Raw genomic sequence first — 107119 nt, 5'->3', positions numbered from 1 at the left:
TCCGACAATAACTTTGTTACTTTGTTACATTACAATACAAAACACTGTGTGTCGTATTGTATTACCTTCTCTGAACTTCTTAAACCTTACCCACGAACCACGTTTTATAATAAAAACTAAAACTAAGACTGAAACTAATGGAAAAATACAAAACTATAATAACTCTGGATACCCACTAATCAAAACTAAAGTAATTACAGAAAAACATTACAGATCTGAATCAACATAAATAACTGGTACATGTGCTTCCTGCTGTGCTCCCTGCTATCCAGCAGGTGATGGATCCACTGTCTTTAGCAGCCTCACTCCACTCCCTTTCCCTTTCTCTCAACCTAAAAATAGATTTGGTTGGTAATGAAGTTAAATTGGTGGGTTTGTGAGATCAGTTCAAGCATTATGTCATCACCATCACAGCTGAAAACAGCGTCCCTGCAGGTTAAGATCGAATTCATTTACTTTTTTGAATCCACTTGGAAAGCCCTAACTTAAATTATAACTTTTACATTATAACTTGTGTTATAGTACGACACAGCTGGAAGTAAATATGAGGTAAAAGTTCTGCGTTACTTCAGATCTGCTTTTAGCTGCCTGACACTAAAGTTCAATAGAGGGTATGCATTCATACACATTCCCACGGGACCACGCCCCCTTACTCGCACTTAGTGGCAAAAACAGCTGCAACTAGTCGGGGAAACTGTGGAAAAGACGGGATAACAGCCGATTATGGGCTTAAATTAAAGGCAGTTGGACTTGACAGTGACCCGTACAGTTACCCGAAGAACCAGTGGTCCATGGACTTAATATTTGGCCACAAATCCAGTTTCCTGATATTTATAGACGAATCCGGCGACCGGTTTGTGTGCGCCGCCATCTTGCGGCGGCGCCATTGCTGCGGTGGCAGGTGTCAATCTGCCACCGCAGCGCTGTCATTGTAACCTGACGCTCTACAGCATCATTATAGCTGGATTGATGATGTTAGACAGTGGCCTTCCATAAATAATGAAGGTATCTTAAATTAATGCTGATGTTAATTTATAAATAATGATTTGTTTGAGCGATAAGCAGGAAAGAATAGAGGAATAGGGAGATAAGGGAGTGTATGATTAAACACTGTAATATAGCTCTCTCCACCTCCTCTCCTTACGAGGCATGTCTGCACAATTAAATATTACCTGTGTATGTTTTGTTTAATTTTAGGTATCCAAGAATATTTTATTGATCGCCTGGCGTCCGATGACGAAAAAAAACGCAATTACAGGTCTCTAATTGAAGGGCAGAACTATCTCAGCTCCGGATGATACAGAATACATACATACATAACCCCAATCTGCAGATAAAACTAGTTTGTTGAGGAAAAAATATTAACTCTATTTGTAGCTGCAGAAGAAAAAAATAATCTCACGAGGAAAACAAAAATATTGCTCATGTGTCGGAGCCTCTTCAGCATAAAAAAAAAAGAAAAGAGAAGAGTAATAAAAAAGATGTACTGTATGTTGTACTATTATACTAATTTATTGAAACACATGGCGAGTCAAACATCTACCAAAGCAGCTGTCAAACACTAAACAAGGTAGTAAGACGTGGGTTGTGCAGAACTGCGGCAGTAAATCCTCATCGGAGCTCCACTAGTAGTGATTTCATATGGATCAAACCGTTAATAATCATTATTTTCTCCATATACCGCTCCCTGGCTTCCTTGTTTAAGGTATCCAGGTAAATTCCAGTTCCTTTCCAGCAGTTTAACATCTTTTTTTTGCGTTCCGTCTGTTCACTTGGTGAAACAGAAAAGTGGTTTTGACAGTCCGTCCCGTCTTCATTCACTATCAAAACAAATGCACGTGGCGGGACAGGAGTTTTCCGATGATACAAATACATTAAGAGAGCCTGGCAGGGAGCGGAGTAATAGATCCATACGTATATATGTCTATGGGCTGGAGCGGAGGAGCGGAGCCGCCACCGCAGTAATGGCGGCCCGCTCGACTTCCGGGTTTCGCCGGATTCGTCTATATGTACTGTAACACAACAGCTCTTTCCAATTTTAGATGTTTTCCAGTTGCTCAAACTTAAAGTTTATGCTGCCACTCAGTCTTTCTGCCAATCAGTGGGCGTAACTCACGGTAGCGCATATGTGCATCCATTGCACATATGCGCAAAATGTGACCCCCCTTGGAAGATGAGGCCCTACGCACAGTGCGTGTTCTGCGTTTAGGGAGGGGCGGCACTGCCTACTGGAGCACCCCCAAAGCACCCCTTAGAGCACCCCTGGAAGGGTCCGTCTGTGTGTGAAGATACCCGAGATAAATAAGACCCAGATCCAGGTATAGTTATTGTTCTGTTGTTTTCCTGTTACGGTTGGATTATAGAGTCCAAATCTGGTTGAAATTCAAGTTGACCAAGTAAAATAAAACAAAATTACATAAATTATTCTGATATTATCTGAGCCAGCACAGTGGTGTATTAGGGCCATTTGAGAAGAACTTTTTTTTTTATTAAAATTTTATATATATATATATATATATATATATATATATATATATATATACACATATATATATATATATATATATATATATATATATATATATGTGTATATATATATATATATATATATATATATATATATATATATATATATATATATATATATATATATATATATATATATATATATATATATATATATTAGTGGCCAACAATTAACATTTTGTAATCTTTATTAATCCATGATTTCTGTAATTAACTATGCGATTAATCTCACAAACGTTTTTTCTCTAAAATTTCAAGGAAAAAGTGAAAGAAAACTGTATGCTGAGATGTAGGTAAAAAAGGGAAAATATTTAGTAGCATCCACAGGCTTTTATTTAACAGAAAGTGCCTCATCAATATTTGCAGCCTCTACAGGGGCAAAAAGTAACATTGTGTGTTCTAGACAGTCAGAATGTAGCCTGGAACCAAAAACACAGTGGACACAGATCACTTGAGATTTGTCCACTGTGCCATCTGGGAGAGTTTTAAAAGTAAAATGTCCATTTGCTAACCTGTTTTGCTCCATGTTTGTTCCTCTTGCATAGCGTGTAGCAGGCTGTTGTGGGCGGCGCCATCGGTGACTCTTGCTTTGTGATTGCTTGCTGATTGAAAGACAGACGAGTAAGAAAAAATATGTATATATTATATATATATAAATAAATACAAATATATAAACATATATATATATATATATATATATATATATATATATATATATATATATATATATATATATATATATATATATATATATATATATATATATATATATATATAAGGTGTGAATTCCTGAAACTTAACAAAACTAAAATACATTTTCCTTTTTGAATTCACACGTTTTCATGAGAAAAAGTTGACTTTCCAAATTCATAAAGTCAATTTTGTAAAACCATTATGACTTTATAAACTTGCAGACTGTCAGACAAACACTTTGAAAACAGATGAAGTATAAATTAAGAGCCAGACAGTAAAGTACTTAACTGTTCTTATAATTAATTTCTCCCAGAAGCGGTTTCGTGAGGCTGATTGTGCAGCTCTGCCTCCCCCTAGTGACAGCGGGGATCCTGTGCATCTGTTTATTCTGCCACCAGATGTCACTGTGGAGCACCGTGCACGTTCATGTAGCTCTGACAGGACAGCCACAGTCAGCCTCTGATGCCTGCAGCTTCACCACCACCGAGTGAGGAGCAGCGTCCAGACTAAAGGACAGTTTTTAATCCGTGAGCCGTCAGATTCATTAATAAATGCAGCCCACAACAGTTAAAGTCCCCCTGACCCCCCCCCCCCCCCCCCCCCCCCCAGCCAGACCCACCCACCTCACTCAGAGACAAACCTACACATATGCAGCAGCACAGCTGTAGCAGAGTGGCGCAGCGGAAGCGTGCTGGGCCCATAACCCAGAGGTTGATGGATCGAAACCATCCTCTGCTAAAATGCAGCATTTTGTAGCCGTTGATGAGGAATCGGACAAGCTTTGTCTCTTCAGATCAATATGAGAAGTAATGCATGTATTTGCATGTTTAAATCCTGTGCAGTTCAGTGTGTATCTGGTGTAAGAGAGGGACTGATTCAACTCGGATCTTCAGGGACTCACTCCTCGCTACTAAACACAACTCTGGAGCACAAAGCAGCAGCGATTGCTCATCATCAGCTCGCCTTCTTCCTGCAGCGTGAAGGAAACCTGAGTGGGGATGTTAACAATTAATCGATTTTAGATCAATTGTCGATAACAAATTACTCGATTCAATTAATCAATTAACAGTTAATCACCGTTTTATCATTGGGCTCTGTTCCGTGAATGTAATGCTGATTTAATGTCTCGGCGCGCTCTGACAACAGATTGTTGGACTTCCTTAACAACAGAAAGCTACATCACAATAACATGCCACTACATACAAGTTCAAAACAGTGACATTTCCTTTTGAAAAAATACATTTTCTTTGAACTTTTTCACAGTTATATAGGCTAGGCTTACTTATTTTCTTTTACTGTGTGTGTGTCACTGCCATTGTTGTCATGTTTGTGTCCTTAAATATTTGACTAAGGAATATAATATGCCTCGTGTACTCTGTATGTCAGCAAAAATAATTTTTCTTAGACCTTATTGAGGGATTCTTAGATTTAAAAGAAAAACGCTGCTTATCAGTTAATAAGGCCATCAATTAATCAATTAATGAATTAATCGATAATTAGCATCCCTAGACCCAATGATCTGAAAAAAAAGCTGCAGATCTATGTTCAAAGGCAGTTACAAAGAAATAAATCGAGGTTTAGACTCGCTCACAGTCCAGATCTCCGAGCCACACTTTGAGCTGGACCGGTACCGACCACATGGACGTATCACAGTCATCAGCTGGTGTAAAGGTCAACAAAGGACGCCTCTAGTGGGAGAAATGAGAGGTTTTTAACTATTCTCCTTCTTTCCTCGTTGATCATTGCAGGTCACTGTAACATATCACACATATCTCCTGGAGACATCAGTAAGAGACCTGACTGCATTTTTAAAAGGTCTCTGTGCTCTCTCCAGACCACTTCAAGCTCTCTTCCTGCTCGGTACTGCAAGAAGTTTCCTTCTCACTTGCAACTGTTGTAAAACATGTTTAGAATATATCACAGATGAGGTTCATGCAGCGATGACGATAATCACAAAACTGCCCGTATCAATCTCATCCTCATCTACTCAATGGAACAAAAACAAGATGTGGTTTTGTCTGGACTCAGACCAGGGATGTTTTACATGTGAGACAAACGTGAAAACCACTGTGCTACAGAAACTGCAGAAGGTCCTTGATTATAAACCAGATTGGTAGAAACCCCAGAGAACTCAGCAGAGGTCTGTTGAGGAATGTTTGTTCTGACAGGGATGCTGCAGAACCTTCTCTTTGTAGTGATCCATGGATACAGATCCAAACACAGTGATGATCAGCTGATGATAAGTTTTCTTCATCAATCAAACTGTGAGGTGTTTTTATTTCCTGGACTAAAGCTGTTGTCTCCAGCATTAAAGTCAGTTTGGTTCCTGTAAGAAGTTGTTCTTTGGTGCTTGTGTTACTACTGAAAATGGCGTATCTTCATCCAGAAGTCTTCCTAACTGAACTTCCAATAGTATCAATGTTGACACAGAAACTCCCCAGAGGTTCATGCAGACGGGGGTCAGAAACAACAGGCTGATTAACCGAAACATTTTTACTGAGAGACGTAAAAGAAGTTTCTTCTCCCAGGTCATAAGACTTCTTAATCAAGACACACCCAGCACTCTGCACTCTGAACTCAATCATCACACCTCATATCACATTTATTACTTGTTTGCACTGGATACAGCATGTTTAAATCTCCTTATATTTGCACATTGAACCTTTGTCTCTGCAGAACAACCGCAACACGTTTACAGTAACAAGATTTTCAAGTTTCTGAAGTTTTGAACGTCATCACTGGTGGCCATCCTACCACAGGTAAGCTTTCTGGTGGGATCTGTGGGATCTAACCCTAACCCCTGATTCTTTACTGGAGTCAACGACTCAGAGATATTCAAGAACGACAAGTAAGGGATGTCTTCATGATGGAAGCAGGTGTCACGTCCTCGATGAATAACTCCACTGGTGGCATTTCTGATGAGATCACACACACTTTGTCTCAACAGCTGACCGCTGGATGGACATTATCGGTAGAAACACACAGGAGCCCTGTAAATATTGGGACTTATTCTGTGGTGAACCAAACAATGGTGACCCAAAATAAATTAATACACCTAAAACATCTCAGTTCATTTACTCAATAATTTAGTTGGAATTTATTAACAACCTTCAATATAAATTGTCACCTTCATTTTTTAAATTCAGACGGATTATTTATTAGACTCCTCCTCCTCCTCCTCCTCCTCCTCCTCCACAGGTGCAGCTCTGACTCATTCCAGGATCAGTTCAGCTGCGTCTCAGTGGGTTTTGTTCAGACTGCAGAATCTTCATCTTCAACTCTTTGGACTGTTTGAAGAAACTGTAAGTTCGAAATTGGCTTAAGGGACTTTCTTGTTTGTTTCTGCTGCATCATGGTTGGAGAAGGTATTCACTGCAAACTTTGATCATTCTTGTGTCTGAAGACAAATCTACATGATTGTTAGTTGACAATATTTTTATTGGATTGATTTTCGATTTGTTTTAGCTGTGTTGCAAAATGTGATTAATGATTAAAAAGATTAATAGCTTTTGTAAGATTCCTTTGGTTTTATATTTTGTTCTAACCAGTGACTAGTCACAAAGCCGAATACTGCATTTCTATTGGCTGCTGTATGGAGAATAAATATACAGTAACTCATTGAAAGTTTACAAGTCACTGGACCTTTGAACAACACAGTCTTTTGACTATCATACTTTATTTACAAAAGTTAAGGATTTAGTTCTGTATTTTGTATGATTTTTCAGTTTTTGGAGTAAACATACAAAATAAGAACTTTGCGTTAAGACCTTTCCTTTCCGTCATCGGTGTGCTGCGTGCAAAAAACTTTATGGTCCAAAGCTCGTGAGGCAGCCAGCTGCTGCACTCACAGTTCAGAAACACAGTGATGAACCACTGATAATTAGTTTTCTTTATTGATCAAACTGTGAGGTGTTTTTATTTCCTGGAATGAAGCTGTCGTCTCCAGCATTAAAAACAGTTTGGTTCCTGGAAGAAGTTGTTCTTTGGTACTTGTGTAACTACTGAAGATGGGATATCTTCGTTCAGAAGTCTTCCTGACTGAACTTCCAATTGTATCAATGTTTACACAGAAGCTCCCCAGAGGTTCATGCAGACGGGGGTCAGAAACAACAGGCTGATTAACTGAAACATTTTTACTGAGGGACGTAAAAGAAGTTTCTTCTCCCAGGTCATAAGACTTCTTAATCAAGACATGCCCAGCACTCTGGGCTCTGAACTCTGTCAATCATCACACCTCATATCACATTTATTACTTATTTGCACTGGATACAGCATGTTTATATCTCCTTATATTGGCACATTGGCAAGGCAAGTTTATTTATATAGCACAATTCAACACAAGGTAATTCAAAGTGCTTTACATCAACATAAAAAGTGGCAAGACATAATTAGACAGTAAATAACAAATAAATTGAAATAAAATTGTGAGAAAAGAAGGTAAAATAATAAAAAGCACAAGTTGCTGAAAACCAAGGGCAGTAGAGTTAGTACTGCAGGTACACATCTCATTCGCCCTTTTGTGAAAGTATTTAATTTAAGAGTACGCTGCAATACCAAATAAATGAAATAAAATGATAAGAAAAGAGGTAAAATAATAAAAAGCACAAGTTGTTAAAAATAAGGGCAGTAGAGTACAGCAGGTAAGTACGCTTGAGCAAACAGTAATGTTTTTAAGCCTGATTTAGAGGAGCTGACAGTTGGAGCAGACCTCAGGTCTACAGGAAGTTTGTTCCACCGGTGAGGAGCAGAATAACTGAACGCTGCCTCACCTTGCTTGGTTCTGGTTCTTGGGAACCACAACAAACCAGATCCAGATGAACCTCATCTTCATAGGGAACTAACAGATCAAGCATTTATTTTGGTCCAAGACCATTCAGTGCTTTTTAGACCAGCAGTAAGGTTTTAAAATCTATCCTTTGACTCACTGGAAGCCAGTGTAGCGATTTCATGACCGGTGTAATATGGTCCAGTTTCCTGGTGATTGTAAGGACTCTGGCGGCAGCGTTCTGGATCAGCTGCAGCTGCCTGATAGATTTCTTGTTAAGGCCTGTAAAGATGCCATTGCAATAATCCAACCTACTGAAAATGAATGCATGAATAAGTTTTTCCATGTCTTGTTTAGACAGAATCTTCTTAATTCTAGCAATGTTTTTTAGGTGGTAATAGGCAGATTTAGTGATAAACTTTAGATGGCTGTTGAATTTCAGGTCTGAGTCAATAATTACACCAAGATTTCTGGCTTGATTTGTAGCTGTCAATGACATGGAGCCAAGGTGAGCGCTGATCTTTTCCCTTTCATTTTTAGGGCCAAAAATGATCATCTCTATCTTTTCTGCATTTAGCTGGAGAAAATTCTGGCACATCCACTAATTGATTTGGTGAATACAGTTACTCAATGAGAGTAGGGGACTGTAGTCATGTAGTTACACTGAAATATAGAGTTGTGTGTCATCGGCATAAGTATGGTAGGAAATGTTGTGATGTTCCATAATCTGAGCTAGAGGTAACATATCGATGTTGAATAGAAGCTGTCCGAGGATGGACCCTTGAGGAACCCCACATGTGATCTTGGTTCTCTCAGACTCATGGTACATTGAACCTTTGTCTCTGCAGATCAACTTCTGAGCTTCTCACGTTTACAGTAACAAGATTTTCGAGTTTCTGCAGTAAAAACTCTGTTCATAGAATCACCTCATTGTTGTTTCACACTTGTTCCAGCTAGTTCGAGCATGTTAGTCCTGGTGGACTGGCTTGGTAGAGGATAGGCTGATTACTTTGGGACCCTTTCCAACATTTGAAGGATAAGAAAGAAAAAGAAAAAAAGTGCCAAGTGACCTCTACTGCTCAGTAGAAGTGGAGAGGAACAAAGCAGAGGAGGATTAGCTGATCTGTGTACAACACCAGTGATGTGTGTTTCCTCTGCAGATGAAGGTGTGTGTGTGAGCTGATGTGGACGTGAATTCAGCAGAATGGACCAGCTTGAGGACAGAGAGGAGGGAGTCCCTCCCTTTAAAACCTCTCTGTGTGGGGAACATGAGAGTCGGGGCAAAGCTCAGAGGTGAGATGAGCATCTCTAACTGTCCGTGACTCTTCTGCATGTCAGAGCTAAAGACTCACATCCCCAAACAAAATTATTACAGGAATCAACCTGCACCTGCACCTGCACCTGGACCCAATCCCGGACCTGGACCTGGACCTGAATCCGGACCTGAATCCGGACCTGAATCCGGACCTGAATCCGGACCTGGACCCAGCCGTGTGTCCTTGAAGAGCGACCGGTCAAAAGCCAGGTTAATTAACTTTAAAAGAGTCCGACGTTCCGCTTTAAAGAGGTGAGTGTATCCAAACGCTGCCAATGATTTATGTTTAATACTTTTATAAATAGACTAAATATTTATAGACAATATAATTTCTTTTTCATACAAATAGAATATGAAAATGTTTAACTTTTGTCTTCTATCAGGATCCATCAGAAAAGAGACTCTCTTGAACATGAACCCAGCTGTTTGTCCTTGAAGAGCGACCGGTCAAAGCGAAGGTTTATTGACACTAAAGGAGACCAACAGTGTTCTTCAGAGAGGTGAGATGTATTTAAATGCAGTAAATGTATTTAAATCAGTCCGCATGTTAGGAAATGTCCACATGTTTCTTCCTGAGTAGATCCATGTAGTCAGGGACCCCTGTGGTCCTCCATCACCTGATGGTGATATGAGCTTCCTCCTCATAGATCTTCATCTCCTGTCATGAGCTTTTTCCTCTGGTTGACACATCTGGAGGTCTTACCTTCCAGAGGACTGGTCCTGATGATGATCCAGAGTTCATCAGCTTGTTCATGTTTCCATCATTTGTCCGTCTTCTTGATCTCGTAACTTTTCTTGGAGCAAAACTTGATCTTGTGAATATTTGAATGAGCAGAGCTTTCACTGAGGTCACATGTTCTCGATGGGATCAGCAGGACTAGTAAACAGACATGATGTGAGCTAATTCTTCCTGGTTCCTCCACAGAGTGGACCAGCAGAGCTCAGAGCCTCCCAGTGGTCCGTCTGTCCAGCAGCATCAGACACAGCTGGACTCCATATTTCTGGTCTGTACATGAACAACAACTGCTTCTCCACCTGTTCTGTTGATGTTTGTCTCTATGCTGGTCTCTGGAGACCAGTGGACTGTCAGTCTGTCCAACATGGGTCTGATGTTTGTCTCAGTGGTTTCAGTCTGATTGTGTCCTTCACGTGGTCTGCTGTTCCAGCTGCTGGAGGAAAACATTGTCCTGTTTGTGAAGAATGAGCTGAAGAAGATCCAACGGGGTCTGAGTCCAGATTACCCAGAATCCCAAGAGCATCTGTTGGAGGGTGAGGATGAAGAGCAGAGAAGGAGCAGCAGAGAGGCGTTTGTGAAGATCACAGTGAACTTCCTGAGGAGAATGAAGCAGGAGGAGCTGGCTGAGCGTCTGCAGAGCAGTAAGAGGATTTCTTTGAACATTTAAGATGCTGGATAAATGACCCAGAATGTCTCAGGAAATGAACAACATTCACAGATCAGCCACAACATTCGCCCCCACGTGGTACCAGACCCCTAGAGTAGCACCCTCCCTGTACAGGACAGCATTAATATGTTTAAGCGACCAACACCACAAGATAACTCGAAGATTTTAGTCCTGGTTTTCCTCTCCCAGGAATCTTTCTGAACTCCAGATTGTCTTGATGGTTCCACAGATTATCTGATCAGATCATCTTCTGGGGTTTCCAAGTCCTAAACCTGGAAATCCCCTTTCACAGACACCACAACAATAAAAATTACAAACATCCCACAAAGCCACGACCCATAAGGACTGTACCGCTAACATCCTGGTACTAGAAACTCCAGGACCCCAAATGTTCTTGTTACGTCCTGAATGTTCAGAGGTGTTTTGGTGGTAAAAGTGATTCTACTCAATATTGGAGAGCTCATCGTAACATTAGAGTTAATCAGTGCCGGTCCACATCCTGATTCTTTAGGAGAAATAAGTTTAACTTTATAAAACACTAATTCCTTTCTTTTTGCCACCTTTATTAAGGTCTTTGTAAAAAGCGGCTGAAGTCTAAGCTGAAGAAGAAGTCCCAGTGTTTGTTTGAGGGGATTGTTAAAGCAGGAAACCCAACCCTTCTGAAGCAGATCTACACAAAGCTCTACATCACAGAGGGAGGGACTGGAGACGTCAACGATGAACATGAAGTCAGACAGATTGAAGTAGCATCCAGGAAACCACACAGAGAAGAAACACCCATCAGGCAGGAAGACATCTTTAAACTCCCACCTGGAAGAGATGGACCAATCAGAACAGTGATGACGAAGGGAGTGGCCGGCATCGGGAAAACAGTCCTAACACGGAAGTTCACTCTGGACTGGGCTGAAGGCAGAACCAACCAGGACATCCAGTTACTTTTTCCATTCACCTTCAGAAAGCTGAATGTGCTGAAAGACAGAAAGTTGAGTTTGGTGGAACTTGTTCATCACTTCTTCACTGAAACCAGAGAAATCTGCAGCTTTGAAGAGTTCCAGGTCGCGTTCATCTTTGATGGTCTGGATGAGAGTCGACTTCCTCTGGACTTCCACAACAATGAGGTTGTGACTGATGTTACAGAGTCCACCTCAGTGGATGTCCTGCTGACAAACCTCATCAGGGGGAACCTGCTTCCTTCTGCTCGTCTCTGGATCACCACACGACCTGCAGCAGCCAATCAGATCCCTCCTGAGTGTGTCTCCATGGTGACAGAGATCAGAGGGTTCACTAACCCGCAGAAGGAAGAATACTTCAGGAAGAGATTCAGAGATGAGAAGCAGACCAGCAGGATCATCTCCCACATCAAGACATCACGAAGCCTCCACATCATGTGCCACATCCCAGTCTTCTGCTGGATCACTGCTACGGTCCTGGAGAAAGTCCTGGAGAAAGTCCTGGAAACCAAAGAGGGAGGGGAGCTGCCCAAGACCCTGACTGAGATGTACATCCACTTCCTGGTGGTCCAGGCCAAACTGAAGAGGGTCAAGTATGATGGAGGATCTGAGACGGATTCACACTGGAGTCCAGAGAACAGGAAGATGATCAAGTCTCTGGGAAAACTGGCTTTTGAGCAGCTGCAGAAAGGAAACGTGATCTTCTATGAACCAGACCTGAGAGAGTGTGGCATTGATGTCAGAGAGGCTTCAGTGTACTCAGGAGTGTTCACACAGATCTTTAGAGAGGAGAGCAGCCTGTACCAGGACAAGGTCTTCTGTTTCATCCATCTGAGTGTTCAGGAGTTTCTGGCTGCTCTTCATGTCCATCGGACCTTCATCAAGTCTGGAGTCAACCTACTGGAGGAACAGAGAAACACCTCCTGGTGGTTTAAAACAAGAGAAGAGACTCACCTCTATCAGATTGCTGTGGACAAGGCCTTACAGAGTCCAAACGGACACCTGGACTTGTTCCTCCGCTTCCTCCTGGGTCTTTCACTGGAGACCAATCAGACTCTCCTACGAGGCCTGTTGGAACCAAAACAAAGACGTTCACAGAACAATCAGGAAACGGTTGAATACATCAAGAAGAAGATCAGTGAGGATCTGTCTGCAGAGAAAAGCATCAACCTGTTCCACTGTCTGAATGAACTGAACGATGGTTCTCTGGTGGATCAAGTCCAACAGTACCTGAGGTCAGGAGTTCTCTCCACAGATAAACTGTCTCCTGCTCAGTGGTCGGCTCTGGTCTTCATCTTACTGTCATCAGAAGATCTGGAGGTGTTTGACCTGAAGAAATTCTCAGCTTCAGAGGATGTTCTACGGACGCTGCTGCGGGTGGTCAAAGCCTCCAAGAAAGTTGTGTAAGGACGAACACGGACACATCTGTTTTAATTACAATAACATGTTGTGTTCTTGGAGGAAACCAGTTAAATTCACTGTTCAACTAAGTTGAGGTTCATGTTGGACCAGTTCTCATCAATAATTCATCTCAGGAAACTTTACATGTAGAGAAGAGAAATGCAGCAATCACTATGATCAATACTTATTGATTATTAGTTGAAATAATCAGCATTCATTGATATTATATTGTTTATTTCTTTGTTAAATGGCATTATCCACTTTTGAATAACCTCATCATTTCTCTTTAATCTCCTCTGCAGGTTGAGTGGTTGTAACCTCTCAGAGGACATCTGTGCAGATCTGTCCTCAGTTCTCAGCTCTCCGTCCTCCAGTCTGACAGAACTGGACCTGAGTAACAACCCCCTGCAGGATTCAGGACTGAAGGAGCTGTGTCCTGGACTGGAGAGTCCACACTGTCACCTGGAGTCTCTCAGGTCAGAATCCACCAAGTGTTCAACCGTTGACCTATAGAACTGTTTGTTTGGTTGTTTTATTAGATCTCCGTTAGCAGATTATCTGGGGTCTCATCAGAATCATCAGCTGAATTACAACATTATCATTAATTAAAATACATAAACATAATGCTCACATCTCAGAGACAACAGACACTAGGACACCTGCTCAAAGTACAAAAATAACAACATTATAATCAGCACAATGGCATTATGAGTCTACATTCCCTCTTTTTAAACCCAGGAATTACATTTTCTCATCACACTCTCAAAGAAGATATTAAGAAAAAACTAATCAATTGCTCACTTCTCAACAGTGCATTTTATTCTCCCTGGGTAAACAGAAATTGAGCTTCTTCTTAAAGCATACCATATTATTATCTCCAATCCAAACGTCTGGTAATGAATTCCTCGCCACCATCGCTCTGGGACTCATTGTCTTCTGTTTTAAGTTACTTCTACATGGAGGCAACAGAAAACCACCTGCCGAGTTTGAGTTGTCTTGTTCATGAGGTGTTAAACAAATAAACTTTCCTAAATAACATCAAGATCTCTCTTTAATCCTGTCTCCAGGTTGAGTGGTTGTAACCTCTCAGGGGACATCTGTGCAGATCTGTCCTCAGTTCTCAGCTCTCAGTCCTCCAGTCTGACAGAACTGGACCTGAGTAACAACCACCTGCAGGATTCCGGACTGAAGGAGCTGTGTCCTGGACTGGAGAGTCCACACCGTCAGCTGAAGTCTCTCAGGTCAGAATCCACCAAGTGTTCAACTGCTGACCGTTAGAACTGTTTGTTTGGTTGTTTTATTAGATCCCCGTTAGCAGATTCTCTGGGGTCTCATCAGAATCATCAGCTGAATTACAACATTATCATTAGTTAAAATACATAAAACAAATGCTCATAACTCAGAGTCAACAGACACCAGGACACCTACTCAAATAAAAAAAACCAAAACATTATAATCAGCACAATGGCATTATGACTCTACATTTCCTCTTTTGAAAGTCAGGATTTATATTTTCTCATCACACTCTCAAACAAGATATTAAGAAAAATCAAATCCATAGCTCAATTTAAAAAGAATAAAAAAATATTTTCCAATCTTTCAACAATGCAACAACTTTCTGGACAATGCAAGGTAGAACAAGTAATCATGTGCTGTTCACATTTTAACACCCCCTACCCCACTTCAGCAAAACTACACACACAAACCCAAAAGAAATAGAGGAAAAGGGAAACAGAGTCAACACAATAAACAGATTAATAACTCAATTCTTAACAGTCCATTTTAATATCTTGAGTAAACAAAAATAACTTGAGCTTCTTCTTAAAGCTTATCATATTACCGGTATCTAACGTCCAAAGGTCTGTTAATTCACTCCACATCACCATCGCTCTGTTAATCATTGTCTTCTGTTTTAAGTTACTTCTACATGGAGCCAAAATAAAATGACTTGCTGATGTCCGCCTTGACAAATGATTGTTGTGTGAATAAAATGATAATCTTCTGTAAAATGTTTCTGATGTTTTAGTCATAACTACTTTATTGAATATACTCATCAATTAATATTGCATCCTACATTCTCCACTTAACCAGGATGGATGGGGATTCATTATATTTATCCACTCGTCTGATAAAGGCGCTGAATGACTCAGCCAGCTGCTTTGTTCTGAGCTACCTGCAGTCCGGCCAGGTTACGTTTGGTTGTACTGGACCAAGTCACAGAGCAATAATCTACATTTGATAAGACCGATGCGTGTATCACCTGTTTAATCAAATAATTAGGCAAAAACTTCCTGCTGTGTTCACAGCTATACCTCTACCCATTCTCTGCTCTTTTTGGTCAACTTGTCTATTCCAGGACATTTGACTCTCTACAACATCCCCTAATACCTTCACTTCTGTTACTTGCTCTATCACTAGATCACCCATAGTTAAGCATAACACAGGGTTTTCTCTTAATAAATGTCTTGAACCTAAAACAGTACACTTTCTCTTCACCTTATTCAGACCTCATTTGTTTCTTATCCATTCTTATGTTAATTTTAATTCCACCTTTTAAATCTTAATTAATTCAGCAGTCGCATTTGTCGATGTATATAAACTGTCTAGTCATTGGCAAACATTGCAATGGTGGCATGATTTAGAATAAACAGTAAATCATTGATGAATATTGAAAATAAAAGCGGACCCAAAGAACTCCCTTGGAGAACCCCACAGCTCACGGCTCTCAGCTTGGAATCGCTACCATTAAAGTAAACAGTGCTTTTCCTATCAGACAAATAACTACATGCAATAATAGCTGATTGAAAACCATAGCAGCTTAACTTATTCAATAACACATTATGGTCAAGAACATCAAATCCTGCCCTCATATCCAACAGTACAGTAGCCTACCAACTATTTTTCTGTCATCGATTTCAAGTAACCAATCATCCGTCATTTAAGCAAGTGTCGTAGTTGTGGAGTGGCCTTTCTTGTATGCATGACGATAGCCTGAATTTAACTTTTTTTTTTCAAAAAAGCGTACGATGTTCTGACACTAAATGAAGGTTTTGATGTGTTCCAGTCAGGTTTCCGGCCACATCACAGCACTGAGACAGCTCTAGTAAAGGTCTTAATGATATCTACTCCAATACTGGCAACATTTCAGTCTTAGTCTTACTGAATCTCAGTGCTGCATTCGACACAATCAACAAGAACATCTTGATAGACAGCTTGAAGAACTGGGTGACTTTCTAGCACAGCACTAACCTGTTTCAGTCCTATCTAAAAGACAAAGACTATTTTGTGTCTTTAGGTAACTACAAATCAGAGCTTACACAAATAACATGTGGAGTTCCTCAAGGTTCAATTCTGGGGTCCCTGTTGTTTAATATTTACATGCTCATTTACATGCTCTCACTTGCTCAAATTATGAAAAAGAACAAAATGTGCTACCATGACTATGCAGATGACACCCAGTCTATGCATCTCACCTAGAGACTATAATCCAATTCAAAAATTAATAAAATGTAGGGATGCCCCGATACCGATACTGGTATCGGTATCGGGGCTGATACTGCTCTCATATACTCGTACTCATACTCGCAAAAATTTTCAATACGACGCACCGATACCAATTCATTGTTGTTATAGTTACTGGTTAGTGACACTAGGGGGGAGATGTTGAGCCACTCCGCGGGTCCCCGGCTGAGTGTGGAGCCTGGCGGCGGAGCAGCCACCGAGCCGCCACTGCTCAGCCAGCTGTTCCGTGTTTCAGTTTGTTCTATCTTCCTTAATTATACAAACTGGACGGTTGAGTATTACCCTTACTCACAGGGAACTTTATTAAACACTCCACGTAACTCAAAGTACAACGTAGTCTCATCGCAGGTACATCAACTGCGCATGTGCGGTGCTTAACCTGAAGCCGTCCATGTGAAACAACATAAACAATCCCATTGTTACATTCCGGTTAGCTGCTAGTCGGCTAAGCTTAGCATGGTGATGAGAAGAGAGTGATACCCGTGAGTGAGACTGGCAGCGCCGTTTCAGGCAACATGGCGACAATTAATGCAAGCGGGACATCAGCAGTGTGGACATATTTCAAAAATAACAGCAGAAGCAAGGCAGACTGCGGGCTGTCGGCGCGATGCGGTGCGTGGCCGGGGGAGGGGGGAGCGCCGGCACGCCGACAGCTCGCGCCTTGCCTTGCTTCTGTCGTTTATGCTGGTTTATGAATCTCTGAATGATTTTGTATCAAAATACATCTCTGATCTCCTGGTCCATGATGAACCAACTAGAACCCTCAGGTTGTCAGGGAAACGCCTACTTTCTATACCCAGAGTTAAAACAAAACACGATGTCAGAGTTCAGCTTTTGTTCCTCACCTGTAGAACAAACTCCCAGAATGCATCAGGGATGCTGAAACTCTCTATTGCCTTAAGTCAGGGGTGTCCAAAGTCGGCCCTCAAGGGCCGGTGTACTGCATGTTTTAGATGTGTCCCTTTTTTTTTATCAAACCATCAGCTTGGTCATCAACAGCCTATCCAGACTTTGATGACAAGGTGGTGACGACCGTTAATTAGAATCAGGTGCAGGGAAACAATTAAAACATGCTGGACTGTGGCCCTCGAGGATCGATTTTGGACACCCCTGCCTTAAGTCAAGTTGAAAACCTTTTTATTTACTAATGTCTGTCTGTATTCAATTACTGCTCTTGAATTCTTACATTTTTAATTCAATTCTTAAAATCTTTTTATTTTACGCCCTTTGAGTTGTCTTGTACATGACATGTTATACAAACACTTTCCTAAATAACCGCATCATTTCCCTTTAATCTCCTCTGCAGGTTGAGTGGTTGTAACCTCTCAGAGAACATCTGTGCAGATCTTTCCTCAGTTCTCAGCTCTCAGTCCTCCAGTCTGACAGAACTGGACCTGAGTAACAACCACCTGCAGGATTCAGGACTGAAGGAGCTGTGTCCTGGACTGGAGAGTCCACACTGTCACCTAAAGTCTCTCAGGTCAGAATGAACCAAGTGTTCAACTGTTGACCATTAGAACTGTTTGTTTGGTTGTTTTATTAGATCTCCATTACCTGCTGACCTTTCACAGCAGTTTCTCTGGGGTCTCATCAGAATCATCAGCTGAATTACAACATTATCATTAATGAAAATATATAAACATACATGCCCACAACTCAGAGACAACAGACACTAGGACACCTCCTAAAAGTAAAAAACAACATTATAATCAGCACAATGGCATTTTGACTCAACATTTACTCTTTTAAAAGTCAGGATTTACAAGAACTTTCTGGACAGTGTGAGATGGAACAAATAATCATGTGCTGTTCACATTTTAACACCCCCCACGCTCCACCCCCCTTTAGCAAAACTACACACACAAACACAAAAGAAATAAAGGAAAAAGAAACAGTGTCAACACAATAAACAGATTAAAGTCCCAGATATACTTGCTGTTGGTGCTTGCGTTCGTGTCCGTTTGCGTCCGTTGGCGTGCACCACCAACTGCAACGTCGCTTCATGGTACGTGAGGAGAGCGCGTCGTACCGGCGGTAACCAATAGGGGACAGTAAGCAGAGCAGCAGTTGGAAAAGTGTTTAAATATTTAGTAGTAGCGGTAGTAGCAGCAGTAGTAGCAGTAGCGGATTTGAACAACAAACAAGTTAACATGTCAACATTGGATGAAGAGGAGATTATAACATTGCTTTGGTTGCGATCTGGGCAAAGGAAACAGCACCAGCGACCTCCGCGTCGTTACTTGTAGCAGTTATCTGACTGGGACCAGCACCACACGCGGCCACAGCGAGAAGTGCAGGTCGCGTTCAGTGTCTTTTTGAGAACGTGCACGTCGATGTGTCAAATGAACGCAGGATATGCGTGCCGGCCATGAGGCGTACACGTTCTGACCTGCAAGTATATCTGGGGCTTAATAGCTCAAGTCTTAACAGTCCATTTTATTCTCCTGAGTAAACAAAAATAACTTGAACTTCTTCTTAAAGCTTATCATATTATCTAAAGCCCAAACATCTGGTAATTTACTCCACACCACCATCGCTCTGTGATTCATTGTCTTCTGTTTTAAGTTACTTCGACATGGAGGCAACAGAAAACCAATTGCTGATGTCCGCCTCGACCAATTATTGTGTGTGTGAAAAACATGATAATCTTCTGTAGAGTGTTTCTGGTGTTTAAGTCATAACTACTTTATTAATTAACGTCATCTAAATATTGCATATCATTAGGCAAAAACAATATTTGGTCAACTTGTCTATTCCAGGACATTTGACTCTCTACAATACCTTCACTTCTGTTACTTGCTCTATCACTAGATCATCCATAGTTAAGCATAGCACAGGGTTTTCTCTTAATAAATGTTTTGAACCTAAAACAGTCCACTTTCTCTTCACCTTATTCAGAACTCATTTGTTTCTTATCGTCCATTTTTGTTAATTTTAATTCCACCCTTTAAATCTCAGTTAATCCAGCAGGCGCATTTGCCGATGTAAAACTGTCTAGTCATCAGCCTACCTTGCAATGGTGGCATAATTTAGAATAAACAGTAAATTATATATAGCAGTTGATTCAAAACCATAGCAGCTTAACTCATTCAATAACACATTATGGTCAAGAACATCAAATACTGCCCTCATATCCAACAGTTTAGTACCAACATTTTTTTTGTTATCCATTTCAAGCAATCAATCATCAGTCATTTGAGCAAGTGTGGTAGCTGTGGAGTGGCCTTTCTTGTTCATATCCTGAATTTAACTAATTTTTCAAAAACCTGTACAACGTTCTGACACGAAATGACGGTTTTGATGTGTTCCAGTCAGGTTTCCGGCCACATCACAGCACTGAGACAGCTCTAGTAAAGGTCTTAATGATATCCACTCCAATAATGGCAACATTTCAATCTTAGTCTTACTGGATCTCAGTGCTGCATTCAACACAATCAACAAAAACATCTTGATAGAGCGGTTGATGGTCATTACACTGGTTTCCTGTCTGTCCCATAATAGATGTTAAAATCCTGCTGCTGGTTTATAAATCTCTGAATGATTTCGTTCAGCTTTTGCTCCTCACCTGTGGAACAAACTCCCAGAATGCATCAGGGATGCTGAAACTCTCTATAGCCTTAAGTCAAGTTGGAAACCTTTTTATTGACATATGTCTATCTGTCTTAAATTACTGCTCTTAATTTCTTACATTTTTAATTCATTTTTTAAAATGTTTATATTTCAAGCACTTTGAGTTGTCTTGTACATGAAATGTTATATACATCCATCCATCGTCCGCCGCAGCAGGGGGCAGCAGTCTCAACAGAGATGCCCAGACTTCCTTCACCCCAAACACTTCCTCCAGCTCTTCCGAGGGGAGTCCGAGGCGTTCCCAGGCCAGCCGAGAGACATAGTCTCTCCAGCGTGTCCTGGGTCTTCCCCGGGGTCTCCTCCCGGAGGGACATGCCTGCAAACACCTCCCTGGGGAGGCATCCAGGATAATCCGGTACAGATGCCCAAGCCACCTCAGCTGACTCCTCTCAATGTGAAGTAGCAGCGGCTCGACTCCGAGCTCCTCCCGGGTGACCGAACTCCTCACCCTATCTCTAAGGTAGCGTCCAGCCACCCTGCGGAGGAAACTCATCTCGGCCGCTTGTATCCGCGATCTCCTCCTTTCGGTCACTACCCAAAGTTCATGACCATAGGTGAGGGTAGGTGTGTAGATTGACCGGTAAATCGAGAGCTTCGCCTTTCGACTCAGCTCCTTCTTCACCACGACGGTCTGGTACATCGACCGCATAACTGCGGACGCTGCACCGATCCGTCTGTCAATCTCCTGCTTCATCGTTCCCTCACTCATGAACAAGACCCCAAGATACTTGAACTCCTCCACCTGAGGCAGAACTTCTCCACCCACCCGGAGAAGGTACGCCACCCTTTCCCGATGGAGAACCATGGCCTCGGTCTTGGAGGTGCTGATTCTCATCCCTGCCGCGTCGCACTCGGCCTCAAACCGGCCCAGCACATGCTGAAGGTCCCGGTCCAATGAAACCAACATGACAACGTCATCCGCAAAAAGCAGAGACGAAATCTTGTGGTTCCCAAACCTGATCCCCTCCGGCCCCTGGCTACGCCTGGAAATCCTGTCCATAAAAATTATGAACAGGACCAGTGACAAAGGGCAGCCCTGACGGAGTCCAACATGCACCGGGAACAAGTCTGATCTACTGCCGGTAATGCGAACCAGACTCCTGCTCCGATCATACAGAGACCGGACAGCCCTTAATAGAGGGCCCCGGACTCCATACTCACTGAGCGCCCCCCACAGAATGGCACGAGGGACACGGTCAAATGCCTTCTCCAGATCCACAAAACACATGTAGACTGGTTGGGCAAATTCCTATGAACCCTCGAGCACTCTCCGGAGGGTGTAGAGCTGGCCCAGTGTTCCGCGACCGGATGAAAACCACATTGTTTCTCCTGAATCAGAGGTTCAACTATCGGCCGTATTCTCCTCTCCAGTACCCCGGCGTAGACTTTCCCGGGGAGGCTGAGAAGTGTGATCCCCCTATAGTTGGAGCACACTCTCCGGTAAAAAGAGGGACCACCAACCCGGTTTGCCACTCCAGCGGTACTGTCCCCTTCCTCCATGCAATGTCGCAGAGGCGTGTCAACCAAGACAGCCCTACGACATCCAGAGACTTGAGTTACTCCGGGCGAATCTCATCCACCCCCGGTGCCCTGCCACTGAGGAACTTATGAACCACCCGGCTTGGGTGATGGATGAGCATGCCCTAGAGTCCCCACTCTCTGCTTCCTCAGTGGAAGGCATGTCAGTCGGGTTGAGGAGATCCTCGAAATATTCCTTCCACCGTCCGACGATGTCCCCAGTCGAGGTCAACAGCTCCCCACCCACATCATAAACGGTGCCGGGAGAGTACTGCTTCCCCCTTCTGAGGCGCCAAACGGTCCGCCAGAATTTCCTCGAGGCCGACCGAAAGTCTTCCTCCATGGCCTCACCAAACTCCTCCCAGACCCGGGATTTTGCCTCCAGCACCGCCCGAGCCGCGGCTTGGCCTGCCAGTACCCATCTACTGCGTCAGGAGTCCCACAGGCTAACATAGCCCGGTAAGACTCCTTCTTCAGTCTGACGGCATCCTGTACTTCCGGTGTCCACCACCGGGTTCTATGATTGCCGCCACGGAGACCTTGCGACCACAACTTCGAGCCGCCACGTTGACAATGGAGGCAGAGAACATGGTCCACTCAGACTTGATGTCCCCCGCCTCCCTGGGATCTGAGAGAAGTTCTCTCGGAGGTGAGAGTTGAAGATGTCCCTGACAGAAGGCTCAGCCAGACGTTCCCAACAGACCCTCACAATCCATTTGGGTCTGCCCGGTCTGACCAGCGTCTTCCTCTGCCAGCGCATCCAACTCACCACCAGGTGGTGATCAGTTGACAGCGCAGCCCCTCTCTTCACCCGAGTGTCTAAGACATGCGGCCGAAGGTCAGATGAAACAACAACAAAGTCGATCATTGACCTCCGGCCTAGGGTGTCCTGGTGCCACGTGCACTGATGGACACCCTTATGTTTGAACATGGTGTTCGTTATGGAAAAAAACATGACTAGCACAGAAGTCCAACAACAAAACACCGCTCTGGTTCAGATCGGGGAGGCCGTTCCTCCCAATCACACCCCTCCAGATATCACTGTCATTGCCCATGTGAGCGTTGAAGTCCCCCAGTAGAACAATGGAATCCCCAGTTGGAGCACTATCCAGTACTCCTCCAAGGGATTCCAAGAAGGCCGGGTACTCCGCACTGCTGTTCGGCCCGTAGGCACAAACAACAGTGAGAGACCTTTTCCCGACCCGAAGGCGCAGGGAAACGACCCTCTCGCTCACCGGGGTGAACTCCAACACATGGCGACTGAGCTGAGGGGCTATAAACAAGCCCACACCAGCTCGCCGCCTCTCACCCTGGGCAACTCCAGAGTAGTGGAGGGTCCAGCCCTTTTCAAGGAGCTGGTTCCAAAGCCAAAGCTATGTGTGGAGGTGAGCCCGACTATCTCTAGCCGGTATCTCTCAACCTTACGCACAAGCTATGGCTGCTTCCCCCCCAGCGAGGTGCCATTCCATGTCCCTACTGCAAGGGTTTTGGTCCAGGGATTGGGTCATCGAGGCACCCCGCCACAACTGCTACCCAGTCAACATGCCACCAGCCTATCATGGACATTCCTGCGGGTGGTGGGCCTACGGGAAGGCGGGCTCACGTCGCCATTTCGGGCTGAGCCCAGCCGGGTTCCACGGGCAAAGACCCGGCCACCAGGCGCTCGACTTCGAGCCCCAACCCCAGGTCTGGCTCAAGGGAGGGGCCCTGGTGATGCCGATCCGGGCGACGTTACGGTCCTCGCTGTCTTCCTCTTCATGATAGGCTTGTGAACCGCTCTTAGTCCGGCCCGTCACCTAGGACCTGTTTGCCATGGGAGACCCTACCAGGGGCGTAATGCCCCCGACAACAAGGCTCCCAGGATCACTCGGGCACACAAACCCCTCCACCACAGTAAGGTGGCGGTTCAAGGAGGGGATGTTATATACAAGTTTTCCTAAATAACCTCATAATTTCTCTTTTATCTCCTCTCCAGGTTAAGTGTCTGTAACCTCTCAGAGGACATCTGTGCAGATCTGTCCTCAGTTCTCAGCTCTCAGTCCCCCAGTCTGAAAGAACTGGACCTGAGTAACAACCCCCTGCAGGATTCAGGACTGAAGAAGCTGTGTCCTGGGCTGGAGAGTCCACACTGTCACCTGGAGTCTCTCAGGTCAGAATCCACTAAGTGTTCAACTGTTGACCATTAGAACTGTGGTTGATATTAGGGGTGTAACAATATATCATGCCACGAAATTTCGCGATACAAAAACGTCACGAAACGTGTCGTGGAGGTGACAAAGTGTATCGCGATATTGGGTTATTAATATTAATCTATTGTGTTGACTAGTAACACGCATCTGACCGCGCCTCGACCCGCGGACCAAAATCTTACTCCGCTCAGAAAAAACTAGTCCCGTTTTGCGGTCCCGTTTTGATATCTGAACCTTTACTTATGTAAGGCTGGTGTAGAGTTAAGCCTTACCTTATTAAATTAAACCTTTTTGGGTCGTGAGTAGGATAAACACGGGACAACTTCTGCGTGAGTTCCAGTGTACTTCAATGTCCGCTCAACAGCGTAGGATTTTAGATCATCAACACAGCACCTAGTGCTGTATCACTCCGCCCAATCTAAAACATACTAACAACTACAGATAAACTGACTATTGTAATTATAGTCCCTGATTTACAGAATATAAAGAATATATTTATAAAATAATGAACCCTGAATTAACAAACTAACCTTCTGAACAAAAATAAATCTCCTCTTACACTTATAAGGTGAGCATGAATCAATCTTTTTTATGATGTAAAATTGTATGTATTTATTTACTTTTATTTATTTATTTAATTTTAGTTGTTACATTTCTGGAAAAAAAAAGTCAAATCATACATGAGAGAAAAAAATATTTGTACTTGTATGAAATGGAAGATGCATAATGCAAACCTGACATTTACTTTTAGTTCAGTTTGTGGAAAATGGTTGGCCTGGCTTTCTCTTTAAAACTTAAACAGTTATAAAGAATTACAAACTGTAACAATAGGGCAAACGCACAGCATTGTTTTGTATTTTGTGTCTTTCAAATAAAAGACAATTTTTTCCAGTCATATGTTCCTCATTCAAGGTTGTTAAAAAAATACTGCTATAATATCGTATCGTTATCGTGACCTTAATATCGTGTATCGTGCCGTATCGTGAGATTAGTGTATCGTTACACCCCTAGTTGATATTGAAAGATTGTTGATGTGTTTCTGCTGATCCTCTGACTTTTCCTTCAGCGCCATCATCAGGTGAACATGAGGACAGAGTCAGCTTTAGTCTCAGAGCAGTTCTCTCAGAGTCTCTGCATGTGTGTTGTGTTATGTGTCTGCAGGCTGTCAGGCTGTTTGATCTCAGAGGAAGGCTGTGCTTCTCTGGTCTCAGCTCTGAGCTCCAACCCCTCCCATCTGAGAGAGCTGGACCTGAGGTACAACCATCCAGGAGAGTCAGCAGTGAAGCTTTTGTCTGCTAGACTGAAGGATCCCCGCTGGAGACTGGACACTCTCAGGTATGAAGACAGAAGGACATCAGTGGGCTGGACTCTTCATTGTGATGTTGTGGACATCATCTTTGTGGCTCTCTGGATTTGCACAGATGTCCTCTGAGAGGAAATGTTGTCTAAGCTTTTAAGGAGCTAGAATGGGAACATTTGTTTTTTAAGGGTGATATAAATTCAAGTGCTGACTCCGTCTCTAATAAAATCAAGGAGGTTATAATGTCCTTCTCCAGTAAAGGGAGCTCCAGGACAAATAAATCCAACTGCCTTCATTGGTTCTCTCAAGTATGTCACGCATTGCAAAAAGTTAGAGACCGGATATTAAAAATATCGTTAAAAACCGGTCTAACTGTTGATCGTCAAAACTTCACTTCTGCACGGAATAAAGTAACATCAGCCCTAGGGAAAGCTAAAGCATAATTCTTTTTAACATAATCGAGAATGCTAAAGGAAATTCAAAAAAGGTGTGGAAGGAAATCAATAACCTATCAGGTCGGCAGACAAAACATAATACCAAAGGAATGGAGCTAAATATAAACAACCAGTTAGTGAGAGATCCTGTCACCCTGGCTGAAGAATTTAACTTGTTTTTTATTAAGTCTATTCAAGAAATATCAGGTCTGTTCACTGCTCCTGATTGTGTTTTTTACCCTGTCAATCATGAACAGCAAGTTTTTCACATAACTGAGGTCTCTGAAATAGAAGTTTTGAAAATTATTAGCGCTCCAGTGCCAAGGATGAGTATGGCCTTGACACAGATTTCTTAATATGCCACAAGGAGTCTCTTGTCTGTCCCATCACTTAGCTAATAAATATGTCTATCAAACATTCTGTTGTCCCATGTAACTGGAAGGTGAGTGTAGTAAACCCAATTTTCAAATCCGAAAGTACATCTGAGCTTAATAACTATAGACCAATCAGTGTTCTTCCAGTAATTTCGAAAGTTATTGAAAAATGGGTAGCGAAACAGTTAATAAATCACCTTAATAGTGGACCTACAGCATTGTATCCTATGCAGTTTGGTTTCCGGGCTCATCATTCAACAGAATCTGCCATAACTATGTTTGTGGAAAAGACAAAATGTCTCTGTGATAGATGCGGCTGTGTGGGAGCCATTTTCTTGGACCTCAAGAGGGCCTTTGACACCATTGACCACCACATACTGCTGACAAAACTGTCCAAATTCAATGTCTCTGCTCAGGCGATCCGATCCTATCTCACAGATCGAAAACAGTGTGTTGTGATTAACGGTGCCAAATCCACTTCCCTAAACTGTCCAGTAGGGGTCCCCCAAGGATCAGTCCTTGTTTCCCTTTTAATTTCTGTGTATATTAATGACTTTTTTATTGCTGTAAAAATGTCCATGCCCAGCTTTACGCGGCTTACGCGGATGGGCCCAACATCACAGAGGCTGCCCAGATTCTTACCTCGTCAATGACGAATGTTCAGGACTGGCTGGAAAACTCATGCCTTTTCCCTAAATGTTAAAAAAAGTGTCTGCATGTTTTTCGCCAAACAGCCACCGAAAACTGTCTGTTCTGGCGTGAGAGGAGAGGAGCTTGCTCTGGTAAATGAGTTAAGGTATCTTGGAGTCGTCTCTCATTTAAGAAACACATCAAAAAGGTGACAAAGTCGGTCAAATATAATCTAGCTAATTTTAGACAAATAAGGAATTCACTGTCCACTACTGCAGCTCTCTCTTTTACACTGTATGATTTTCTCACATATTGATTACTGTTTTACAAGCTGGTCACTGGCATGTTCTACAGCACTTAAACCGATAGAGTCACTCTATAAAAAAGCCTTAAAGACATTGGATTAAAAAATATACTCCTATCACATCTGTCTTATCCTTAAAAGTATGACTTTTTAAGTTTCTATAGTTATAGAGTTTTCAAATTTGCTTATTTTATCCAAAGAAGCCTAGATGGTCTAGCTCCGCCACCTCTGAGGGAATTCATTAAAAGAAGGACTGTCAAAGGCATGAACACCAGGGCCTGCGGCAGAGGAGATTTTGAGATTCCCTGCAGGCGACTGCGTTCGGCAGGAATGTTCTGTCCATCTTGGGGGGGGGGGTTATCATTACATACATTTAGTATGTATGCAAATGTACAATGGTCCATACATAATAACAAATCTGTACGTTATAATGCCAACTTGTGCAATAACATTAGCACACACATGTCAGTGTGTGCCAGAAAAGTGCAATAGGGCAATGTGCAATATGCATCAGCACTTTACAAACTAGCACTTAAGCACCTACTGTAGCACTTTAACTTTATGGTCACTTAATTACTGGTTTATCAATGGTAACATGTTTTATTGCTTAATGATTTTTATCTAGCTCAGTCGTGTTTTTTAATGTTGTGTTTTGTTGATATGGATGTCATATCTCGACTCGTATGTCTGCTGGTGTCCGATTCTGTGTCTGGCATTAATTTGCTGCGGGGACGAATGGTGGAAATTAGCCTCTGGCTACAACCATGCATATTTACACATGTGTTTAATAATATGTACGGTCCCTATTCAACAATTAAATTAAATTGAAATGAATTGAATTGGATGCTAGTCCTCTTAGAGGAAGGTGTACATTACAAAAGAGATGTGACCCTTTCATCTGCATTTACATGTTTTTTACACCCCTCTTTCCATCCTGTTCCTTACAGCTGTTGGCCTTTTGTTACAAACCATAGGCTATAATGTCAGAATTTTTTCTATGACCCTTTGAGCAGAGATCTTTGAGCAGATGGAGCTGCTGCAGCCCATCTGGTGCTGCAGCAGAGCTGATAGAGGCGGTTCACAACTCTGAGCCGTTCTTGACCCAGTAAACAGCAGTGTTGAGGCCCATCACAGCACAATAATAGCTGCACCTTCACTCATCCATGACATGGTCTCCTCCTGCTCCTGATTCAGCAAAGATGAAATCAGATGAAAAGAATGTATTCAAACTGTGCTGGAACGTGACGACCACAGGACAGGACTTCAGGGATTCTGCATTCAAGTGCATCTGTCCAAGTGTTCATCAGTGTGTGAGAGCCATGTAATGTCCATGTTTGCTGAAAGAGACTGTGCTGGTCTGACCCCCCTCCTCCTTTCAGGGTGGCGCCTGCTGGACAACGATGGATGACACCAGGTCTGAGGAAGTGTAAGTGTGTTTTTATTTCATTCACATTCAACTATCTTCACACTGTCACATCACACATTCGTGACTCCATCAATGATCAATGACAGATCAATAATAACTGCAGCTGGATTGTTTGTTCTCTCCTTCAGATTCGTGTCAACTCACCATCGACACAAACACAGTCAACAACAACATCAAACTGTCTGACAACAACAGGAAGATGTCACGTGTGGAAGAAGATCAGTCATATCCTGATCATCCAGACAGGTTTGATTTCTGGTGTCAGCTGCTGTGTAGAGAAGTTCTGACGGGTCGCTGTTACTGGGAGGTCCAGAGCAGAGGAGATGTTTCTGTATCAGTGAGTTACAGAAGAATTAGCAGGAAAGGAGACTCTAAAGACTGTAGGTTTGGAAGGAACGATCAGTCCTTGAGTCTGTCCTGTTCTGATGGTGGTCGGTACTCTGTCTGGCACAATAACACAGTAACACCTTCCTCCTCCTCTTCCTCAGTCTCTGACAGATTAGCAGTGTATGTGGACGTTCCTGCTGGAAATCTGTCCTTCTACAGCGTCTGCTCTGACAGACTGATCCACCTCCACACCTTCAACACCACATTCACTGAACCTCTTTATCCTGGGTTCAGGTTCTGGTCTGGTTCTTTAGTGTCTCTGTGCTGAGTTCAGTCTTAACAGTCTCCTCTCTGTTGGACAGATAGATGTATCATTCTTAAAATATCACAAGGACTCATTCGTAACACCCTTAACCACCATCATAAACAGAGGTGTCAAGTAACAAAGTACTTCATTACCTTACTTAAGTAGAAATTTTGGTTATCTATACTTCACTGGAGTAATTATTTTTCAGACCACTTTTTACTTTTACTCCTTACATTTTCACGCAATTATCTGTACTTTTTACTCCTTACATTTTAAAAACAGCCTCGTTACTCTATTTCATTTCGGCCTTTAAAAAAAAACTATCCAGTTAAATTGTGCCATCCGGATAGAGTGAATTTGGTTGTGGTTGTTTCAGATGTTCTTGTCCAGTTTTGTTCTTACATCCGTTGCCCTCAGATTCCTGCAACTAAACTTGGATGTACATTCCAATAAAGGTTAGGATAAATGATAACATGCCTCTGAAGTTTGACTTTTTGCACCATTACAATACTTATAGGCAACTAGTCATCATATCTTCTGCTCTCTGAAACACATGTTAATGCTCAATAGTACACATATATGGTTCTTTAATATATTTGCATTATACTAAGATGCATTCATTTTCAATGGCTTTTGTCCTTAATGGCTTTTTTCCCCCTTACATTACTTTTACTTTTATACTTTAATTAGTTTTAAAACCAGTACTTTTATACTTTTACTTGAGTAAAAAACTTGAGTTGATACTTCAACTTCTACAGGAGTATTTTTAAACTCTAGTATCTATACTTCTACCTGAGTAATGAATGTGAATACTTTTGACACCTCTGATCATAAATAAATCCATAATCAAAGGGTCCTTCCCTAACCTGTGGAAGTTCTCTCTCATCACACCAGTCTTTAAATCAGGAAATCCTGCAACAATTAGTAATTATAGACCGATAAGTATACTTCCTGCAGTATCCACGGTCATAGAAAAACTTGTAGCGCAGCAAATTATTGGACATCTTAACAACAGTCCATACACCCTTAACAGGATGCAATTTGGCTTTAGAAAACACCCCTCTACTGAGACGGCTGTCTGTTTCTTCCTGGAAAACATAAAATCAAAGCTGGATACAGGTGGTGTTATTGGTACTGTTTTTATTGATCTTAGAAAAGCTTTTGACACCATTAATCTCCAGATACTGTTAACTAAACTGTCTTACTTTAACCTCTCCCCAAATACATTGAACTGGATTAAATCCTACATCTCATCAAGAACACGGTGTGTTAGGATAAAGAACATGAAGTCAACGTCACGAAACAACAACCGTGGGGTTCCACAGGGGTCGGTCCTAGGTCTGCTGCTTTTTAGTTTATTTATAAATGATCTGCCAAGCTGCTGTCCTTCGATTATCACCTGTCAAATGTATGCTGATGATACTGTTCTGTGTGCTTTAAGACAACTGACAGATGCTATGTCAAATGTGTACAACTGGCTTGAGAAATTGCAAATGCACTTAAACGTATCTAAGACTGTATGCATGTACTTCTCAAAAAGGGTAAACACTGATATTAATTCCAACATATATGTACAAGGTAAACAAATTGAGGTGGTGCAAAACATTAAATACCTAGGAATCACTCTTGACCTCCAACTCCTTTTCGAACACCAGATAAAAAAGACTGTGAACAGAATCAAGTTTAACTTGTCCAACTTCAGGTTTATTGGGAACAACCTAACTCTTGAGACAGCAAAATTATATTTTGATACCATGATCATACCACACATGTCCTACTGCATAACAAGCTGGGCAACAGCCTGTAAGACAACACTAAAACAAATTGAAATAGTCTACAAACAAGCCCTGAAAGTATTGGATAAAAAACCCAAAGCCACCCCGACTGCCGACGCGGGTACCGCACGGGGTTTGTCCTAATGTTAATTTTCCGTTTTAATTCGTACGTTCTAGGGCAATGTGCAATGCAACACGCACTTTGTATGTCACACAACTTGGATACTCTCAGTACCATAATATTACCATCGCTGGTATTTCATTATTGTAATATACATTTTTTGCTCAAGTCACTTTAGTTTAGTTTAGTTAGTTACTTTATTTCGGTCATGACATCACAAAAAAAAAAAATTAAATAAAAATGACAACAAGGAAACGAATACACTGTTCAAAGAAAACATTACAAAAAGTTTCCAATATACAAATAACATCTAGACCGAAAAAAGGTGTAGGCTGAAGCAAAGCTTATTCATTGCCTACCCTCAAAAAGATTATTTAAAGTAATGAAATAAAAGCAAGAAGTAAGAGATAAGACTGCCAGTAAAACAAATGGCCTCCATGGGGATAACAAAGATTCCTCAAGAAATAAAACAAAAAAAATTAAAAATAAAGGTGCAGTCTACATGTTACCTTCATCCTTAAATAATCAAATCAAATCACCAATTAAATAAATACCTAAATCAACAAAGCAAGCATCACCACTCATTAATTTGATATAGAGAAATCATCCTTATTTTCAATGTTTTTTTTAAATAAGGTTAAGGTTCTACATGATTTCAAATCCCTCTCCAACTTATTCCATAAATCCACCGCTGCCACTGTAGCATCTCAGTTTGGTTTTGGTTCTGATTTTTGATTTCCTGTATATGCTCTCCCCTCTGAGGTTGTAATGGCTTTGTCTTAAATTGAACATATTTTGAATACAGTCTGGCAGCATGTTATTGTTGATTTTGAACATAATCTGTGCAGTTTTGAAGTCCACCAGTTCACTTTAGATACAATCCATACTGCTTTTAAATGCTGATAAATCTATTTTGCTACTATGTATGTTTTATGTTTGTTCCCTTGTTTGATTGTATTGTTTGACTGAATTGTTTTTATGTCTTCTGTGGTGACTGCGGGTGGAAACTAGCATTTCTGCTAAAATCTGGTGTATTTACACTGCTTAATGTAGTTTTCATTAATATGAATTGTCCCGTCTAAATAAACTTTGATTTGATTTGATAGTTGAGTCTGTCACATGACATGTCTGTCTCTGTTTCCATCAGAACACCTGAATCACATGTTGGTGAAACTGTTCTGAAGGATTCCTTGGAAACTTCTTCCTTTTCCAGTCCTTTAAAGGTGGAAGTTATTCCAGGATCCACATGTTGTTCTTCCGTCTGTTTCCAGTCAGAGCTTCACAGTGAACACCAGCATGTTGTTTCTCTGCAGCTCAGTTCAGCTGAGATCATTCAGTTCATGTCAGTTGCAGTTGGTTTGCTGCACATGTGACCAACTGTGATATCAGAGAGGAATCACTGAGCTGCATCAGCTAGATGAAGTTACAACCTGCTGACAGATCTGAGCACAAGGTTGCTGTGCAGCCAGGGTTCATCTGGTCTTTATTCACACCCACTTCCTGTTCCAACCAGGACGTCACTACTGGACTGTCAGGTTTCTGTCATGGTAAAGGGTTTGTTTGTATGCAAGTTTATTGTATTAATAAAATGATCCATCCATCATCTAGAACTGCTTCTTCATGTTCAGGGTCCCGGGGGTAAGCCTTATTGATTTTACACTGTACTATAATGATTTTTATGTACATTTGTCGGGAGAAGAAGAAATCAACAACAATAACGTGCTTATATGGTTCCTAGACTGTAGTAGAAGAACTGGACAAACCCTCCATGATGTCACTCTTAGGTTTTCTGAAGAGGGATTTTAAAGCCTCGTCTTCCTCATACTGCGCCGCTCCACGTTGTAAACGTGAGGAACAAACAGGTCTGGAAGCTGCTGCAACACCAACGAGATCAGGATCACTGGCCTTTGTGAACTGAGAGCTACTTCAAGGATCCTGAACAACTAGAAAGGCTACTTGCTCGATTGAACTTTTTGAAATTGATATTTGATATTCACTGATTAAAAGTGCTGCCTCAACATTTTCTCACAATAATTATCAAATGTATTTATCATGCCAGGAAACATATTTCAGCATGAAACATTTTTTATTCTTTTTTTTTTTTTTTTCATCCCAATTTTTTTCCCATTATATCACCCAGTGCTCCTACCTAAGTCAATCCTGGGCATTGCCATCCTCTACCAACCCCAGGAGGCCCTGCACTGAGCTCTGAGTCTCCTCACAGCAAGAAGGTCCCTGGTTCGACTCCCAGGCCCGGCAGGGGCCTTTCTGTGTGGAGTTTGCATGTTCTCCCCGTGCTTGCGTGGGTTCTCTCCGGGTGCATGTTAGGTTAATTGGTGATTCTAAATGGCCCGTAGGTGTGAGCGTGAGCGTGAGTGTGGTTGTGGTTGTGAGCATGGTTTGTGTGTTTATATGTGGATGGACTGGTGACCTGTCCAGGGTGTAACCCCTGCCTCTCACCTAAAATGAGCTGGGATAGGCTCCAGCAGACCCCCGTGACCCCGCAAGGGATAAAGCTATATAGATAATGGATGGATGGATGGATGTATAATCATAAAAAAATGATACAGGTCAAAAGTAATGATTCCTTTGAATATTTATTTAAATAAATGATAAATAAGTCAAACACAATATGATAACAATACACTATGTACAACAACACACTCTTCTATAAACTTTTAAAGTCAAAAACAATAAGAGGTTCCCAATAAGCACTTGCTTTTGTATTGCACTGCACAGTTGATGTGTCTTGGCTTTGGGAATATTCAAGCCATGGATAATGTTTGTACCAGTCTCTCTGGAAGCACCTGTTCCTGTTACCTTGCAGGGTCCCAGGAAATACATTCAGATGAGGCTGTTGGACCTGCTGCTCTGGACTGTGAGAGATCTGCAAATAATCATCAAAATAAGTCCATCAGTGTGAGGCTAACTGTTACAATGTATCAATGCATTGTTGCCACTGTGCCCCCCTAAACAGTGCCTCTTTATATAGATGTCATTAGTATTGTTTTACAATAAAGTTGTGCCTTTTTGTGTTTGCAATTGCCTGACAGGTGGAGATTTGTTGTCCATGGTGGGGTGGATGGATTCAGTCGTTTAGTCGTCTACCTGACTGTGGCTGGCAATAACAGAGCTAGTACAGTCTTACAGAGCTTTATCGCTGCTGTTGAGCAGTATGGGCTGCCATCAAGGGTACGGTCTGATAAAGGGGGCGAGAATGCAGATATAGGAGAATTCATGATCAGGAGCAGAGGTACCAACAGGAATTCGCACATCACAGGCAGAAGTGTCCACAATCAACGGTAAATAGATGTTTGGCAACGAGGCTCACACAAGCAGCATACCAGTTGAATGTACTTCTTAAGCCTGTCACACATACAGTACTGTCTCAGAAAATTAGAATATTGTGATAAAGTTCTTTATTTTCTGTAATGCAATTAAAAAAAAAAAATGTCATACATTCTGGATTCATTACAAATCAACTGAAATATTGCATGCCTTTTATTATTTTAATATTGGAGGATCCTAATGAGGTTAAGAGACAATACATTTTTTTACAGTTTTTAAATGTCTGTTCCTCCAATTGAATTATGGGAGAAAATATTTTACTTGACACAGAGGTTATAGCATCTTTTAAGTCTTCTCAGCTTTCAAAGATCAACCTCTGAGCTGTTGTTTCTATTGTTTATACTATGCATAACTGTGCTTTTTACAAAACTGAAGCGGCAACATTTAATTTCTCACCAACTGGGTGACCAAAAATAACAGTCTTAAACATTTTGTGTAACGATGTGTCAGACTAGTTTTAAGTACAAGATTGATTATGCTTGTCCTCCATTCAGGTTTATGAAGACTATGGGATCGACTGGAACGGACCTCACAGTCTTCATGGAGCCACTGTGTCAGTCCCCGAGGTTCAGCTGGCCCGCGAGCTATCGCTGGAAGAGGCTGCCATGTTGCCAGCTCCAGGAGTTTCTGTAACTGATGCACTGGGATCATATATAGAGACTATAGAAGTTTTATCAAGCATCATAGCACACTGATGTCCAACCCATGCTTTTATTTACAAAGTACATGAACTACAGCAGGACATAATCCTGTGACATTGGGGCCGTCATGCAGAAAGCTGTGGGCCAACATCCTTCCTGCAACCCGGAACAGGCCGCTTTCAATAAGCACCTCCAATTTCTGCTGGAACCAGATGGTCACGTTCACCCTCAAAAAGCAGTGTTCGGCCCATTCCTCCTGTAAAGTACCAAGGGAGCAGGGGATAAAGTGACAATTAACGACTGATATAGATTTAAAAATGGCATCATATTAACCTTCAAAATAGTAAGAGACTTACCAAGATCTAGACTGAATCCAAACTGAAGTTTGGATATTATTGTTGTCATAAAGTACCGCATCACTCCCTCTCCAACAACAACATCACCTGAAACAAAATTCTGATAATAAAAAAAAAAAAACAGTGGCTGACTAATGCAGCTAACTGGATAAGGTAAATCACTATTGGCTGTAATTGTAGAATAGCATCCTTAATATTGACTATTCCAAATAACAGTAGAATATTTTGTTTTTCATAAGTGCACTGTAAAAAATTTTCCTGTAAAATTACGGTAAAGAGCTGGCAGCACAGACGCCAGCAATATACCGTAATTTTTACGGTATCATCCGTAAAATGATTTTACAGTAGTAGTCTGTAAACCAGAAATACAGTATATTTCTGTATTTCTATCATTTACTGTAAATAGCTGGCGGCAGGGATGCCAGCAATATACTGTAATTTTACTGTATTCACACTGTTAAATTATTTCACAGTCTAATACAGTAAAAAAATAAATACAGCATAGTTCTGTGACTATTTGGAAATTACAATAATATTCTGCTTAGGTTGTTACTTTATCTTCTCAAAGATTATATATAAAACAATAACTCAATGTAGCAGTTTCCTAAAATATCAGTCCTAAATGAAATCAATATTAGAACTTCCTTATTCTTAGGGCTATAGACAATTGCTTAAGATATGCATTATTGTGAATATTGTGCAAAATAAGCAATAAAAACTTAAAATCAGACTCAAAATCATTTATTTCAAAAAGCAATATCAACATAAATACTGCAACTTTCAAAAATTGGAAAAAAAAAGAAAATTAACCCTGTTGGAGGATGCTGAGATTTCAAGTAGTAAACAGCCTAGTAGTGTCTGCTTTAGACCGGCTATAAACTTAAATTCTTAAATTGTTTTTCAGAGATTGTCCCTAACACTTACTCATACCTAACCCATGACAACATTATTCAGCATTGTCTATTTAAGACATTAGTTTGAACAATTTTCTTAAGTTATTTATCTTACCAAACTTGAGCATTACCTTGAATAACACAACAGGTCTAAGAAAAAGACCCAGGCAACAAATTCTGAGGAACGATAAGTTTAACCTATTCTGTGAGGTATATATGCTTATGTCTTTGCAACAATTTAAATACATTTAAAATACAATCTCAGAATTTACTGCAATGAACCATCTGCTGCCAGCAACAATATAGAACAGTAAGAGAATTTTGAAACACATTATCATACGGTGGCCGACAAGGGCCAAACGCACTGCAACAGGCTAATGCGTCTCAGTTAAGGAAAACGGCTTCAAGTACAGAAAAGATTCAAATTCACAAACTCAAAACGAGGTACAAAAAGAGGAACGTGGTGCAAATGAAAAAACCTGCTGCAAAAAACAAAGACAAATGCAGCATCATCAACCACGCTGCAAATAGAGAAACGATGCAAAGCACAAAACGATATAAAACAAGAAACCCTTTTCAAAAGAAAAACGCTTCATAACCAGTTACCAAACCTGCAGGTGGAGCAGCTGACTGAACCACAGTGTTTACATCCATGGTTTAAACATACAGTGGGAACAGTAATGTGATTTTTATCGGACTATATTTATATATGATGTTTTTATCAATGTACATTGTATCGTCTGGTGTAAAATATAATAAAGAAACGCCTCGCTGTACATTACGAGACGTTTCTTTATTATATTTTACACCAGACGATACAATGTACAGTGATATAAACATCATATATAAATATAGTCCGATAAAAATCACATTACCGTTCCCGCTGTATGTTTAAACCATGGATGTAAACACTGTGGTTCAGTCAGCGGCGCCCCCTGCAGGTTTGGAGCACTTCCGGTTGTAGTGACTGGTTTATGAAGCGTTTTTCTTTTGAAGAGGGTTTCTTGTTTTTTGCTTTGCATCGTTTCTCTATTTGCAGCGTTTGATGATGCTGCATTTGTCTTTGTTTTTTGCAGCATGTTTTTTTCATTTGCACCACGTTCCTCTTTTTGTACCTCGTTTAGACTTGTGTTTGAGTTTGTGAATTTGAATCGTGTCTGCCGTTTTCCTTAACTGAGACGCATTAGGCCGTTGCGGTGCGTTTGGCCCTTGTCGGCCACCGTAGTATCAATATTTGGAAAACTACACTATTAAGAATGTTTTCAAAGTAGGAACATTAAAACCTTTTTGATTCCATGAGTAAGAACACTCAGCAAAAAAGCATTATTGACACATTTTGAAAATAAAACTGCCACAGGCTTGTGTTTTTCCTTTTAAAATAATCCTGTGAGTTAGATTAAAAATTTCAAAAAAATTTAACTTAAAAAAATTACATTATGTAATTTGCTAAGTACTGTGAAAATACAGAATATGCATAATTGGCAACATTTGGAAAACACATAAGAACATTTTGTAAAAAGTGCATTAAGGCCATTTTGAACAGCTGGTCAAAAACAACATTTAGGCAAGCAACTGTGAGGTAGGCACCTGTGTCAATGCAAGCTAGACTTGCAGTTTTTTTCTTAAATAGTCCTGTGAGGTAGGCTTGTGTTCTCACATCTTACTGTAGCTCCAGTCAGTGGAAGTCTGTGTGGGTGTGAACGGTCCTGATTAAAATCTTGTGCTAGGAGATCCAGGAGAGATGACGGCTGAAGCCGCTGTTCCTTCTGCAGCATAATTCCAGTGTTGCCACTCAGTACGTGCACATGCAGCGATTCAACCTGGTTGGAGATCATTTACACACATCGTACTGACTTTTAAACTGCATGTGAACACCTTAAGTCAGTCCAGTCAATCTGATCAGACCGGATTCGTCAACCTACTTGCAGCACCTAGATAAGCCAGTCCCAAGCCAGTCGCAACCGCCTTGTTAATGCCATGTGAACGGGGACATAGATATTACAGTCTGCGCATGCTCGAGATTTTCCCCCGGGGGAGGGGATTCACCTGGAAGTGAAAGGAGACGACGACGCTGCTCAGTAGCACCCTGGGGTGGGGTGTCGTTTGACTGCTTCAGGGGTGTCGTCAAAATATTTCCTATTCTGACATTTCATATATAAATACTGTATTTTCGCGACCATACGGGCGCCGTGTGGAAAGGCCTCAGTCTTGTGTCATTTCTGTATTTGAAACACACACGGCGCACCGACCGAAACGGCACACACACAAGAACACACACACACACACGCACACAAGGTGCTATTTAAAAATACAGCGGGAGCAAAACTTTGTTTGATTGTAGGCTACTTTATTTCAGTTTTTACATTAATCAAACCCATTAAGTCTCATCCTCTGTTTCTGCATTAAAGAGCTCCGCTAAATCAGCTGTGCCAGTCCGAACTCCTCGCTGTCAGAGTCTCGTTCCGTGCCGTGCGGCGCCTCGGAAATGCACGCTTTTGCAAAAGCTCGCAAAATAGTCCCAGCAAACACGTTAGCCCACGGATCAACAATCCATCTGCAAACTGTGGCATAACTGGCCCGGCGTTGCTTCCACTCCTGGAGAAACTATTCTCCCTCTTAGTCATCCGTTGCTCACACGCCGCCTGCAGCCTTAAGGCTGATTTATGGTTCTGCGTTAACCAACGCAGACCTTATGGCGTATGGTACGCGGCGCACTCACCGAACGTTGCGCGTCGCCGCGTACCATACGCCGTAGGCTACGCCGTCGATTTTACGCGGAACCATAAATCTGCCTTTATTCACCCGCCCGAGACTCTCCTTTTATTCTCCCCACCAACCGCCCGTGCGCTCCCTTTGCCAGCTCTCTGGTGATCTCCCTCCAGCAGCTGCTACTTTATTGAGGTTTTTGTAGTGAAATGAGGAGGAATCATAGAGATAACTTCTCATTTCAACTAACTGGATCAGCCGTTCCTCATCCATGATTGTTTCCTACAGCGCTTTCAACGCAGGCGGCAGGAAGAAAATATAAGCAGGTCTACCGTCCGACCAAAGTGGGGAAAAAAACAACAAAATAACGGCGTGAGGTGACGCAATGAAACAGCGAACAGCTGGAGTGAGCGGCGTGTTCGTGGTGTTAAATGCAGCAAACATGTCACATCATTACTGGGATGTGGGGAAAAGCAGAGGACACGAGAAATTATCAAATAGGTACCAGATCTTGTTGGATCCGGCACAAATTAAGCTCAAATAAGATTAAGATAAGATTCTTGTTAGGCTATATCTTATTATTTTATCAGAACCTTCCAGCCTGGCGATCTCCCTCCAGCAGCTGCCACTTTATTGAGGTTCTTGTATTGAAATGACTGTTTCCTACAGCGCTTTCACCTTTTTTTTCCAACTTTCAACCGGCTTTCAACGCGACCGACAGGAAGAAAATAGAAGCAGGGCGTGCGACAAAAGTCCAGCTCAAAACGGCGCCGCGTCGCTCGCAACCAGTATAGACAGTGCAAATAAAACATAAAGCAATGGAACTGTTTTTCACGCTGACGCTCGCTCGCGTCGCATGCAGTGTGGACACGGTGTAAGATTCGCATTTACAGTCAGAGCGATGCAGCGCGGTTTTTAATTATATTTTACTCTGGGGTGTCGTGAGATTTTATTCACTTTTGAAAGGTGTCATGACTGAAAAAAGGTTGAGAAAGGCTGTTTTAGACAGATTATTAATAGGAAAGCAGTGAGAATGCACCTTTTCCTTCCTTGTTGTTGTTAAGCAGAGGTCAACCGGAAGTGGCTCTTTGTTGAAATGGTTACCATGGTTACCTCGGGTACAGCGCCACCTAGCGTCACGGAGTCAGCCATGCTCTGGTTACAGTGGCTTATTCAATCTGATTCAGTCTGTTCTCAGAACAGCATGTGTACTCAGACAAGTTGATCCAATCTTCTGCATGTCATTATCTGATCAGATCTGCAACCAGCTTGAATCGCTGCATGTGTACGTACTGTCAAACAATAACAAACAAATACGACAGAATCAGGACAAGATCAAGATCATGAACAATATACCAGCCAAGCCAATGTTTATAAAGCTAATAATACTAGTTCTCTTGCGGCTTAATGTGGCAATGCCAGACTGTCAAAACAACCCATGGACAGAGAGCAAGATTCAAGAAAACTCACAGTTCTATATGAAGTCCCATTCAAAATCAACGAGTTTCTTCAGTAGCGTGGAGACGTGTGTGTTGACTGCAGAAAACTTCTTGTGGACGATCACACCTTTCTTCTTGGAGACAACCTTGCCCCTTTTAGCCTTTGTCCCTCTCTCTGGATTTATACCAATGAAGCGCCTGAAATCAAAATAGTCTAAGATCAGAGTGGGGTTGCAATGACATACAAATAGAGTGGACCCGAATGGCAAAGTGACATCAAACGGAATTATAATAAAACCTTAGTCCAATAAAACACCCAGTGTGTGTGTGTGTGTGTGTGTTGTGGCTTCAAATGTACCAATACCATTTTATGCTAAAAAATACAAACACATTCATTTAGTTGTAACAATATAATGATGACAAGGAATGATGGGGTTTTTACCTCTGAATGAATTCCAGAGTACAAGCTGCCTCATCTTGATACTGAAGGTTGAATATATAGTAGATTGCAAACACAGCAGCAAGTCCCGTTACAAATGTTGGTGTGATGCACTCAGAGATGACACGGCCCTCCAGGGTGATCCTCCAACCTCCAACCACGACTTTCCCTGCTGCACCTGAAACTTCACGTCATAGCAACATGAGAATGCATCTCATTTACATTTGTAAACTCAAGATGATATGCAAAGTGACCAATGACTCTAAATTAAATGTATACCATGAAGTATTAGGCGAGGACTTGCAGGAGGACTGAGAGTTGTCTCGACGTCAGCTGCAGTGGCAGAAACCTGTAGGGAACAAATGCATACATACAAGATTTTTTAGAAAAATAATAAAAAGGCAAATCATTAGTAAACACTAGGTGAGAGTAACCTAGAGGTGAATTAGGTATGCTTCTGATGTACCTATAGTCAAACAGATTGTAATCAAATTTAAAAGGTAACAATTTTACACATTAAAGTATGTTAACAGGTACTGATAAATTGCCTCCAGTGAGTCACTCTTTAAAACACAGGGTTAGAAATAAAAACAAAAAACTTACATCTGCAAGAAGGACCAGCCCGGTTAGGTCCTCTCCAAAGTGTGCCATGAGCAGCTGAACAACACAAAGTGCCACATTATCTTCACCATTAGAGATGACATCCTTGACATCTTTGTTAGTAGGTTTTTCCCTGAAGTATTGTATGATGGCTTTTCCACATTCCTCCATACTGAGTTCCAAGCTACGAAGCACATTGATGTCTGTGAGCAGTGTTGGGCAAGTTACATCCAAAATATAATACATTATATATTACTAGTTACTGTCATTTGAAAGTAATTAGTTACATTACAATATTACTATATCTGAATTGTAATGCGTTACACTACTTGTGTATTACTTTTGAGTTACTTTCAACAAAATAGCAAAAAAGATAAATCTTGTCCCACTGGCAGATTTTTCTACTTATTTCAAGTGAAAATTTACTTGAAACAGGTGAAAATTGTCAAATAAGTTATTTTTCTGGTGTTATTTTTCTGGTGATGACTCTAAATGTTGAAATAGCAGTAAACCCACATTCATTGATGAAATGACATAAGGGATGGAAAGGGGGGATGGCAGTTTTACAGGGGGGATGATTTTGACCGTTTTTATTTCAGGGGGAATGATTTGGACCGTTTTTATTTCAGGGGGGATGATTTGGACCGTTTTTATTTCAGGGATGATTTGGACCGTTTTTATTTCAGGGGGGATGATTTGGACCGTTTTTATTTCAGGGGGGGATGATTTGGATTGTTTTTATTTCAGGGGGGATGATTTGGACCGTTTTTATTTCAGGGGGGGGGGGTGATTTGGACCGTTTTTATTTCAGGGGGGATGATTTGGACTGTTTTTATTTCAGGGGGGATGATTTGGACCGTTTTTATTTCAGGGGGGTGCCATCACATCACCCCTCATCCCCCCTCAACTCGAATAGCCTACTGCTCACACGGAACTCAGAACTTCTTCATAAATAACTCCCAGAGAGAAAAAAAACACCAGCAAGCTAACAAACAAACCAATAGAGCTCTCAGAGTTAACAAAACGAACCAGTAATCAACAACTCGCAGCTGTTTTAACCTCTCCTCCTGATGGGCTGCAGGTGTGGTTTAAGGCTGATTTATGGTTCCGCGTTACACTAACGCAGGCCATACGCCGTGGGTTACGCGAACTACTGCGTACCCTACGGCGAAAGCTCTGCGTCGATTTAACGCGGAACCATAAATCCGCTCTCACAGCGCGACTGACTGTGAGCCCGGCTCGTGCAGCTCTTCGCCGACTCCGCGCTCATATATATTTAATAAATGTATAAAGCCCATATATTAATAACGCCTCACTTGGCCGAGCCCTAACGCTGAGACCATGGTAGATTTAAGTTACACGCGGACACGCCGCACTGTTGACTTTTCCCTGCCGGCTCTGCTCACGGAACAGTCCCCACACAAACAGTGTCCAGCGGCGCTACGTTCCGCCGCGCCGCGTTCCCAACGCTTTTTTCTGTTGTCGGGATGTCTCGCGGACGCGGTGTTGGTGAATTCTTTAAAAACAGCTAAACGGGTTAAAATGCGTTGTAACGCGCGTTACTTAGATTGTAACGAGTAAAATATTACCGAAAATTTATTAGTAATGTGTTATATTACTGCGTTACAGCAAATAGTAATACATTACTGTAATTGCGTTACTTTTGTAACGCGTTACCCCCAACACTGTCTGTGAGCAACTCAAAATGTGCGTATATAAACCTTAGTGTGAAAAGAAAAGGCCATTTGCTTTTTAAATCTTCAATGTCAGGTGATGGAAGTGTATTTATGTGGCGACGTTGTAGAGAGAATGTGAGCTCCATTAGATGTTTAACGTCGGCTCTTTCTGCTCCACCTGCACCCTCCTGTCTGTAAACCTCCTCCAGTCTCTGCCGGTGCTGCTCCAGAGTCTCATCAGTTTCTTCTGGGGGGAGCTCTGGCTGAAATCTTGTACATCCATAGGTGTCAGTTGGACCTCTCTTGTATGTGGAGGATCGGTGGTTTGAAAAGCTTCCATTACGGTTGACATTCTCAATGCGGTTTTTCAGTTGAATCAAAAGTGATGTGTAACCTCCAGCCAGAAGTGACCCATCTGGAGTCATATCAGCAAAACTCTTCGGGTACTGTCTGATGATATTTCGAACTACAGTTAGACACTGTGCACGAGTGGGGTTAGCTTCACACCTTCTCATTTCATCTGTGAGTACTCGTACCATCTGGCGTCGCGCCACTGGATTTGGTCTCTTTCCATCTGTAATAGCAGAACGAATTTCCTGTGGCATTTTTTCCCAGGGGACCTGGAAGGTTTCTGGCCATGTTTTCAGTATCTGAGATGTGGAAGGTCTGTTGCTTGGATCGCTGTTTCTTGCCTGGGTTGAACACGATGCAATGGCCGCTAGCCGTGATGGGGTAGAATGAGGCGTAGTGCATAAAGATGGTAATGAAGACTCAGACGCCGACAGATTACTGCTCAGAGATGACGAAGTTGGAGTGGCTTGTAAATTTAATATAACTGTCTCAGTTTCTAAAAAACAAACAAAAAAACTAGATTAATTTAGATTATGGTCATTTCCTATACCTGTACCCTATGTTACTGTGGTATCAGCCTGATACAAGATTTTTAAGTATTAGTCCATCCCCACTTGAATGCCACAATAAATTAGCCATACATTACCTAATTTGAATGCATTCAGGAGTTTCCGGCACTGGATAACAGGTAGCAGATCAGCAATGTCTTCCTGCTGGACATATTTTAAGTCTTCTTTTGACTCCAAGCCGGAACTCTGAAGTTTCGATATTATTTGCCGCTGAGTCTCTTCAGACAGATTGGGCAAGATCTTGCAGATGATCTCTTTGATTTCTTCACTCAAATCCGCCATAATTCTGGAAAAGAGGGAAAGAATGGTGAAGAATTATCAGTTGTGTGCCATGGACAGTGTACTCAGGCAAGGGATAGTAATCTAGCAGATTCTCCTGATTAATACAGCAGTAGCTTCTCTGCATCAGTGTGAGGCTCTAAACATCCATGTCAGGAATACGCAGGGCATGATACTTTTCAGCAATAAAATATACTGCTGAATCCTTAACGAGAACCACTTTGATTTTTCCAGTAACAAGCCTGTCATCATCATCATCAAGCACAATAAGCATGTTCTTTTTGTATTTGGTCCCATTCACAGTCACTCCATTGGCTATCTGAGTGTTTGTGGACTCAAAATTGTGATGTGCAACTGCCTCTCTGATTATATCATTTACTGCGTTTAAATGCACTCAATAACCCTTTTAAAACCCAAATATTAGTAATAACCCGAATTTTGACTGCATGTGAACGTAGTCATTGTAGTAATCTAAGAAAAACTGTGTGCCTCTCCCCACTGAAACAGCTGGAGGGAAGAAGGTACCAGCACTCAGAAATGCCTGCAGAAGCTGATGTCTCTCTGCAAGAGTAGAACATGGATTCTTAAAGTTCAACGAACTTGATTACAGTAAAATATGTCAGGGAACATAGAAAATAATTTCTGGCTGCTTTTTAGTGCCACTGTATCAGTCTTCACGATGAAATATTTAATCTTCACTGAGTTATAATGTTAAGATTATGAAAGAAAAGCCACACATGATGCAAAACCGTTTGACAAATCACATACAAAGTTAGAAGTAATTTGTGAAACGCGCAGTGACAGAAAAAAAATGCATTTACAATTAAGGAGTCCAGATCAAGCCAATATCTTCACACAAACTTTAAGTCTTTAACGGAAAAATACAACACTATCATAAGCCTTGAGGGTTCAAATGTTTTTATCCGAACGAGCTTAATTCCGTTAACTCACCATTTTACAAGATATAAAAAGATATTATTCCAGCAGCCTCGTGGTATTTTCCTGCTAACCTGAGCTCCGTCAGCCGACGTTGGCCTCTCACACCGTGTTTAAGTGTTGCTCCTCGCATGCAGACGTTCAGATATATTAATCTTACCAAGATTAAACAACAATAAAAACCCGAAAAGTAACTTTACTGTAGCTTAATATTGTTTCGGCTAGCCTATTCAAATCTAACCCTCACTGATGGCGAGACAAACTCCTGAGCTACATCAAACATTCTCGGCAATATAAATGAGATTTCCTACCTACTGGCAAATAAAATACGATTTTAATTCACGTACCGTTTAAGTTTGTAGATGCAAGACTGGAATGATGGAGATGAAGTCCGACGATGTGAAGCACATGTCCGTGCTGCGTGTAGCACCTGCCGTCCTCTTCTGGGGGATTTCCAAAAAATACTGTAATGTCCTGAAGATTTCCAAAAAATACTCTAATGTCCTGTAATTTAAAACATCAGCATACCGTTTACGGCCTCTGTCCCGTTGCTCCAAGTTAGGAATCCCACAATGCATTGCTAACTACACTACCAAACTGTTAAACATGAAAACAGTATTTTATTGTTGGAAATTGGCTGTAAATTTACAGCAATTGTTTATCAAATTATACAATTTTTCGGATCCCATTCTCCGATGTAACAATTCCATATAAGATACTTGAGTGGTATCAACTTTACTGATACATTTATTTTACCTACCAAGAAGACGACATTGAAGTGGACATGCCCATTCTTGTGGCTGTTTGTAGAATGAGAGAAGCTCCCGTTCTCTGTCCTCTTAGCAGATTCTCTTTAAAAATTTTGGCAGCTTGAGCTGGTGTTGGTGGTTAGGTTTGCTAGGACCGAAAAGCAGGAGAGAGAGGGAGGCCAGAGGTAGGAGTTCTCAAAAAACAAAGGATTTATTCTAGGGCTGGGCGATTATACGATCTCGATTTGTGATAGCGATCAAATTAAGTTCGATCACGGTGATCAGCTGTGGGTCTACTTTCTCGATCACGTGCAAAACATGCTGCAGCAAAGTGCACGACAACCAATCACAACCCGCTTTCCTGGCACCACGCTGTCTGCATTAATTGATCATGCGCATGACATGCCGCGGCAAGTTGCATGACCATAGGCAGTAAACTAGTCACATCTGCCTCCCCTGCACCGGTGGGAGCAAGCGTGACCAGAGAGAATAAAACTACAAGACAACAACAACCGCAGGATAGCGTTAGCTTAGCTTCGAGCCGACCGGGACTCACGGTTAGCGGTTATTTTTTAATTTATTTCGCCGGACAACTTCTTCCGAGCGTACAGGAGGAGGGTGTGATGGATTCACAAAATCCGTGGGTACCACTGGTAGCATTCTGGATTCTTGTTAAAACATGGTATTTGCTTTATTTGTTAATAAAAAAAAAACTAATCTCTGGTTTCTTTCCATTTTATTCCAGAAGGGAGGGGGGATCTTCTGATTTAAAAAATCGTGATTAAAAATCGAGATCATTCAATATGGGAAAAAAAATCGTGATAACTTTTTTTGCCATATCGCCCAGCCCTAATTTATTCTAACAAAAGGTAAAAACAAAACGCTGCAGAGCAGTATCAAAAAACACAAGGAACAGGCATCAAAAACTTGGAGCACATGGAGGAGGCAACAGAACGGACCGACCAAATGGACCCAGCGGGAGAGCGCCTCACCCTAAGGGAGTTTTTGCGCCGGGCCGAGGAGGGGGAGTATGGGGACCCCCTTCTGGGAACATGCCAGGCTCGCGGTGGGCCCAGGAGCCTGCAGGCTCATGGGAGGCGACGACGAGGGCGTCAGCGCCAGCGCCAGCCCCAGCTTGTTCCGGCTCAAGCTCCTGCACCTGTCCCTGTTCCAGTGGTGGTCCCGGACGCACCTGTCCCTGTTCCAGTGGTGGTCCCGGACGCACCTGTCCCTGTTCCAGTGGTGGTCCCGGATGCACCTGTCCCTGTTCCAGTGGTGGTCCCGGACGCACCTGTCCCTGTTCCGGTGATGGTCTCGGACCCCCCCAGCCAGCTCTGAGGACCCGTGCCCTCTCTCCTGCTTTTGGGTCCTAGCAAACTGTGATATTCTGTGTCTTGTGTTTATGTCATAACCTCACCTGCCCACTAGAGGCAGCACTCCCTCTCTCTCTTCCATATAGGTGTTGACCCTTTGTCTGAACCCTGCCCTGTGAGCAGCCATTTTGGGACTGCTGTTTGGAATGTTTGCTCTCCCTGAATTGAGATAAAGAATTAACCTGCCTTGGTCTTTGTGATTCTTCCTTGGATGTTTCATTGGCGACGAGGATCAGCTTTGGAGGGGGAGAGAAGCAAATATGGCCACCATAGGCACCGTCGGGCCATTTGACAGCCAATCTCAAACATGGGAAGAGTATTGTGAAGTCTTGGAGTTTTTCTTCACAGCTAATGAGATCACTGATGCTGGTAAGAGGAAAGCCGTTTTACTCAGTTGTTGTGGCCCAGCAACATACAGTCTATTGAAGAGTTTGGTGAGCCCGGCTACACCTGGAGAAAAAGACTTTGCATTTTTGGTCACTACCTTAAAGGAACATTTCAACCCTAAGCCCAGTGAGATTGTGCAAAGGTTCAAGTTTAATACCCGGACACGCCGTCCAGGGGAGTCCATTGCAGAATATGTGGCTGATCTCCGGACACGCCGTCCAGGGGAGTCCATTGCAGAATATGTGGCTGATCTCAGGAAGCTGGCAAGGGACTGTAATTATGGAGACACTTTACTACAGATGTTGAGAGATCGGCTGGTCTGTGGTGTGAATGATGACAGTATTCAGAGGAAACTGCTGTCGCACCGGGAGCTGGACTTCAAAAAGGCCTGGGAGATCGCCCAGTCCATGGAGACGGCTGATAAGGACGTGCGGGACATCCAGGCCCTGTGGAGGGAGGAAGCTGGAGCAGCGGGCCGAGCCAAGCCTGGGGAAGCGGTCTACCAGGTTTCGGAGCAGCGAGTCCACGTCTCACCAGCTCCGGGGCCCCAATGCTTCAGGTGCAAGGGTCGGCACTCACCCTCTGACTGTCGTTTTGCCGCCGAGACATGCCATGGCTGTGGAAAAAAAGGGCATCTAATTCGGGCCTGTAGATCCAAAGGAAAGCCCACCCCGGGTCAGTCAGGTCCCCAGGGCAAGGCAGTGGGGGGGAGGTCCCGTAGAGCACATCTATTGCGAGATGGGGGTAGTAGTAGCTCTGAATCAGAGCAGGATATGTACTCCATGCATGCTTTATGTATGGTAGGACAGAACAATCAGAAGGTGCCCCCTATCCTACAGTCAGTGTTTATCAATGGCACAGAAGTCCATTTTGAGGTTGATACGGGCTGTAGTGTTACCATTGTCAGTCAAAAGCAGTATGTTAAGCTGATAAATCTAGCTATTATGCCCAAGTTAGACACCTGCCCAATAAAGCTGAAGACTTACACTGGCGAGCGGCTTCAGGTTAAAGGCATGGCACGGGTCACTGTAACTCACCGGAATGTTTCTCGAGAGCTACCAGTTATCGTGGTGGCTGGCTCCGGTCCCAATCTCCTAGGGCGGAGTTGGCTCCAAGCATTAGCCATGGAGGTCCACTCCATTCATCAGGTGGAATCTGCACCCAACAACCCCCCGAAACCTGGCTCCACCAGGTTAGAGGAAGTACTGATGAAGCATGACGCGAACCACAACAGCTGGTTCTTTAATAAGTTTCCATTCTAGACAACAACAATAATAAAGTTATCCAGAGAGACATGTTGTGAGTTGGCATGTCACCTGCAGATACAGATATCCTCTGTCTACAGAAAGGGAGGAAAGATCTGTCCATGTCACTTACAAACATGAGACCCAACTGTAGCATCCCCGACTGATGACGGTTGACTCTTTAACTGATGGTTCATAGATGTTTTTATTCCTTCAATATAAAATCACCTCAAACACACCGTAAGAGCTATAAAGGAATAAAATACAACAAAGTTACTCTTACTATATACATACATTGTTTCATCCAACTCAAATACAGGCCGACACAGCAGCTCACTGGGTCGGCAAACCCGTTAACTGACAGTAAATAAATGACAGTAACAGACAACCAAACTTAATATATACATAAATACTGTATAAAATTTACAAATAAAACAAACCTTGTGCCCCTTATCAGCCAGGTGCTTTTTTGTGTCGGTTAGGCACACTTTAGCACTACCGACACTAATACCAGTCTTACTGAAAATGTTTCTACAGCCGTTAAACTTTACCGTTAAATACCGGAGCGCTGAAGTTCTCGGCGAGACGCCTTCAAAATAAAAGCACTAAATATTCTTCTTAATATATAACAAAAATAAAAGCCTGGCTCCAAACAACGCCAATGAGCAAAACAAACACGAAAACATATTTACAGAAATAATCATATTAAAGGTCATTTACACTCCCACCAAATCATTACTGGTTTTCATCCCTTTATCATCATATTTGATATAAAGCACGAATGATTTCTAAACCACGTAACCTTTAATTTTAGCGACTGATTAAAAAATGTCCATAAACTAATTATACTACAAAAGATATGGTTGCGGAGTGAAGGGGATGGTTAAACAGTCTCTAGGAGCAGGATCAGCTTCTGCACTGGACGTTCAACGATAGATGGCTTGTCGGAACGCTGTCCCTCCTTTCCTATCTTCTGAACTCCGACACGAATCTTCACCCTTCTCACTAGTCCATCTTTATCAGTCACTGTCTCTACAACTTTAGCCAATTTCCACTCGTTGCGAGGCTGATCTTCTGTCTTTTCCATCACGATGTCACCGACCTTGAGGTTTCTTCTTGGAGTATGCCAGCGTTGTCTGGCGGCGATGTTGTACACATACTCTCTTCTCCACCGGCCCCAGAACTGCTCTGCCAGGTACTGAACACGACGCCACCTCTTACGAGCATACATATCCTCTCTGATGAATCTGCCAGGAGGTGGTAAGGCTGCCATGGGTTTCATGGTGAGCAGGTGATTTGGCGTCAGCGGTTCTGGACTGTCTGGATCATTTAAGTTGTCGACTGTGAGTGGTCGACTGTTCACAATAGCTGCTGCCTCATAAAAGAATGTCCGTAGAGAGGCATCGTCCAGCCTGCCTGATGAGGGTGAGAGAGTAGAACGAAGAACATTCTTCACCGTTCGGATCTGTCTCTCCCATACGCCTCCAGCATGGCTTGCACGTGGAGCGTTCATGCTAAAGTCACATTGTTTCTCAGCCAAAAACGTAGTCAGACGATCAGCATCCACTTGCTTGAGAGCTTCATTCAGTTCGTTTTTAGCTCCAACGAAGTTCATTCCTTGGTCACATTTTATGTCTCGTACTGCTCCTCTTATAGCAATGAAACAACGAAGTCCATTTATGAAGGCATCTGTTGACATGTCGTCTAACATTTCAATGTGAATAGCTCGACAGCAAAGGCAGGTAAAAAGCAGTCCGTATCTCTTTTGTACCTTACGTACTTGTTTGGTGAAAAACGGGCTGAAACAGTCCATTCCACAATAGGTGAAAGGTGGTGATGGATCCACACGCTCAGACGGCAAATCCGCCATTCGCTGTTCCTCTGTGAGCCTTCTGAGTTTTCGACATGTAACACATTGATGTAGATGCGTTGCCACAACTCTGTTGATTCCTGGAATCCAAAATCCGTTTGATCTGATCTCATTAATAGTCAAGCCTTTTCCTTGATGTTTGACCTTCTCGTGACAGTGAGCAATTATTGCTTTGGTGATGGGATGACTCTTTGGTATAATTACTGGATGCTTCAGTGAGGTAGGGAGCGATGCATTTTTTAGTCTTCCTCCCACCTTGAGGAGTCCATCTGGATCAATAAAGGCATCCAACCTAAACAGTTTACTCTGAGAGGGAAGTTGAGTTACCTTACTGAGCAACTTTATCTCTTCTGGATACGCGTGTCTCTGTAAGTCTCTTATGATGATGCAGCGCGCGTCTTCTCGTTCTTGCACGGTGCTGTGGTCTGTCGACTTATCATTCCTGACCCGACGAATGAGACGAGCGACGGCCTGAGTTGCCTTTGATCATGAAGAAAACTTTGACAGGCGGTCTGAGAGACTTGACTGTTCCCGTGTCTGTGTGTTTAGAGTCTGAATCCTCTTGACTTCAGGATCTCCAATCTGTATTTCTGCGCTAACATCCGTAGCTGGAGGTATTTCTTTCTCCCATAAGAACTGAGGTCCTTTGAACCAGCTTGATGTGAGAATCTCACTTGCGCTTGATCCCCTAGATGCAATGTCTGCGGGGTTATCAGTGGTCGAGACATATCTCCATTGTCGAGGAGACGAGCTGAGATGTATTTTCTGAATCCGATTTGACACGAAAGTGTGAAAACGACGTGCCTCGTTGTTGATATATCCCAAGATGAATTTTGAATCCGTCCAGAAATACTCAACGACATTTGTTAAACCAAGCTCCTCCTTTAAGGTGTTACTTGCTGTGGCTGACACAACAGCGGCTGCCAGTTCTAGCCGAGGGATTGTTGTGACCTTGATTGGAGTTACTCTAGACTTTCCTATAATCAGAGCACAGTGAACATTTCCATCTTCGTTCACTTGTCTCAAATACGTACACTGTCCATATCCACATGTACTTGCATCGGAGAAATGGTGTAACTCCTTTTTTACCACTCGTCCGAAACCAGGAGGCAAATAGCAGCGTGGTATGGTGATTTTCTCCAAATTTGCAAGATCATTCTTCCGGCATTCCCACACTGGTTGCAGTTCGCTGGGAAGGGGGTCGTCCCAGCCTGTTCCGTGCCTGCACATTTCCTGAAGCACCTTTTTTCCAGTGAGCAGGAAAGGGCCAACAAACCCCAGCGGGTCAAAAAGGGATGCAACCGTAGACAGGATACCACGTCGTGTTGCTGGCTGGTCCTTCCAGCAAACACGAAATCTGAAGGTGTCTGTTTCAATGTGCCAGTGAATTCCCAAGCCTCTCTAACATCACATCCTTGAAGACCAGATCGAGAGACTTCACCTCAGCAGCACGCTCAGATGAAGGTATGCTCTCCAGCACAGATCTGTTGTTACACATAAACTTGTGCAGTCTTAATCCAGCTGAAGCACAGAGCATCCGTGCTTCCTCTGCAAGCTGAATAGCATCATTCACACTTTCTACACTAGTCACACCGTCGTCAACATAAAAGTCTTTCATGATGAACTGTGAGCCAAGGGGGAACTTACTGGCGTTGTCCGTTGCAAGCTGCTTCAGTCCGTAGTTAGCACATCCCGGCGATGACGCCGCACCAAAGAGATGCACTTTCATTCTGAATTCTTGTGGCTCTGCATTAAAGTTACCGTTTTTCCACCAAAGGAAACGTAGATAGTCTCTGTCAGCTTCATACACGTAGAACTGGTGAAACATCTTTTGGATGTCGCACATCAATGCAACATGGTGCTGTCTGAATCTGAGAAGCACGCCATTCAGATTGTTCAGCAGATCTGGGCCTGACAGGAGATGATCATTCAGGCTAGTTCCCCTGTACTTAGCCGAGCAATCAAAAACTACACGGAGTTTGTCAGGTTTTTTCGAGTGATACACTCCGTGGTGAGGAATGTAACATTTCTCTCCTTCCTTTCCTTGATCATGAACTTCCTCTGCCTCACCCTTTCTGATGATTTCCTCCATAAACTTTACATAATTTTCTTTGTACTTGTCATCCTTTGTCAACTTTCTTTTAAGGTGACTTAGCCGTACCATCGCCAGTTGTTTGTTGTCAGGGAGATAGGGTCTCTCATTAAAGGGGAGTGGCATCTCGTAATACCCTTGAATGTTCCTCTTGATCCCTTCCTTTAACACATTCAGGAAGCGGATGTCATCCTGAGACACAGTCTTTCCGTCCTGATTAGCATCCTTAAAGTCAGACTCGAGAACCCTGAGTGCTTCAGCTGGGGTCACTGGAGGGAGCTCTCTGACAGAAACTCTGTGGCACATGTTGGTGATGCCTGGTGAGTTGTGGTGAAGTGATGAACAGCCTACAATAGTCCACCCCAAATCCGTCTGAACTGCATATGGTTCACTATCTCCTCCAAGAATTACCTGCCGTGGTGCCAGTGCCCTTGAGCAATTGTAGCCGATCAGCAGACCGACTTCACATTCCAGCTGTGGAGGGATTTCATCTGCTATTTTGATGAGATGATTCCAGTTCCGTGCCGTGTCACAGGTAGGAATGTGTGTTCGATTCACTGGTATACAGTTCTTGGTGTAAGCAGGGGGGAGATCAATGTGGATAGCTGAGCTGTAACCTCTCACTCTTAAACCTGACACTCTTTGACTATGCATTAATGTATCCTTCCCTGTCATGGTCGTTAGTTTCAGTCTTACAGGATGTGTTTCAGTCTGTAAACTATTGCTGACTTCTTGGTCAATGAAGACTGTATCGCTTTGGGTATCAAGCAGCGCATAAACAAGTCTTTCTGTACCTGGATTGCTGACAGAAGAAACCCACACTGGTGTTATCATTGAAGTGTTGGTAGATGGCTCCTTCGTTGTCACACCGAGAGCCATTGTGGTTGCTGTTTCCTCTGTATTACTTTGATTTGAGACTAACGTGGGCTTGGCTTTGGTGTAGGTGTCATCGTGGAGAAGCGTAGGATGTCTTGCTTTACATTTATCACATGTATGTCTATTGCGGCAGTCTTTGGCATTATGGCCCATCCTCAGGCAGCCATAACAAAGTTTCTTTTCTCTCACATATTTCCGTCGTTCCTCCAGAGCTTTTCCTTTAAACTCAGGACAGTGATGAAGTTGATGTTTATTGTCTTGACAAAACAGACATGGTGGCTTTAAACTTGTTTTCAACTGTCCTTGTGTTTCAGTGTCTGTAACTGTCTGTGTATGATAAACACTGGATTTACATTTATTTTCCTTCAGATGATGTGATGAGTTAGCCTCTGATGAGTGGAGAGCATGGAATGAAGTAATAGGATTACATGCAATTTCTGCCTCATTTACAACGAAGAAGACAAACTCCTGGAAGATGGGAAACTCCTGGTCTTCTCTCATGACTTGAGTGACTTTGCGGTTCCACTGTGATGCTGCCCAATCTGGTAGCTTTTGAACCAATTTCTGGTTTTCTTCACAATCGTTCAAAATGTTCAGACCTTTAACATAAGGCATGGCTTCCATACATGAGTGTAAGAAATCAGAAAATGCTCTGAGTCCCTCAGCATCTCTGGGTTGGATCTTTGGCCAGTTTGCTAGTTTTTTCCTGAATGCTTTTTGTACAACAAACGGCTGACCATACCTGTGGTTGAGACGGTTCCATCCATCTTTATAGGCTTCATCATCATTTCTAAAAAATATGCCATCAAGTGTCTTTCGAGCTGGACCTGATACATATTTCTTCAAATAATGCAATTTGTCAGCTGATGCAATGTTCCTTTTGTCTATGAGGGATGTGAAGGAAGCCTTCCACTCAATGAACTGAATAGGATCACCAGTAAATACTGACGGTTCTGGCATTGGGAGCCTGTTCAGAGCTATGCTATCTTGGACTGCTTGAGCCAGATAACTTACATCTGTCCTTGCAGGTGCAGCTGTTACTGTGATGTCAGTGGGCTGCTGTATGAGAGCTGAAGGAGGAGGATACACATACTGATGTTCTCTTGTTCTCATCTGATCAGCAAAATTAACATTTGCCTCCTGTATTACTTCCTGATCATAAGTTGTGAACCTTGCTCGTGCAGCTTTAATGTCCTTTTCTGCCTTTATTCTTTCCAACTCACGTTTTTGAGCCTCAAGTTCCTTTCTTTGTTGCTCCTCTAAGAGTTGAATCTTTTCTTTTTGTTTCTCCTCTTTTAGTAACACTTCATACTCTGCCTCCTTTGCTGCTAATTCTGCTGCAGCGTCTGCTCTTCTTGCTACTATGACAGAGTATTGACTGGAACCTTTACTTGAGTGTTGACTTGGAGTTGCAGCTGTGGACCCATAGATGGAGTGAGCATAGTCTCTGTTAAGAAGCTCATGAAGACGTTGTATTACTGCTTCACTATCAAATTCTCCATCTATGCCTGATATCCGTTCAAAGGCAATTTTAACAATGTCCCTTGTTACTGCCTCACAGGCATCAATACGACGTCTTGTCTCATTAGATGGATTGAGGTGAGCTCTGATTTCTATGTACAGGTTTATAACACGGTTTTTTTCTTCTTCAAGTGTGTCTATAAGATTTGCAATGTCACTTTCAGGAATGTTTGACTTTAACTTTTCTCTAGCCTTACGTGCCTGAACCTTCCATTGTTCATACATTTGGGTCAACCTTTTCTCCTTTTTGTGAGCCTCCTCCTCATGATATGCAAGCATCTTTTCCGTGGGATTCCGTAAGCGACCAGAGCGACGAAGATCCTCCTCTGCAGTATCCTTATCCTTCATCTGTTCAGAGTCTCTGTCGTCTAGAGGCGTCTTTGCTGATGCTTCCATGTTGTGAAGAGGTACCACAATCCTTGACCATCACATCAGGTCCCTCTGCAGTTGTCCTTGGTCAGCAACGTGATGTGAGGGATGAGGTGAAGCTCTTACTGTAGCATCCCCGACTGATGACGGTTGACTCTTTAACTGATGGTTCATAGATGTTTTTATTCCTTAATATAAAATCACCTCAAACACACCGTAAGAGCTATAAAGGAATAAAATACAACAAAGTTACTCTTACTATATACATACATTGTTTCATCCAACTCAAATACAGGCCGACACAGCAGCTCACTGGGTCGGCAAACCCGTTAACTGACAGTAAATAAATGACAGTAACAGACAACCAAACTTAATATATACATAAATACTGTATAAAATTTACAAATAAAACAAACCTTGTGCCCCTTATCAGCCAGGTGCTTTTTTGTGTCGGTTAGGCACACTTTAGCACTACCGACACTAATACCAGTCTTACTGAAAATGCTTCTACAGCCGTTAAACTTTACCGTTAAATACCGGAGCGCTGAAGTTCTCGGCGAGACGCCTTCAAAATAAAAGCACTAAATATTCGTCTTAATGTATAACAAAAATAAAAGCCTGGCTCCAAACAACGCCAATGAGCAAAACAAACACGAAAACATATTTACAGAAATAATCATATTAAAGGTCATTTACACCAACATCTTCAGAATCTTTTACAAAGCTGAGTTGTCATAAAAACAACAAAACAAAATTTTGAAGAAAAACTAAATATTTTAATAGTTACAATATATAACAAAGTTGAGTGTTATTGTATTCTCTTATTCAATTTTATCTTGCAGGTGTCATTTTTCTATTGAGTGAGTTTAAGTTAAACACAATCTTACAGCAACCTTATTGATGACACAAACCATTGTCTGTCTCTTTGTGATCCAAGTCCTCGTCAATCACTGCTGGTACTACTACTACAGAAACCTGGCAGCGAAAACTTGAATTTTCTTCCATAAATGAACTCTGTCCTGCAGGCTGTAGCTCCATAAGCACCAGTGGCGATTTTGGTCTGCAAATTTTGGTGGGGCCATGCTGGAAAATCTTATGCAATCAGTATCAAGTGAGAGAAGGGACCACAGCACCTTTGACCACAAAATTGCAGCTGTATAATGCCATCATCACACAAACAGTGCCAATCTAACGACATATATTATCATATCAATAGCGCTACTGTTGTGCCCTTAAATAGGGGAAAAGTAGTGAGGGAAGATGTATAAATGACAGACACAGCTCTTGCCTTCACTCGATTGTATTCAGTGAGGAAGAGGAGCGCTATTCCCCCTACTGGAACCCTGAGGTATTACCACTGGATTGACGCACAATTACCACAAACACTTACACTTTAAATGTATTTTCTACACAGTTATAACCGGAGCAACTTAGCAGAAATAACAAAAAAACGTATATTTTACAATACTCTGAAAAGGAATTAAATTATATTTTCTAAAAAAACGAAATAATTTGTTTTAATACTAAATACTCTCATCTGCCACACTACCAAATGGGCAGTTTCAAGAGCTCATATCAAATACTCAAGATCGAAACAGCAACGTGACAACAATAAAAACACAATGCACAAGCACGACCGTGCACGAGCATGGCGTGTACGGCGCACATGCAATACACAGCAATTAATATACAAAGCCACCACACAGAGTATACCACAGCCAAACAGCCATTTCAGCACCACAGACAGGTAAACAGCTCCATCAGCGTCGGGGAGCCCACGTGAGGTTGTGTCCCCCCCACACCCAGACCCACACATGTATCGCCAGTTGCGCAGTACACAAAGTCCACTAATTCAAAGAATATAAGTACATGGTCAGTTCCACTATAAAAATCTGTTAGACTCACCGTTGACGATCACTTCTTGAAGAGGAAGAGCGCCTTTTTTGACGAGCTCCCGGTTAACCAGAGTTTCCTCTTGAACCATTCCTTATTAAATGTCATCGTTTTGTCTTTTCCGGCTTGACAAATGGTTAAATCATCCGGTCGATGTGGTCCCAAACGTTTTATTTCCAACTTGATCTCAATTGCTAAAGTGCTAAATCGCACACGCACCAAATAGTCAACTTCATTCATTTTGAAAGAATGAAACGTCACCTATCAATCAAAGTACGTAGCCGGCGTACGGTGTGCGTCGCCGCGACCTACGCCGTAGGCTCTGCGTTGGTGTAACGCAGAACCATAAATCAGCCTTTATTCAGGCGCGGTTTGAAAAAGACAAGCGAGTGATTATGTACATTCACTGAGTGAATATTATGAAAGTAAAATATTTATTTCTCGCTAGAAATAGTTTTTTTTTAATTCAGTCCGCAAATGACGGCGAAAAGCATTCTGGGAAATTCTGGGAACAGCCAATCACAGAATGAGCTGTTTGACCGCCGGCCGACGCCGATTCAACATGTCTGCTTCAGTTCAGAGCAGCCAATGAGAGGCGCTCTGGGGCCCTGAGCTCCCGGCCCCACTGTCGAAGCTAATGTGTGCGCTGTACACGCGCACGCGCGCAGCAGTTCACCAGTTAACAACATTACAGGCAGAGGGGACATCTCCGCCGTGCCCCACCGAGCGGAAACAGAGGAGGCTGGATCAGGCAGGGCGAACTATTTACACACAGTTACACTACAAAAAGTGTCAGCAGATGAAATTAAGTTGCATCAAATGAAAACTGCGGACATTTCACAACATTGTCATTTCATTGGAGACAAATTTATTATGAACTTATGTTTAATGACGCATAATCTTCCCCTGCGCAGCAGCGCACTCTGGTGGGGCCGTGCCCCACCGGCCCCTAATGCAAAGACGCCACTGATAAGCACGCCAAGGCTGTCTGGCCGTGGTGGAGGTCTTTGTAATTTTTAGAAACTCCTTTAACTGCCGGTTGGTTAGTACTGAAAATTTCCCCTCTTTTGAGCTGAACATGTCAAAAATTGGTCAGTTGAAGCCCTTCTATTGTATTTTAATCTACAGACCTCCTGGTCCAGCTGGCCCTTTCCTGTCAGATTTTACTGAGCTCTTATCTTCGGTTATTAAGTTGGAGAAAGTCTTAATTATTGGTGATTTTAATTTTCACGTTGATGATGCTACTTCTAAAGCTGCTTCAGAATTTCTTGCTATTACTGAGTCTTTCAACTTCACACAACATGTCTCTGGGCCCACACATCGTGTGGGACATACTTTGGACTTAGTTTTTTCATATGGTCTTAATGTTGATGATGTTTGCTTGATGGATTTCCTTGTTAGTGATCATAAGTGTGTTCTGTTTGACGTGTCTTGTAAGCTGGATCTGCTGCCCCATAAACAATTGTCTTGTAGACGCATCATCAACCAGAGCACAGCTGAAAAATTCACAGCTTAATTTGACCCTGATGCGTTGTCAAACCATGATGACGTGGAGTCCCTGGTCCAGTTATTTAATGAGCATTGCTCCTCTGTCTTGGATGTGGTGGCTCCTTTTAAATCCAGACATATCCCTACTGCCAAGCCCTCACCCTGGATAGATGAGTCAATCCGTGATTTTAGGCGGAAATGTAGAAAAACAGAGCGCTTATGGAAAACCACCAAACTGAAGGTTCATCGGCTGCATCTTAAAGAGCTTTTTATCTGTTTGAATGACATGATAAGGAACGCCAGGATTGCTTATTTTGCCAATCTCATCTCATCTAACAAAGGAAACTCAAAAGTCCTCTTTGAAACGATAAACAACACTATTGTCTCTCCTTCTCCACCACAAGTTCCTGTCTTCTCCGTCACTGACTGTAACAACTTTCTTAAATGTTTTGTGGACAAATTTAGTGATATCCGGGCAAATATCCCCCCACCATCAAACCATAACACTATCAGTGCTTCCTGCCCCACAATTTTAAACTCCTTTTCTCCTGTTTCTTTAGAGGACATCTCTGAACTGTTGCACAAAACTAAGCCCTCATCTGGCCCTATGGACATCCTCCCCTCATTGTTGTTTTTAAATTTTTTCAGTTCCATTGGCTCTACCATTTTAGACCTGATCAATCTTTCCCTTTTATCTGGCTTTGTTCCTAGCCATTTTAAACATGCTATTGTTCAGCCGCTGCTGAAAAAAACTAATTTAGATCCCAGCCTCCCAACTAATTACAGGCCTATATCCAAGCTGCCGCTGTTATCAAAACTACTGGAAAAAGTTGTTTCAAAGCAGCTTACTGATGTTTTAGAAACACATAACATGTATGATGCCTTTCAATCAGGTTTTCGTAAATTACACTCCACTGAAACAGCTCTTCTGAAGGTCACAAATGATATTATGATGGCTGCTGATGATGCGAAGTGCTCCTTATTGGTTTTATTAGATCTCAAATCTGCTTTTGATATCGTCGATCATGCTATTCTCTTAAATAGGCTTAATCTGTCGGTTGGTATCTCTGGGACTGCCTTAAATTGGTTTAAATCATATCTTGCTGACAGAAGTTTCTCAGTCTCTGTGGGTCAGTTCATGTCAAACACAGCACCTCTGTCATGTGGTGTCCCACAGGGTTCTGTTCTGGGTCCCATGCTGTTCTCCCTATATATGCTGCCTCTTGGACAGATTATTAGCGGTTTTAGTGGCATCTCCTATCATTTTTATGCTGATGACATCCAGTTATATTGTTCTTTTAAACCAAACGATTTTAACCAACTGTCCATTTTAAACAACTGTTTGGATGCAATTAAGATTTGGATGGTTGATAACTGTCTTCAATTAAATTCAGACAAGACAGAAGCCCTTATAGTCGCTCCTGAAATTCATATCCCAAACATAAAACAATATATGGGGTCTTTAAGTGCCTGTGCTCAGCATAAGTTAAGAAACTTAGGTGTCATCTTGGACCAATCTCTGTCACTCGACAATCATGTCAGTCATCTTGTGAGTTCATGCTTTTTCCAATTAAGGAATATAGCTAAATTAAGATCCGTGGTTACCATGGTTGAGATGGAGATGGTTGTTCATGCTTTTATTTCTTCTCGCTTAGATTATTGTAATTCTCTTTTTACCTGTTTAAATCAGACCTCCTTAAATCGTCTCCAAACTGTCCAAAATGCAGCAGCCCGCCTTTTAACTAGTAGTAATAAGAGAACACACATCACTCCAATTTTATCCTCTCTTCACTGGCTTCCCATTAAATTTCGCATCCATTTTAAAATACTGGTGCTAACTTTCAGAGCTTTGCATGGCCAAACACCACAATACATCGCTGACCTCCTCCTACCTTATGCGCCAAATCGGGCTCTTAGATCAGCACACCAATCGTTACTGTCTGTCCCTCAAACTTATTATAAATCCAGAGGTGACCGTGCTTTTCAAGCTGTTGCGCCAAAATTATGGAATGCTCTCCCTTCACAACTGCGTTCTCTGGACTCATGTGAAGGCTTTATGAAGCAGCTGAAAACGTTTTTATTCAGACAGGCTTTTGGTTAACCGTTTATTGTGTCTCTGCGTTGCTGCTATGTTTTTAATTGTGCGTTGCGACTATGTTTTTAACATGCCAGCCCAGTGCTGTTTTCTGTACCTTGTTAATTTTATCTAGGTTTTTGTTTACTGTATATGTATACTATTGGTATCTTTTCTTTTTAATCTCTTTTAATTTGTGTGCCTTTTTTTTAATGTAAAGCACTTTGTGATTTTATATCTGTGAAAGGTGCTATATAAATAAACTTTACTTACTTACTTACTTACTAGACTCTCAGCTGATGTTCGAGGCCTCACTGGAACACTGTCACTGACTGGGGCTGTCTCTCTAGCATTTTTTTCACTTTGGCCTTCCTCTTGTTCTCTCTCTGATTCCTGCATGGGTGTCCTTGAAGTCAACAAAATTGCAATTATGGTCATACTTTATTAGTGCGCACAACACTCTTAAGAGAGACATTTTACAAAATAAAACGGAATATGCTACCCTTGCATTTCTTTAGGAATTACATACCCATTGCAGCTCAATCTGTCCAGCTTCATCTCCGAAAAGGGAACTTCCTCCTGACAGGTGATGCAGGGGATGACTGGACCAGAGGCAGTTTGTGAGCTCTCCTAACAACAACAACAAATAAAGTTGAACTAGTGATTAAAGTCACCAATGAGCTTTGTTTTGACTATGTATTAAACTGAGTCTGTAAATATGTACACAATCTATGGGTAGATCCTGTTGAAGTGGACGTATATAGATTGTAGCCTGTCCAATCGTCGTCGATGGATCTTTCAGATAGGCAAGAGTGTAGCCAGTGCTGGGACATGGAAGCAACATAACATTTCGGCTACGAGTAGATCCTACAATTTTAAGAAATTCAAAGCCTCCTCCTTCTTTGAGCTTAGGAAACACCTCCATCAATTTATTGGTTATAACGATGGGATCGTTTTCATTCCCCGTTAAAAAAAAAAGACATAATTCATATTGACTCATCTAAAGCCTGTGACAACTCTTATTCACAGTATGAAAATCAATCAAGTTTGAGTCAAATATGAGAATATCTATGACTAAAAAGAAATGCCAAGCTGAACTGCAGATAATTTCAACGACCTACAGAAAATACAAACCCATTTCTCGTAAATTGCTATTTTCATACTGTAGGAGCTATTTCATTAGTTTATTTTGTTTGTTTATTATTGTTCATTTATGGGTCAACACTAGGGGGCACTAAGCAGTTCAATCATTTAATTGAGGGCAAGGTAATGCACTGGGAGGGAAAATGTTTTTTTACCTGAGGCAGCAGGACAGAGTAGAGAGGCAGCATGTTTGAAGCATGTTTGTTTGCTGTTGGAAAATAAATCATCTTAAACTGGATCTTGACTGGAAACTGGATTTTTTATCTGCCTGAGTAAGCCAAACCGACCTGGTGCATTTGTGGCCCTTTTTTGAACTTTGAAACTTTTGAAGAAACTTCTTTTTCTATGAACTTTTTTCTTGTCTACAAATGGTCACAACACATACTGACCTGAAAATGTCACTTTTTGCTCTCCAAGTCCAGAAGCAATGAGGTTTTCTTTAAGTACCACGCTTGGAACTTTATCCACCTTGTGATCAGCCAAACAACAGACAGTGTGTGTGTAGCTTGTTCGGCTTGTTCGGTTAACTTTGATTTGTGCTGATCGTCGTCTGGTCATATTCCTTCTGGCTCCACCGTTATACGGCGCAAAGAGCCTTGCTACCTCGGCTGAAACACAGAAACATGTCACACCTCACTGGTCACCAGTCAGCTAAAACAGCCTCAACTTATATCTTGACGTGTTACTGCCAGTTAACACTATTTTACCGATTAGTGAAGTAGTTTTATGCTCCCACCATTTAACTACACTGAACATGTAAACACACAGTAATGAGCCTACCGCAAGTACATTTTCAGTCCAACTCCTAATTGTTATCTAATTTAACACACACTTGTGTCCCGATTCACTGATTAGTAGCAAACCTGACTAAAATTAAATGAATGAGCTTACCTTGGACAGGTGTGTAACGTTGCGTGATGCAGCAGCAGGTATGTGCTGTGACGGAGCCGCTGGAGCCGGAGGAGTTCTGCTCAGAGCTTCTTCAATTAAACTCGCTGCTTCTCTCAGCAGCTCTGGGCAGAATTTTGACATTTTGGTACACCTTGCTGTACCAACATTTGTGGTTAGAGGACCAAGTCTCCAGTGGAGTAAAGTAAAAATTTTGGAGTAAAGTAAAAAGTTTGGAGTGGAGTATCCAAACCAGCGTAGAGGTGAATAGCGCCACCTAGTTTATCGTAATGTGTTCACAAGCCCTGCAACAATCCATTACGTGGATTCGATTAGCCTTGACTTGATGTGCAGGAGAACCAATGAGTTTGACGAGTGAAACTGACAGTTTTACATTTACATTTCATGATTCAGCAACACGAAATCATTAATTAAATGTGTCATTAATTAATTAAATGCAGTTTTACATTTCATGATTCAGCAACACGAAATCATTAATTAAATGTGTCATTAATTAATTAAATGCAGTTTTACATTTCATGATTCACACGCAACACGAAATCATTAATCAAATGTGTCATTAATTAATAAAATGCTGAAATAATAAATATATATTTTTACTTAAAATGAATTGTATTTTAATTAATTAATGACATATTTCATTCTAATTTTAATTAATGAATGACACATTTAATTAATTAATGATATATTTCATTCCCATTTTAATTAATTAATTATGTATTTATTTATTTAATTTTGGCACAAAAAATCCTCCATATAGAGATGACCATTCAATGTAATATTCCGTTTCACCACGATATGTTGTCAAAATCTGCAAACTGGTCCTTTAATGTAATATACAGTATAATTATAATATAAGCGCTGGGAAAGTTACACAATACTAAGCAGACCACAGCCTATCCATGCTCTACAAGTCAGAAGTGTAGGGTATACAGTACAAGGTCAAATAATGTAATATGAAACTATTTAATTCATGCTATATGTGTACATTTATGTCAAAAGAAAACCCTGAAATAATATTTTAATTCTTTACTATGTTCACAAATGATATTATATTAGCATAGGCTATTAAGAGGTTATAGGTGGATTTCTCAACTCCGTCAGCTTACATGTCAACTCCGTCAGGTGTAGAACCTGACGGAGTTGACGTCTGACGGAGTTGACGTCTGACGGAGTTGACGTCTGACGGAGTTGACAAAAGGGCATGTATTTTCCCGCCAAAACATGTATTGTTCACTGCAGCTAGCTGTTTTTTCCTCAGTTGCTAGCTGTCTCAGTAACCTCACTAAAATACCTTAATTAAATCCACTACTGTTTAAAAACATTATCATAACAGAGAGACGGTGTTGACATGTTCCAGCTGTGACCATAGGAATATCAACATTGTTTGTCTAAAATATAAAAAAATGTAAAAGATACCAGAGTATGTGTAGTAGTGTTGCATTCAGAACAGGCAGGGAGAGAAAAGGGTCCTCAGGGAAATAGCTGATCATTCTACTTCCTGATTTTGCAACCCAGGGTACGTTTTTATGTGAGACTGGGTTAGTGAGGATTGTATAAAAAATCTGACGGAGTTGACAGAAACTGCGGACAGAACTTAGGCAGGATTTTAGGGGAAATATTGTTTGAAGTTCACTTCATGTATTGTTTTATTTATTTAAGACCACTCTTTGTTATTTAATATATTTGTACACTCATAGAGTTTTTTATAGGTTTTTTGGGTGGGTCAATACTGTGACCTCTTGCTGAGGACAGGTATAATAACTTGGACCTCTTAACTACAGACCATACATTTAAACAAATTCACACGGAAAAAGTGTAAAATGCATTATAAAAAGAACATAGGTATACACAGTTCCTTTAGATTTAACTTTGTAAGTATGTAAACCATGATGAATTTCTTGATTTTCAATATAAATTAGACTTTTCTATGTAGGACATGTTTTGTCCCAACTCTCAAGAATCAGTGAACTATTATTTGAGTTGTTGTTAATCATTGCAGCTTCTTCCAACTCCTACCGCGCTGACTGTAACTTGACACTGGCTTCGTCTCGCCTCATTTGCAGACTCAGTGATTGGATGTTTACGGAGGGGCGGAGCCCTGACAGCAGGCTGTGTGAGGACACACACTGCACCCATAGACATTTATATGTGGGATCAATAAAGTTCTTATTTTTGCCATCTGAGAAAATTAAATATATTATATTTGGTGCCTAACTGTTTTCCAAGTATATTAGTGCGTATGTGAATGAATAAATGAGATGTAAAACGTACATTTCTTTGTAGAAAGGCGCTTTATGAAAATAAGTCAATTTACTTGTATTAGTTTACAGCGCAGTCTTGCCACATCCAATATGGCTCAGCGCTCAATGGGGCGTCTACGGGTCTAATGCTGCACCGACATGAGAGAAGAGCGGGGGCTGATTAACGTGTGTTTGATTATTCTATCAGCGGATTTTTCAATTATTTCATTTAGCCCGTTTTAAATCCTGTTTATCAGCCTAGTGTCTTTTAGGAAATGAATTAGTGCCTTTCTGGTGATTTCAACCCCCTCTCCCTCTGTTCCCAGTATCCCCCTCAAATTCCACTCACGTCCTGCCTCTCTGACTTTTTCCTGTAGCCGCTCTCTTTCTATTTTATACATGTTACAGTGCATTAAGATATGTTCACTGTTTTCTTTTATTCCACAGTTCTCACATTTATCACTATCCCTTTTTCCTATTACATGCAAGGTGCCATTTAGTCCTGTGTGGTCCAGTCTGAGTCTTGTTATAACTGTTTCCTCCCTTCGGTTCCTTTCAGTATAATTCTTTGTTATTAGGCTATAGTATTTTGTATTTTGTGATATCCCTGTCCTTTCTGATCTTCCTCCCACCTTTTCTGCCATATTTGCATTCCTTTCTTCTTTATTATTGCTTTATCTTCTCCTTTTCCTAGTGGAACTGGTATTGTTATTTCCTTTTGTAGAGCCATTTTTGCTAATTTATCAGCACCCTCGTTCCCTGTTACTCCCTCGTGTGCTGGTACCCAACAGAACTGTACATCTATGCCACATCTGTGTATTCTTAATAAACTATGAGAAATATCAAGGAGTTAGTCTTCTCTGCACGTTGTTGTTGCCCTGCGTAGAGCCGCGATAGGGGGACGGAACTTTTTTTTTTGAGAGGAGGGAACTTCCTCATTTGAGGCGAAAAACTATGCGTCACCCTTGTGATTATTTGTCGCCCTTTTTCAGGTATGTTACTGGTAACATTTGCAATTTAAATGTTCGAAATAAGTTTGTGATATATTTCTGAATAGTTGGACAATGTTTATGTTTGGTTAAAAGTAATGTAGAGCAGAGTTTTACCGAGTGTTGTCGAGCGTCTGCGTGTGTGTGTGTGTGTGTGTGTGTGTGTGTGTGTGTGTGTGTGTGTGTGTGTGTGTGTGTGCGCGCGCACGGAACCGTCAACATGTTGTGTACCTACATCTAGTTTTTCTATTGTTTACAAGTCTACAGGTGTATAATGTAAATGTATTTTGAACAGTGTCGTTTATTGGTTATTAAGTAGGTTTTAGTAGTTCAATAGTAGTTCAATACTAGACATTATTTAATTATAATTTAGCCAAAATGATGTATGTCTCAGAGAAAATACTGTCGGTGCGTCCGAAATGCAATACTAAACAGTATATACTCCAAAAGTATACTTAGGTGTGGCACAGTTTTGAGTAAATATCAGTATATTAGTGCCGTGTGCACGGCAGGATTGCACACGGCAGGATTGCACACGGCACTTCCTGCCGTTGGGCGGGGAAGTGGTTACCATGGTTACCATGCTGTCACAGCAGCAGTAGCAGCACCGCTCCGCTCTTTCCCTTTCATCCTGGCCGAAACAAGAGGACATTATACAATATTATTATATACGAATATTAATATTATATAATAATATTATTATACTGAATATTATACTTATGACATATACGTATCTGCGCAGCACCTACAGGGTTTTTCCTGGCTCTAATTGAGGCAGAGGTGGCACCATCCTGGTCATGAGCACACGCGTGCGGGTATACCGTGCCTTCAACTGGCTCAAGCAAACACTTTTTACAAGCAAGATATTTAGTATTTTGGGAGTTCTAATATGATTAATAATATGAAAATTATCATGTTAAAGCATTATTTTATTAACATAAAAATATAAATACAAATATAAGAACTAAATCTTACCAAAAATAAAAAGTTAAAAAACAAACTGCCAAAGAGAAAATTATATAAATAAATGAGTGAAAATGGTTTTCTAGAACGAGTTACTTTTTAGGTGACTCTTATTTTAAATGTAATGATTTTTTTTGGACTACAAAATAAAACATTTTGACTGGATATAAGACAAGTAGTCTTGGTAAGATTTTGAGTTTTTGTAGGGTTTCAGACATTTACTGACAAATCTTGCAACCAGCCAGAACATTTCAGCCTCCTATTTTTCCATCTGTGGAAGCTCCTCATGCTCCTTGGGCCGCGTTCAGACTGCAGGCAAATCTGATTCATATCTGATTCCTTCTCATATCCGATTTTCAGGGCTGACTGTCCACACTGTTTTTAGCAAGTGTCCATATCGGATCTGGCTCTGTTCAGACTGGGCCACATCATTGACTGATCTGACGGGTTGCCTTAGCAACGACGTCAGAGCGGAGGCGTCACCCAGCGCGTGTATTGTGTGAAGTCATGTAATTGCGACATCAAAAACAATAACAATACGTGCGTCCTGCCCACCCGATCAAAGGTTATGGGGATCCTTTATTTTTTTATAATTTTATTTTTTTACATATATAAAAAAATCCCAAAATATCTGTTCCGTTTCTGATTGGGTCGGCACTGCGCATCATTTTTAGACACAACAATGAACGCATACCGCAAAAGTTGTGTCTCGGCGGAGGGACCCGACGTCCCAGCAAAATGAGAAACAGAGAAAAGTGTTCAGAACAAAACCACCAGCATACTAACAAACCAACCAACAAAGCTCAGAGTTAACAAAACGAACCAGCAATGAACAACTGGCAGCTGATGAGCTGACGGGCTGCAGGTTCAGGCTCACAGCGCGACTGAAGGCTGATTTATGGTTCCGCGTTACACCAACGCAAAGCCTACGGTGTAGGGGACGCGGCGACCCGCACCGTACGTGGAAATGCGGTCTTTTTTTCTGCTATTAACACATGATTTGTAATGTGAATTTGCAACACTTAAACTACAAATAATAGTTTTTGACGTGACATCAGAGATTGTACATGATCTCTACGAAAGGATGAGTAGCTCCACAACTGGAAATGGGCGGGGGGTTTGAAGCATGGGTCTGGGACAGTCATATCCGATCTGAGTGTTTGGAGCTGTTCAGACTGAGACGCATCTGCCCAAATGTGATATGAATGCGATATGAAACTACCTCCCGGAGGTGGTTTCGATCTGGTTTGCAAAAATCGGATCTCATGCGGTTTGGGACTCCAGGCTATAAGTGACTACAAAGGGGAAAACAAACCAAACCCCACAAATAACATCTACCCTCCCAGATGAACTTAACTCATTTTATGCCAGGTTGGAGCCCTCTGTCAGCACAACTTCCCCCACCCACACCGTCACCTCTGCGGGAGAACAGAACCCCCCTCAACCCCCCTTTGACTGTCCCGTAACCATCAGCGAGGCCGACGTCCGCCGCTCCTTCAGCAGGATTAATCCACGTAAGGCAGCAGGTCCGGACGGCATCCCGGGACGTGTCCTAAAAGCCTGTGCCCACCAGCTGGCGGGGGTATTCACGGGAATATTCAACCTGTCTCTCTCCCTCAGAACTGTTCCCACCTGCCTCAAGTACAGCACCATCATTCCCATCCCCAAACAGCAGAAAGTAACTAGTCTCAATGACTGGCGCCCCATAGCCCTCACACCCATAGCCAGTAAGTGCTTTGAGCAACTGGTCAAGTCACAAATAACCCCCATGCTTCCCCCCACCCTGGACCCCTTGCAGTTGGCCTACCGTGCCAACAGGAGTACGGAGGACGCTATTTCTCACGTCCTCCACACTACCCTCTCCCACCTGGAAGGGAAGAACGCCTATGTAAGACTGCTATTTGTGGATTACAGATCGGCGTTCAACACAATCGTTCCATCTAGGCTCGTCAGCAAGCTCCAGGACCTGGGTCTGCACACAGCTCTGTGTGACTGGATCCTGGACTTTCTTACGGGCCGCCCCCAGGTGGTGAGAGTGGGCGACTGCACCTCCTCCCCACTGACTATTGGCACAGGAGCACCACAGGGCTGCGTTCTCAGCCCACTCCTGTACTCCCTCTACACCCACGACTGCATGGCCTCACACCCCTTCAACACCATCGTGAAATTTGCAGATGACACGGTGGTGGTGGGGCGGATCACCGGTGATGACGAGGCAGCTTACAGGGAGGAAGTCACCAGCCTGGAGCGGTGGTGTGAGGAGAACCACCTCCAAATGAACGTCTCCAAGACCAAGGAGGTCATTGTGGATTACAGGCGGGGGAGGGACCCACAACCTCCTGTCACCATTAATGGTGCTGTGGTGGAGAGGGTGGTGTTAGATTCCTAAATCATCACAACATACATTAATAATTTAGAAAAAGACACCAGAGACTCTGGAATGATTTTTAAGGCCTTCTGCGCAGAAGTGAAGCAAAGTCGGAGCCCTGTCGAGCAACATGGCTCTCTCTCTATGGCTCTCGACGAAATGCCTGTTGGGTCCTTCTTTGCAGGAGGTATTTATTTGAAAAACCGACAGGCGTCGGCTATGTCAGGGGTTCTTAACCTTTCTGACCTTGGGGCCCAATTTTTTCAGTACAGAGTGGCCCGGGGCCCATTAAATATTAACACTGTATAGCAGGGGTATTCAACTAAAAGGTCCATTTAGAGAAAATGTACTCAAGCGAAGGTCCAGAACATCATAATATATATATATATATACTGTATATATATATACATATATATATATATATATATATATATATATATATATATATATATATATATATATATATATATATATATATATATATATATATATATATATATATATACATACCGGAATATATATATATATTCAAGTAGCCTCATAGTTGTTTCAACATCTGCATCTGACTGTTATATAAAAAAAGTACATATTTGCCATTTAACTTGAATTACTTGAATTTTTTTTCTCTTAAAAATAAAATACATTTTATTTTATTTTTCAAATGCTATCTTATTTTATTTCTCTACCAGCAGTTTGAATTTCCCCTTTTCTTTGTTAATTGTCTCAACACATTTTTTATAATAAATGAATATAAACATTGGTGAGCCTGGAACGATATTTAGTTTTAATTATGTTCATTGTGGAGAAAGCTGCTTCACAGCTGTATGTGGACCAAAATATGGGCAGGATGTTTTAAGATTATCAGTTTATTTTCTGTGACTTCAGTTCAGACTTGGGTGGATATGTTTGATGAAAAACTTGAACGCCACGGTCTCTGAACGTATGAGACACTGGTTTTGTCCCAGAACTAGGATGAATCTGTCCATTCCGGGTTGAGTTTTCCTTTCCACCTGTTACGCTTCTCATCTCTGTATACACTCAAGCTAATTACCATATTTTTACCATACGGGCGCCTGTGGAAAGACGCACCCTCAGTTTTGTGTCATTTCTGTAAACACACACAGCGCGCCGTGTGGAAAGGCCCCATCAACACACACGGAGCGCCGCCTTACAACAACACACACACCAGCATACAAGTGTGCATATTTAAAAATAGAGCGGGAACAAAACTTAGTTTGATTGTACTTTATTTAAGATATTACATTAATCAGTTGTCAGAGGACTCAGCGCGTCAGGTTTCATCCGAGCCTGATCAGCTCAGACGGGCAGGAGCCCGCAGCTCTCTGGCTGCGGAGCAGTCGAGTCTTTCCGATGCTTTTGAGAAAGCCCGAACAACAGTCCAGCCCAGCAGACACGTCGGCCCACGCATCTACATGTACAATCCTTCAGCAGTAACGACGGAGCCCGCAAGCCCGAGAGGCACCGACCTCCCCGGCCGCGGGGACGCGTCAGGAAAATGATCACGCCGCGCTCGCTCGCTCTGGGCGCAGACCCAAGTAGTCGATCCCTGATCCTGGCGGATCTAAACCTACTCTGTGCAAAATGAAGAATTTACTCTGTAACTACACTCCATTTCTCTTACTATTACACGTACAGCTAGCTGAGTGTCTTCTCCTCATTTGGTCGGGAGTTGCTATGCAGTCCCGCGGCCCTCGCGGCCCACATGTGCAAAACTGATTTTTTTTTGGCGGCCCACTAGATGGCGCTCGCGGCCCAAGTGTGGGCCGCGGCCCTATGGTTAAGAATCACTGGGCTATGTTAAGACAACCAATGGTAGACAGTGGATGGACAATGGACAGAAACAGGAAACAGATGGTCACACACATGTGACTTTTCAGTTAAAGAGGCTTGGTATGAAGAAACAAACAGACATCCTTAAAACACAAAGGGTCAAGAGGTCAACTAAAACAGGACCTCTAAAACAGGAGGTTTGAACAGATGGTTTTTAAAGACACTGGGTTATTTACAAACCAGAAGTCACCAGGCCAACCTTCATGGGGGTCTCGTGTTATCAGATGGTCCAACTAAACCTAGCTAACCTTTAAGTCAGCTTAAAGTCTTGAAACAACATGAAGGGTCAATAAATGAGCCCCTTCTAGACAAACAAGAACTCTGTGAGGCTTTGCACAGATGTGTCTAAAGACACTGCTCAGCTGTTAACAAAGCCCTAAATACCTAAATACCATCAGGGAATGGCCTGTCCTGTAACTTCTGTTAACAATTGTAAACTTGTGAAAAACGCAGCAGTCAACTTCTCTGAGCTTACCTAATTCTGTTACGTTCATAATGACAATTTAATTCAAAAACGTTGATTAACTTCACAGTGGAAACCTTTAAATACCTGGGAGTACACATCCACGAACAACTAAAATGGGAGACACACACAACCGTGGTGGTCGCGAAAGCGCAACAGCGCCTGTATGGACTCAGGCGTCTCAAACAGTTCGGCCTGACCAATAAGACCATCCTGAACTTTTATCGGGGGACGGTGGAGAGCCTGCTGACCAGCAGCTTCACCGGCTGGTACGGGAGCTGCACCGACAGAGATCATAGAGCTTTCAGGAGGGTGGTGCGCTCAGCCGAGCGCATCACTGGCTGTCAGTTGCCTACACTGGAGGAACTGTACACACAGCGCTGCCTCAGCAAATCCCTGAGGATTATAAAGGACCCCACACACCCCCAAAATACATTTTTTAAGTTGCTGCCCTCAGGGAAACGATATCAGTCAATCAAGGCCAATACCAGCAGACTGAAGAACAGTTTTATTCCACAGTCGGTCAGACTGCTGAACAAACACAAATGAACAATGAACACTATGATTTGACGGCCTTGTACGCTGATTTTAGTTCTTTTAAACGATTTTAGTTCTTTTAAACGTTTTTTCTCTTAGACTAGCATTTTATTATTACTGTTTTAACTATGTATTGTGGAGCACGACCCAGCATAAGCTTTTCACCATGCATGTACTTCTACATTCTGTGTGACAAATAAACACCTTGAACCTTGAACCTTGAACCTTCAGATTTCAAAAGAGTCATCCAGTTTCAATCTGGATGGGCTAAAAATCGGATATTGGCTGGCAGTCTGAACACGGCCTTGTAGTCCAAGGCCTCCTGGTCTGGTCCATCGATGGCCACTTTTAGGGCTGGGCGATATGGACCAAAAGTCATATCTCGATATTTTCTAGCTGAATGGCGATACTCGATATATATCGATATTTTTTCTGTGCCATAATTGGGGTTTCCCCCAAAGCATTATAGCATAGCATCTATGTTAGCTTCATTTTTTTCTGAGGCAAACCCTTAAAAAAACAGTTTTAATACAAAGCCTCGTGCCAAATGTCACACAGGTACCTTTATTAACAGAGGTCTGCACAATATCAAAATGTGTAAAACAAATGAAATAAAAATAAACTGCCTACATATATAGAATAAAAATACTTCTTGAATAAAATAAAACAAATATCCCTTTCCTGCATAACAATTAAATTAAAATACCCTGTGCAATTAATACAATGTAGACAGTAACAGGCAGACTTTTCCACTGAGGTTGACATTTGTGCAAATGACAAAACATTTGTGCAAATCTCAAATAAAACATTCAAGTCAAATTTTCACAAAATAAGCTACCGGTATATCAAAATGGTAAAAAAAAAATAATATTTTTTTTTTTTTTTTAATAATCGATATAAACGATATTGTCTCGTACCATATCGCGTTTCAAAATATATCGATATATATTAAAATCTCGATATATCGCCCAGCGCTAGCCACTTTACAACAGACATCCAAGTGCCTCTCCTTCAGTCTGTTGCACAGAGGTGTCTTCACCTTAAACAAAACAATTCATGCATTAAGTATTTTTGTATTTATTTTGATACAGACATAAATAGTGATAGTGCCTGCGGCATGGGGTCACAGTGCTTTTGGCATAAATAACAGACCATACCTTCCTCAGTAAGCCTGAGCAGGTAAATTTGTTCAGCCACCGTTTGTTAAACCCACTGGCTCTGTGTTTTTGAGACGATCTGTGAAGATGAATAAAAAGTGATGTTTAAATCACGTACAAGTTGGCTTCGCGTTGATATGCTCCTAATGACTTGGAAACTGACTACCGTTACCCTCGCCTCGCCAACTCCTTCTGTCCTGCACTCTGACCCTCGGTATCACCTTTCATGCATATTTGTGCATACTTTCAGCCCTGACAAAATTGCCGCATCTCGTCGGTAACATGATTTATTACTTCTTTAACTGCCTGTAACGTTAACTGTCGGCATCGTTTCACTTGCACTCTTGCTTCTCCTGGTCGCGAGGTCGCTTTTTAAAGTATCGTATCGGCCCGAATATAAGACGAATAAACAAGACATGCTCGGATGCAAAAGAAACAATATTTACCTGTTTGAACAGTCAGGGAAAACCAGGACGCCGATTTTTAATACAACAAATAACGGAAAAACGCGGAAAATAATTCTCACGTTTTCTTCGTCTTTTTCTGGTGCACTGTCGTTGATACAGCGCCTCCACACGGCGTAATGCTGCAACTGCAGTCAAAATAACATCCATCCAGTCCAACGCCTGCCAGAAAATAACAATTTTCATAACGTCTGAGTTTTGAGAGCTGGGGGCAGCACGAAATGAGGCGGAGGCGGCCGCCTTCTAATTTTGTGTGCAGGAAAAACCCTGACCTAGCAACCAAACACCGCAGCATTGCATTGTGGGAAGTTTCTGCTTAGTAAAGTAAAAAAAAAAAAGTAAAAATCTCACATACTGTTTTTGCTACTCATTAGGGTGGAAGGATGGAATTTCGGACGCAGCTTGTGTTTGTCAGATGTCAGATGATATGTAACCTCTGTAACCGTGATTATTGTGAATATTGTTTTGCACTTGAGTAAATGCTCTCGTTTGGGAAAGACTGCATCACTTGTGATTATCTCGCCCTTTTTCAGAGGCGTAACACAAGTGACCTCTACTGCTCAGTAGAAGCAAAAAAAACAAAAGAGGAACAAACCAGAGCAGGATCAGCTGATCTGTGTACAACACCATTGATGTGTGTTTCCTCTGCAGATGAAGGTGTGTGTGTGAGCTGATGTGGACGTGAATTCAGCAGAATGGATCAGGGTGAGGACGGAAAGGAGGGAGTCCCTCCCTCTGAAACCTCTCTGTGTGGGGAACATGAGAGTCGGGGCAAAGCTCAGAGGTGAGATGAGCATCTCTAACTGTCCGTGACTCTTCTGCATGTCAGAGCTCAAGACTCACATCACCAAACATCATTATTACAGGAATCAACCTGAACCTGGACCTGGACCCAGCTGTGTGTCCTTGAAGAGCAACTGGTCAAAAGACTTCATAATTAACTTTAAAGGAGACCAACGTTCTGCTGTAAAGAGGTGAGTGTATCTAAATGCTGCCAATGATTTATGTTCAATGCTTTTTAAATAGACTGAATATTTATACACTTCTTTTTCATATAAATAGAATATGTACATTTTGAACTGTTGTCTTCTATCAGGATCCATCAGAAAAGAGACTCTCTTGAACATGAACCCAGCTGTTTGTCCTTGAAGAGCGACTGGTCAAAAGACTTCATAATTAACTTTAAAGGAGACCAACAGTCTTCTTCAGAGAGGTGAGATGTGTTTAAATGCATTACATTTATTTAGATCAGTCTTCATGTTAGGAAATGTCCACATGTTTCTTCCTGAGTAGATCCATGTAGTCCTGGGGCCTCATTTATCAACCGTTCGTAGAAAAGGTTCTAAATCCCGTCGTAGGAATGAAATTTAGAATGTATGTAAGTTAAAAAAAATACGGATTTATCAAACGTGCGGACGCTGGTCGTACGCACATCAGTGATGATAAATCCCACCTGTTCTTAACTGCCGTGCTCGTGCACGGTTACCGTCATTTGCATTCAGAAACGCCTCTAATTGACCATATATGGCAGCAACAACAGCTCCCGGTTGGAGGTTTAAGTAAGTAAGTAAGTAAGTAAACTTTATTTGTAGAGCGCTCTTCACAGACCATGGTCACAGAGCGCTTCACAGTTAAAATAAAAACACAGTTAAGGGATACATACAAATTTAAGATTAAAAGGGCCAAGACAACACATTTACAATCATAACAGCCCCAAGATAATTAGGCAAAAGCCTGCACAAATAAAAAGGTCTTTAGTTGCCTTTTGAAGGAGTCAACAGACTCCATGGAACGCAGAGAGACTGGAAGATCGTTCCAAAGCCTGGGAGCAACGGCCTGGAAGGATTGGTCTCCTCTGGTCCGGAAGCGAGTACGAGGAGCCATCAGCAGATTCTGATCCACAGACCTCAGAGCCCGAGCTGGGGTGTAGGGCTGGATCAGATCGCTGATGTAAGGTGGAGCCTGACCATGCAAAGCTCTGAAAGTTAAAACCAGAATTTTAAAATTTACCCTAGAGGAAACTGGCAGCCAATGAAGAGCTTTGAGAATAGGGGTTATGTGTGACCTCCTATTAGCGCGGGCCAGAATTCTTGCTGCGGAATTCTGCACTAGCTGCAGGCGAGACAGCTCCTTCTTGTTTAGACAAGAGAATAAACTGTTACAGTAGTCCAAACGCGAGGACACAAATGCGTGAATGACCAGCTCCAAATCCTTTTGCGACAACATTTTCCTGAGTTTCGAAATATTCCTCAGATGAAAAAAGCAATTCCTTGTCAGCTGTTTGCAGTGTTGCACTAATGACATGTCTTTGTCAAACACAACACCCAGGTTTCTTAGGCTCGGTTTAACAGACTGGCCCAAATCACCCAAATACTGGTTAATCCCAGGAATGGAGGCATCAGGGGCAATAACCAGGGTTTCTGTTTTGTCTACGTTTAGCTGCAAGGTGTTCACACTTAGCCATTGTTTTATCTCCACCAAGCAATGAACTAGGGAATTTAGCCTGTGGAGCTCAGTAGGCTTGAAAGAGCAGTAAAGCTGAATATCATCAGCAAACATGTGGTAGGAGACATCAGGAAAACTCTGGACGATTTTTCCCAAGGGGATCAAATACAACAAAAATAATAAAGGACCCAAAACAGAACCTTGGGGGACTCCACACAACAGATCTGCTGACCCAGACCTTATTTGGTTAGCTGTAACACTAAAGCTACGCCCAGAAAGGTATGACGAGAACCACTGTAGAACTGAACCTGACAGTCCTACTTCATCCCTCAGCCTTCTCAACAGGATTTGGTGGTCGACGGTGTCAAAGGCTGAGGACAGATCTAAGAGAACTAGAACAGTGCATTTTCCTGAATCAGCAGACATCATAATGTCACTGGACACTTTCAGCAAGGCTGTCTCCGTAGAGTGATGTTTGCGGAAACCAGACTGAAAAGTCTCATGGATGTTGTTTTGATCCAGGAATAATGACAGCTGCTCAGAGACCACCTTCTCTAGGATCTTGGACAAGATTGGTAGCTTAGAGATCGGCCTGAAATTACCGAGGACAGTCGGGTCTAAGCCTGCCTTTTTGAGTAAAGGCTCCACTATAGCATGCTTAAAAGCATTGGGAAACACTCCAGAGGACAGAGAGAGGTTAACCATTTTGGTAACCCAGGGGCCAATTACATCAAACACTTTCACAAAAAGCCTACACGGAAGGACATCCGATGAGCAAGAGGAGAGTTTCATCTTGGTCACCAGTGCTGAGATATCAGCAAGAGTCACAGACCTAAATGAGGACCACAAGCTGGAGACAGGCTCAGCGACAGCAGGGGTTCCACACAAAAGGGGAGGGATTTTCTCCTTGATCAACTTAATTTTCTCAGTAAAAAATCTCAATAATGCATTGCTGTCCGCTTCACAAAAAACAGGAGTAACTGGTGCAACAGGACACACAAGAGAATTGATGGTGTTAAAAAGCACTTTGGGATTTTTCTTGTTAGCCGTTACCAGTTGACGAATAAAGTCTGATCTGGCATTTTCCACCATCTCATTATATGAGGCCACAAGATCCCTGAGATGGAGTCTGTGCACCTCAAGTTTAGTGGATTTCCACAGGCGTTCAGTCTTACGACAAAGTCTCCTTAGACTCATGGTGTCTTCATTTGTCCAAGGGCACACTTTTTTCCGAACTGACCAGCTTGATTTAAAAGGTGCCACCTGATCCAGAATTTTGACACAATGGTTGGTAAAACACTGAGTAAAATTGTCCACATCAAGGCAGTCCATAAACAAAAGAGGGTCAAACATGGCAGAGAAACTGTCTGCAGTATTAGCAGAAATAACACGCCTGAGACCTAGCTTCTATGGGCTTAGGCTCAGGGCTGAAGTGGAGATCAAACTGAACAAGAAAATGATCACTGAGCTGGATGTCCTGTACAGACACATTTGAAATGTCTAGTCCAAGGGTAAAAACTAAGTCTAAAATGTGGCCTTTCTGGTGTGTGGGCTCAGAAACATGTTGCTCAAAATTAAAAGCTTCAGTCAATGATAAAAGTTCCTTTGCGGAGCAAGATGAGCTGTCATCAACATGAAAGTTAAAATCTCCAAGGATAAGAACAGATTCCAACTTTATTATGGAGGATAAAAAGTCACTAAAATCCTTCAGAAACAGAGCAGCAGGTCCAGGGGGACGGTAGATTGACACACAGCAAAATGGATTTGAAGATCCCACCATGACCATTTGGGACTCAAATGAAGTCAAATCCTGGGTCTGGGTCATTTTGCATGTGCAACTGTCCTTATATATAACGGCCAGACCCCCCCCACGACGGCAGGGGCGGGGTTTCCCGACAACAGAGCAGCCAACTGGACAGAGTTCATTTAGATGAATAAACTCTTCCTCTCTCTGCCATGTCTCCGAAAGACACATTAAATCCAGCTTTTCTCTTGTGAAAAGATCGTTCAGAGAGAAGGATTTATTTGTAATAGACCGGGCATTCAGCAGGCCGATATGCAGGGTCGATGACGTCAGGGAGGTAGTGTCCGTGGAGCGCATCGGGATTGGTCGAAGGCACGTCCAGCGGTCACGTGGCCTCCAGCTGGACCTTGCGGGAGCCGGTGTAAACACGGAAGAGCGTGGAGGCGATGAGGACCATTGACCACTACTCCAGCGCTGTGTAGGCTCCAAGACTGTCCTTGTGGTCCAAGCAGACGAAAGCATGAATGTGCTGTCGCACACATTGAGGAGAGGGACCCGGCGCAGACACCTTACACGTTGTCCATGGCCGGCGACAGCAGAACCCAGGCGTGCTGCAGCGCGTCGTCGCTTCACCTGGACACCAGAGCGCGAGCCTCTTCTCCTTGATTTCCTACGGACTGGGCCCGGGGCCCGACAAACTTTTACAAACTTTTTTACAAACTTTATTGAACAAAATTCTGTAGAGTTTACAACAAAAGGCAAATGTAACAAAATAATCAATTATCTACAGACATTCAACATTTGGGGGGGTTGAGAGCAAAAAAAAAAAAAAAGATACATTTACTGACAAGCTATGGGAAGTGTATTAATAAAAATTAAGAAACAAAGACATTGTTTCATATAAGCTTTTGGCAATATCGTTTTTTTCACGGATCAATTTTAGAGACGCTAAGTAGTTTACATTAATTTTTTCAGATGTACAATGGAGGGGTTTTCTGTTATTCCATTTGCATTTATGTATGTGATATTTAGCTTGTAAAATAATTATGTTGACCATGTTTGATATATTTCTTGGAAGATTATCCATAAATTAAGATTTGGTTGGAGTCAAAAGCTCCTGCTTGGAGGTGCAAACACCAACCGAGCTGTTCTGCAGAATAAATGAGTCGTGCGTTCAGGCCACCGGGCAACGACGGGTAAGCGAGACATAGTTGCATCGCAGATTATTTGTGCATCGATTGAATGAAATCCTTTCATGTCCACGTAACTGAATTCATTATGTGATGGGGCTTTTATGGCGATGTGGGTGCAATGTATAGCTCCAATTATGTTTGGGAATCCGGCGATGGCATGAAATCCTCGTTTAATTTCGACTTGGTGATGTGTGTATGGAAACTGGGTGTAAATTAGGACCAGAGAAATTATTCCATCCAACACTGCCGGCATGATTTTGCTTAGTGTCGGCTGCGAAATGCCGCATATGTCAAAATGTTCCGGTGGCAAAAAATCCCAGGGTGGACAGGAGCTGGATTTGACTGGGATGGCTTGCATTTTGTCTCTGGCTCCATTATAGGTTGTAAATCACGGCATAGATCCATCAGAATGTTTTTGGGGAAGCGCTACCTGCTGAGAAGCCGCTCCGTGCTCTCACAGATCAACAGATCAGCGCGCTCTTTGAAAACGCGCTCCCTCGGAGCGCACGGTTTCTAAATCCTCCTCCAGTGCAAGATAAGCCATGGTACTTGTATTTTCTTTTCAGCTCGTCCTGCCAAAGCTGACTTTTATAGCTTGTCACACCAATTATTCAAAATGTCTGAATTACTAATGGAGAATTTTTATTAATTGGAGGAAACGGGGAACATGTGCACATGTTCCCCGTTCAGTCACAGTTCAGCGATCTCAAACTTCACATGTAAAGTTTGAGACTCTTTTAATGGGTTCTATTTGTAGTTTCACTGTTCTACCACTAGGTTTTGTGTGTACGCATGGTCGGAGCTGTGCTTATATTTACACGTGTTTCTGCGCACAGGTACATGTTGATAAATACCATACTTTGCCTGGGAATGCTCGTACGCACGCTTTACGCACAGATCTGTGCGTACGAACGGTTGATAAATGAGGCCCCTGGACTCCTGTGGTCCTCCATCACCTGATGGTGATCTGAGCTTCCTCCTCATAGATCTTAATCTCCTGTCATGAGCTTTTTCCTCTGGTTGACACATCTGGAGGTCTTACCTTCCAGAAGTCTGGTCCTGATGAAGATCCAGAGTTCATCAGCTGGTTCATGTTTCCACCAGTTGTCCGTCTTCTTGATCTCATAACTTTTCTTGGAGCAGAACTGGATCTTTTGAATATGTGAATGAGCAGAGCTCTCACTGAGGTCATGTGTACGTTCTCGGTGGATCAGCCGGACTAGTAAACCTTCACCACCACCAGTCCTCTGATGGACTGTCCTCATCCAAACAGGACTTCATGGACCTTCAGATTGTGTTTGTCTCTGTGAGGACAGACATGATGTGAGCTAATTCTTCCTGGTTCCTCCACAGATTAGACCAGCAGAGCTCAGAGCCTCCCAGCGGTCCGTCTGTCCAGCAGCATCAGACACAGCTGGACTTCATATTTCAGGTCTGTACATGAACAACAACTGCTTCTCCACCTGTTCTGGTGATGTTTGTCTCTATGCTGGTCTCTGGAGACCGGTGGACTGTCAGTCTGTCCAACATGGGTCTAATGTTTGTCTCTATGCTGGTCTCTGGAGACCGGTGGAGTGTCAGTCTGTCGAACATGGGTCTGATGTTTGTCTCCGTGGTTTCAGTCTGATTGTGTCCTTCATGTGGTCTTCTGTTCCAGCTGCTGGAGGACAACATTGTCCTGTTTGTGAAGAATGAGCTGAAGAAGATCCAGAGGGGTCTGAGTCCAGATTACCCAGAATCCCTTGAGCATCTGTTGCAGGGTGAGGATGAAGAGCAGAGAAGGAGCAGCAGAGATGCGTTTGTGAAGATCACAGTGAACTTCCTGAGGAGAATGAAACAGGAGGAGCTGGCTGAGTGTCTGCAGAGCAGTAAGAGGATTTCTATGAACATTTAACCTGCTGGATAAATGACCCAAAATGCCTCAGGAGATGAAAAACATTCACATATCAGCCACAACATTCGCCCCCACGTCGTACCACCTCCACTAGTGTAGCACCCTCCCTGTACAGGACAGCATTAATATGTTTAACTGATTCCTGGGTTCAATTCCCGCTGGGGACGCTGTGGGCGCTGAAGTGCGCGTTAGTTCCATGACTTCGGTGCCCACTCCCTGGGTGGGGTTGGCGAAAGGGCCTTTCTGTGTGGAGTTTGCATGTTCTCCCCGTGTTCCCTTGGGTAGCTAATGTGAGCTACCCTCACAAAAACATGCACATAGTCCTGGGCTATATATGCCCCTCTGGCCAACCGGGGCGCCAGATGGGGTGGGGAGGATCTGGCCTGAATAACGTGATCCTTCCACGCACTACGTCTGGCCGGAGAAACCCCACCCTGTATGGTGAAAAGATGCGGCCTGCTCACTCCTCAGGTTAAGGAGGAGACCTGAGCTCAGTGCAGGGCCCTCCCGGGGTTGGTAGAGGATGGCAATGCCCAGGACTGTTACTTAGGTAGGAGCACTGGGTGATAAAATGGGAAAAAATCAAGGATAAAAAATATTTAAAAAAATATATATATATTTAACCGCCCAACACCACAAGATAACTGGAAGATTTTAGTCCTGTTTTCCTCTTCCAGGAATCCTGCTGAACTCCAGATTGTCTTGATGGTTCTACAGATTATTTGATCAGATCATCTTCTGGGGTTTTCAAATCCTAAACCTGGAAAATCCACTTGACAGACACCACAACAATAACAATAACATAACAACCCACAAACCATCAGGGCTCTACTGTTAACATCCTGGTACTAGAAACTCCAGGACCCCCAGATGTTCTTGTCACTTCCACGTCCTGAATGTTCAGAGGTGTTTTGGTGGTAAAAGCGATTCTACTCAATATTGGGCAGCTCACTGTAACATGAGAGTTGATCAGTGTCAGTTCACATCCCTTTATGAGAATTATATTGAACTTTATAAACACTAATTGGTTTCTTTTTTCCACCTTTTTATTAAGGTACTTTTGCTGCAGTTTGTAAAAAGCGGCTGAAGTTTAAGCTGAAGAAGAAGGGCCAGTGTTTGTTTGAGGGGATTGTTAAAGCAGGAAACCCAACCCTTCTGAAGCAGATCTACACAGAGCTCTACATCACAGAGGGAGGGACTGGAGACGTCAACGATGAACATGAAGTCAGACAGATTGAAGGAGCATCCAGGAAACCACACAGAGCACAAACAACCATCAGACAGGAAGACATCTTTAAACTCCCACTTGGAAGAGATGAACCAGTCAGAACAGTGATGACGAAGGGAGTGGCCGGCATCGGGAAAACAGTCCTAACACAGAAGTTCACTCTGGACTGGGCTGAAGGCAGAACCAACCAGGACATCCAGTTACTGCTTCCATTCACCTTCAGAGAGCTGAATGTGCTGAAAGAGAGAAAGTTCAGCTTGGTGGAACTTGTTCATCACTTCTTCACTGAAACCAGAGCAATCTGCAGCTTTGAAGAGTTCCAGGTCGTGTTCATCTTTGATGGTCTGGATGAGAGTCGACTTCCTCTGGACTTCCACAACAATGAGGTCCTGACTGATGTTACAGAATCCACCTCAATGGATGTGCTGCTGACAAACCTCATCAGGGGGAACCTGCTTCCTTCTGCTCGTCTCTGGATCACCACACGACCCGCAGCAGCCAATCAGATCCCTCCTTACTGTGTCTCCACGGTGACAGAGGTCCGAGGGTTCACTAACCCACAGAAGGAAGAATACTTCAGAAAGAGATTCAGAGATAAGAAGCAGACCAGCAGGATCATCTCCCACATCAAGACATCACGAAGCCTCCACATCATGTGCCACATCCCAGTCTTCTGCTGGATCACTGCTACGGTCCTGGAGAAAGTTCTGGAAACCAGAGAGGCAGGACAGCTGCCCAAGACCCTGACTGAGATGTACATCCACTTCCTGGTGGTCCAGGCCAAACTGAAGAGTGTCAAGTATGATGGAGGAGCTGAGACGGATCCACACTGGAGTCCAGAGAGCAGGAAGATGATCAAGTCTCTGGGAAAACTGGCTTTTGAGCACCTGCAGAAAGGAAACCTGATCTTCTATGAACCAGACCTGAGAGAGTGTGGCATTGATGTCAGAGAGGCTTCAGTGTACTCGGGAGTGTTCACACAGATCTTTAGAGAGGAGAGGAGCCTGTACCAGGACCAGGTCTTCTGCTTCATCCATCTGAGTGTTCAGGAGTTTCTGGCTGCTCTTCATGTCCATCGGACCTTCATCAAGTCTGGAGTCAACCTGCTGGGGGAACAAAAAGACACAGAGACTCACCTCTATCAGAGTTCTGTGGACAAGGCCTTACAGAGTCCAAACGGACACCTGGACTTGTTCCTCCGCTTCCTCCTGGGTCTTTCACTGGAGACCAATCAGACTCTCCTACGAGGTCTGTTGGAACCAAAACAAAGACGTTCACAGAACAATCAGGAAACGGTTGAATACATCAAGAAGAAGATCAGTGAGGATCTGTCTGCAGAGAAAAGCATCAACCTGTTCCACTGTCTGAATGAACTGAACGCTGGTTCTCTGGTGGAGGAGGTCCAACGGTCCCTGAGGTCAGGACTTCTCTCCACAGACAAACTGTCTCCTGCTCAGTGGTCGGCTCTGGTCTTCATCTTACTGACATCAGAAGATCTGGAGGTGTTTGACCTGAAGAAATACTCAGCTTCAGATAAGGTTCTACGGAGGCTGCTGCCGGTGGTCAAAGCCTCCAAGAAAGTTGTGTAAGGACGAACACGGACACATCTGTTTTAGTTACAATAACATGTTGTGTTCATGGAGGAAACCAGTTAAATTCACTGTTCAACTAAGTTCAGGTCCATGTGGGACCAGTTCTCATCAATAATTAATCTCAGGAAACTTTACATGCAGAGAAGAGAAATGCAGCGATCACTGTGATCAATACTATTGGATTATTAGTTGAAATAATCAGCATTCATTGATATATCATTTGTTTCTTTGTTAAATGACATAATCCACTTTTAAATAACCTCATCATTTCTCTTTTATCTCCTCTGCAGGTTGAGTGGTTGTAACCTCTCAGGGGACATCTGTGCAGATCTGTCCTCAGTTCTCAGCTCTCAGTCCTCCAGTCTGACAGAACTGGACCTGAGTAACAACCCCCTGCAGGATTCAGGACTGAAGGAGCTGTGTCCTGGACTGGAGAGTCCACACTGTCACCTGGAGTCTCTCAGGTCAGAATGAACCAAGTGTTCAACTGTTGACCTTTAGAACAGTTTTTTTGGTTGTTTTTTTTTATCCCCGTTAGCTGCTGACCCTTCACAGCAGTTTCTCTGGGGTCTCATCAGAATCATGAGCTGAATTACAACATTAATTAAAATACCTAAACATACATGCTCACAACTCAGAGACAACAGACACTAGGACACCTGCTCAAAGTACAAAATACAACAATAAAATCAGCAAAATTTCATTGACTTTAAATTTCCTCTTTTTAAAGTCAGGATTTACATTTTCTCATCACACTCTCAAACAAAAAATTAAGAAAAATCTAATCCATAGCTCAATTTAAAAAGTATAAAAAAATATGTTAAAATTTTCAACAACACAACAACTTTCTTGACAGTGTGAAATAGAACAAATAATCAGGTGCTGTTCACATTTTAACCCCCCCCTGCCCCCCCTTTAGCAAAATTACACACACAGACACAAAAGAAATTAGGGCTGCACCAACAATTGGATATAATCGATAAAAATCGATTATTAAAAGCGTTGGCAACGAATTCCATTATCGATTTGTTGTGTCGCGCGGTTATTACGTCACTCACTAAGACTACGTTCACACTGCAGGCCTTAATGCTCAATTCCGATTTTTTCCCATATCCGATTTTTTTGTGTGGCTGTTCACATTATCTTTTAAAATGTGTCCTATATCAGACTCATGTCTGAACGCATCGCGGCCCTGAACTGACCCGCATGCGCAGAGGAACAATAACAAAGACGTCACGCAGCACGCCGTCATACGGCAGTAAACATGGAGGCAACAGAAGTGAGCATACATGGGTACCGTATTTTCGCGACCATAAGGCGCACATAAAATTCTTTTTTCTTTTTAAAAATGTGCTGCGCGCCCAATGAAACGGTGCGCCGTATCTGTTACCTGTATTACGGTAATGTAAGGCGGACGGCCACCATAAGAACGGTAAAGGGAGAAGGGGACGTGTGAAGCACCCGTGAGTTGCGGACGTGAATGAGACCATCCACAGACTGAAAGCAGTAGCGCTGGCGGAAGAAATTAAAATTGAACATTTTCATGGAGGTCTGTCTTGGTGCTTTCGCTTCATGAAACGGTGCCAGCGTAGCAGCAGCGCCCGGCAGATTACATGGAAAAGATGGAGAGCTTCCACTCATTCTGCAGCCGACACATCACCGACAAACACATCCAGCCCAGACACATCAACAACATGGACGAGGTGCCGCTCACGTTCCACATCCCTGGTGAATCACACGGTGGAGTTAACCCGCGGACCCGCGCGGTGGATAGACGGGACCAGCACGGTGGATAGACGGGACCCGCGCGGTGGAGAGACGGGACCCGCGCGGTGGATAGACGGGACCCGCGCGGTGGAGAGACGGGACCCGCGCGGTGGATAGACGGGACCCGCGCGGTGGAGAGACGGGACCCGCGCGGTGGATAGACGGGACCCGCGCGGTGGAGAGACGGGACCCGCGCGGTGGATAGACAGGACCAGCGCGGTGGATAGACGGGACCCGCGCCGGGGAGAGATGGGACCAGCGCGGTGGATAGACGGGACTCGCACGGGGAGAGATGGGACCAGCGCGGTGGATAGACGGGACCCGCGCGGTGGATAGACGGGACCCGCGCGGTGGATAGACGGGACCCGCGCGGTGAATATCCACACAACGGGGTAGGAGAAGTCGTCATTTATTGTTGTGCTTGCCTGCCACGCTGATGGACAGAAACTGCCACCGATGGTGATTTTTAAAAGAAAAACTTTGCCAAAAGACGTTTCTAGCCGGAGTCATTATAAAGGCGAATGAAAAGGGCTGGCTGGATGAAGGGATGATGATCGAGTGGCTGAGGCAGGTCTATGTGCGGCTACCCGGTGGTTTTTTAACACATCATGCGTGGGCTAACGTGTCTGCTGGGACTGTTGTTCGGGCTTTTACAAAAGCCAGCATTTCCGAGGGGCCGCACGGCACGGAAAGTGACTCTGACAGCGAGGAAATTCGGACTGGCACAGCTGAATTAGCGGAGGTCTTTAATGCAGAAACAGAGGATGAGGACTTTGAAGGGTTTGATTAATGTAAAAACTGAAATAAAATACAATCAAACTAAGTTTTGCTCCCGCTCTATTTTTAAATAAGCATACTTGTGTGCTTGTGTGTGTGTTCTGCAGCGCGTGTGTGTGTTTTGCGGCGCGCGTGTGTGCAGCTCCGTGTCTGTAGACTGCGCCTTTTGGGTCGGTGCGCCGTATGTGTGTTTTAAAACCAAAAATTACACACAAAAATGAGGCTGCGCCTTTTCACACGGTGCGCCGAATGGTCGTGAAAATACGCTATATTTTGAAGTTGTTGTGTGGTGGAAGCCGACGAAACTGTGAGCAAGTGTTAATGAAGAGGAGAAGGAGGAGAAAGAAAGCCGCATTTTTAATAATGGCTTTTTGTAGAGCGATGGCTGCCTCGTCTGTAGAGAGGTGTGTGTGGATGCGGACTCGGAGTCAGGAGTGGTGGGATCATGATGTGATGAACATCTTTACAGAGACAGATTTCATCCAGAATTTCAGGATGTCGAGGGCTACCTTCCAATACATCTGTCAGCGCCTCTCGACTCCCGCCTCGACTCGACTCCCGCCCCCGCCAGCGCAGTATTATGACAATGGTCGCTCTCAAGTGACGTCAAAGTCGCATTAATTCCGACCTGGCTGTTCACACTGAGGTCGCATTGCAAAACATCAGACCTGTATCCGATTTAGAACCACATATGGAAGCGACCTGAATCTGATTTGAAAAGATCAGATTCCATGTGACTTGTGCTGTTCACACTGTCATAAACAAATCAGATCTGAGTCACATATGAGCAAAAAATCGGATTTGGGTCACTTGGGAACTGCGGTGTGAACGTAGTCTTAGTCGCGGAGCTGAAGTTGAATTGAGTGCAGAGCGGAAGTAGAGGAGCTTGTGCTATGTGTTTGGTTTTAGTAACATGCCATGCTCAGGCAGTCTGCAATGGCCCAGACGGGAGACACATGCTCAGTGCTTAACTTTTATTTTTAATCCACGCTATATTCTTGTGGTCCGTCCTCCTATATGTTCCCCCTGTAACCCGGTACATGCATAGGTTCCTCTAAACATCTGTTCCCGCTACGGTTTTAACTAAAAGAAAATGTGCTCCAATACAGCAGGTCTCATAATTTTATTTTGAACACTGCCAAAACTCAAAATCTTATAAAGACTTTAACTTAAAACTTAACTAGAACTTAAAATTTGCTTGACACAAATGAAAGTTCAATTGAAACACGTGGGAAAAACACCTAACCTTTTAAGTTATGTGTGTTATCAGGTGTAATGGCATTTTTAGGTTAGAAATAAGAAAACTTCTTCGTAAGATCCTTAGTTTTTTGAGTGAAGGCAGTGAGAGAACAAATTGTAATGTTCAAACAAATCCTGTTTCTGATTTGTATTTTTCTTTATTTTTTATAATTTATTTATTGTTCTGACAGCTCAGGTCCCTTTTAAACAAAGTATACCTCTTTTGTGCACTTTATTTTTATATATTTGGCAGATGTAAAGCATACATGTGTATGTTTTCTGTGTTAGTCCATTTAGTTTTTTTTTTTTTTAATCAATACTTTAAAAGCTCAGGGATGTTCAAGGAGCAACCTGCTTGTGAACTTTCTGAAGATTATCTGCACTGTGAATTTCCACTGTCAGTTCTGTTTTCGAATAAATGGTTGGAATTTAATGCTTTTTTGTTTTTTGTTTTTTTTATCCGATTCATCGATTAATCGAAAAAATAATCGACAGATTAGTTGATTATTTAAATAATCCTTAGTTGCAGCCCTAAAAGAAATAGAGGAAAAAGAAACAGTATCAACACAATAAACAAATTAATAGCTCAATTCTTGTTTGGTTGTTTTATTAGATCCCCGTTAGCTGCTGACCTTTCACAGCAGTGTCTCTGGGGTCTCATCAGAATCATCAGCTGAATTACAACATTATCATCAATTAAAATACATAAACAAAATGCTCTCAACTCAGAGACAACAGACACTAGGACACCTGCTCAAAGTACAAAAAACAACAACAATAAAATCAGCAAAATTACATTGACTCTAAATTTCCTCTTTTTAAAGTCAGGATTTACATTTTCTCATCACACTCTCAAACAAAAAATTAAGAAAACTCTAATCCATAGCTCAATTTCAAAAGAATGAAAAATATTTTCCATTTTTCAACAACACAACAACCTTCTGGACAGTGTGAAATAGAACAAATAATTATGTGCTGTTCACATTTTAACACCCCCACCTCCCTTCAGCAAAGCTACACACACAAACACAAAAGAAATAGAGGAAAAGGAAACAGTGTCAACATAATAAAAAGATTAATAGCTCAATTCTTAACAGTCCATTTTATTGTCCTGAGTAGACAAAAATAACTTGAGCTTCTTCTTAAAGCTTATCATATTACCGGTATCTAAAGTCCAAAGGTCTGTTAATTCACTCCACACCACCATCGCTCTGTTAATCATTGTCTTCTGTTTTAAGTGACTTCTCCATGGAGCCAACAGAAAATGACCTGCTGATGTCCGCTTCGACAAATGATTGTTTGTGGAAAAAAATGATAATATTCTGTAGAGAGTTTCTGGTGTTTTGTCTGGTGCAGGGATGCTGAGCCATAAGTCAAGTTGAAAACCTTTTTATTTACTTATGGATACATGAAATGTTATACACAAACCTTCCTAAATAACCTCATAATTTCTCTTTAATCTCCTCTGCAGGTTGAGTGGTTGTAACCTCTCAGAGGACATTTGTGCAGATCTTTCCTCAGTTCTCAGCTCTCAGTCCTCCAGTCTGACAGAACTGGACCTGAGTAACAACCACCTGCAGGATTCAGGACTGAAGGATCTGTGTCCTGGACTGGAGAGTCCACACTGTCACCTGGAGTCTCTCAGGTCAGAATCCACCAAGTGTTCAACTGTTGACCGTTAGAACTGTTTGTTTGGTTGTTTGATTAGATCTCCGTTAGCAGATTCTCTGGGGTCTCATCAGAATCATCAGCTGAATTACAACATTAACATTAATTAAAATAAATAAACATAATGCTCACATCTCAGAGACAACAGACACTAGGATACCTGCTCAAAGTACAAAAATAACAACATTATAATCAGCACTATGGCATTATGAGTCTACATTCCCTCTTTTTAAACCCAGGAATTACATTTTCTCATCACACTCTCAAACAAGATATTAAGAAAAAACGAATCAATAGCTCACTTCTCAACTGTGCATTTTATTCTCCCTGAGTAAACAGAAATTACTTGAGCTTCTTCTTAAAGCGTACCATATTATTATCTCCAATCCAAACGTCTGGTAATTAATTCCTTGCCACCATCGCTCTGGGACTCATTGTTTTAAGTTCCTTCTACATGGAGGCAACAGAAAACCACCTGCCGAATTTGAGTTGTCTTGTTCATGAAGTGTTAAACAAATAAACTTTCCTAAATAACATCAAAATCTCTCTGTAATCTCCTCTGCAGGTTGAGTGGTTGTAACCTCTCAGAGGACATCTGTGCAGATCTGTCCTCAGTTCTCAGCTCTCAGTCCTCCAGTCTGACAGAACTGGACCTGAGTAACAACCACCTGCAGGATTCAGGACTGAAGGAGCTGTGTCCTGGACTGGAGAGTCCACACTGTCACCTGGAGTCTCTCAGGTCAGAATCCACCAAGTGTTCAACTGTTGTCCTTTAGAACAGTTTGTTTGGTTGTTTTATTAGATCTCTGTTAGCAGATTCTCTCGGTTCTCATCAGAATCATCAGCTGAATTACAACATTATCATTGATTAAAATACATTAAAAAAAATGCTCACAACTCAGACAACAGACACTAGGACACCTGCTCAAAGTACAAAAAACAACCATAATAAAATCAGCAAAATTACATTGACTTTAAATTTCCTCTTTTTAAAGTCACGATTTACATTTTCTCATCACAGTCTCAAACAAAAAATTAAGAAAAATCTAATCCATAGCTCAATTTCAAAAGAATAAAAAATATTTTCCATTTTTCAACAACACAACAACCTTCTGGACAGTGTGAAATAGAACAAATAATCATGTTCTGTTCACATTTTAACACCCCCACCTCCCTTCAGCAAAGCTACACACACAAACACAAAAGAAATAGAGGAAAAGGAAACAGAGTCAACACAATAAACAGATTAATAGCTCAATTCTTAACAGTCCATTTCATTGTCCTGAGTAAACAAAAATAACTTGAGCTTCTTCTTAAAGTTTATCATATTATCTCAAGTCCAAAGGTCTGTTAATTCACTCCACACCACCATTGCTCTGTTAATCATTGTCTTCTGTTTTAAGTGACTTCTCCATGGAGCCAACAGAAAATGACCTGCTGATGTCCGCCTCTGCAAATGATTGTTTGTGGAAAAAAATGATAATATTCTGTAGAGAGTTTCTGGTGTTTTGTCTGGTGCAGGGATGCTGAGCCATAAGTCAAGTTGAAAACCTTTTTTTCCTTTACGTCTGTCTGTCTTTAATTACTGCATTTAAATTCTTAAAGTTTTAAGTCATTTTTTAAAATGTTTTTATTTTAAGCACTTTGAGTTGTCTTGTACATGAAATGTTATACAAAAACTTTCCTAAATAACCTCATCATTTCTCTTTAATCTCCTCTCCAGGTTGAGTGGTTGTAACTTCTCAGAGGACATCTGTGCAGATCTGTCCTCTGTTCTCAGTTCTCCGTCTTCCAGTCTGAAAGAACTGGACCTGAGTAACAACCACCTGCAGGATTCAGGACTGAAGGAGCTGTGTCCTGGACTGGAGAGTCCACACTGCCACCTGGAGTCTCTCAGGTCAGAATGAACCAAGCTTTCAACTGCTGACCGTTAGAACTGTGGTTGATATTGAAGATTGTTGATGTGTTTCTGCTGATCCTCTGACTTTTCCTTCAGCGCCATCATCAGGTGAACATGAGGACAGAGTCCGCTTTAGTCTAAGAGCAGTTCTCTCAGAGTCTCTGCATGTGTGTTGTGTTATGTGTCTGCAGGCTGTCAGGCTGTCTGATCTCAGAGGAAGGCTGTGCTTCTCTGGTCTCAGCTCTGAGCTCCAACCCCTCCCATCCGAGAGAGCTGGACCTGAGCTACAACCATCCAGGAGAGTCAGCAGTGAAACTTCTGTCTGCTGGACTGAAGGATCCCCGCTGGAGACTGGACACTCTCAGGTATGAAGACAGAAGGACATCAGTGTTCTGGACTCTTCATTGTGTTGTTGTGAACATCATCTTTGTGGCTGTCAGGATTTTATTGTGGCATGTTTTATTAATTGCACAGAGGAAAATACAGATACCTGCACCCAACATGTGGATGCTAGTCCTCTTAGAGAAGGGTATACATTACAAAAGAGATGTGAACCTTTCATCTGCATTTACATGTTTTATATCCCCCTCTTTCAATCCTGTTCCTTACAGCTTTTGTTACAAACCATATAATGTCAGAATTTTTTCCATGACACTTTGAGCAGATGAAGCTGCTGCAGCTCATCTGGTGCAGCAGAGCTGATAGATGCAGTTCACAACTCTGAGCCGTTCTTAACCCAGTAAACATCCCAGAACCACAGCAGTGTGGTTTTCAGGCCCATCACAGCACAATAACAGCTGCACCTTCACTCATCCATGACATGGTCTCCTCCTGCTGCTGATTCAACAAAGATGAAATCAGATGAAAAGAATGTGTTCAAACTGTGCTGGAACGTGACAACCACACGTTGAGTTCAGAGATTCTGCATTCAAGTGCATCTGCCCAATTGTTGGACTGTTCCTTCATCAGTGTGTGAGAGCTAGGGATGGGAATCGAGAACCGGGTCTTGTTGAGAACCGGTTCCCAGTGTTTCAATTCCTTGGAATCGTTTGCCTTTTTCGCAAACGATTGCCTTATCGATTCCATTGGGCGCGAATGACGTAACCAAGCACGTCGCGCAACGTGTGCATTCGCGCCCAGCAGGAAAACACGGGGACAAAGCGGCATAAACGCTCGAAAGTTAGGTTACATTTTACCAAAAAGGATGACAACAGGGCGACAATTCTTGCAATGTGGACATTTTAACAAAGGGGGGAAACTGTTAGGACTCGGCCGGCTGATGCGCTGGGAGCGCGGAGTCAGCCTGGCGTGTGGTAAGGCTGATTTATGGTTCCGCGTTACACCGACGCAGAGCCTACGGCATAGGGTACACGGCTACACGCACCGTAGGGCGCGCGTCGCTGCGTACCCTACGCCGAGGGCTCTGCGTCGATTTAACGCAGAACCATAATTCATGTTTTAGAAGAGTTGCGCTCTCGGCAACGCGGACGTGCCGGGCGCTCCGGCAGACAGCGGAGCTCCTGACACAGCTGCAGCTCGTCAGCTGCAGCTCGTCAGCTCATCTATGGAGAAGTTAAAGAGCATCTACCGCTAGATTCTCCTTTCATCAAGGCAGGGAAGAGTATCAGGCCAGAATAGATGAATGTTACCAGCAGTGACTAAGTTTGCGGTGTTGAACATGTTACTGGACATTCTTGTGCAATTGCTACAAAATAATTTGTTGTTTCTAGTTAATTTCTACAGAAGAATATTTATTTTATTATTATTATTTTATATTAAATACATATTTTACTGTATATTACAAATCATTTTGTGGGGACCCACTGGCACCATCGAGGAGCCCAAGGCTGGGGGCATCTTAAGACCTCACTTATATTTTTTTGTTCAAAGATATAAAAGTTTTACATCTTTGAACAAAAAAGATCAGAGAAACAAAGAAATTGAAACAAAGAAACAATTTTAGTATCAACTTTGTTTTAATAAAACAAAGTTGATACTAAAATTGTTTCTTCTCTTTTTTTTTCAAATGAGAATCGATAAGAGAATCGATAAAGAATCGAATCGTTAAGCAGAATCGAAAATGGAATCGGAATCGAAAAAATCTTATCAATTCCCATCCCTAGTGAGAGCCATGTAATGTCCATGTTTGTTGAAAGAGACTGTGCTGGTCTGACCCCCCTCCTCCTTTCAGGGTGGAGCCTGCTGGACAACGATGGCTGACACCAGGTCTGAGGAAGTGTAAGTGTGTTTTTATTTCATTCACAATTTCAACCATCTTCACACTGACACATCACTCATTCATGAATCCATCAATGACAGATCAATAATAACTGCAGCTGGGTTGTTTGTTCTCTCCATCAGATTCGTGTCAACTCACCATCAACACAAACACAGTCAACAACAACATCAAACTGTCTGACAACAACAGGAAGATGACACATGTGGACGAGGGTCAGTCATATCCTGATCATCCAGACAGGTTTGATGTCTGGGATCAGCTGCTGTGTAGAGAAGTCCTGACGGGTCGCTGTTACTGGGAGGTCCAGAGCAGAGGAGATGTTTCTGTATCAGTGAGTTACAGAAGAATCAGAAGGAAAGGAAGCTCTAAAGACTGTTTGTTTGGAGGGAACAATTGTTCCTGGAGTCTGTTTTGTTCTCATGATGGTCAGTACCGTGTCTATCACAATAAGAGAGTAACATGTTGTTCCTCCTCTTCCTCAGTCTCTGACAGATTAGCAGTGTATGTGGACGTTCCTGCTGGAACTCTGTCCTTCTACAGCGTCTCCTCTGACAGACTGATCCACCTCCACACCTTCAACACCACATTCACTGCACCTCTTTATCCTGGGTTCAGGTTCGGATTCAATCCTGGTTCTTCAGTGTCTCTGTGTTGAGTTCAGTCTCAAGTAGGGGTGGGACTCAAGATTCAATACTGTGGCGATATGTGGCCCATGATAACGATAATATCACGATACACCATATCTACGATATTCGATATATTGTAAGAAATGTAATCAACAATATATCACCATCTATGTGACTGAAAAAGAAAAATGACATATAATTATAAAAAGGAAAACGTCTGTAGTTATGCATTTATTCAATGCCAAAACTTCATACAATATACAAAGAAAGTGCATTTGTATAGTGCCTCACTGCCTCCTAGGCTTGTAAATGTAAACACCAGTGGCATAGCCACGTGTGCCAATGCCACCCACAGAGACAGCTGGCACACCCAAAGATGTTATGCTTTTTTTTTTTTTTTTTTTTTTTTTTTTTGTTATAATGTTGTTGTTATAAATCTAGGCTATTAGTATGTAATCATGATGTTCAAAATAAAAAATCGTATTTTCGGATGTAAAAATCCCCCATCAGGCGATGTGTCGTGGCAGCTGGACTGTTAGACAACTCATCAAACGGAGGGTGGATGGCAGACATGAGTTCCCGTCCATTATTGATTATATGATTATTATTTTAGACTCCTGCGACAAAGATGTTTTATCCAAGATTAACTGTTTGCATCGTATTCTGATAGCATTGCCTGTTACAAGTTGCTCCATGGAGCCTTTTTTTTCAGTCGTCAACAGGATCAGAGCCATCAGAGCGACGACGCTCACAGAGAGACTGAGGAGCCTCTCGTTGCTCATGTTTGAAAAAGACTGATGAAATAATAAATGCATTCAAGGCCAAGCCATGCCGTCTTACCCTTTAAAGTGAGAGCTGTGAAGTTGGCACAGGTAAGCAGCAACATGGTTGTCTTTTACTCTGCTGCTTTGCAATATAAAACCAGTGGCGCAAAAAGTGGGTATGAACTATCTGCGCGTATCGCCACGCTAGGAGGGGGCCAAAGCGACGGGGGGGAAAATGATTTGAAGTGTGCATTTTCTGTATTTAACAGCTTTTATGTGTATATGATGTATATGATTAATAACAGCAGCACGTCACTGATTAGGCGCCTCTGCTCCTCCACCCCCCCTCTCTCCTCCCCGACACACACACTAGTATGAGGCTGCAGCTCCAATGCGCGCCCCCTCGAGCATGCGCTGGGGCGCGAGTGTTTTGGATTGACGGTAACTTTATGGAGAGGTAGAAAAAAAAGAAGAGAGGAAGAGAGAGAAAGAATCATGACAGACAGGGGAAGCCAACAGGTTGGTCTAATATTAGGTGGAAGTGTAGGGAAGAGCCACTTGGTACTAAGTGATTCATATCTAAATATGATGTATATTGAAAAATTGCATAAGCAAGATTTGCAATTTATTCAAAGCTATTAAAAATGCTTTTTGCACAAAAACCTAGATGCCCAGTATGGTTTGAATTTCTGCTGGCCAACCTGAGTCCTTTTGAGAAAATTAGTGCTGGCAGACAGGGCAAGTCAATCACCACAGAGAGGAATGTGGAACAGAGTTGAAGATGAGGGAGAAGAACAGAGAGGGGCAGATGATGATGATGAAGAGGAGCTGGAACACAGAGAGGTGCAGAGGAGAGATCTGGGACAAGGCATTAGATCCATCTGAATGGCCTTCACCGCACTAAATGAGGGACTCATTGAGACAGTACATAGTTGAGAATGGCCCACAGAAATGTTGTGATGGGCCATATCCAAGATCAGATAAGAGTAAAAGGTGTTTTTCCAAAGTGTTTTTGTGGTGTTGGTCATTGTACTCAAAAAAGTACTAACAGAGTTTATTGTTTTGCATGTAAACTTTTTGGTGAAGCTAGAGTTGCTGACACATGCCTTTTGGTGAGGTTTGGTGTCTTTCAAAAACACTGAAGCATCATGAAACCAGTGGTTATCACATAAATGCATATCTTATATGGAAAGAATTGGTATCTCGCTTACGCCTAGGTAAAACTATTGTTAGTGAATTGCAGAGAGCCATGGCCGCTGAAAAGGCACACTGGACAAGTGTGTGGACTCGAGTGATTGACTGCTCCTTGCAGAAAGAAACTTGCCACTGAGGCGACTATTTGGCTTAAGGTTGGCCTGATGGTTTTATAATAAAGCCATCAGGCCAACCTTAAGCCAAATAGTTGTGTTCTGCCTCTGGTTAAATAGCTTTGTTGATCATGCGTAATGTGGATACGTTATGGCTCTGAGTGCATGAGTGTTATATTTGACTAGGTTTGCTTCATTGGGCAGCTATGTGTGTGTGTGGTTATGTTTTTGTGATTTTTTTTTTTTTTTTTTAAATTTAGGACACGTATAAAGTGTGGTTATTCTATTACTTATTATTATATATATTATTATACTTATTATATATTGAGAGCACACAACGTGTGGATATGTTTTGCACTGTTAATAATGTTGGATATACATGCTTTTGAATGTTTGTGGAGGTGTAACATCTAGTTTTGTTGAAAATGAATTTGGCGCACCCAGTCTTTGCTGGTTCACACACAGTCTCTTTTCTGGCTACGCCACTGGTAAACACTGCAGCTGGACAAATTGAAGTGCATGAACAATAGTGCGGTGACAACCGCGTAAATCCATGATGTGTGTTGTAATAAAATATCGATATTTGTCGTCAGTTTATCGATTATTTATTGCAACAGAGAGCGCAACAATGTATTGCAATATCGATTTTTTTTTTTTTTTTTTTTCTCCTCCTCCCCACCACTAGTCTGAAGAGTCTCCTCCTGTCAGAGAAAATGTCTCTGTTGGACAGATAGTTGAGTCTGTACATGTCTGTCTCTGTTTCCATCAGAACAGTGAATCATGTAATGTTTGTGCTTCATTTCAACTGCTTTCAGATAAATACACAATTCCCAAACAACATTTTTTTAGATATCTACAGGTGCGTAGTTTTTTACAGAAAACTTTTCCCACTTTCCCTAATTCCCCAAATGAGTCTGCTATAGATACCTTTCTACGTCCATTGCCTACCTTTAAGGGGGCAATTTCGGTTATATATAATCAGATCTGTGGTCTACGTCCTGAATCGCTTCAAGCTATGAAAACCCGTTGGGAGGGGGATATAGGTGAAGAATTGGCTGGAGAGGTTTGAAACGAGATTCTGCGTCGGGTACACAAATCCTCTATATGTGCGAGACATGCTCTCATCCAATGCAAACTTTTACATCGCATCTATTACACCAAAGAAAGGTTGTCTAAAATATACGATACTGTATCGCCTGACTGTTACAGATGCCGACAAACTCCAGCAGACCTCATGCATACCTTTTGGCTTTGCCCCTCATTAAACAACTTTTGGACAGAGATTTTCCGCTCTCTATCAAAGATAGTGGGGCAGAGAGTGGAACCTACTCCTCTAGGAGCCTTGTTTGGGGTTTTCCCCTCATTGCCCTCTCTTTCCAAATCGGAGAGGGATGTTTTGGCTTTTGTTACATTATTGGCTAGGAGGTTGATAGTGATAAATTGGAAGAGTCGCCCCCCCCCCTCCTACACCCACTGGATAAGGGATATTTTGTATAATCTTAAACTGGAGAAGATCAGATTCTCCCTTAATGGCTCTGTGGACAAATTTCGGAGGGCCTGGGGTCCATTCTTCACCTTTGTACGAAGTCTGGGTCCTACTCTAGTGGCGGACAGGTGAGGTCCGGTGGAATAGTGGCTTTATAAACTTGTGCTAGGGGTGGGGCGCTGCGGCGCGGGTCACGGTAAATCTTATATGTAATACTTCTGGACTGATGTTTTATGTTTGTTTGATGTTTGCTTTTTTATTTGTTATTACTATTATTTTTTAATTTGGCTTGCAGTATGTCCTATATGTTATGTTTTTGTTTTGGTCTCTGATGTTGTTTTTTTTTTTTATTGTTTTTTTATTTTTGGGGTGAAAAAGAAAAACACAGTCTTTTCTTTTATAAGGTTTCTATTTACTGGGTTGTACTGGAAGTTTGCATGTAACTACAAAACTGCCTCTGCTTTGTATACTTCTGTGAAAATCCAATAAACAAATGTTTAAAAAAAAAAAAAAAAAAAAAGAACAGTGAATCATGTGTTGGGGAAACTGTTCTGAATGATTCCTTGGAAACGTCTTCCTCTTTCAGTCCTTTAAAGGTGGAAGCTGCCGTTATTCCAGGATCCACATGTTGTTCTTCCGTCTGTTTCCAGTCAGAGCTTCACAGTGAACACCAGCATGTTGTTTCTCTGCAGCTCAGTTCAGCTGTGATCATTCAGTTCATGTCAGCTGCAGTTAGTTTGCTGCACATGTGACCAACTGTGATGTCAGAGAGGAATCACTGAGCTGCAATCAGTCAAGATGAAATTACAACCTGCTGTCAGATCTGAGCACAAGGTTGCTGTGCAGCCAGGGTTCATCTGGTCTTTATTCACACCCACTTCCCGTTCCAACCAGGACATCACTACTGGACTGTTTATGTGTGAGCTCTCACCAAGATGAATAAGATGATCCATCCAGCATCTAGAACTGCTTCTTCATGTTCAGGGTCCCGGTGGTCGGCCTTGTTGATTTTACACTGTACTAAGAAGGGCTACTTTTTGTATTTTGTATTTGATGACAATATTTGATATTCACTCATTAAAATGTCCAATTTTAATATTTCCTCACCATAATTATCAAATTGATTTATCATGCTACGAAACATATTTCAGCATGAAGCATTTTTTATTCTTAATCCATTTACTCTGTTCCAATTTTCAAATGATCACTTCTGTAACATTTTAGTAGCAAATCATGAACTTCTTCAAATCAAGTCCCATTAATGCAAAATTAAGCACCATAACACTTGCAGCAAATCATGAAGTCTCACATCTGTAGAAATGATCAGGTATAAAAATAATCAGATATTTAAAATCCACACATGTGTACTAATAATCAAATATGTAGCACTGGTCTGAAGGTTTGCATGACAGAGTGGTGGATTTAAGCGCATCCGGCCACCAGAGGGGGCTGCTGCACTCGATCCTGCTGAGTGCTGCTTATCGTGGTAGAAGAAGAGAGACAATGATGAGAAGCTGGATGATGTGGATGAAGCTGTTATGAATCTGATGTTTGTGGTTCAGTGTGTGTACAGAGAAACGTAAGTTATATTGTTGTTGATTGGAAGCACTTCTTTGTTATATTTCATAAGTCTGCTGGTGAATATTTCCAGCAGTGTTATTTACTTCGCTAATCATTCATGTTGTGTTTTCTGAATGTCACTGACTGTTTTCAGTATATCATGAATGTTATCTCTGTATATAATGTTCATGCTAATAACAATATTATTTGGATTGTATGCTATGGTTACATATATGTAATCCTACTTATTGATTTTGGTTTATTCCAGAACCAAAGGATTCTAGACTGGATTAAAGCACTGTAAAGGAAATTGACCGCTTCCTGCCTTTTCATTTAAGTCTTGACACGCGCTTCACAATTAAAATTCAGAGAAAGCCAGTGTACAACTGTTAATCATTAAGCCTCCAAAACATATGGTCCTTGGAGCCGGATATGGTCATTACGAAGTGATAATGGCTTATGTTCCCCCAAGTGATGATGTACGTCCACGCCGACGAATGCGACAACCAAGGCTGATGGAAGATTATGAAGGGTACACCCTCCCACAGGCTGTCAGTTACTCTGCAAGCCCCCCTCCGCTGTGATAGAGGAAACTGAATGGAGGTATAGAGAGGGATTTTCCCGAGGTGACCCCTCACCCGGTGTTGTGGCCACCATCACCAGGCCACCCAGTGTAGGTCGAGAGTCCTATGCAAGACATGCAAATGGAAACACCTCGAGGCCTTGCATGAGGTGAATCTCCAGCCTGGCAGGAATGAGCTCCAGCAGATGCTGTTGATGAGTTTCACAACTTTTACACATATTGTCTGCTGGTGGATGATGCAGTGGTAATGAAAAAACTCAAGAAAGTCCATGTCACTTCTGCAGTGGGCAATGAAGCCTGAATGAAGGCCCATCTCTTGTCACCGACACCAGCTTTTTCAGTTGGACAAATAATAATAAGTATAATAATTAAAGCTGTGAGTAGCGTTGATCAGGCCCCCGCACTCATAGCCACCACCCTCCCAGGATCCACCACATTCCTGGGTCAATATCACTATAAAGTGCCTTTGGTGTCCACATCAGTCAACTTATCATCATGAGCAAATTTGAAAGTAACAACATTCTAAGGTTCTGGAGTAAATTACCAAACATTTGCACACATGAGTGTTGTGGCAAGTCTCTTGACATGGGATTACATCATTTTAAATCATTTTCTTTGATTTGGTGTAAGCCTGGGTGATAAACCAAAAATGTACAGACACCGACATTCACTGTGATGTCCAATGTCAATTTTTTCTCATGTCGGTAAATTTTGTGTTTTGATAAAAAAAAGAAAGAAAGAAAGAAAAGAAACATATTTTTGTCTGTTTTTACTATGTGTGGTGATAGGCTATTTTCATTCCCCTTTAAGATGGTGTACAGCAGGGATATTCAACTTGCGGCCCGCCAGGAGCTTTTATGTGGCCCCTGGTCCTATTTCAAAAAGGGTGGGGGCGTAGTGTTGTCCAGATCGATCGGCCGTCACTTCCGGTCGGCAGCCGGCGTAAATTCCGGCCGGCAAGTGAAACTAACATGGTTTACATATCGCATTTTGTTAATTAATAAAAGTTTAAGATGCTTGGCAGCCTTTTCAGTTGGTTAATGATTCATTGGACAGTGTTTGTACATGTTAATCTCTGCTAGAGATGTTTTTCACTACTTCGGATTTTTTGCCAGTGTTGCACAGTGATAATGTTTGTCACATTATTTGTTATTAGCCTCCGTAGTATAGAGGACTTGTTGACATCATTAGGCTTCTAGGATTGGCCTGAAATGTTTTTCATTTGAATCTCTAAATGAGGACTTTGCATTTCAGATGGACTTCTAGGCCTCCTATAATTTCATGCGATTGTTTTGCTGATATAATGTACAGATGTGTCATAAATAAAGGAGCTTATGGTTAATATTTTGGTTGCTTATTTATAACATCAAACTGGCTGCTATGGACTGAAATGCTTGTGCTCAATGCTTAATATAATATTCAAATAAGGAAATCTTGGTGGAAAGTGGTGCTTTGTCATTATGGCGTGTTTTATTAAAAGTAGGATAATATCAACTTCATTAAGTTTGCACATGCATGGTTTAAAAATGAACCTGCATTTAAAATAATATTTCTTTATCTGAATATTATATTTAACATTCACAATGACTAAATCTGGAGACAATTAATACATAATTATTATGTAAACTAGACATATACATATACAGACATAGATATATTCTCCTGCTCATTCCTGAGCACAAATGTATTATATATACACAAATCTCCGTCTTTGAATGCAAAATACATTTTGAAAACCCCCAAATTTTCCTTTTCAGTGCGGCCCTCTCCATACAGTCTTTTTGCAGATGTGGCCCCCTGCCTAAGTTGAAGTTGAAGACCCCTGGAGTACAGTGTGTGGGTGTAATCATGTGTCTCCACCCACCCAGTCTGAATGAGAATGGAAACTCACAAAAATGGCTGATGGTTCAAACAAAGAAGCGGCTGACATAGCCACAAATGAGCTTCAAGAACTTTATGAATGCGTAGCGCAGGCAACCTAAGTTACAACATAACCCCCAAAACCCCAAAACAATTATAATACATTAAAAAGTTGGAAATGTTATCTTTTTAATGATTATTATTATAAAAGACAAAATCCACAGCAATGGTACATTGCATTATTGAGACGAAGAAAAAATACTGTGTGTGTGTGTGTGTGTGTGTGTGTGTGAGAGAGAGAGAGAGAGAGAGAGAGAGAGAGAGAGAGAGAGAGAGAGAGAGGGAGAGAGAGAGAGAGAGAGAGAGAGAAAAAGCACTGGTCGTTTGCAGGATGGATAGCGAAGAGGTAATGTATTTTTGGCTAAACAACATATTATATGACGATGTTGAAAATCACTAAGTTCAACTTGGTTTTATTAGGAGCTGTCCTGTTTCAGCGAGATAATGCGCCCCAAACTACAAACACCAACATACTTACTGACAAAATAAACAAAACCCAAGACGAATCCCCTGTATGTGAAAACATTCTAATTTAGATTTTTATTGAACATAGAACTCTACATTTACATTTAATAATAATAATAATAATAATTTCAATTTATATAGCGCTTTTCACCTGAAACGACAGATCTCAGAGCGCTTTACTAAGAAGACTAAAAACAAGACTAAGAAACTAAGACAAAACTTAGCTACTAAGTAAGATAAAAAGTTGTGGGCAGCAAAAAGATTAAAAAAAATAAAAAAATATTTTAATAAAAGGGGTCAAGGGAAGAGTTCAGGGGAAACCCTGCTTGTAGAAGAGTGTTTTAAGGCCCGTTTTAAAGGACTCCACAGAAGGTGCATTCCTGAGGTCGTCAGGTAGAGAGTTCCATAGGCGTGGGGCGGAGGCAGAGAAGGAACGGTGTCCCATCGTCACGAGCCGTGGAGAGGGGACATGAAGGAGAGTGGCGTGGCTGGAGCGAAGGGTGCGTGCCGGTTTATGGACAGTGATTAGATCACTTAGGTAGCTGGGGCTTTTTTGATGGATGGCTTTGAAGGTCAGGAGGAGGACCTTGAACTGGATCCTGTAGTGGACCGGTAGCCAGTGGAGTTCGGCCAGAACTGGGGTTATGTGTGCTGACTTTTTGGTACCAGTGAGCAATCTTGCAGCGCTGTTCTGAACCAGTTGGAGGCAGTGGATGGATTTTGCAGGTAGACCGGAGAGAAGTGCATTGCCATAGTCAATGCGTGAAAAGATGAAGGCGTTAACCAGTTTTTTTAAGTCATCTTTGGAGAGGGATGGCTTCAGTCGGGCTATATTTTTAAGGTGGAAGTAGGAGATCTTGCAGATGGGTTTTATGTGAGGTTGGAATGATAGGGAAGAGTCAAGCTTAACTCCAAGGTTGGTAACAACAGGGGAGAGGGAGATGGGCTGACCGTCGAGGGAGAGTGCAGCAGTGCTAGCATTGGCAAGTTGGTGGGAGGTACCGATCATGATGGCCTCCGTCTTGCTGCTGTTGAGTTGGAGGAAGTTGTTATTCATCCAGGAGCGGATGTCCTCCAGGCAGATGTTGAGGGAGGAGACTGTTTTAGAGGGATTTGGATGGGTTTTGATATAGACCTGAGTGTCATCAGCGTAACAGTGGAAGTTGATTTTGTGTTGTCTGATGATGTAGCCAAGTGGGAGCAGATATATCAAAAACAGGATGGGGTCCAACACTGACCCCTGTGGCACACCACATGTCACCTCAGTGTCGTCAGACCTGGCAACTCCCAGGGAGACATGGTAGCAGCGGTTGGTCAGGTAGGAGGTGAACCACTTCATTTGTATCATAACAATTCTGTCTCTCTTGTCGGACATCCCTCTTCGTCTTTCATCTTGCGCCAGCGAGTGAACGCCGGGCCAATGTTTATTCTTGTCCGGGCATTTTCTTTTTTTTTTTTGCATTTAGCTTGTTACTCTCCCGCTTTCTTTTTTCGCCTCCTCCGATAAAACTTTTATTTTCTTTGTTTTTTTCGCTGCTTCGGCCATGATACCAGCTTCTGCTGAGCTCTGCGCTCCACGCCCAGCCCAGCTTTCATCTCGACTACGAATCGGGAAGGAGGGGGAAGTGACGTATGCCGTAAAGCAGTCAAAGCCGTAAAAATGTGTAGTTTTTTAGTGTGGAAGGGTTCCTACCATGCTCCTCAAAGTTACATAGTGCCAGTGAAGGTGATACAGACCCCTCAGACCATGACAGAGGTTCATTAAACCTGTTGGAAGTTGATGTACCATCACAATGACTCTGGAAATATTAGATTAAGGTGGAAAAGTTACGTAGTGCTTCTTTAATTTATAAAAAGTTTACAAAATAAACACTTTCATTATTACTTACATTTTAGTCTTATTTCTAAGAAAAAGATCCTAGTAGCCCACAACACTACTGGTAGTAGTACTAGTGTTGTACTTTTGTTGTTGGTGTATAGCCTATACTATACTATACTATACCAGACAGCTCCTCTTCCACAAAAGACGTATGTGCTCTTCCTGTTAGAGTTCTCATAAATTACGACTTTATTCTCGTAATATTACGACATTATTCTCATATTATTATGACTTTATTCTTGTAATTTCCAATTTTTTTTGTCTTAGTTTGGCGCTAATACTCCGTCGTAGGAGCGGGCGGTGACATGACTGTCCAATGAATTCAGATAACCAAAAAAAAAGTTTAGGGGGATTAAACGTCATTGTTTTAAAACACCAAATTATAAACCAACCTTTAGTAATACTGATATTACTACGGGTGATTAGTTGTTTACAGCAGGGAAATCAAAGACATTGTGTGTAAGTTTCAAATCATAACTGGAACTGTGAGGAAATGAAACACGTTTTGCGTAATTAATAAAGCTTTGCATTATTAACTCATTATTAACGCTCCATTTAGCCAATTACACTGTTGTGTTGCTGTAAAATCAGTTGGAGGACATACATGTAAATGTGATATGAATGATTCATGCTTGATCACATTCATACCAAAGTCCCACTTTTTTTCTTCAGCAATATGCAGTGGGATTCACTGTTCAGGTTCATGATGAGCGCTCCCCCATTAGTGGGTGAACTAACTACTGATGACAAGCAGAAAACAGTACTCATTTAGTACTAGTTTCCAACAGGCTTCAATTCATCCAGTAAAAATAACAGTGCATGCCAGATCGAACATACTCTCAGACCCCTGTTGCTGTTGCTTCTGTTTATAGAAAATGACGCAGACATCACTGGAAGATGGAAACATCAGACAGATCAGGGAAATACAAGATGAAACCCTGAGACCGACTAGCGCCGTGATTCCCAACCCACGGTCCCCGGACCGGTACCGGTCCGTAGAGCCGTTACTACCGGGCCGTGGAATGGCTTGTGTTCCGATCATAATTAGGGCTGCAATGATTCGCCGACGTTGTCGACAAAAAAGCGATAATCAAAATTGTCACCAGACGTTTTTTTCCCAATGGAGTGAGGCATCTCACTTCACTTCACCTCATACAATCTCTGCCGAGAGCAGCGCTGCACGACAGGGTCTCAGCAGCTTTTCTTTTTTTTGCGTCTCAGCGCAGCTGCGGGTAACAAAACTTGGCACTGGGGGTTCTAGGATTTTTCTGAAACAGGGGCCATTATGGGGCCAAATGTAACCTTCAGGGGCCAACAGTATTAAGCCCCTTTCACATAGACCCCTTTCCAGCCTACGTCATCACAGGATGCGCGCGCATTGTTGCGGCGGAAGTGCTGAAGAAGTTGCATGAGTTTGAATAGAGCGAGGGAAGATTTTTTTCTTAAATTGCATTTTTGGAGTTGCAGTAACGTTATAGAAGAACAACATGCCCACCAGCTGTTGTGTGTACGGGTGTACAAATCGAAATCCCGAGGAACATATTTTTTTTGCAATTCCCAGAGGAAACAGGCCATTTCAAAAGCACCGACTGGACCGAGGATCATCAAGCATGCCCGCGTTTGCAGTGCTCATTTCACATCTGGTGAGTTATCGTGGCTATCTGGTTTAGCTTTACTTGAATGCCTTTAATTGAGTAGCTGTAGGTAGAGTAAGTGTATTGTAAGTGTTTGCTACCATAGACTGTAAGTTTACTACTGGTGCTAGCTAGTAGCTAACTCATACAGCTGAGAGCTTCAGTGTGGTGTACATAATAATTATTAATATTATTAATATTATAGATCCATGGGTGTACAGCAGCTCCACGTAACTTAACAGCTTTAACGCTCTAGCATCATTGTTGTTTAGGATGTGTGCCCTGGTTGTCTTTTCTCTGATTTGAGCATCTCAGAACACTTAAGAAACTTGAAAAGTGGTTATCTGGTGTTATTTGGCTAATGTGTTTCTTTCTTTTTACAGGTGAGATGTCACTGGACCACGAAAGTCCTGATTTTGTGCCCTCTATTTTTTCATACACTAAACAAAACCAAAACCCTGATGCAAAGATCAAAAGGTAAAATACAATAAATGAGACCTAGCTGTTTGTGTTTTTAGCTTAACCTAATGACATGATTAACTCGTGAATATTAAGGGTTTACTTATTTTGGTATTAAGCAAACCATAACCGATAATTAAGATGGGAATTTATTGTATTACAGCTTGAGATCAGTATTTTTGTTCATTTGAGTTTTTTTATGTGAAGGTACCAAAGAAAAAAGAAATGGAGTGAAAGACTTTGGTTGCTCCACCAAATCAACCTGCTCCTGCTCCTGGAGCTCCAGAGGAAGTCACCAGCATGGATCACAGTCCTAGTAAGTGTAGCCACTGTTGTGTCATTTCATGTCTCATTGCATTGTATAATGGTTCAACCATGTTGAGTATTCTCCCCCTATGCTGATCTCCACATCCATTCTTTTCTTTACAACCCATATTTATGCACAGTGTAGACTAACACAGTTGCAATTAATCTTATGTCTATGTATGTGACAAATAAAATCTCCTTGTCCCTGTCCTTTTCTCCTCTCCTATTCACAACTGTCCTCTACTGATTCCAATGCCCCTCTTATGTTCTCTATACAC

The 107119-nt window shown here is 42.2% G+C and overlaps 3 protein-coding genes across 4 annotated transcripts; 2 read left to right on the top strand and 1 right to left on the bottom strand.

Moving 5' to 3' along the window:
- The first annotated feature begins 6444 nt into the window (after nucleotides 1–6444).
- LOC133438547 (NLR family CARD domain-containing protein 3-like) lies at nucleotides 6445–94507 on the top strand. Of its 2 annotated transcripts, XM_061717393.1 has the most exons (12): nucleotides 6445–6521; nucleotides 74818–74907; nucleotides 74984–75124; nucleotides 78952–78961; nucleotides 80902–80980; nucleotides 81206–81416; nucleotides 82497–84255; nucleotides 89517–89690; nucleotides 90279–90452; nucleotides 91805–91978; nucleotides 93805–93851; nucleotides 93975–94507. In XM_061717393.1, the coding sequence occupies exons 2-12, from the start codon at nucleotides 74862–74864 to the stop codon at nucleotides 94505–94507; spliced, it is 3348 nt and encodes a 1115-aa protein (XP_061573377.1). In that variant the 5' UTR covers nucleotides 6445–6521; nucleotides 74818–74861. The 2 variants fall into 2 exon arrangements, 1 of the variants encoding a protein (XP_061573377.1); XR_009781693.1 differs by lacking the exons at nucleotides 74818–74907; nucleotides 74984–75124; nucleotides 78952–78961; ... (6 more) ...; nucleotides 93805–93851; nucleotides 93975–94507 and adding exons at nucleotides 9145–9277; nucleotides 9360–9466 and having other exon boundaries at nucleotides 6446–6521.
- LOC133440646 (NLR family CARD domain-containing protein 3-like) lies at nucleotides 9712–29379 on the top strand. Its single transcript, XM_061717969.1, has 8 exons — nucleotides 9712–9723; nucleotides 10466–10676; nucleotides 11273–13055; nucleotides 17882–18055; nucleotides 23699–23872; nucleotides 25074–25247; nucleotides 28334–28380; nucleotides 28509–29379. The coding sequence occupies exons 1-8, from the start codon at nucleotides 9712–9714 to the stop codon at nucleotides 29033–29035; spliced, it is 3102 nt and encodes a 1033-aa protein (XP_061573953.1). The 3' UTR covers nucleotides 29036–29379.
- LOC133440645 (uncharacterized) lies at nucleotides 41178–47392 on the bottom strand. The gene is made up of 5 exons (XM_061717968.1): nucleotides 47310–47392; nucleotides 44006–44214; nucleotides 43019–43855; nucleotides 41336–41535; nucleotides 41178–41198 (listed from the first exon to the last, which is right to left on the bottom strand). The coding sequence occupies exons 1-5, from the start codon at nucleotides 47390–47392 to the stop codon at nucleotides 41178–41180; spliced, it is 1350 nt and encodes a 449-aa protein (XP_061573952.1).
- Nucleotides 94508–107119: the final 12612 nt, after the last annotated feature.

This window comes from Cololabis saira, chromosome 3, assembly GCF_033807715.1.
Source record: "Cololabis saira isolate AMF1-May2022 chromosome 3, fColSai1.1, whole genome shotgun sequence".
Classification (NCBI taxonomy): domain Eukaryota; kingdom Metazoa; phylum Chordata; class Actinopteri; order Beloniformes; family Belonidae; genus Cololabis; species Cololabis saira.
Note: the sequence above shows the minus strand (reverse complement) of the source record. Positions and strands in the feature narration are given on the sequence as shown.

Bases quoted from the DNA above. Each gene is read 5' to 3' on its own strand.
- LOC133440645 (XM_061717968.1), bottom strand. From the start codon at position 47,392: ATGGCTGCTCACAGGGCAGGGTTCAGACAAAGGGTCAACACCTATATG. The intron at 44,215-47,309 runs GTGAGGTTATGA...CCTCTTTTCCAG, and splicing joins GTGCTGCCTCTAGTGGGCAG to AATTATGGCGGATTTGAGTG. The intron at 41,199-41,335 runs GTAAGTTTTTTG...GTTTGACTATAG, and splicing joins GGCTGGTCCTTCTTGCAGAT to GTACATCAGAAGCATACCTA.
- LOC133440646 (XM_061717969.1), top strand. The intron at 13,056-17,881 runs GTAAGGACGAAC...TCTCCTCTGCAG, and splicing joins AAAGCCTCCAAGAAAGTTGT to GTTGAGTGGTTGTAACCTCT. The intron at 25,248-28,333 runs GTATGAAGACAG...TCCTCCTTTCAG, and splicing joins TGGAGACTGGACACTCTCAG to GGTGGCGCCTGCTGGACAAC.
- LOC133438547 (XM_061717393.1), top strand. From the start codon at position 74,862: ATGGATCAGGGTGAGGACGGAAAGGAGGGAGTCCCTCCCTCTGAAA. The intron at 91,979-93,804 runs GTATGAAGACAG...TCCTCCTTTCAG, and splicing joins TGGAGACTGGACACTCTCAG to GGTGGAGCCTGCTGGACAAC. The intron at 93,852-93,974 runs GTAAGTGTGTTT...TCTCTCCATCAG, and splicing joins GACACCAGGTCTGAGGAAGT to ATTCGTGTCAACTCACCATC.